The 138760-nt window shown below is 36.6% G+C and overlaps 1 protein-coding gene across 5 annotated transcripts; it reads left to right on the forward strand.

Moving 5' to 3' along the window:
• Positions 26208 to 121512, forward strand: TFEC (transcription factor EC). Of its 5 annotated transcripts, none has more exons than XM_021384879.1 (8): positions 26208 to 26450; positions 82878 to 83129; positions 85221 to 85316; positions 103927 to 104041; positions 104905 to 104961; positions 108489 to 108564; positions 115495 to 115642; positions 116579 to 121512. In XM_021384879.1, the coding sequence occupies exons 1-8, from the start codon at positions 26250 to 26252 to the stop codon at positions 116957 to 116959; spliced, it is 1326 nt and encodes a 441-aa protein (XP_021240554.1). In that variant the 5' UTR covers positions 26208 to 26249; the 3' UTR covers positions 116960 to 121512. The 5 variants fall into 5 exon arrangements, with proteins under 5 accessions (XP_021240554.1, XP_021240555.1, XP_021240556.1 ...); XM_021384880.1 differs by having other exon boundaries at positions 104908 to 104961; XM_021384881.1 differs by having other exon boundaries at positions 104911 to 104961.

Genomic DNA, 138760 nt, shown 5'->3' on the forward strand with positions numbered 1-138760 from the left:
CTTGCAAGGATTTTCGTTTGTTTTAGGGCTTTAATTGCTTAAATATTTTCAGAGAAGAAAGCATACATGAGTCTTAATTGCTTCCTAAATTGGAAAGCTGCTGTATCTGAAGTAGAGAATTAAATTATTGTGCTCTTCTTGAGGACCTGTGTCTTGCTAATCTTCTAGATAAAATGAACTCTGGAGTGAAAGTCATTAATCATGATATCTTAATAACACACACTTCAAACGAAGGATACATCCTTTCAGATTAAAGATACTGTGAACGCAAAGCGTTGTGTGACATGCTGAGGACATCTAGTGGACAAAAGGTAAAATAATACAAATACGTAGCAGGAACGTTGCCTGCTCCTTCAAGGCAAAATCAAAATCAGGATTCAGAATTTAGCAGGGTTCACCTCATTTAAACCCCAAAGTACATGTTTCTGGACAAAATAAAACTACCTTATTTTGTGGATGTGGCAGTTTATTTTACATGTTTCCATATACGTCCCACATACAGGTTTATTTATTTGTCAAATACATTATTTACATTCACTTCAAAACCCATTTCTTCAGTAACACAAGGATAATACCTAACAAATCATACATGCCAGCCAGTTTAATAATTCTGATGACCTTTGGGTGGAAGATGTTAAAAATGGTATGTATAGGTAGTTCAAATTTAACTTTTATTAACCACAGATCTGGAATGACTTTTGTTTGATCTTATAAAATATATTGGTTTTGGAACCACATTGTCAAATTCGAGAGCAAAGCAGTTACTTTGACTGCTCTCACCACAACATCTATCACTGGCTTGAATTCTGAATCTTTGTAACAAATCATCTGAACCCTCCAGAAGCTTAAATAAGACTCGCATAACTTCAGGTTGTTCATGTGATGGAGTCTGCAGGATTTAGAAACTACATAGAAGCTGTTACCACAACCAAACTGCCCAGAGAGCTGCCATGTAGTGAAGGAGGAGACAGATCATTTTGTAATAACACAAAATGACCTCTGTCCACACTGAAGCTTGAGAGAACCAGGAAACAGCTCATCCACAGAGATATCGTTTTACCTGTTCTACTCAGGATCACTGTATTTTTCTCAGTGTGTCAAGGAATTTTTGGAGAAAGGAAACTGCGCTATGGACTTTTTTTTTTTTCCTAGCATAGACTTTACAAGGTAGCTCTTCTGAATGGCAAAATCTACAATTACTATTAAAGGGGAAAAGTCAGTGGTTAAACAGGGGTTAAATTTACTGCCTTAGTTCCCTAAAGCTCTGTCTTTCTCCTCTCCAGATGAACACCACAATAATCCTCTTTCCCACAGACTGGGTTACACTTGCCAGGTTCACACCAGTCCTGACTACTGTCTTCCAAAGATTCATGAGAAAAATATGTGTTCAGGTACTGAGTTCTGCTGCCAGATCAGTGAATAAAGAGACTCAGTATATGACTAAGATTTACAGATATTGGCTACGGGACTGTGATGAATTGTTTTCTTATGGAATTTTCCTCAGAACTCTTCTCTTACACATACTGAATTTTATAAGGCTGAGAGGAAAGTAAAAACTTCTTCTGAGGAAGGATCAGTAGCAAAAATCTTATAGTTATTTAGGTAAAACTTTAAGCCGAAAAAAACTGTAAGACTTGCTAAGATTACACGTGGATTTTCCAGCCCTGATATTCTGTTTGTCAAATCTATTCCTAAAACCCCCCAGTGAGGTTTTTGAAGCAATCCGTTGAAATATCTACCTTAAAAAGTTCTTACTGGTAGCAAACCTTAATCCTTCTTGTCAAATCTGAAAAGGGTATGAAGAACAGCGGGTGTTATACTACATATAAAACCCTTTCATGTATGGCAACCATATCACTAAATTTCCTCAAAATGATTTTTTTACTCTTTTTAATTTTTATTTTATTAAGACAGAATAATCTTTTAACACTTCCTTGAAGGCCATATTTTCTAAATCTCTTACATTCTTGTTATCCCCTGAGTTATCTCCCAAAGCAGAAGTTATCTTTGTAATACATTGTAGTACTCAATAGTGTACAAAGCAGTATAGGTTATATCTCCCCTATGCTGAACAGCTCTTATGTCTTGTAGATGACAGCCCTCCAAACACCTCCTGGAATGCCCTTTTGCAATCCTGTCACATTCTTGACTTAAATTAGATGTCTGTTTTGCTCAAAGTCCTGAGACTTTTCTTAGGTACTGTTTAATAGTTACTTATTATCCTGTTTATTTTCATGCATTTTAGATTTCCTTTTTGAGCGCATTACTTAACGTTTATTGAATTGCATCACACTGATTTCAAGCTACACCTTTCACTCATTATTTAAAATTTACCTGCTATTAAATTGAGCATTTGCAACTTGTTACAGTTTGAACTTCTCTGCAAATATTACAAGTATACTCTCTTGTCAGTCATCCAAGGCACTGAGGAACATACTGAATGTAGGCTTTAATGGATCTCTGCAGTTTGTTGCTTGATATCTTCTGACAACTGGACAAATAATTTTTGGTAACTGTCTTGTGAGAGGTTTCTTTTTCTTGGGAAGTTGCACACTTAACTCATGACATTTACCTACACCTACTCTGTATTTGTGATTTTGCTAGTGAAAATGACATTTCAAATAGTACTGGTAGCTAAGTATAGAGTACATCAAATATCTGACCAAATCTCACAATTTATGAGCGCTAAAACAAAAGTGATACTGACTTTATTGCCTGCTGTTCTCTTTTCTTCCCTGTTAAACATCAGATGTAATTTTTTCCTGGTCATGTTCCTATTTCTATAATGCTTCTCTTGTTGCATTTGATACTTCTTGTTACTTGAGACTCATTTTCACTTTAATCTATTCTACATTTTATTCCTTTGGAAATGCTTACATCTATGCCTCTGGATCCTTGTTCCAGGTTTTGTACTTAAATTTATATTTTTTTTCTGCTTTTTTAATCTTTACCTGGCCCTTAAAGAGCTTTTTGATGGAGCCATATTGGTCTCACTATGTTCCATAAATTTTCTTTGCATCATGACAGTCTGCCATTGTATCTTTAATACAGTCCCTTTCAGTAACTGCAAACTCTCTCTTGCAGTCCTTTTTTCCTTAGAATATCTTCCCAAGAGACCCTACCTTCCAGTTCCCCGAGTTTGATGAAGTCTGCTTTTTTGAACTCTATTGTCCTTATTCTGCTGCTCTCATTCCTCCCTTTCTTTAGATTTGTGAACTCGATGGTTTTGTAATCACTTTCACCGAAATTACCTTCTACCTTCAGCTTCTCAACCAGATCCTCCCTATTAGTCAGAACCAGTTCTAAAGCTATAAGCTTCTCAGTAGCTTCTTCCATTTTCTTAAAAGGAAGTTGTCCCCAACACATCCTGAAAGCCTACTGGACTTTCTACATCCTGACATTATTTTCTAGCACATATCTTATATAATGCATGTCTGCCACTGTTAAGAGGAAGAGGGTCACCTTTGGGACGCTTCTATTAATTGCAAAAAAGCTCAGCTAAAAAACTAACAAAAAAGTCTCACCTCTGCTACATTCTTATGATGCGGTAATTCTAGCAGGTCCCTATAATAACATTGTTTATACCCTTTTCTTTGCAATTATCCTCACTGCATCTTCAACTCTTCTGGAAGCTCTGAGGAAGCCCTATATTTCTGATGCACCGTGTGGCATCTTCATTTTCCTCAGGGCTTGACTTTCACAAACAAGGTAAATTCCTTTATCCCACTTGTTAGAGGAAGCAGCATGGAAATGTAACAGTTACACAGCAGTCATAGAGAGCTGGGACTGTTTCTGAGTCAAATTCAATAACTACTTTAGTTCTAGAGAATCAGAAGACTTTAGAAACTCCCTCAGTTTTTTCATACATCTGTCCATGATTTTTCAACTAAATAAATATTTTAAACTAGAAAGAGGCCTAATAAAGCAGGAAAATGAGTTTCCAGGAGTGGAGATTTCACAACCTCCCCAGGCAATTTGTTACAGTACTTGAACTGTAATTATTTTTTATGTTTAACTGGAATGTCCCCCCTTTCAGTTTGCTCTCATTGACTCTTGACCTGTCCCTGGACACCACGGAAAATGGTCTGGCTTTATCTTCTTTACTCTCCTAGCAGGTATCCATGGAGAAGATCCCCCTGAGATTTTACTTCTCCACGCTGAACCACCCAACTCTCCAGGCCTCTCTATGTAGATCACTTTCTCCAAGCTCTTCAACATCTTCATAGTCGTTAGCTGTACTCATTTCAGTACATTCATGTCCCTCTTGCACTGAAGAGCACAGAGCTGGATGTGGCACACAGTTGTGGCCTGCCCAGCACTGACCAGAGGAGAAGGGCCACATTGTCTACTTGCCAGTGACATGATGCTTTTCCTGGTGCAGCTCAGGAGAGGCTATTGGCCTTCTTTGATGTCAGGGCTCTTCACTCATTGTTGTCCATCAGGACCTCCAGGACATTCTCTGCAAAGCTCTCTCCCAGCCAGTTCTCCATTCTGTACTAGCACAGACAATTGTTTCTCTCTAGGCGCATTTCCCTTCATTCACCTTGAGATACTTGTCAGCCCATTTCTCCAGGATGCCATATTTCTTCTGAAAGGCAGCACAATCATCTGTTGTATCAATCACTTCTACCAGTTTTGCATCTTCTGCAAACATGTTGAGGGTACACTGTTCCCCGCATCTAGGTCATTAATGAAGATATTAAGTCAAATTGGACACAGTTTTGACCCCAGGGGACAGTGCTAACAGCTAGTCTCCAGTTGGAATTTGTGCCACTTATATTTCTGCTGAAATTATGCCAGCCTTTGAATCCAGCAGGTCAGCCAGCTTTTAGTCCACCTCACTGAGCACTTGCCTACCTTGAACATCATTTTGTCTTAGAGGATGTTTTGAGGGACTGTTTCGAAATCCTTAATAAAGTTGAGATAGGCATTCTCTATTCTCTGCTTGCTCACTGGGACAGTCATATCACTAGAGAAGTTTGTCAGGTTGGTCAAGCATTATTTCCTCTTTGCAAATTCATTCAAATTACTCCCAGCCACCTTCCCAAGCTTAACTTCTTTGTAAATGGCTTCCAGAAGGAATTGCTCCATAGCTTTCACAGGGATCAAGGTGAGGCTGGCTGGACTGTTTTACCCTGGACCATGGGTGTCCAAGATTTTGGCTTGCCAGGGCTGCACTGAGTGAAGAAGAATTGTCTTGGGTCACATATAAAGTGTGTAATATAGTTAATGTATATAAGCAATGAAACTTATTTTTAATGTATATTTATTTATTAAAACATTAAAAAGAAGGGTGTAACATAAGCATAAAAATAGTGGGATAGTTTACCTTGTTTTTGTGAAACTAATGCATCAGTTTGGTTTGATGGAAGTGTCTGTAATTTTTTATGAGCTCTCCACGTGTTCATCAGAGATTTTTGATGAAATTTTACTCTTCCTGTGCTTCATGCTTGAAAATGGTTGCTCACAAATGTGTGTACTGCCAAAAACCAATGACATGAGGTGTGACTGTGAAGCGAGGGATATTATTTCTCTCTGGTAAGACTGGTCTTACAAAAGCTTAGTAAAGAGACATGATCAAATTTTTGAGTTTAAGATCTGATTGCGACTTTATACATTCAATTTGAAAATTTGCAGGTAGTATAGTTATGTTGACTGAAAATGGAGTTGCAAATATACAAAAAAAACTGATGATACTTTCAGCACTCTTGAAACTTATTCTCAAATTCCATTATTAACACAGAAAACACAGCTGTATATTTTTTGCTGTTCAGGGGACTGTCTTTAGCCAGTGTAACAAAATGCATAAAATTATTTGCCATAATTTGAGTTAGCGCTGCACTGCACCCTCCTCATGCCCTGGTTTCAGCTGACACAGCGCTGGCTGCACACAGATGCTTGGTTGTGCACATGGGGCTCGGCTGGGCTGCTAAGTGGGAAGAGCCACTGCCGTGATGATGTGGGACAGGGGCTGGGCTGCATGACAAGCTCCATGCAGCCCGTGGACCATGGGTTGGACATGCCTGACCTGGATCCTCCTGTTTGCCCTTCTTGAAAGTGGTAATGACATTTGGTTTCTTACAGGAAAGACAGTTAAGTGTGGCCTAGCAATGGCATCTCATTAAGTCACATGTATGTATATTCATTTTTTCATGTTCCCTACTCTGATCCTCTTCCAGCAAGAGTAAGTCTTTTTGCTCCAGAAGAAATGCTGTAACGAGAGTTGTCAGTGTGATAGGGTGACTAGTCTAATGATATACAGATCATTTTCCTCTCAGTGGGGTATGTGTTCACAAAACCGCCTTTTTTTTCTGGCTGAAATTCACTTTAATTTTAGCTATATTATTTATTTCAGTCTTTATTTTAAGAGTTAAACAGCAGAAAGTGCCACAAGATCCAACCCAATGACCTTTCTTTTTCTCATAAAAATGTATGTCCACTCAAAATCAAACCCATAAATCGCATCTTTTAACAAAACTTATTCATTCATAGAAAGGTAGAAGTCAGATTAGAATATGAAATTGCCTTCTGAGGAATACAGCAGAAAAACATTAACTGGACTGCATAAATAAAGGACTGTTTTTTGTGAGACCTACAGAACAAGGCATATTATCAAGAGAGGAGTTGATGACCTTTCGCTATTCATACATATATACAAGATATTTTAAAATAGTTTACAGTATTAAGAACGTTATTCTACCTGCTTATTTGGAGTATGAAAAATAAAACTGGTATTTACATGTTTGTTCCTCTTAGAACATGATGTTGAAAGTTTTCTTATGAATTTAAAGTTATCTGTATGTGAAAGATATACAACAAGGATAATACAAAGTTGGCTGACAACTGGCCAGCAATTTGCATATCAAGAAATCAAACTAAAGATACAAAAATAATCTTATGGGCTGGAAAACCATATCCTAGGTCCAGGAATTTCCTCGTTTTGTAGAGTACGCAGCAGAAACTAGGAATGTTTGACTGGCCATGGCTATATTTCCTCCAGATAATAGTAGACTCGTTTAGATTGGAATAGATTCTGAAGATCATCAAATCGAACTGGCAACCTGATCTGCAGAATCTCATCACTAAATCATGTTCCCTAGTGTTACATCTGCACGTATCTTAAATATCACTAAGGAAGGGGACTCCACCACTTCCCTGGGTAGCTTGTTGCAATGTTTGCATGGAGTGACTCAGAAAAATACACAGTATAATACTAAAAAGATGAGTGAAATATTTCCTCAGCCTCAGTTCTTCCACCTGCTTCTGCATATTAATAGATATCTTTGGGGACTATAGATACAGAGCATGCTGTTTCTATGGCATCATAATCTTTCCCATCATTCCAAGAGCCTGAGCACTCAGAAGAGTTCGCACTCCAGAGTTCGGGAAGCAAAGTTAGCTGGGATGAGAGAACAAGAAATGGAATTTATAATGGAATTCTCTCAAAAAAGGTGGATGTCTTTTTAGGTGTCCGTATGTAGTGTTCCATTTGACATTTACATGTTGACATTCCCCACAGTGAAGGGGGCTTGCTCAAGTGTAGGACAGTCCCTGCCAGACATAGGCCACATGGAAGGCGCAGGAGCACAGGAGTGCATTTTTCTGGGTGAGGAATTTCCCATCTTGCAGCTATTCCTGTGCTCATGAATCAGAACAGTGAACTTTTCCCTCCTTAAAAGGAAAGATTTAGTACTTTCTCTCTAAGGGTTCCCTTTCTGCCCTCTTTCCTCACTAGACATGACTGAGAGAGGGTAATGTGCTGACTTCATTACTTGGACCAAAACCAATGGGAGTAGAACCGGGTTCTCTGGCTTTAGGTAGGTCTAGGTATAAAAATGTGTACTTTGTACACAAACAGCAGAACATATAAAAATGCACTGATTCAAAACAAAATACTGGTAGTAACTTTGTAATTTTTTATTAATTATCTGTCTGATAAAAGCACACTTGACTGTAATGCAAATATGCCAGTCCATACAGTGTTCCTTACCAGGTGTATGCCTTCTGCATTAAAAGATAATGCCCCTACCGTACCTCCTAACAATTTGCATACACTGAGTCCACTATGTAGAGCAAAAAAAAATGACTTGCATAATGAATTGCACACACACACACAAAAGAAGTTATGCAAAATAAACACACCAACTAGCTGAATACTAATTACCTACAAGGAAAATCTGGAGATACTCAGTATGCAGAACCAATCAGTTATTGCAGTGAACACCTATAACTAATTTCCTTCAGGAAGAAAATTTTCCATTAGCTTTAGTGAATTTATACCATTATAGGAAGGTTGTAGCTAAATAAATATTATTTTAGTTTAATTGGATTAAAAATTAGAAATGCAAATTCTGGTGCACCAGGTCTCTAAGTCCTTGTCTCCCTTTTTATGGTAATACCCTTCTAATGGTTTAAGCCTATGAAGAAAAAACACTGAAGATTTTAACTAGCAGCTTTGCAGGGGGGCAGAAAGGAGCAAAGAAGATTTAGTGGTGAAAAGAGCAAATAAATAGGTGCTCCAAGATTAAAAAGAGGGTAGAAGTGCATGCTGAGCTGTTGAAAGACCTCTCTGTGTTTAAAGAAAAATATTGTTTGGTTCTTTCACCAGTGCATGATCAAAATAAGAGGTACAAATTAGTTCATGGCTGCTGAAGCTACAAAACATCATGCAGAGAGCTGTCTTTGGGAACGTTTTAATGAGGAGAAGAGGTCATCAGACTGTGACATTGCTTTTCAGAATTCTTCAAGAACAACACAGACTTCCTGTTCCAAATGTGGTAAAGAATAAAACAACCTTAGTAGTAATCGTACAACTTTTGAACCGTGTTCCTTGGAAATACTGTACCGTGCTCATTTTGTAGCTTTAGTTAGCTATCTCAAAGGAACTCTTCCATATTTTCCATGTGCCCTTATTTCAAAAGTACAGTGAAATGGTAGAGCTTCAACAAGGATTATATTTATAAAATAAAGTCTTATTCAGTCTTCTAAAGAGATTTTAATGTTTTCATTGCTCTAGGTGAAATGGTACACTGTGGCTCTGTTCATTAACATTTAGCATCAGTGCAAAAATCAAGGATTACCACATACAGTTTGAAAGGACATTCAGAATGACTTTGAAATTAAATTCACGATAATCTTAGTTTTGCAGTATTTCAAATGTGATTTTAAAATGCATAAGTTAATTAATGGCATTCCAGGTCAAATATCTCTAGCCTAGTAGCATATAGAATGCCATCATTTAAATTTGTGATATACCGTATGAGCTGACAAGGACTGAAGAATTCCACTGTAAATATAATAAATAAGATGTATAGTACATATAATTATTTGAAAAAAGGTTACTTGAGGATATTTACAGATACCATTAGCAAAGAGAAGACACCAGTAACTCAAATAATTATTCTAAGTTAAGGACATCATTAACAGGAACCTCAAAACCAGCATAGTTTCAGGATTGTTAATTGTAAAAATGCCAGTAAATAACAGTTGACAGCAGCTGAAAAACAATGCCTTCTGTGAAAGCAATAGTTACCAAGATCATGATTTTTAGACTTATTTTTCAAAGGTTTCCAACATTAAGAAAGAACATGAACATGTCAGATAATGTTCATGAATCAAGTGCTACAGTTAACAATTTGGCTCAAATTTGACTTTGTTATATAATAATTAATATTGAAAAAGCTGTATGAAAAAAAGCCCTTTTTCTTTCTAGAAGAGTTGTAATAAAATACCATTTGGAAAAGAATCAGCAATGATACAAAAATGGTACAGACAGACTACTTCTGTCATAGAAATTCTATTATAATCATTTCATTTCATATTCTTTTAAATTGTAATCACTATGTTAAGAAAAGAAAGGATAATATAAGCCATTCTGTATGCTACCTGTCTCTATCTTTTCCTTAAACAAAGGGAGAAAATGAATTTGGTAACTCTCTTGTGTAATGAGAAAGGAAATCTCTGTCATTGTGGTTTCACTCAGCTTTTTTTTTTCAGGTGTAAATAACTGCTGGTATCTCTCCACCATCTGAAGTATGTAATTGTTATCTGAATATTGCAAGTCTACAAAAGAATCATACGTGTATTTACTAACAAATCCAAGATCTCATTGACAAACGTGTCTTAGTAATACATATTTTTATGCCATTAAATTAAATTAATAATAGTTTTAAATATTAATAATTGCCATGTCATTGCACCCGGGAGCACTCTACCACTTTACATAAGCATTTACACTGATTTTATATTCTTTTATATTCTTTTTTATATTTATTTATATTTATATAGTTTCCTTCTCTCAGACGAGGTACAAAACAGGCATTTGGAGATATTCCTGTTGCCTGTTTCACTTCTAAGAAATCCTAATGTAAATTTTTCCCACAAAGGCTAATAAGTTTGTTAGTTTTCAGTTTAAACCTTTAATCCTGTTTGAATGGATTGATGTCTTTTTCCTTGATTTACCAGATTTTTCTGTCAGTGATTAGGGCCTGGGAGTTTGGGCTAATCTGAGATTTCTCCTCTTCTTGTATTGTCATTCCAGTGCCCATTATTCTTCTCTTTTTTTTTTTTTCCTTTCCAAGAATACCACTGTATTCTATTCAGTGACCATTGCTCACTGAAAGAAGATGTCTTAGATAGCCAATTAGCTGTTATGCATAGAGTTTTTAGCCAGCATGGTAGCAGTATTTGTTACAGGACTGTAAGCAAAGCATTGAAAAGTAAATGTTTAAAAAGAGAGAGGAAGGAAAAGAAGATTCTGAAATTCTGAATTTTGCTTTCAATTATCCCCAACTGCATTTACAGACAGTAATAACAAGTGTAAGTTTTGCAAATCAACATGATAGGAGAAAGGAATCTGATTCAGTGGATAAGCTGTGATGTAGAAATCCTGGAGCAAATTTACTAGTAAGTATGCTTTTATAATTAGAGTATCAATGAATCTCCCTTTAATGCTAACGTGTTGTAGGGCCCTTTGATAGCAAGTGTGGGCAGCTCTTGGGAAACTTTTATATAACCATCATAAAACAAGACACTGGAAAGTATTTCTGAATTAAATGTCATTAAATCCAATGAATAACTTTACTGGCTACAGAAGATTTGTACTGATATTCAGAAAACAAGAAAATGTCCTTGGTACATAAAAATGTAGTTTTTGAAACAAACAAACAAATACCATTATAGACAAGCATAAAGTAAATGGATATAATTTAAGAAAAAAATGTGTATGTGCGTTTACTGTAATCCGAGTGTAATACCAGTCTTCCATTATAACCTCTTTTGGATAAGGAAAATCAAGAGAAGCATAACAACATCCAAAAGCATTATTGTCTTTCTTCTTTTTTTTTCTTTTTTTTTTTTTTGTAATCAACACAAAATGGTACTCTTCATTAAATGGAAAAAGATATCCTCAAAGTAGAATGATATGAAAATAAAATCACTATGAGATTATATACATGCCATTTAATGCAAATATAACTAACATCATGTTTTTCTATTAGTTGAGTATTTGCATTGCATTGTATTTTCTATCAATTTTTTTGCAAATATTTTATCTTAATTAAAACTTTGTCAGACTGCAGTATGTTTTCACTGCCTTCAAAATTTGATACTCTTTCATTTGGCAAGTGATGTGAGATGTGCTTACCTAAGGATTTTGTTTAAAATTAGTTCTATGAAGATTTCACTCTGCGTGTCTTCTGCTGCTAAATATCTGCTGGTAGCAAAATAGTGCTGGGAGATGTATACACCTCAAATTGTATTGCTCCATGAACTTTTAACTCAGTGAAACCAAACACTTCCAGTTTACTACTGAAGAGTGCTTAACAAGCAGATGTGTACATCTACGTACATTACCAAGCACTGTGTAAAATGCGTTGCTATGCGTGTGTGTGTTAGGATCTTGTCAGGACTTACAAAACCTATTTTATGAATGTAAGTGACAGATACAGGACAATCTAGGTGCTATGTAGCGAATGTTAAGTTCATCTTTATGTTAAGAAAGTATGAGTGGTCCCATAGGGAACTAGGAAACTTTCCCACTGCTGAGTTATTTTTTGGATGAAAGATAAGATTGTCTCATTGTAATCCCCGCAGATTGCATGGCAATTTTAGCAGGAGAAGGAACGTTAAGTGCTGTACTCCCCAAAAAAACCCAGATGAATTGGTTAGATTCTTCTATTGCAACAAATTATGTCAGTGGGGTTTCTCAGTTCCTAACCTAACCAGTGCTGCTTTGTGATGTGCTGTAGTGTGTCACAGCTTGTGTTGTATTAGGTTTGGTAAGAAAGACTGCAATATCCAGAAATCATATTATTTAAGTAATTTATCCATAAACCGTACTTTGGACAGTTGTATATGCAACAATCTTAGAAGGAAGTTCTTTGCATACAAATGGTAGAGACCATTTCTTAGATACATTTCCATAAAGAATCCATTACTGATAGATTTCTTGAGATGGGTGAATATAGTAGAACCTAAATTACAGCATTTTGTAAAAAATAGCTGTGATTAACACAGTAAATCTTAAGACCTCAGTCAGTGGAAATTCTTCCCTTGACTTCTCAATATATGTTTATGATACAACAGTCTGTATAATCAATCATTTAATTAGGTTCAAGGTTTGTAGAGCATCCAGGCAGGAGCACTGACCTTCTCTCCCCTCAGCAGAGAGCAGCCGGGTGGCATTCACTCCTCTCTGCAGAGTAATTCTGCTTGTCCTCGGGGCCCTCTGCACATCTCTTCCATGCAGCCCTGCTGGTTCATGCTCAAAGACTGAAAGGTGAAAGAGGAGAAAAATCTTTCAGAAATCTAATAGAAGCAACCTAATAGACAGCCAAAGTGCAATGAGGCAAGGGCAGCACAGAGCTTGAAAGGGCCATGGTTCATGAAGGTAAATGGCCTTCTACTCTGTCATAAGCTCCAGTAATTTAGAAGGCCAAGCTTCCATTTTGTGGCAGTTATGGGAAAATAAACTGTTTCCCAGAAGAACAAGAAGGAAACTATGCGAGTAGGAAGTATCAGCCTGTTACCCCGGCTAGTCCAGCACAGAAATAATATTACTCTGGGAGAATAATGAGAGGGAAGAGAGAGAACCAGAGGGAAAGGAAATAGCAAAACATGTAAAGAATGTACCAGATCCTCATAACTGACATTATTAGTCCAATGCTGACAATTTCCTACTCAAGTTGGTAGCTTAAATGTAGCAACTATGCATCAATGACAGTATTTATTGAAGTCTCATCATTAACATTTTCATTCCTGGTCTTTGTAATCATTGAACGGGTTATAACTGTCCATAAGCAGAAAGCTTGATCCTCTCCTCCAGACCCTTGTGTCTCAGTTCACAGCTGATTGTTGATCGGTTGCAAGGGAAGTGCTAATTGTGGCCGCACATTGACCACACCAACATCATCCAGTGTGAGATGGTGGCATTTGTTTATATTCCTTTCCAATATACTGCAGGAAACTTGTCCTACCTATATTAAATAAAAGCTTCAGACATTTTTCTACTTCCATTTTTCTCAAATTTGCAGACACATATCCTATTCTAAAACTGCCATGTGTGCCCTGCATGTAAACCCTTGTTCACTGTCTGAGCTTTGAATATGAGTAATGAGAAACTATGTATAGTAGCCACAATCCCCAAGTCTTTTCAGCTACCTAGAGAGACACTTATCTATTCATATGCCATGACTCTTCAGAGTTGAGAAGGCAAAAACGAAGCTTGTGTAACTAGAGGAAGGTAAAAACATCAAGTTTTTTTTCATCTAAAGTGATTTGCTGTATTCACAAAATGATATTTATTATTTTGTCCAGGTTAAAGTTTGACACTTTTTGCCAATGCCATTACTTTCTAGTAAGGAAGCTGCAAAACAGCATGTATCATTTTTACGATGTCATAGATCAGAGTAGAATTATGAGAGATCAAGTGTCCTGAGAAGTGAGCCCTGCAGAATTACGTAGCAGCATTCACTAGATAATGTAACTCAGCACTGAGATTATCCATGCATCTCCCTCATTATACCAGCACCTACCACGAGGGAAAAGAGATCTAAGGTGAGCAAGAAAAACATCACAAATAAACACATTTGTCAGGTGAGGACACACTCAAAGGGTGATTTTATGCCCGGTGCCTGATGTTGCAATATTAGTGTACAAATTATTCTGAAACACGTGGGTGGAAATTGGGCTACACTGAAGCTTTTAAAAAACATCTATGTACTCTAGTGAACCTAACAGCAGCAGCTATTGCATAGGTTGTCTAAAATTTTTAACTGGGCAATTGTTTCTGAACTAATAACTGTGTTGAAATGCTCTCATTTTTGGACATGGTCCCAGGCTAATTCCTGTGTGCAAGTGAAAATTGCCTTAGAAATAGCACTATAGTTCTGAGAGTGAGATTATGGAACAAATGCTTGGTACATTAAGTCAGTGCTAAAACCTCTTGTAGGTCTCTACCTGAAAAGCAATTGTGTTTCCATGATGTGGAGGTAGTATTTTACATTTGCCCAGCAGGCTATAGGGGATCAAAAAGCTCTCATGTGAATAATAATAATAATAATAATAATAAAAAACAGCCAGATTAATATTTTCAATAGTTGTAGATTGTACATTACCTCTTGAAGTTTAGAGGTTTGTTAAACTGTAACAACAAAACTCTGGTATCCCTTTGAGCATTGCTCCAGCATATAGTTGCAGAGACTAAGGAACAATTTTTGTGCAGCTGATCTTTTGCCTTCTGGAGGTCACAAAAACAAGATCAAAGAGATGCTCCAGCTTCATTTCCAGGGCTCCCCTTGGTACAGAGACAGGGAAATAGAGGAGAACTCAGAAGCAGGAAAGTCAGCTATTGAAAAGTTGCAAAATGTCAGGAACTTAAAACTGGCCAGCAGGTATTCATGCTGTGTAGTTCAGGCTGTCTGCTGGCAGAATTTTTATGCTCTTCATCTTGTTTAATATGTAGTAACTGTGCTTCTAGTAGCTGTTCTGCTGCACACATTGATATAGATTTCTCAGCAAAAATGTAAGAACAACAGGATTCTGCTTTGCTTCCAATAGTTGTGGTGGGCTGCCGCCAGGCTACCCCATGGTCTAGAGCATGATGACCTATTATTTTCTCATACACAAAGATCGCTCAGTATATCAGAATTAAGGCCTCTTTGGGACACCAGGGCATAACAATTCATGTAATTGGCAGCTTTTATCAACTGTATTTACTCATTTACCATTTTCCTGATATTGAAAAAATCTAGTAAGAAAATTAAACCCAAGTTATGCCATTTTGTTTGTTTGTTTTTATTTTGTTTTTCACTAAATAACATGTTTTGTTATACAATTACAGAACTCAATGGATTCATAAGAGTTTTAAGAATGCTTTGGTTAAGGAAAAACTGTCAAACTTACCTGATCTGGATCTGAATTCTGAATCAGATGCAATTTATTTTTATTAGAGGGCCCAGGAATTCTCAGTTTAAATCTCCATACATCCAAATATCATAATTTGAACACAGATCATGGAGAACGCTGTGTTGCATTGCAGAGGGTCCTAGGGCTCATGTTGAGGAGACAGCCAGGACTGCAGGAGGACCAGTGATTGTCAGGGAACAACCAGTCCCTGTGGTGCTGAGGCACCCACACCAACTTCTGGATGAAAGTAGGAACTCCGAAAGGTACCACATGTTTCATCAGATGCTTCTGTGCTAGTGCATCACTGTGCTTTCAGTGCTGTGGTGTCCATTGACTGTGAGGGCTGGGCAGGTGGTATACATTCCTCTTAGACAGGGAAACTGCCAGAGGGATCCAGAATCAGTTTTTCTGATAATGCAGCTAGTTCTGATCAGGAGGATGTAAGCAGACTAGCAGTAAAGATGGACTACCTTGTGAGGTAAGCTCCAAAGGTGGAGAGGGCTGTCTGGAGCCTTTCTCGCTAACTCTAGGCCACATATAGCCCTAGGTATGTAATGTAAATGAACTCTTCTTCTTCACTGAATCAGGAACTGAATGACATGGTGCCAAATCACAGGAAAGGAGGGTTACTACTTCCACCTCTTTGGGTTGAACAGGAAGCTCTAGCCTTAACGGTTCCAAACATATTGATCAAAGTAACTTGTTTATTTTATTGTTGGTGGAAGAGTACATAAATTTGTTTTTATGCAGTTATAGAATTCCTTAAGCCTCTATTCCTATATGCTCTGTTATTAATCAGCATGGTTTTATGCTTTCAAACATAACTAGATGTACTGACTAGTGAATTATACAACTTGAAGAAAATAATAAACTAAATTAAGGCGCTCTGTCATTCATTTCTGGAAGCTAGACTGCTGGTGAAATTTGCTTCCTTTAAATAGCCTAGAGGAATCATCTGCCGAAGGGTGAACTGTACAGTGGAGTGGGTTCATCTTGCCCTCTGGCAGCCCTAACACAGGAGAGTGGCCATTGAATCAGATCTTCTGATTTTGGCTACTTGGGTTAGAAACCTAAACCTCAGCATATAAACAGATCCCTGCCAAGCTAAAAAGGAATTTTTAAATCAAACCACTCATTCAACGTCAATATCCAGTGCAATAACTTATAACAGCAACAGCATGCTTAAAGAGATTCCAGTACATAGCATTCATATTCCCTAATGTTTTCATTAACAAAATTGACAGTATTAATGAGCATTCTAATATACTAATTGGCCATGCACTATCTTCATTTCCACACCAAATGCTCTAAGGTTGAACATTTCTCTGCTGTGTTGCTATTGTGTAAGATATCAACAAGTGATTCATGAAATGATTACAAAAACCTCAAGTAAAATTTGTACATATATTTCCATATATGCAGGTAAAAAAAATGAAGAAAATGTATGAAAAAAAAAGACACAAAAAAGAATGTTGCAGATTTAGCATGATCTTACAGCATCAGATTAGAGATTAGATAGTTTTTGATTTAAAAATGTAGAAAATACTTTTTTTTGATAGTACAGAGAATTAATTAATATGATGGACTGAGGGACAAACACTCTAAGGAAGTAAAATTCCTGAGAGGTTCTTAACACTGAAAAGAATTCCTGGAACCCAGAGCTGGTGCTCTGTTAATTATATCAGTTACAGCTAGAGTTCCTGATACCTCTGTCAGCTGCTATCCTGCTAAATATTCCTTAAGACAAGTTATTGGGATTCTTGGGATTTTCTGTCCTGTTTTCTATTTCTCTTTTTCTTTCCAGAAAAAACATTATCTTTGAGAGGAAAGACAGAACTGAGGCCTTTACTACTTTTATAATGAGAAAATTAAAGTTATAGTCCTTGTTTTATCTGAGAATATTCATGAAAGTTCAGCTAAGACATGCAGAACTTGACTTCTTGAGATTTCCATACTGAAACAGAGCTCCTGATGTTTCCATTGATTCTGTATGAGACTTTGGTCACTCTTCATCCCCAAAGCTTTGCTCACTCTTCCTATCAGTAGGTGAAGAAGGAATCATCACTATTCCTTCCTCCTAGGGGTAGAGTGAAGTTTAAATATAGAAAAGAATTGAAGAATATCTCAAGAAAGCAATCATATTTCTTCAGAAAGCAATCCCAGCTTCAAGCAACTGTGACAGCCAGTTCCTGAGGCAGACATACGGCAAGTTGTAATTACGGCCCTTGATGCTTTTCTGTTAGTTATCCCAGTGACTTTTCAAACCTATGTATTTTTTTCCTCACACCATAATCCTCTGACAAAAAGTACCAGAGTTTAGACATTATCGATTTTTTTCCCATTTGTTTGTTCTGATATTGTCCTGTGGTCATTTCCTCAAGGACATGATGGTTCTGCTTCTCTTAACTAATCAAAAGTAGGAAGGTGAAGACCTTCTTCACTCCATGCATGCTTTACACACCCTTTTATCATGCCTTTCCTGAGGTGTTTTTTCTTCAAGATAGAGAATGTTGTCCGTTTACTTGATCCTCATGATGTCACGGGTATTATCTTCAACCTTCTTAGTTCTTTTTAGCACCTTTTCTGTTTTTACTGTGTTATTTTTACATAAGGATATAGTATTTGAGGTATGGATACACTGTGAATTTAATCCATGACAATGCCTTGTATTCAGTGTTTGTTTCTAATATTCAGTCTGCTAGCTTTATTGCTAATGAACGTTGTACGTACAATTTTAGCAAACTGCTTTTTAGTTTCAAAACCCCTTTTTAAGTAGTAGCAGCTAGTTTCATAATATTCTCTGCCAAATAATGTATAAAGTCAGAAATGTGTTCCCTTAAGTACATCACATAATTTTTGCTGACATTGAATTTAATCTGCCATTTTTTAACTGTTCAGTCAGTGTCATGAGACTATTCAGTTATACTACTCTCAGTAACCAGCACATTTTGTTACTTTCTTCTTTAAAGTTTTTACAGACTATTTCAGAACCTCTGGACCCTACAGTGATACCTCTGGGATTTTGCTGTTTTTTCCCAACTTTTTGTTACCTGTTCTTCAGTCTGATATTAATAGTGGTGAGGAGCTCTCTTGTTCTTCATAGCAGTTCTCTTAAGCCACATTTGGTAAGGGAACTTCCTCTAACACATTTTTGTACTGAAGAAGCTGGCCACTTCTTCACAAGGTCAGCCTGACACATAGCCTTACAGGTACTGTAGGCCGTAACATTCAGCTTCACACTCTGTTAGGCTGACACTCAGTGTGTTTTAACACCCTGCTGATATAGAGAGGAGGTAAGGAAGTCCTCAGCAAAATCTAGGCCTGATGGTCAGACTCTACGATCGCAGCAGACCCTAGCATTATAGACCTTTATGACCAGTAGTTATTATCCTGTTTTACCACCTCCTGCATTGATAAAAAAACTACAACAACAACAAAAAAAAACCAAAACAGTTTCTTCGTTTTCTCCAGGGTACTGGATTTTCCTGAATACCTTCAAATGAAGTAGTTTTATTTGAGTCTAAGTTATTTCTCAACTATCTCAATATTCTAATGCTGACAATAATTAGAGAAAGATTGGAAATAGCCAGATAGATAGACAGCAGTGAGGCTTTTTGTAGGAGGTTTTTCTCCAAAAAGTTGTTTATATGTGGACAACAATCAACAAAAAAAAAAGTTTGTGCATGAATTCCTGCACTGCCATACCTCTGAGACCTGCATTTTCAAGAAGTCGATGGCAGGGGACTGTACATTTTTTTCTGCTGCTACTGTACTGATCCCTCTGCAGAAGTGACCTCTATGCTTACTTTGCCTTTCGATGTCTTAAAATTTAGTTTTCTGTGCAGACATTCACACTGAACACTGAAAAGAAGATACATATATATTTATAACGATAAAAGATAAAGAATTTCTTAACTGTTATGGGCTTCTGATATTTTATTAGCCAAGCCTACATTCACTCTCACCCTTACAGGTCTCCCTGTGGTAGCTCTGAGCTCTGCGGATCTTGTAGACAAATGATGGAAGCATCTGACTTTTAGAATCAAAGAAGTTTGAGAGGGAAAAGACCTGCTAGGTCATTTTGTCCATCCCCTGCCAATAGAGGTTCGTGACCTACTGTACAATAACTTCACTAATGTTTTGCCAACTCTCAATTTAAGCGAATGAAACGATGGGTATTATACCACATTCTCTGGGACATTATATCTCTTTTGCTTCATATTGTCCATGCAGAATTTATGTGGTTTTCTACTTAATATTCTTAATATCACCATACTAACAAGGATAACTTATTTTCTTGTAATAATTGTTTATTTCATTATGCTATTGTTTTTCACATACATTGTGTTAAAACCCCTATTTTTGTCTTGCAGTTCATTCCAGTTTTCTTCATAACTTAGCTCTTTAGCTCCTATTGATATTTGCTGTTTAACTTCAACTTTATTCCTCTTTCTGATATAGGCTGCTCAAAACTGTGTGTAATGCTCATTAGATTATTCTAGGCATGAAATTCAGGTGTTAATGTTCTACAGCAGGGCTTTTGCCTGAGTCATAATGTGATGCATCTGGATATGTAACTCTAAATCTCATGGGTGTCCCGTTTATAGTTTAGTGCTGTTCTCTGACCAGTTCTCATTTTTGTCTTTTATTGCACCAATATACCTTTTACACACTGCTGAAATTCTGTTTTAGTGAATCAACCTTCCAATTCTCAAGTAAGTCTACTTGTTCATTATCTTCATCATTTAGTATTCTAACTCATCCTACTTATTTCCTCATGCCCTTTTGTAAAATGTAAAACTTTTTTGCAGAATTTCCATACCTTACATTTTACTTAAACTAGAAATAAAAAAAAAATATGCCAGACTTTGAGTTATATAAATGGTATTGAATTTTTAAAAATCAATTTAATCTTTTCTGGAGCAGCAAAGATTGAACTGCCTCCAACATAGAAATACGTTTTTCTTCCTTTGCGATGCTACAGATCAGATTTAAGATTCTCTGTATATACTCACTGGATATTTCACAACCAATATATATTTAGCTTTCATTTAAATATTACCTTCATGCAAAATTCTTGTGAAATTTTATTTCTCATAAGTATACATACGTTTAATTTCAACCCAGCTTTCACTATTGTTTCCACTGCAATTCTTTCACTTGTTGGTCTGACTAGAAATTTCCGAAAGCCTGAAACTATGAACTGAAATGAAAACATAAAATAGATATTACATAACTTTTTCTTTATTTATTTTGTGATCAGTTCTGAAGAAAGAACAGGAAGATGCAAACTGTATTTTAAATGCCCACAGAGGTTAAGCAGGATTAACTTTATTGAGCTATTTGTGTAAACATACACAAGTCAAGCTGGATTTCAGTATTAAAATAGTCATTTCTGTTTAATTTGATTTTTACTTTTTTTTAACTGAAAGAAATGCTGAGATAAATGAAGATTTTATAAATGGAAATAAACTTGAAATTCTGCATGCCTTTTCCCTACTAGTATAATGAAGGGATCATAAGTATGTATTCCAATAACATCACAGATCCCTTAACTGTCAAAAGTTGCTTCAGGCAAACAGTTGGCAAACAAAGAGTTAAAAATAAGGTCAATGTTTTGTGAAGAAATACGGTCCTCAATGTAGACAAAAATAATTTCAGTGGGTTTAAGTCTCTTTTATGTTTCTATTGCTAAAAAATAGACAGGTTTTTTTTGATTGAACATTTTCAGCCTTCCATTGACTGAAATAGATAACTGCCTTAGGGCATTTCTGAAGAGGAAAACTAAAAGAAAAATAGCTGAATTCCTTTGTTCAGAACTGCTGCTCTGCATATCCAGTAATTTTTTTTTAAACAAAGACATACCAGTCAATGGGGACTTTTCCTTGCAAAAGGACTGCAAGGTTAGGTTCTCAGTATTCAAGTGTGACAACTAAACAGTCCTGATAAGACTACACTTACCAGAAAGAACTAATCATAGCCACCTTCTCAGTTTTCTTATTTCAGAACTTTCCACGTATCCACACCAGAGTAATTTGGACTAAACACATAGAGAGAGCCAGTGAGGGAAGAAGAAACTGTACACACCTGCAGAACAGGAAGCACCACTAGCTAATCACATGGTTGAGCAGTCTTGTGCTCAGACACAAGATCAAGATGACTTTCCTTGAAAATGGGAAGATTTGGGCTTTTGCTGAGCTTTAGTATGAAGCTGACTATGCACCTGCGTGCAAAGCAGGTCACTCATTCAGGCTTATTGGGCTCTGAGTCATCTTCACTTGGGCACTTCAAGGGAGGGGTCATTCATAAATTCCCTGGGAAACCTGATCCAGTGCGTCACTACCATAATAATAATAATAAAAAAAATCTTCCTAATTTTTAATCTAAATCTACCTATTTTTAGCTTAAAACCATTACCTTCTGTCCTGCCACTATACTCCCTGATAAAGAGTCCCCAGCTTTCCTGTAGGCACCATTTAAGCATTGGATATCTGCAGTGTGGTCTCCCTGAAGTCTTTTCTTTCCCAGACTGAACAAGCCCAGCTCCTTCAACCTTTCTTCGTAGGAGAGGTGCTTCAGCCCTCTGATCACCTTCATGGCTCTCCTATGGAGGCCACTCCAACAGCTCCATGTATTCCTTATGCTGGGGGCCACAGAGCTGGATGCAGTACTCCAGATGGGGCCTCACAAGGGCAGAGTAGAGGGGGGAAAATCACCTTGCTCTGTTTCATGGCCAAGCTTCTTTTGATGCTGCCCAGGATACTGTTGGCCTTCTGCAAGTGCACACTGCTGGCTCATGTTGCATTTGTCATCCACCAGTACTACCAAGTCCCTCTCTTCAGGGACTGAGCAGTGTGTATACGGCCTAACCATTTACTCTTCGAGGCTAAGAAGTGACAGTAGCAGTTAGAATATATCACAAGTTTATGTTCTTTATTCCTCAGTCAGCACAGATGACTTAGTTAAACTGTTCATCAGCTTTCTCTTTTGCTTTTATCTACTAGGAGAGGCTGCAGTGAGAAGCAGAGCTGTAGTTTCTGTGAGGTATTTACATCAATCTCAGCTGATCTGAAAGAATAAAGCCAGGTTCTTGTCCTGACATTTATTCTGGACGTTTAGACTTCACTCTGTGCACAATTGTGGGGATCAGCTTTGCTGGAATCAATTTCGAATTTGTATTTATTTGTGCATATTAGGCAGTAAGAAATGCATTATAAAAGCCTTGATCATGAGGAAAAATTTGTCAGGCTTTCTTTTTTACCACTACTGTTGCTGTTACTACCAAAAGTGTTCTATGTAATGCTTTAGAATTTTTGCTGAGTTCTTGGATATATATTGACATATTGGCTCATAACAGATACTTAGTGGCTATTGTAGGTTACCAGGTTCATAAAATGTGCTTAAAAAACAAACAAATTGTTTGTTCTCCCTAATGGGAAAAAGAATTCTAAGCATCAGAAAAACAATGCAAATTTTAAAAAGTGTAATCTGAAAATTGACTAGGATCATAAATTCCATTTGGCACTAAGTATGGAGAGGGACACGAACGACAGCATGAAGAGTTTCTACAGGTAGATGCACAGCAAAATGAAGACTAAAGAAAATGCAGAATTATGCCAGACCTACCAGACAGCCTTCTACAATGAAAGGACAAGCTTGGTGGAAGAAGAGAACAGTGGATGTTGCTTAGCTTTACTTTAATAAGGTCTTTGAAGCTTCCTCCTATAGCATCCTCATAGAAAAACTGATGAAGAATAAACTAGATGGTAGATAAAGAAGTGTATTCAAAACTGGCTGAAATACTGGGCTCAAAGTGTTGTGATCAGTGTCACAAAGTCCACTTGGAAGCCAATAACTACTGGTGTCCCTTAGGAATTCATACTGAGTCCAGCATTGTTTACAATCTTAATTAATCATAGAATCATAGAATCATAGAATTAGCTAGGTTGGAAAAGACCTTCAAGATCACCTAGTCCAACCATCCACCTACCACCAATAACCCCACTAAACCATGTCTCTCAACGCTATATCTAAACGTTTCTTGAACACCTCCAGGGATGGTGACTCAACCACCTCCCTGGGCAGCCCATCCCAGCGCCTGACCACTCTTTCAGAAAAGTAGTGTTTCCTAATGTCCAGCCTAAGTGTCCCCTGGCGCAACTTGAAGCCATTCCCCCTCGTCCTGTCACTAGTTACAAGAGAGAAGAGGCTGACCCCCAGCTCACTACAACCTCCCGTCAGGTAGTTATAGAGAGTGATAAGGTCACCCCTGAGCCTCCTCTTCTCCAGACTGAACAATCCCAGCTCCCTCAGCTGCTCCTCATAAGGCCTGTGCTCCAGACCCCTCACCAGCTTCGTCACCCTCCTCTGAACACGCTTCAGGGCCTCAATGTCTTTTTTGCAGTGAGGGGCCCAAAACTGGACATGGTACTCGAGGGGGGGCCTCACCAAGGCTGAGTACAGAGGGACAATGACTTCCCTGCTCCTGCTGACAACACTGTTTCTGATACAAGCCAGGATGCCATTGGCTTTCTTGGCCACCTGGGCACACTGCTGGCTCATGCTCAGCCGAGCATTGACTAATACCCCCAGGTCCGTTTCCTCTACACAACCTTCCAGCCACTCTGCCCCAAGCCTGTAGCGTTGCCTGGGGCTGTTGTGGCCGAAGTGCAGGACCTGGGTCTGAGTCTTCTGTTTTCTGAGAGATCTGAGATTTTCTGAGATTTTTCTGAGATTTTTCTGAGTTTTCTGAGATTCTGAGAGATCTTCTGAGTCATTAAGACTCAGAAGATGTCTGCATGTTTGCAGACAACAAAGAATTTGAATGAGTGGTCACTATAACAGATTAAGTACTTTGCAGGGAAAGCTCTGGGGGTCCTGAGGGACAATGAGCCAGCAATGCACCCTGGCATTGAGGAAGGTCAATAGCACCAGGAGCAGTGTGGCATTGCCTGCAGGTTGACGTCTTTCTGTAGGCACTGGGAAGCCCACAGATGGAGCACTGAGTCCAGTCCTGGACCCTGCAGTGCAGGAGGGACAGGTTTATACTGGAGCAAGTCCAGCTTAAGACTGTGAAGATGCTGAAGAGCTTGGAACAACGTAAGCTGCATGGTGAGGCTGAAAGAGCTGAGATTGTTCAGACTGAAGAATAAAAGGCTCAAGATGTTCTTCTCCAGTATATATGTTCTTCTCCATATGTATAAATACCTGATAGGGAGGTAAAGAAGATGGATCCAGGCACTTCTCAGTGATGCCCAAGGACAGGTCAAGAGTCAATGAGCACAAACTGAAGTGGGGGAAATTCTACTTAGAAATAAGAAAAAAAAACCTGTTTATTGTAGGGATAGTGAAGTACTGGAACAGGCTCTCTGGGAATGCTGTGGAGTCTCCATCCCTAGATGTTCCTTCCAACCTTACCCATTCTGTGATTCCGTTCTTCAGACAGTTCATTGTAATATACGCTGCTGTGGACATTAGAGACTTTGCAAAATCTCTTCACTCTTTTACATTTCATTATTTTATTTTATTTTATTTTATTTTATTTTATTTTATTTTATTTTATTTTATTTTATTTTATTATTTTTTTTCCAGAGAAAATTACATAGCAATTAATAAAGAAGTCAGCTCACATCATTATGTACCATTTCCCACTTTTTGTCTTCTGTTTAATCGGATAGTGCTTTCTCCCAGGGTGCGGGCCAAGGAACAGGAGATCTCATGTCTCATGTTGTTCATATTGCAAAATGCTCACACAGCAGTGAATTAGTGATAGAGCTCAAGTCTTATTGTGATTCCTGAAGGCAAAGACAGTACACACTAGTATAAATGTGCTATTATTTTAAAGGGTTGGAGGCTGATCCTACAAACCTTTCCTAGCATGAGTAATTCTGATATGAAGTTTTCTTTCCCAGAGCTACTCGTTTTTGAAAGGATTACTCTTTGCAGGAACCAATCCTTGTGTTATATGTGACTGTTTATATACTGGACTGTGAAAATATTTATCCTTCTAAACACTGAATGATAATGTGGATGGTTGTTAGCAATGCAATTCCTCCAGCAAACAGGAGTGGATACTGCATACAGAATCAGTTTTACCGTCATTACTTTTCAAGATATTACTTAAATATATATCGTATTTGCTATAGAACAAGCAGGAAAAAAATGTGGAAAAATGAAGGCTTCTCATATCAGTTGTGATCCTTTTTTTTTTTTTTTTTGACTGGCAGTTGTTCCCATTTTCAAGTGTTTGTTTCTACTTTAATGAGGATACCAACTTTCATCCAGTGAGATGTGTGGGTCACTTTGTTAGCGCACTTGAACACACCAAGGCAATACACCAGCTGGAAATTTTGACTTTTAGTTGAATTATTTTTCCCCAGCAAATGGCTTTCCTTTTGACATATTTTAATGTACTTGCACACTGAGAGGAAGAGTGGGTGAACAGAAAACAGACTGTTTTATTAACCCAGCAGTCACTTTTGAGATTCATACATGTCCACTTTTTTCTTGCCTTTGTACCTAATCCCAAGAGACTGGTATCTGGCTTCCCTTGGAATAACAAAGTCAGTCACAAACCTCCAAACATGATTGTTAACTGAATGCCAACGGTTTCTTCTCATCTTTTTTTTTTTTTTTTTTTTTTTTTAGTAGCATGTTAGGGATTGTGTCCGTACAGATGCCCTATAACCATAACATTAATTTGGTTTTATATTTAAGGATTTTTTCTCTTGCAATAGTAGAATTACATTGTGCAAGACATTAAATTGCTGCTTCTATTTTGTGTGTGTGTGTTTTATAGTGATTTTTTCAGCTCTGCTAATTGTGGAAAGGGAAGAAATAAAGCAATGCTGCAGGCACTGTCTGGACTACAGTTTCAGCTCAGAGGAAAGCTACGGGATCAAGAGTGGGCAGAGAAGTGCTCTCAAGAAGAAGCCCATGCACGTTATCCACAGTGCCACATGCCAGTTTCACGATACCCTGGGTTCAATGGATTTTTGCCGGTGGGAACACACTTTTCATCAGACAAAGCTTCAGCAATCTCAGAGGTACCTATATTACCAGAAGACATTTACAAAGACTATTTCTGAATGCTGTTTTATCTGCAGAAAGTTATTCTTAATTGTAACATAATTAACTCATTTTGAAGAACATCTACATGATCCAGGAGGGAGGTGAGGGATAAAGCTGTTGGGGTTAATATTTTCTAAAAAATATGTAGGACAAGCAGATGCTAGAATATTAACTAGGTCTTGTACATGTTCCTTGAATCGTTAATCTTAGGACTGACTCTAATGATCTAGGGTTGACAACACATTCCATCCTCCTTTTGGATAGTGGAATGGCCCTGGAGATTTCCTTCCATGTCACACAGCATTCACAGACAGCAATCAGGGAATGGGAATGGGGCTGAATTCTTGCTTCCTCACCCTGTGGCAGGGCAGGCAGCTTCACATGACACCAAGAGAGGGGATGCTACCTCCTGGTAGATCTGTGGCTGCTAGGTGTTTTTAGCATCAGCCATTCAGGAATACATGTTTTCAAGAGCTTCTCCTGGCACCTACAGTCATCCAGGTCTGAGGTTGGGAGTTTCAGGACCAACAAAGAGCTATGTGGAAGCAGCTTGGTGTGGTTGTTCTGGTTCTGTACAGGTGTCAGGGGCAACATGGCATGGGCTGCTCACTCCTCTGACTCAACAGAGCCTGTGCAGGGTTGCAGAAGGGCTGCTCATAGCCACACTATCTTGTGCAACCTCTGTTCTGTAGAACCGATGTTTAAAAGCCATTACTGAACAGATCACGTAATTCCACCATACTTCTTTCTGTTGAAATAGGAAGTAACTGTGGTATTTCAGATACCACATGGTGGCAGCTGTTGATAAAGGCTGATACTAGTTTGTTTTTCACTTTTTAAATTGAGGAATTCTAAACTGCAGCAAGCGGACCATCCAAGTAGTCGTTTCATAGCTGTTACACCAGGAATGTTCTGATAGCTTGATGTCTGTTGTGTTGACTCTTTCTTTCTCATTTAGCAGTGGGAAGGAAAAGTTAAGCAGAGATCCAGCTACTATTCAACTTCTGGATCCAACAATGAATATTTTAAGCATTTTTCTGACTGCTAATAAACTTTCCTTACAGTTCTTGCCACTGCCTTTCTCTTCTGGTCTGCTCCACTCTCCCATTTCTCCAGTGTTCCTCAATGTAGCCTGGAGAAAAGAAGTTTAAGAAAAATAATAAAGTTTTTATTTATTCCTTACAGAATTTCTGCCCCTGTGGGTATTTGTCTGCCAGTCTGGCTAATGTGCTGTAATGAATCTACTCTCTGCCATACATACATGTATCATCCTATCAATCAATGAGAGGAAATGCTGAGTATGGTGAGCGCTAACAAGAACTCAGAAGGGTCAGTACACTGGAGCACTATACTGGCATGCTACTTTCCCTACAGGCTGCTTTAACTGGAGGGTAATAAATCAGGCAGCATGTAGCTGGCATCATGTTTTCTTGCCAGTCTCTTTGTCTTGGCAAACGGAAATTCCTTTCTCAACTTTCAGGACAGTGCTATCCCTGCTCTGGATCTTGGTGAAAGGTAATGTCCTCCTAAGGCCTTCGGAGCCCCTGAGTTAGATATGGCAGGTCAGGCTGCTGGAGGAGCCTACTTGCAGAGATCTAGCACCCTGCTAGCACCCTGCTAGCAGTGATCAAAAGGTGCTGAAGAGCCCATGAGAACTGCATTTTGCTGGCTGGAAATCAAAAGGCAAAGAGATATGGGAAAAGGTGAAGAAAAAGTAAGGAGGGGAATGTGGGGAAAGGAAAGCAAGGGAGAATGGAAAATCGAAAATATGAAGAGGGAAACAGTGAAAGAATTGGGAGAGAGAGGAACTGGAAAAATTAAGGAGAAATGAGGAAAAAACAAGTAGGAGGAGAGGAAAAGTAGAAAGAAGTAATGATAAAAAAATGTGGACATTCATCTATTGCTGGAGAGAAATACCAGAAATATATAGAAATAGAGAAAGCCAAAAATATTCCTGTTCTCACCAGTATGTGCAGTATCTCCAAAACATCTTAAGGAAGACCAAGAAAAAAAAATTAAAGACAGGTTTCAGGATTTAGACAAGAAATTATGCCTCATCCTTAATTAAGTAGCAGTGTTTAAGTTATATTGCCACAGACAGGGTGACTTCTAGACATGCTTTCTTCTCATCCATTTGTGGGCAACTAACATGCCATTAAGGACTGATTGTCATTGTTCTGCAGAAAGAGTCATGATTGAGTAAATTTTCCACCAGAGTCTTTACAGCAAAGCCAATCTATCATTTTTTGGCTGTCTGGAAGGTAAAGAAGGATTTGCTGGGAAGAACAGAGGAATTACAGATCTCTGAGAGGTTAAAAAGTCCAAGGTGGGAACTCAGCATGTAAGGGAAGACCCTCATGCCTTTATGAAAGTCTCACATTTTCTTTGGATGCACAAAAGTTCTGATATTGATAAGTGTAGTGCGTTTGCATGGCAATAAACTGATAACAAATCTTAATGCTGTTTTACACAGCTCAGAGCCAACACTAATAAGGAATTCATATTGAGTGAAGAGGTACCATCAAATACCACTGAGAACACTGAGATCAAGGATTCACAAAGGTAGCAGAAGAGGGTTAGCGTGGTATTTTAGAACAACAGTACCTAAGAGAATTCGGAAGCTGATTCATTTTGTGGTCTTTTTATGTGACACAAAACCTGGATCCAGATTAATTTCTCTTGATCAAGGAGAAGAACCTATACTTTCCAGCAGGGTGGGTCAGCATGAAGGAGTACCAGGGGTGGTAACAGAGATCACAGAATCATGGAATTGATGTCATATTTTCTCCTGCAGTACTTGCACGCAATATAAATTAAGCAACCTTGGCTTAGCAAACATTTGTACTGGAGATTTTGGAAGAAAATCCAGAGGAATGCAGGATGCCTTTTGTAACCCAAAAATGATGATTTCTGGTCTTCAAGCTGTGGGCAAAGGCAGAGTTCTTGGTCTCCATGATTACACCCTGATGTCCTTTTCTGAAGAGTGTTCCAATATCATAGTAAAGCTCCCCTTAGATATTGACTAGCAACACCCTTCTAGGGAAAATCTATTTTCTTTAGGAATGGTTTTTTATCAAATATTAGTTTTGGTGGAAATTTTAATGCTCTATCTTCTTCATGCAATAAATCAAAGCAAACCAATTTTGTGGTATTTCAGATGATCACTTAACTTGATCTCTCCCACATTTTTGAATGGATACGTTTAAATGGAGATCAGAGATACATATATTTATATATATATAACTTTTCCAGCCTCTCCCTTCTCATTGGCGTGCCTCTTTGTTGTCAGAGATATACTGTGTGGGAGGAAGATTATGCATGTCCCTTGTAAGGACTACTGACCTCTTTTAAATAAAAAAAAAAAAAGCAGTATTATATTAGAATAATGTTCATGGCTAAAACCAGCAGTCATCATTAAGGTATTAACACCCAAAACATGATATTCTCTGGTGAAAGGTGTTATGACATGAAGAACTCCTCTGTTATGACAATATTTTAAAAGTATTAAAAGGTCATCATAAATAACACAAGAATGGATAATATGGGACTTACTTCGCAAAGAGTGAAAGAAAGGTAATGTGGTTTATGGAAAATTAACTTTGTCGATCTAACTTTTTGTCTGGTTTACTCAGATTTTAAGTTTGGTTGATAGAGGTAAGTTTGTTGGTATCATATAGTCAGGGTTCTTCAAAGTGTTTAATTAGTTTCTAAAATTAACTTGCCATGCAATAATTGGATTTATAAACTGAATAACCAATAGATGTGAAAAAGGATTTCGAAATTGAGGAACATTCCTGGTTTGGATGTAGCCCTTTGGAGTAGCAAAATAATGAATTTTTCACTCAGTGCTACCTAAATATTTTATCAGCTAATGAAAGCTGCTTACATTTGTAAGTGACTTCATTGCTGGAGGACTGGAAATGAGTATATACACCACTGGTGTAAAGAAATAGTATCTTTTCAGACTGTAAGCACAACTAAATAGTGTATATTGTAATGAGAGTTAAAAAAAACTGCACCACCAGAAAATGAATGAAAAGCCTTATTGTTCCATAACAAGGTGCAGGACTTTGTCCTGAGAACCTGTAACTTTGTCAAAGACCTGGGAATCAGAGAGCTTGATCAGCTGGAAATGAGTTGCCAGCACAGCACTGCAGCTAAAAGAATTCTTAAGTAAATAAATAAATATGTATATATTTATATTAACAAATCAAATAGGACCAGGGTTACTGTTTTCCCTGTGTGTTAGTGTTGATCAGACCATTACAAGATGCTATGCCAAACAAGTTTAAAATATCCACCCTCCTACTTCTGTATAAATTACTAGAAAGTATAATACCCTTTCAGTGATCTACGACACTGAGGAGGCTGGGCGGTAAGGTTCTCTCAAGCTGACCCATAAATGATTACATTTCTGTCTGAAATAGTTCTTTTAAAGCTGCTGGGGCTTAATTTTAACACTCTCAGAATGTTTCTGTGGGCAACATTTTGTATTTAGAAACACAACAAGTCTGGTTCACATATTTCTAGGAGGGAAAGGCTTTTAGGAGGTTGGTTGAATCACTGTTCCAGGAGGTGTTCAAGAAACATTTAGATATAGCGTTGAGAGATATGGTTTAGTGAGGTTATTGGTGGTAGGTGGATGGCTGGACTGGATGATCTTGTAGGTCTTTTCCAGCCTCGCTAATCCTATGATTCTATGATTCTATAATTCAGGCTTTTTTACAAAATTCTAAAATTCACAGATATTTGTTATCCTTAAAAGTGCTGTGCTGCTTACATTATAAATACTCTGTAGAGAGTCTCATTTACCCAGTACCTGCTTCACTGACATCTTTCATGCTCCTCTTCTGAAGTTCTATATTGGTTGCAGTGATTGCCCACATTTCCCACAATTCAAACACTACTGAAAAATGATTTTTTATGTTGTTATTTGTTTTTAGTGATAGCTACATAATTTGATACATTTTTAGTAGATTGTCTGAAAGAGAGAATAGAATGGCAGTAGCTTAATACTCTTGCACAAGTAGAACATTTGAAAGCATGAAGACGAGCTGGATATCCAAGAACATCCATTTCAGATGAAGGTATATACCTCATCTGTCTCTCTAAGCTTTATAATATCATGGTAGATCTTTGCTGTAGGCCACAACTCATGTTTAAATGAAATATTGGCTACATGTAGGAACAAAATGATGCTTAAGTTAGAAGTGACCACTTGTACATCTGAACTAGATGCCTTGGTAACTTTTTCTTGGAATCAGTGTAAGCAGGTCTTTTAAAACCCAATTTATCTAGCTTATCTTAGGCTTTCAAGTAAGATGGATTGCACCATCAAAGTGCCTATTTTTTTGCCCCTTGTTGACAGAAAAAAATACATAGATAATTAGCTTGGATATATGCATCTTAATTTTCTCATACACAAAATGTCAAATGAATTCCACCTCTAATTTCCACCTCTTTTTTTGCGTCAGAGAAAGGATAGAAGTTTTGAACTTTCCGGATTCCACTTTAAAATTAGCTTAGGAGCTGATGCACGAGGGTTAAAATATAATTTTATGTCAAATTACTGCAAGTAAAGTAATCGAGGTTTTTATGATTAGCTGCCTGTATTTTCAATGAATCCACATAGATTTTTTCATGGTAGTCATTTGAAATATATTACTTATTATTTTTGTGAACTATAGTGATATTATTTTTTTAATGTAATACATTTAGTATTAATATTCAATTTTTATTTATTGTTTATTTGATATTTATTTTGGTGTTTATATTATGAGAAAGAGTATACAGAGAAGAAGAAAGGTGGAAATGAGGTGGAGAATCAGAAATAAGAGGGAAAATGGAAATGGGAAGGAGAGCAGAACACATTTTGGGAGATCTGGAAAGAGGAGGAGTAGAACAGAGAGCAAAAGGTAGGGGTAAGTGGGAAATAAATAGATCTGTGTAGGATTTTCAGGCTCACTCATTATTTTGTAGACTTTTATAATATCTCTTCTTTTCTTCTCCTTTTCAAACTTCACAGACTTCATCTTTTTAACCTTACAGTGTGTAAAGTCCACAGTCACCATTCTTCCTCCCATATACCTCATCATTTTTGTCGTTTTTTTAGACCTTTTTATTTTCGCTATGTCTATTCTTGCACACACCTCTTCACATCTGAGCACAGCTGTTGACCTACTTCTGTGTGATAATTTCCGTAACATGGAAATCACTGATGTCTGCTACTGAGATAGTAAGTTCAGCGGGTCCATCACCTTCATCAGCTGAAGGAAGCGTTAACGCTGGATCGCTTTGGCTCAAAATTAGAATCTCAACAATTCTCTATGGACTAGAAACTGTATGCTGTTAGGGTGGTTCGGTCTACAGAGTATTGTGATTATTTGTATGAAAGAGGCCAAGGACTGTTAAAGACAGGTCTGAGAAGCAAAATAGTCATGCTTTAATCACAGGATCTCTTGATTCCTTCCCATGTATTTTCAGTGCAGAGCCTTGAGCAGCAGTGCTCATATGTCCAGGACGTTTCCAGGCACTGCAATCATCCTCTCAGCAGCTCTTAGAAGAATTCTTGACACAGAGTTGTCCTTTGCCAGCTAGTACTCTTACAAAGGTTTCAAATTTGTAAGGTTCTGGGATGACTCATAATTGGCACTTTGCAAATAGAGGTGCTCATGTAGAGGGTAAATTATTTGCTGACATAAATACAACATTTTCCATGACTTCTGGAGTTAGTGAACACAGCCATTCCCCCAGCACATAAATTTTAGGGATTAACAGTCTGCAACTGGAGTTACCAGAAGTTTTGGAATTCTAAAGTTGAGAATCATAGTGCAAATGCTGTTGGCCTTACAATGAGGGGGTGCATACTTTTCCAGTGTTAACAACAGGAGATGTTATTTCTTGTCACCTGCAAAACAGAAAATGAATCAGCTTCTATGGTTTGCAAAGTAGACCAGCATTTTATGAAATGCTGGCCTAAGATTAGCAGAAATCTCTGCTTGCAGTTGACTTCAGTGGAAAGGTGGAAACCACAATGGGAGTTAGGAGTCCAACATAAACCTTTACTTGACAGTTCTGCTCGTCTTGAACTGACAAATGGCAGCCAAGCAAGAAGTAGTCAAGCTCTTCTGCCTGGGTCACCAGGGAAAAAGGCGCTTTGAAACAGTAATGTTAGTCTCAATGACAAGGGCTATAGTAACTGAATTTTGAAGACTCTTAACTGTTGAGATATTAAGCGTTATTCACTGCATAAGTAATTATATAACAGATGACATTAATGATTCTTATGCAAGTGTTTGTTAAAGCTGTAATTCAGATTTAATGAATAACCAATGGTCTTTGTTATAAAGAGAAGGAAACCACACTTCATTTGTGAGATTAATCTTATTTAAAGCAAAAATTCTCTCCCTGAATAGCTGGTGGTATTCAGCCTAAATTAGCATCTGCTGAACTGAGCAGTTGAGCTTCCTCTGACATTTATTAGGACAAATGCATAAAGGCTGTGCTGTGGCAATACCATTTAATTGTCAGGGCAATTAGTTGCCACTTTGGATATCAGAATTGCCACTGAGTTAAAGAAAAAAAGAAAAGAGGTTGGTTGTTATGAAGCCCCAGCAGAAATAGTTTCATTTTTAACTGGAAATTGTGTCTGAATTTTATGTTGCTCATAAAAGTGAGAATCTGATGGCATAGACTGGACCCAGGCATAGCAGAGGAAAAAGTAATCACTTTAACAGTGGTTGGTCTTCTTTTTATGACTTCAAACCAGCCCTGACTTTTATAAAAAATATGTAAATCACTTGATGCTAGGGGCAAAGTCCCTGTAGTGTTTATGGTTCCCTTAGAAAAATCAGGAGTATTTATTTTATTTTCAACTGCATTAATATATTAAAAATAAAAAGCCTTGTGTTCTCATGCATTATTCTGTGAGCCTTAGCTCATTTGTTCTGCGGTTTGTGTAGATCTCCTTAAGGAAATCAGATGTGCAAGCTGTCCAACAGTTAAACTCTTATCTCTTACTGTGGGAGCTCTCTTATTTTGAAAAATACACATACAGTTATACTCTTCCAATATACAAGTAAACTCATCATTTTGTAAGAGAAGAGGGCTCTTCAGCTGCATTCATATATTGCTCTTTTTCCTGTCTAATGGTTTCTAAAGGTCTTTGTAATCAAACTTTACTTATATGCCATATAGAGTAACCATAGCAGAACCAGAAAAATTCCATCATGGAAAAGAGTGTCTGTTTAGGTCAAGACTCTGATCACAAGTGCAATGTCTGGAAGCCTGTACTCCGGCAGTTTGTACAATGGCTGGCCTTTGGATTAATATTGGAATGCAGGGCTACAAGTCCCTTAATCTTCATAAAGAATGACAACCATCTCTAAATGGCTGGAGTCTCTGTGTTGTGTGCTCCTGCCTCCTTCTTCTCTCCCCAGCAAAGCGGGATTTGTTCATTTCAAATTCACCCAGACTTTTTCATGTGTTTGTAAATTCTGCATCTAGAAAAATCTGAGATTGAAAATTGAGGTTTGATTAAGTGTTTCTCTGCTTTATAAAGGGGAATTTTAAATGAAGCTCTAGGAAGAAGATTGTGAGGTTTTCTTTTGGATGTGCTGAAGACCTCTGGGCTATGTTGTGATTCAGATGCGAAGAGGGAGAGCTTTGGTACCTCAGCCACCATTTACTATGTGCTTGCATTCAAAACTATTTCCAGCCCTCCCTAAGAGCTCAGAATGTTTTTATCATGAGAGATGATCCTGTCCATCTAAATGGCCTGTCTCCTTTCAGATTAGTGCCAGACAGGGGTAAGTTCATTTAGAGCAATATTAAAACCAAATTAACTCATGTACATAATTTTCTGAGCAAAGATCTAAGAACATTGGAGGCCAGCACTTTTTGGAAAAAGAATGCTGTTTCACAAGCAGGACATTAAAAATAGCCACTACAGACAAAATCCTTGCAATTTATATATAAATTAATTTAATATCACTTTCTTTTGTTGGAGTGAGGAACAAAGATTAAGATGAGTTGAAACTCCAGAAAATCTCTGCGGGTAGTTGAAATCAAACTGAAAGATGATTGAAACAGCGTCAAGATGTAAAGATTTGTCTATAAACTGCAGTCCATCAAAACAGCAGAGGCTAAGGATTATCATATTCCAGAGATTGCACACTTTCAGCTAATTTTGAAGGTTTGGAGCTGTACCATTTTCTTGGTACTCTGAAGTGCTGATATGCATAGCCTGTAATATGAGTTATGTCTCTTTATTTTCTCTCAGTTCTGCTTTTAGTTATTGCCAGTCCTGGTACTTCTAAACTCTTGATCTCTGGAATGTTGTGATCTTGACTGATTAAACAGTCCTTCCATATATACAGTGCTATTATTATTGTCCTGTATGATTTTTTTTCAATGGTAAACTTACATAAAAAACAATCTTTAATAATCCTCCTGGATAATAAATTTTACCATTGGAAGTACCATAACTTTTCTTGTCAGGAGTTCTTATCGGTCATAATATTAAGACTGCATTTTAGAAATATGCAGCCATGAATCATCATTTACAAATCTTCTAGTGTCTACACTATTTTGAAAAAGGACACTTAGTTGTACTCCAGTATTTCCTGAAGAGCATTTTTCCAGAAACGAAGAACATGGTCATTGTCTGTAAAAAAATTATGTCTGATATTTTGCTTTATATCTCCACTAGTTAGGAGGAAATTAAAAAAAAATATGTATGTATATACATTTCTGTCCTGATTCACAGTTCACAGCTGGTTCTGGATCTCTGAAAACATTTTCAGTTTGGGAGATGTATCACAAGCTGTACAGACAGATACCTAAATGCAGTGAAAATGATTAATTGCCTACAAAATGCAGATACAAGATAATCAACTAACGACTCATCATGGATAAATGAACACAAGAATTCTCTTCCACAAATTCAATCTCCTGCTGTTCAGAACTGTAGTCTAGAAACACAGCTTTGGTCTCCATGGCACTTTCCACCTGTAAATGGTCATATTTATCCCTTCTCAGGAGACAGCTACTTGAATGCAATAATTTGGATCTGTGGGTTTGCTTAAATTTCAGAGAGCTGAGAACCATGCCAAATTAGTAATGGAGAAAAGCGTAACAGACAGAAGTCGCTCTGGTGCTCTTCAAAGTAGAATATCTGTTGTGAATTACAGCAGCTTTTTATGGTATTCATAAAACCAAAAGGAAGAAAAAGATGCTGTTATTCTCCTGCCATGAATGTTTTCAAAGCAAAGCAACCAGCAGAGGTTGTCAAGAAGGCAAAAAAAAAAAGCCCTCCACAATAACCCCCCACACCTCTGGCATTCCACATCCACTTATTTCATCCTGGTCTGCATATTTATTTTGAGATTAATTTGGTACATGTAGTGTACATTTGCCAAGGGATTTTTTGTTGTTCCTTTTTTTTTTTCCTATTTAAATCTTCAGTTCCAAAGCTATGTTTTAATCCTATTACTGCTAATTGAGTGAAGTCTGCAGCCTTTTTGAGTTAGGTGAAGTTCAAGTTGTAATTGGTATCAAAGAAAGGCACAATGCAAGAACTGAATATTAATATTTAACTCTTGCCATTTTATTATTTCCACTTGAAAATCACAGCAGTGGTTAAAAGACCTTTTTATGAGTTCATGAGGGTAGTGAATTGGAGACTATGGGATGAGATTTTTCATTCATGCAGCAAGATTAACAAAAATTGCTTTGTAAGAAGTGTAAATGAAATATTATACCGGTGCCCAGTTGTACTGGTTATAGCTACAGGTCTCTCAGTATTCCCATTATGAAATTTTGCCTGTAGGTTAAGTAGCTGCACTGTAGAATTTTGCTCGAGGCTAATACAGCATACAAGATTCTAACCCAGGAGCTATTTTGTTTCATATCTCCTATTTAGACCTCTGCAGATAACTGGAAATTGTGCCAGTTTTGGATGATATTTTGGATTTGAGTACTTTCTAAACGACTATAATTCTAAAGCAGAACTTCTCATAAGATATGCATACAATGATGGATTAATTGCTTATGACTGAAAATAAGGACAAAGACCACCCAGGACAAAGACCACCTCTTTGATTTCAGATCCCTAAAAAAGTTCATTTGTTTGACTAAAAAGAGTTCAAAGACACAAATTATAATTTTTTCAGAGATTATAGAAATTAAAAGAAAAATGGCCATTGACTTGGAAGCTTTGGAAATAATTTTCTCCTTAATTAACAGAATATTTGGAAAATCAGTTAATTAAGATTTTCTGTAAGTCTTATTTTCTCCATTATTGTGTCTGTTTTTTTATATTGGCTCTTGCTTTTATCATATACACTGTGTATATTTGCTGTTATAATTTTTGGTTTGCTGTAATCAATGATTTGAAATCAAACTGGACAGAAAACACTGCAGAGGGATCATTCCAGCAGCATGGTAGCAGCGACTATAGTTCTCAGCACTGCATCTTGCTGAAATATCATTAACACCAGCAAGAGACGTGGTGCCTGAGAGAAAGAAAAATGATAAGAAGCAATGCTGGAATTCATAGTAAACAAGCATGAGATCAAAATATAGAAAGGGAGCAAAAAGAAGAGATGAAAAATTGGGCAGAGAAGAAAAAATTGAAAACACCTGAGCAAAAAAGACACAGCAGGAAATGCTGTATCTCCATCATCCCCTTCACATTAGATGAGATAAAATGTGATTATTATTGCTTATTTTTTCTGCTGAAATTGTTGTCCATCACGTGAAGTAAAACATCCAAGTAAATCATTTGTCCAAAATACATAACTATCAATGGCAGCAAAGCTGATTACAGACTGAGATATTTGACTAAACACTTGCTCTATGCCATGTAATTTTGGACCAATGTACAGATAATCTAATTCTTTTTTTTAATTATCATTTATATGCTAATTTTTCCATTAATATTACATTGGAAAACCTTGTGAGGAACAAAACTCTGATCCATTCAGATCTGATCTCCTGAACAGGTCTCAAAGGCTTTCTAAAGCAAATAAGTTATTTTCTTGTATTTTCGATGTTGTTGTTCATTAGTTTGTTTTTTGTTTTTTTTTTTGAGAAAATAATCTGAAACTAAAACTAAATTGGAGCCGCATTATATATATAATATTACATATTTCATTAGGGCTTTTACATATTAGGACAATGTTTCTAAAGAAGAACAGACTCCCCATTTTGTTCATATCTTACAAAAAATTGAACAATGTCCTTTCTTTTCCTTGAAAAAAAAAAAAGCTGAAAGAGGGAGATTGCAGTTACAGGCCAAAAGATGTGAATAATTTAGAATAGGTTGTGTTATGTCTATAGGCAACATATTGTCTCATATATGTAGAGAATGAAAAAAACTGAACTTAACTACAACAATTTCCAATGGACTTAGAGAGAATTTAGTCTCAACCCTGCCCCCTGCACTGCATCGAAAAAAAAAAGTGGGACTGAATACAAATAAACAACGCCATTTACTTTGTGCTACTGAAATTGTGGGTTTTGTGGTTTAAATGATAAGATTAATAGTTTCAAGACATTTCACACAGGGCACTTGAAGTATGATGTAATTCATTTAAAATCAAACTTTGTTCTTTGAACCTTCTTCTTTTGTTAGCAAAAGCCAACAATATTAGAATAAAAATACTCACTTCATACCTTTTGGGGTTTTGACTCATTGCCTCCAGCATCCTTTCCTACCTAGTTATCTTAAATAATTGTCTGGCCCCCACTGGCATTCTGATAACATCGCATAAATTTTGAAGTTTCACCTCTCACCACCACACAGTGAAGAATGTATCACGTTTCACAGGTGAAAATTTGAGACAAAGAAACAGATTCAGATCCTCAGAGCCTCCACGAATACCTGAGTGTATCCTGTAAACATTTTATATCTAATTAAAGTTAGTTGCCCAGATCACCCTCTGTGGAATGGAGAAAGACAAGAGATAAGCGCTTCCAGTGGAAAGACAATACATTTCCTGCCTCTATAAGACATGTCTCATAAGTGTCAAAAAGTGAATCACTTTCTGGAGGTCTTTTCTCTTACCATTGTCCAGAAGAAAGGCTTTTTATTAACTTAGACTAGATAGGTTTCTCTGAAAGTTGAATGTCAGCTGTGATGAAAGCTCAACGTTACCCAGGGACCCATGCTCAGGTAGGAAATTGAACCAAGCTCTTTGAAGTCTTTGTGTAGCAGGTAAACACTGAGCCTTCTTGCAGCCTTGATGATCTTCCTCCAGAGAATCTGTCCACTTCTTTTACACTCGGTGAAGCACCAAGTCTCTTCTACTTTTCAAATCAGCTGAAATCAAAGTTCAAATCAATTCATTCTTTCACAGAAGGATCAGCACATACTACAACAAATACTGCTCCGTAAATTATTGTGGGATGCTAAAACTCATGCTTTAGGATAGTAATATGGGCAAGTTAGTGGTCTGTGTGACGGTAAACTCATCTTACAGCTTTCTGCTTCTCTGATGTTGACCTCTGGTAGAATTAGGGCACAATGAACAGGTAAATGTGATTTCTTTTCATATCTGAAGCAAAGTATTTCATGTTAGATGCTGTATGTTAATTATCTGGAGTACTCACAATGTAAAAATGTTTTCTGTGGTAGTTTAGCAATAAAACAAATGTAGTTTTCCTGCAGGCTGCATGAGACTGACATGCACAAACTGAAAGACGTGTGACCAGTTCCAAAGACCACTGAAAACACTTTGACTTTGCTCAAATTTACTTTGGGTCAACAAAAGCAGCATTTTTAGAGTTACAAGACGAATCATTGTATGTTCAAAAAGAAAAATAACTCTGAAAACATTTTGAAAACATCTAATCCAGTGATACTTCCAAGAGATTCTGTATGATGAACATTCTAGGCTAATTTGTATTTAAATCACTATTTAAAAAAAACCTCACATGCTATGTGGGTTATTATTTTGGATGATAGATAATTAAACTTAAAGGGAAACTAGTTCTTTATAGTTCTGTGCCTGTGTGAATAATGTGATGATCCTCTGCAGATAGAAAACTCTTTCTCTGCATCGTACATATTGATTGGAAAAAAAAAATGCAAACAAAAAAAACCCAACCCAACCAACACTAAAGCACTTCTCCATGGAACACAGACTTGGAAGAAATGAGGCTTAACTGGAATTTATTCTCAAAAATGAAAAAAATAATTGAAAGAGAATCTCTGTTAGAAAGGATAGGCTCTTGCCAGTTATTTTGTCTACAGTGTATGTTTCTGCAGTAAAATAACATATGTGTAACATACATGTAACATACATGTGTATAAATTTGTAGAATCAAAAGCTGTGAGGAGTCATTGTATAAGACACCATAAATATGCATATGAACAGTCAGTTAGGGCTACCAAATGTCTGTGACCAAAGAGTCTAATCTCTGTCTGTTCCTAACGTACCATCAACAATTGCATTACAGATTCCCCCACATGTAGTGCCTGGCAGGCAGACAAACAAGTAACACACGGTTGCTATTACGATCATTGCAGTATAGTATTTACTACAGTATTTTACTACATTTGCACTTTCATTTATGAAAGGGAAAGCAAGTGGCTAGACTTGACCCATAATCTATGGTTGCAGAAGATAGAATTTCAGAACTGAAGTCTTAGATCAGGCTCTCAGGCACTAAAACTGAGATTCTCAAAAGTGTTTAGATGACTTAAAAATACAATCTCCATTACCTCAGTTAATTAACGAGTCCCAAATTATGTGGCAAACAGATTAATCTATATTTATTTTTCACTCAGTGGTAATACCTAAATCTTTCCGATGTGTCAACAACATTAATGTAGTTAACTTGAAATACCAGTTATTGCTTTCTGCAGTTCTTTCTTTCACAGCTGGAACATGAAAGTGGATCTTTTTTACAGTTTTAAGTTCCTCTGAATGTAAGTATCTTCTTAGCCAGTTATGCAGTTTCCCTGCTATCACTGTTGGCTGTACGCAGCCATTCGGTTCATTGGCTTTCTTTATAACTCTTAACTTCATCATGCATGTTAGTTCCTTCAGAAATATCTGCTTGCAGAAAAGAGAATGTTCCCAGGTGAATTCTTAATGGTACTCCTCAAGACTTAAATAAATATAAGATACGTCTTTCATGCAATGTGTTTCATTAAGTAAGACACTAAAACTTCTATTATTACATGCTAGGCAGAAATTACATCACACAAGACACTGACTATACATTTGAACAGTTCCTAATATTTCAGAAACGTAATGGTTAAAAGATGATCTTGAAAATCCAGTTTAGTCTTGATTAATACATACTTGATTTTCAATTTTTTTCTTCATTATTCATAATATCAGTGCTTTACTGCATCTCCAATTCACACACTCCTAAAACCTTCTCTAACTTTCCTGACTGCTGTTTTCTACATATTTAGATGACTGAATTTATTTTCTTACTTTTCAGTTAATTTTAACATTAGAGAGTTGTTCCAACATTTCTTCAAAATGATAAGTTTTGCTTAAAGAGCATTATTCTGTAGTTTCTCGCCTTCATATCATTGAAGATATGTGGTCTTGTAGTTCGTTAACTCCTCTGAAATCAGTTAGAGAGTAATACATTTTGCTTCAACCCTCAGATTTCTCTAAAATTTTCATTTTTTCAAGGGAAAATACTATGGAACTCAAGTTTTCCTGCCATTCACAGGGAAAATGTCAGTGGTACTTCTTCAGGTTGTGTTTCATTAAATAAATGAGAAAATACTGAATAAGCTTCATAGTGAAGCAGTGTTCTAGGAGGTTCCATTTCAAAGTGGCATCTACCATTTTTCCAAGGCAGCAATATTTGATCACTTTTAGCAGAGCTTCATAGAGAAATGTAGTATTTTATGATAACAGTTGCCATCTGTTTGCTCAATATCAAGCTTTATTTCCTACCATCTCAATATCTCTTGAACTGCAGGCCAATTTCAAAAGAAGCACCTTGAGGTGTTATGAAAATCTCCAAGAGGGCAGGGGAAAAAAGAACAAGTTGTAGCTCAGAGAGAGAACGCCCTTAATGGCTCCACCAAGTGTGTAGAGGCTAGAGTGAAAGCAGCAGGCTTGTGCTGGCTTGTAGGACTGGGGCTTGGAAGGCCAGGTACTGCCAGCTCCCTTGCCAGGCAGCAGATGGGAACACCCCTTGGAAGGTGCTGGGTAGTGGCTGTGAGAAACAATCCAAAATGGGGGATCCTTGAAAGAAAGCTTCAAGAGAAATATAACAGGAATCCACAGGAAGCAGTACTGTGTTGCTTTCACTACATATTAAACATCTTGTTAATATGCAATATTCAGATTAGACTGAGTTTACGTAACAATGTCATGAGATAAGGGATGACTGCTATATTTTGTATTTATTCAGATCATGCTTGTTTTGAGGTTGATTTTCTGTTGGTGTTATTTTTCTGTAGGTTCTTAAAACAGTGTAACAAATCAATGCTTTTGACTTGTGTGTTGAATTATGAGCAGGCTTTGTATTTAGTTGCTATGCTCACAAAGTTCCATACGTGAAGACAGACATACTTTTCCCCTGAAAATGTGAAATGCCTCATTTACTTCATCAGAGTGCAGCACAGTGCAGAAAGTTCTTTGAAAATATCATTATTTCCTCTAATATAGAGTAGTAATTAAAATAATAATAGTACTAATTCCTGTAATTATGATTCAGGCAAAATTCCTAATCAATAGGAAAATTTTAAAAGTAGAATGGTAGGATTTTGCCACTATTAAAATAAGATATAATGCTAATTAGATTAGAGAGAGGATCTGAAAATAAGACACAATTGCCAGGGAAAAAGCTCAATTTCTGAATTACTTTGCTGAAAGAAAAAAATATTTGTTAATACGGCTAGTTTCAGAATATCCTTTCTGTACAACTTTAAGAAGGTCACTGTAATATTTACTGTATCTCCTTTATTGTGTTACTGGGTAGATATTTAATTTGTTACCACTTTGGAAAAAGAAGCATTATTATACTAATACTACACAGCTCATAAAGGGGTCAGATAGGCTTAAGTCTACCTGGGCAACATAATCTGTATCTGCATACAGTTAAGAATCAAGCTGAGCGTAACTTGGATCTTCTTTTCCAAGCAGTTTCATTGGTGCTTGTGCTTTTCTTCAAGTTCAAGGCAATTGCTCATGTAGGTTATCAACCCTCGTTTCTGTTCTTCACTGTACTGAATATGTAGTGCAAATTCAACTATTATCATTGCTCTTGGAGACCCCTTATTAAAGCGTTCTGAATTAGGAGTTAAATATTAATCTGTAAGCTACAATAAACCTATTCACATATGAATTTCTGTTCTTCCCGATTACTCTATAAATAACTCTGACTCTGTTATTTATAGAGAAAGGAACCTTGAAGACCTCTGAATGACCTCTGCATTGGGTTACTCCTATTGAAGTTATCAGGAATTTCTACTGACCTCAGCAGCAGAGCATTCTTAGAAGCCTCAGCCATGGCTGAAAGAGGTCGTTGTCAGAAGTTATTGGCTAATTCTAGTTTCTTGAACCAGATCAGGGCCCCCGCATGCAAAACATTATATGGTCATACAGTGAACCACTTCCTTAAGGGCTGTGAACAGCTGAAAAAGACTTTATTGACAGAAAGCGCTTCTGAAGTCTCAATGTCAAATTCAGCAATATGGAAAAAAATATAGCAGAGAAGATAGCAGTAATTAGTTAATGCAGATACCCAAACTGTATGTTTAGTTGCTGCTGACAACATGTTGCTTCCTAAATTAGCAATGCAGTTACAGCTTACCTAAAAAAAGTGTCAATGAATGTCAATGTGTGCAATTATTTCCACATTGAGGAATTCAGTGACACACTTTTGCTTCATACGCACTTCTATCTCAGAGGTCATTTTGTCAGACTGGTCCTCTGCTGCCAGCTGTCATACAGCAACAAAATGGAATGGAATATTGGTGGGAAGGTTCAGCCTCTACTGCCATACCACCAAACTCCGCCTCTGATGTTGGGAGCCAGCAGAATAAAAAAGCAGGCATTACTTTCTGACCAGCTCTTGTAACTTTACATTTAGGATTTCAGCATTGAGAAAAAAGCTTATAAAAGCTAAAAAAGCTTAAGCTTTTTTAGATTCTTGTGGCAGAAAAAATGAAATCTATAAACAAACTTTCTTTCATCTTCCTCAACTACCCTGTGCCCCTGGGTGTTTTACAGATGCTTATATAAGACTCCTGTAATTATTGAAGTGTTCTTTTGACCTGGTTTCTTCAAGGATATTGGATTTCTGTTATCTGCAAATGGAGATGAGCAGTTAGATCACCTGAAGTGCTAAAACACTGCTATTTTTTAAAAAAACAGATTTATTACAAAATCTCTCTCTCTTTTTTTTTTCGCTGTAACATGGACTTCAGCATTTCACATTTAACTCATTGTAATATCTGTTCAGTGTATTTCAAGGCTGACATTGACGTTCCCTAGGTAAAATTCTATTAAGCACTTGTACGACTACAGTACAATATTACAAATGAACTAGTTTCTCTGAAAAACAATAATTACATGGTTGGAATATTACTTGGGTACCTAATATTATTATTTAAAATAATTAAAGCATGCTCTCTATGACCACTGTTTTCTGTTTGTCTCAGTGATCACTTTCTTAAAGGACCTCTTGTTTGTGCACACTGAATCTCAAAGTACCCTCTGAGGACCTAGTTTTACACATCTCTTTAGGTTCCCAATTTTCAGAAGAGCCATTAATTTTGCAGTTGGCAGCTACACTGCAGTCACTATGAGGAGCTGGAATTATTGCATAGGAACGACTTAACTGATGGGGTGTACCTAAGCGTGAATTGGCTCCGTGCCTTCTGTTTTGTGTCTCCACATTATTTTCCCAATTTCCCAGTTTTCTAGGGCCATAGGAGTTGGAGTGTGGGTATCTGTAGCAACACAGAATAACAAGCATAGGATTAGTGTCTGAACTTAACAGACAGACATCTTCTTTCCTGTTTTGGATGAAGATGAAGAGAGTAAGTATGTGTTTTTTAGAACTGGAAGTCCATGAATGGTGACTGAGATTGCAAACAGGAGCCTGTAACCTTGCAGGGCATAAATTTTTATTAACTTTTCATTTTTTTCTTTTTTTTTTTTTTCCTTGTATTCTCATGATTCCTTTCTTTTCTTATGATTTTTTGGACATGGAAATATTCCAAGCACTAAGATCAGTGTAGGAATATGATATTTTCTATTTGTTAACTACAAGATTATTTTTAGAAATTCTCTCATAGATATGAAGAGATATACACATCTCAGTTCAACAATTATCCTTTCTGAGAAAAATGAAGAGTAGGGATGAATAGGGAGAAGAATGAATTTTCTAATGTAACTCTAGTTTCTTTATATGCAATAAAAGTACTAGGCACTGTGCTTGTAAACAAAGAGACAAGCATGTAGGGAAGAAAAACAGAGTCACTAAGACCAGTGGCATACACAAAGAAGGAAGAGAACAATTATAAAACATTATCTATCCCAGTCTTAAATCTTCTTCAGTCTTTGTTGTATGAGCCTGACTGAAAACATTTTAGGCAAAGCTTTAAAAGAACCTGGAGGACTGTACAAAAATGCCAAGAATTGGATTAATTGGCATAATACAAGGTGGCTGGGCACAGTTGGGGAAAGTGTCAGTGTAGGGAGAATCCCCACCAAGTAAGACTGTCTGTGCAATTAGCTATCTGAACTCTAACCCTTCCAGAATAATTAATGAATAACAGAGGGGATCAAGACAAAGACACAAAGTGATTTGGTGGGTGCTAGCAAGTAATACATCAAAGAATGCTGGTAATTGGCCCTGTGGCTTTCATTCTTTGCCCTATTTCTTTCAATTCATTGACTCAAAATAATGGGTTCAGGTTCATTATCAACAGGTTTTAGCTGCAAGAGCACAACACTTCAACAAAGCTATGATTGTAGCAGCACTGGTGGTTAAGTAAAAAGTTGTAGGCTGCAGCACACTCCCTTGAAAGGGAAAGTGGCAACATAGTGATAAGCTTTGTCTTACATGAAACATTTGGCATTCACAAATTTGCTCTGAGTTTTCTAAGACTTGATTTTCACTGAGGTTACAATGCTGGAATACAGTTGGTATGGGCAGGTATGTATAACCACTTTGAACTATATTATAGCAGTGGCATCTATATTTTGTTCCTTCAGCTGAAAGAAATGAAATAGATTTCTTGACACCACGTGTCACCTGTACATGACATTATTTGCATATTAATTAAGACAGTTTAGAGGCTTTTTTCACTATTTTTGGAGGTATTACAGTAAAGAAAAGTTAATTATTTCTATTTCTAATCTCTAAAATATGTTCTGATCTGCAAAATGTTACTAGTGAGTTTGAGGGTGTTTTTTTAAATAAAAATCAGAAATAGAATCTCCATTGTTCTGTTTTGTTTCTAATGTAAATGCTGTTCTAAGATGTTGATTTAGCTGATGAGGATGTATTTAATTAAATAGAATAACTTTTCTTCAAGTATAGCAGAAACAGAATGCTAGAGTAGCTTCTTCATCTGTCATCATCAGTGGAAGAACACTGTGTATTTTTGCTCTACAATTTCATATTGCCAGCCTATATTGTTTTTTTGTTGTTGTTTTTATTTTTGTTTTCACATCACATTAAATACAATTGAATTCATACTAAATACATACACTAGTGGTTAAAAAGTGCTGGTTTCGTTCAGTATTTGAGGAATATTACAAGTGATTTAAATCTTAGAAGCATGCTGATGAGAGAGATGGATGAATTTTCCTTTAAGTTAAGAGACACTGTTTTGAATGTGTGTCCATAGCTAACATGTAAAATATCATAAATGTTTAAATCACTGAACTGTGCCTTGTAATCTTATGGGTACCCACCTAAAACCTTCCCACTACCTCTGAGAAGTCTGTTAGTAGGCATCTGCTGGTACAACAATGGTTTGCCTGGGTGTTACATGGTATATTCTGATCTCCATTATTTCAGTCTTTTTGAAATAGCTCGAACAAAATGTATCCAGAATTTCATTTCAAGAGCACTGTATTTTTTGAAATAAGAAAGTAGAATCTTCAATAATAGAGCAAAAGCTGATACAACTTGTAGTGTTTTGTCATGATTTTGGTCCTGTTTTTTGCAATTAATGATGTATGAAATATTCAAATGAAGGTATGATTTATAAGTGCAGCTATAAATACACTGCATGACCAGAAGTGTCACCTCCTCTAAATACTGTTTGAAATAATGACATCATAGATCCTATGTAGTTCTCTTGTGCTGTTATCTTCAGTCATACAGATTCATTCACTAGAATACATGCCTTATCCATATAATTTGTCCATGCCATGAACAGAAGTGTTTTGGTTCTGGAAGAGCAAAACTTCATTAACGCAACATCTAAAATGAGTAGTTGCTTCTGATAAATTCTAACAAACATTTCTTCACATTCTTTTAAGCTTTAAATACTTGTAGTAAGATAATTCTCTGCACTGACATCATTACAAGCCTAACGTGAAAAAGCTGTTAGAATATTTCCTTTCCCCCTTCCCTGATTCCAGCTAGTTTTGCTGGAGGTTTCTTGTGTAAATCTCATGACTTTGACAATATGTGATACACTATGAGACAATTTCAGAATTGTTGTTCTCTTAGGCTCAAATTCTAACTCTTATGGAGGCTTTTTGTTCATCTTTTTGCATGGAGACAAGGATGCAGTAAACATATCTTCACAAGTTAAAATGGCAACAAACACTTTACAAATGGGTGTTTATTTTAGTCTTGTCACTATTGTATGTTATTAAAATACATATTTTGAAAAACATATTTCTATTATGAAAAGCAATACTCACAGTGCCTTCTGTCACACATATAATTCAAGGTCCTGTGTTGGCAAAATTCTGGTTGATCTTATCCCAGAGGTTCTTACATTTTTTCATAAAGTTTCTTCTCTTTTGTATAATTTTACCTTCAAGTGAGTAACAAGACTTTGGGAGAGGAGGAAAATCGTTATTAAAAATACACACAGACTTGATCAAAATAACTTTGATGGCTGGAACGATGAGAACAGTCATTCTCTTCTTTTGACAGGTATTTTTTGGTCTGAGATTTGAGGGCACTGATATTGATTTAGAAAGCTATGTGGCTCAATTTTAAATGAAATGTAAAACTTTTCCATTTTGTCACCTATCAACCTCCATAAAAGAGCAGCTGCTCTCACAGGTAAAAGTGTTATTCTCGCTTTGGGTATCACAGTGCATTTATTATGTGAAGCTTAACTAAACAACTCCCTCTTACGTGAATAGGAAAGAAAATCTGTCTTTATTTAAGGTAGGAGGTCTGATTTTAACATCTGCATGCAAGTTTGGATCCCAGTCTGGAATCTGGGATCCAGACCTTCCTGAGGTCATCCTTTCCATTGGGCCCTTCCTTTTCTTCTCTCTCCTGGAAGTGACAAAAGCAATAGGCTTCTCCTCACTCCCCACATCTCCTGTCCTGCAAGCAACTGTGACCCTGGCCCTTACGTCCACTGCTCCCTCCTCAGAGAAACAGCAGCAAGCTGAACATGGCAGGGCAACGGCTTGGATCCTGGTTATCCCACAGAAAGCATTCCAGGAACACAGAGAGGTCTCCTACTTTCTACCACTGTTGAACAGAATTGCTCTTACACCCTGAAAATGGATTAGATCTGGCAGCAGAACTACCCATATAAGGGAAAGGCAGAGGAAGAGAGCTGAGATAGCCCTGTCTCTCAAACATGTCAGTTCCTGTCTCTCAGTGGGAAGAGGAACAACCCTAGAGTTTTAAGGAGGTTTAGCAGATTAGAATTAGAACATCACCCATTGTCTTGCTTTTTAGTAGAAGCTCATGGAGGCTGGAGAAGGCAGCAGAGTCCTGGCTGGTGAAAATCTGTTCGCGTTTCAAAGGCTGACCTCCCTGGAAAAGAGTTTCTCTGCGAAGTGCTTATGTAGGAAGGCACCAGGGCCTGGATCCATGCTAGCCCACAGTCGTGGATGTTCTGAAATTCTGCACAAGTCACTTTTCCCCGAAGAAAAAGAAAAAAAAGCATTTCAGCACATACATACTTAGGTGTCTTTAACTGGAAAAAAAAAAAAAGATATTTTCTAAAGTAGGATCTGAATTTGGCTGGTATGCTTGAATATCTCAAAAGCTATAAAATTAGCAAAATCCAGACTCTATTAGGAAGTGATTTTATTATTTTTGATTGATTTGATTTCATTTGGTTCGTTATACATTGCACAGTGTCTTATCAGAAATATGAATAAAGCATGGTCTAAATAGGAAGAAAAAAAAACATTTTTTTCAAATTCTTAGGTACAAGTTCTAGAGTGGATCAGGGAGAAAAAGGCCTAAAATATCAATAATTAGACTCAAGAGGTGCAGTTTACGTTTCTGGGTTTTATTCCTAAACTATGTCATATACCAACATATCTCCAAATCTCTTAGAGATGATAATATTTACCAGGACAAAGCCTTTTGAGATTCTTCGATGAAAGGTTTATGTAACAGGAAAACATCACAATAATGTCATTTTAATTTAACTGTAAGACTGAAAAAAATTTTTCATAGCCTAGGGAGGAGAAGGAGATGACCTCTTTTCATAAGCGTTTTTACTTTTTCACAAAGTGCATTCTTTAATCAAAAGAATAAGGAGTTACCACTGTAATTCAGGGAAGGTGGTGGCAGGGTGCTGACTGGCGCAGGAATGGAGTCCTGATAAGGCATTTCTCATGGAAATCTGTGAGGTGAAAACAAAAAACAACACAGGAATAGAGAGATTGTATCAGATATTTTATCTGATAACAAAGTTTCATTGGCCAACCAAGAACAGACTCCTCCATTTGTCTTCTCTGTCCTTAAGGCCAGGCCCTCCATCTCTGTCCCCTTTGCCACTATGATCTTCTCCATGATGGTTTTGAGATCCAAAACCCATATTCTTACGAAAAAAAAAAATAGGTGAAGGTTGTCTGTTTTTCAGAATTTGAATTCATCTCAGCTTTTCAAGTGTCCACTGGGGAGCTGGGCTGTCCCAGATTAGAGCAGAACTCGAGGGAAGGCAGGTAGAGGTCTCATGAATTTTATTCAGTCTTGCAAGGTTGTGAGAATAACAACAGCATCTTCAGCAGCTATGACTCTTTGATAGAAAGCACCTCAGGTTCAATGCCTCATGTGGACACTGTCCAATTGTTTTATCTCATTCTGATGTTTTCGTCTCTGTATAACTTTTTGCAACGTTGGACCTCCTTCTTGATGAGATCACATGCACTATTAACTTCTTTCATTATTACTATTAAAATTTCAGAGCTGCTATTAGAAATTCATCCTCCTTGCTTTTGTTATTGTTCAGTATTGTTTGATACACCATAAACTTGACATTCAAAGCATTTTATCATATCTTTTGAAGTATTTTATAATTTTTCAAATAAAGCAGGAAAATATAGTGTTAGTTGTAGCTCTTTTATCATTTCTTGTGTATCCCAGTTCTCATTTCTCACGAAGACTTAATTGATTCGTTTACTCATGTTACATGGGGAATAATGCACTGTGAGAGAAAATGGATCCTTCCCAAATGCGACTGAGATGTAAAGCCATGCTTGCTCCCATAGCATTTATAGAAGTTATTAAAAAAATGGGTTTAAAAAGAGACAAAACTGACTCCCTCAAGGCTTTAGCATATAGGCAGTACTTAAAAAAAAAAAAATTATTTCAGGATACTCATACTTTGGAGGAAATCATTGCATTAAAAGAGCCTATTCCGATTATACAACTTTTTAATCTCAATTCAGAATAATTTGGGTGTTGTCTTCAACACCACATACACCTGACTTGCCCTTTTAAACACCAAAAACCTTGATCCATATTCAGGAATTTTTCCTTGAGCCTGCCTGCTGTGATGAAAGAGTCATCTCATCTTGTATTAATTTTGTCTCGGTACATAGAATATTATTATGCTATAGCTTTTGGGGCTGCTTTTCAAATCTATTTCTGAGAATTTTATATCTGTTAAAGTAATAACTAAAATTTCCAGCTTGCTTCTGAACTAAGTGCTTTGTAAGATGAAGCTTCTGTTACACAACTTCACTATCTGTAATTGTCTTCAGTAGTTACAGAAAGTCAAATATAGAACTGAATTTGTTGTAGTTCCTTAAGAAACAAACCTTGTCCCCACCCTTCATAAGGAGGAAAGCAGGATCTGTAAAACACTGGGTAGCTTCTCCTCTCTACCTCACTGACATTCTCCCACCCAGCCACCTCTATCACCCACGGTACGAGTAAGGAGCTGGGGTGAGTATAAGGGGCTCTGGGAATCACTTTGCTTCTCAGAAGGAAGGTCTAACTGGCAGGTTATAGGCTGCACTCCGAAACCACAGGAGCAAGTAGTGTCTCTGCAGTTGTGGCAGCAGCCCTGGGAAGGGATCCTGAGCACCTAGCCCAACATTTGGGCTCAGAGAGCAGCAAAAGCACAGCAGGGCTTAACTGTGCAGTCATTAATAATAAATTTTAATGCAAAAATTTTAACTGCTATTGAACTTCTCGTGGTATTTTTTTTGTTTTGCTTTTTTTTTTTTTTTGAAGGAACTAGTTGGTTAATGTGATATTTTTCAATGCCATTTGGATTTAGACCACATTACAATTAAACAGTTGTACTCTGTAGCAGTAGTGTTGCACCATAGCTAACTGGGTTTAAATTAGACCATTAACTTAATATACTGCTTTCTGAGGAGACATGAAGATTAGATTTCCCCATTTTCTAAAATTAAATTTGTTGTAATGCATAAAACAGTACATGGTCTTTACTGTTTCCTCATACAAAGCTTCTATTGAGTTCATTAGAAGTTTTGCTGACAACCTTCAGGGAGATCATATTCAAATGAAACTTACAGCACACCACAGTTTTCCATCAGAGTTTGCTTCTCACACCCCACATCTCTTTTATGTTAAATTATGAAATAATTATAGTACTATAAGGACTTTAACATTTGTGTGTATACAAATGTTAAGTTCATGTGTATGGATGTATAGACAGCTATATTCATTTTCAGTTAAACTGTCTATTAAATACAGACGATTTTTCCCTAAGGCAAAGGAATATAAAACTCACAGTCTGCAGAAAAAAATAGTAACACCCCTTCCTCTCCCCTAAACCTATAATTACCACTTGGTATCTGAAGAATTTAATCATACTTGGTCTTTTTGACTCCATGGCCTTGGCAAATCTCTTAAATTCAGATGCCTAAGGTAGAGAAGAATTTTCAAAGCCTGAAAGTGATTTAAGAGCATGGGGCATTCTTGAGTTGTTCTTGTGGTTCTTACAAGAATATCTCAAATGAATAATTTGGCATCAAAGTCAATATCTGTTCTTTTGGAGCTATACACTGAGGTATTCAGGTACTTCTGTGGCAACTGACAGAATTGAATGCTAACCTTGACAACCAAATTTAAATCAAGGAAAATTAAAAAAAAAAAAAAAAAGACTGATTTATCACAAGTCATGTTTTAAATTTGCTCCCAGTTATCTCATCTTATTTGAGCTGCTCTAAAAAGTTTGGCATTAGGGCTAAACCTGTTGTTAGCAGGGAAGAAAGGATCTAAACAAAGAACAGTCAACCCATCTGCATTAGAAATAAACTGGGAAATAACTCTTTCATTGAGTCCAAAACTAATATTCAGGAACATACGTGCATTGCTGTGGAAAATCATAGCAAAAATGATGACAACAAGATTAATCTAAGCCATTGTTTTCTCTTCAAACTGACTTACTTGTATGTCCCCAAACCAAAAAAATGCTCAGCAGGTTTGCTGAGTGGAAGAAGACATACATGGTCACCCATCTTAGGGAATAACACTTGCACAATGCATAAGCACTTACAGGCTCTGCTCTTGGGTCACTGCCCATGCTGGGGGATGGCAGGCATGATGGCATACACAACTGTAGGTGGAAACGTATTTAAGAAAATGAGGGTGGAAATTGAAAGTGTCTAAAACAGATTAGTAAAAAGCAAGGTTGCCCTTGAACTGTGTTTTGCCCTGGTACGTTATGTTGCATTTCACCACTTTAAGTCACTACACATTTCCAGAGTTGCACTGTCAGGGCACAAGACTGTAAATTTTCCCTAGCAGTTGTTATCCCTGAGCTGAAGGAGAAAGAGAATGCCTCTGCGAGGGTCCTTTTGCACAAAGGCATAAGAGTGTTGTGTCACTGGCGTGTTGCAGAGCTGCGTTGAAGCAGTTTAAAGAAACAGTCAGCATGTAGGCAGAGGTCCAGGATTATGTTCCATGATCATTCTGTTACTTTTAGCAGCTTCTTGGGACTTTATGAATATATTACCCATCTAGATGGTAAGTAATCTGGGCTCAGTAGTGTTGTGGTTGCACCTGCCTGTGACTGGCCTTGTTCCAAAAGGACAGATGTTGCTGAGTCTTGAAGGCAGGGAAGCAGCACATGGCTGTAGGCTGTTATCAGTGCTAGGCTGAGAACCAAACAAACTCTGTCTTGCAAGCAATAGTTACACCATGTTTCAGTAAAAAAACACTTGTGAAATCAGGCACAGCCACGCACAAAACACCCCTGTTGATCCACTGGAATCTATTAATATTTTATCTTGGCATAGACTACACAGGACTGTACAAAACCTGCTGGTTTGATATTCCTTCAGGAAGCAAATAAGGTGCAGGCTAAATGGAAGTCACCTCTTGAGGCTAAGGCTATATATGCTGTAGAAAATACTTTCTGTCATTTCCCTCATTTTCACAAGATGCTTTGAAGTCTGCCTTCTTCAGAGGCTCATCAATCTATCTGTCCCTCGCACACAGGTGGAATCTCCCTGTTCACCTCCTGCATGGCTGGATGTGCTGCAAGGGCTGCAGGGAATGAAGCAAGAGATTGCAGCACAAAATCATTTCCCCCTCTTTGGGTGTTTAATGAATTGTGACTCTGAACTGAGGAGTATATTCATTCAACTAAGGCAAATTGAAACAAAACATTTTATGCTATTACTTGTTGAAATGGCCATACTGGCTATATTAGAGAGGCTGTGCCAGATGTCTTAGTCTGAGTTTCTCATTTCAGGTTTCTTTTATAACAAATGGAGCAGAGGAGAGGACTCAGGAGACCTCTGTGCCAGCCATAGATAGATGCTTATGGCAGTCCAGACAAATCAGCTCCTGCGGAATTCTCTCGAGTGAGAGGATCACTTAAGGTGGAGATGATCAGAGAGCTGGAGCACCTCTCCTACGGGGACAGGCTGAGAGAGTTGGGGCTCTTCAGCCTGGAGAAGAGAAGGCTCCAGGGGGACCTTATAGTGGCCTTCTAGCCTGAAGGAGGCCTACAGGAAAGATGGGGAGCTTTTTTTTTTTTTTTTTTTTTTACAAAGGCATGTAGTGACAGGGAAATGGCTTTAAACTGGAAGAAGATAAATTTAGACTAGATATTAGAAAGAAATTCTTTACTGTGAGTGGTAGGACACTGGAGCAGATTGCCTACTGAGGTTGTGGATACTCCCTCCCTGGAAGCATTCAAGGCCAGGCTGGATGGGGCTTTGAGCAACCTGGTCTAGTGGGAGGTGTCCCTGCCTGTAGCAGGGGGTTTGGAACTAGATGATCTTAAAGGTCAACTTAAACCATTCCATGATTCTTTTTCTAACTTAGAAAGTGTCAGCTTTGACACGATGCTTTTAATCAGGTTCAAACACATGGCAAGAAATAAGCATTGCCCTGAAGATTCTGCGATTTATCCAGGAGCCTCAGGCAAAATGGCTGCAGAAGTTTGCCCCAGAGAGGCAGCAGGAATCACCCAAAGTGATCCAGCACCTCACTCACTGCATGGGCATACACCCTCATTGTCCTTAGACACAGTTCTTCATCATATATGTTGGATCTATTTCAATATTATATTATCCATTTTGGCATACTCCTCCAAACTTCCTGGTTCAGCCAGGGTTTTAAGCAATAGCTGAAAGCTTGTGGGTGGGGATGAGGAGAAAGGAGGGGAGAGGTGTCTCACACTTCACAGTGTAATCTGAAAGAGGAAGTGCTGAAAACTTTGCAAGGTCATCAGACTCAGAAAAAGTTCAGTCTGTTCTGCAGCCACTTCCAGCCTTGTAAAAACAAGGTGCCTGATGACTGACTGTATTGACAGTTTCCAAACTTAGATGTTGAAGGCTGTAAAAAAAAAAAAAAAGAGAGAGAGAAAAAGGAAACAAATGAAAATAGTTCCAAATTTTAGTAATTCACGCCCCCCCCCCCCCCAAAAAAAAAATGAATGAGATGGCAGGCTCTAAAAATGATAGTTAGGAACTGTATATGGAATGAAATGAAAATAAAAATGTTGATAAAGCATAGTAAAAATCAGCATTCTAGGTGCTCACTTTAAAATTTAACCTGTGAATCAGATACATTTTCCCTTATTATTCTGAAGTATCTTTTTTAATGAAAAAAATGGTTTTTTGTGTGTGTGTTACCTTTCATCATTCTTCAATATCTGGGCTTAACATTATTAAAAAAAACCATGTAAATGTGACTCAATTTTCCCTTAGAGTCTAGCATCAACTCAAACTAATAGCAGCTTCTGTTTGGTTTTAATGGCTAATGTTAGGTTTTCTTTCTTGCAGTACTTGTGAAAACAGCTGAAATTTTTGTTACATAAGTTATGCTACTGTATAAACTTTAATTAAAGAGATAGGGATACTCAGCTACAGTGCCTTAGGATTTAATGAAACAGTGAATTACAGCAAGGCACAATCACAGCCAATGGCACCAGCATACAAAGACAAGGATAGTCATTTACCTTACTCTCTTTGGAGTAACTTGGTAACTCCAAAATCATATAATTGATAACATCTTTAGCTCTTTAGCTGTGCTACATTTACTGATGGTGAAACAAAACCTTCCAACTGCAGCACAGAAAATTTTCAAGTTGTCTTTGTAAACGTTACAGAACTTCTAGAGACAACAAAATCCCCACTACCAGTATCTAAGTACTTAACCACCACTGGTATTTGAGTAGGAGTAAGCAATTACGAAGCTGGTACCATATAAAGATGAGCTGTTTCCTGGTCTATCTGGGAAACAATTAGCTGGGAATGACTTTGCTACAAGTGTGCTAAATCAAGTGGGACTGTTTTCTGATACCTGTTTGAATGGACGTAGGAGTTGCTTAGTGTGCTGATGAGCTGTTTGGTATCTTAGAAGGCTTAAGATTTAAAATTGCTCTTTCTTAAGTGAATCTATGAGAAAAGCTAGAAGATAAATACTAATTGTCTCCTCTGATCACTGAATCATCCTGGTAGTGCCTGTGTCTCCCAGAGGTAAAGGGACTCTGTCTGTTACTTCAGATGTTTCCTGTAAATCTTCTTGTGCTTCATAAAAAAGTTCTTGCAAAAAGATGTCCAACCAGTTAGAGACACCAACAGGAATTTTAGTTTATAGGAAGCTGGTATAGTAATGTGATACCAACTTTACATACTCCTACTTTTTAACCAAGCTGAACTTATCAAATTTTCTTTTTCTTTGATGCACACAACTAATATTCACTCTGCAAAATGCTCACAGGGTTAAGTTAAAGATCAAAAAGTACAAAGTAGCGTGCAGGAGAGCCTCTGCCTCCACCAAATCATATTTAAATGATAAAAAGCATTTCAACGGGGTTAGAACCAAACTAGCAGTGGAGCTACTGCTACATTTAATAATGTAACCTCCATACATAGTGATAAAACTTAATTATTGTAAATTCAGTTGTCGGAATTACAAGAATTATTTATGTCTGAAAGTAATTGAAAGAATTCATTTTCTGTTTATTTGAATATTGTTTGAAGATTAGTATTTTTATGCACAAACATTTTTTATTATTTTCTAAAGACTTTAATGATTTTCTTTTATATTAATTCTGTTGGCTTCATCATTTTTCTCCACATTGGTATTACTGAATTCATAACATCTCAATTAAATTTTATTTTAAATTTTAACTGAGGAGAAATTGTTACATTTGTATGTTAGAGAGCAGTGCCAAGAGTGTGTGACAGTGAGTAAAATCACAGTTTCATTTTTGGAAAGTGTCAACAACTTTATTAAATGAAATTAAATAAGGTAGCTTCAAAGGCATACATATTCAGCAGCTACTGGAAGTCTGGAGGTACCACTTCTTTTTTGCTTCTTTTAATCAAGCAGGTGCAAGGAGAACTTACGAGGAAATTAAAAGTATCATGTAAACTTTGTTATTTAACATAAATTTGTGTGAACATAACATTATACATCTGTGGAATTCATCACTGCAGATGGGCAGACTTTGTATGAGAGAGGAATATTTATAAGTGAATATTATGAAATATTGAAGTAAAACATTTTCAGAGATTTTGTGTTCAGAACTTCCTGTTTCACAGTCACCAACATTCAGCTTGCAAGTTGACAGTCACTAATTTTCAGTTCAGTCAATTCCAGTTGTTATTTGGATTATCTATACAGTTGTTCAAGTGAGCATATAACTTCTCTTCCTGAGAACTTCTTTTCCTGAATATCTCAGAATGGTTACTCTTTGGAACAAGTAGAAAAGCTGGAATACATTGCTCATTGCTGTGTTGGTGTAGGTTGCCTAAATTTAGTGAGATTTCTCAAAACAAAACAACTCTTAAGGAACTTAAGGTTATTTCACCAAATCAAACTCTGACTAGAGATATATGTATTTAATTCATTAGACAGGATTAAGACAGATCCACAAAGATGCGTAGGGTCTATTTAAGAATCTATTTTTACTGGCTTCTGCAAAATTTGGGTATCTAAAATTGAGTGGTCCAGCCTGGGCATGGAATGGAATTCTCTTCTTTTTTCTGATGATGGCATATGACAAACACACTGAATTTACAAAATAACATTACAATTGATGAAAGTGATACTTCAGCTACACCCATAAACACCAAGATACCATTTTGTAGTAAGAACTTCTAACAAACTGCCAACCTGTTGCAGTTCTCAAACCAAGTAATGGTGTGATTGGAAACATATATGAAACTGACAGAGGGTAATGACTGTAGGTTACTCTGCAAAGGAACTCTAGTCCATCTGCATCAGTCACACCTGTTTTGGTGTAGCAAAGATCATTGCCTGGCTCCTTTTTCTGCTGACTCTCACATTTTCTTAAACTATTTATATCTGTACAAAACATGAAACTGCAACTGGCAGCAAGGGCACAAGAGATTAGGAGAGTGATCTTAACTTGCTTTTCCTTTAATGACTTGAGCGTTAATGTTGAATATTTTTTAAAAGCTGTGCAAAATTTCAGATTTAACAGTATTGTACCAAAACAATATCTGATGAATATTACCACACAATTCATGTTACATGTTACTTGAATCTATGAGAGTTAGCATATTAATTTAGTTTTGGCTAAGACATTCCAGGCACAGACTCCTCAGCTGCATGAACAGATTTCTAGGGCAGCAGAAGGGTGTATTAAATGCTGGCTTCCTGTGCCACGTCTGCCATGCCCTTTAAATCCTGAGATAAGTTTTTTTTTATTTCCAGGCTTCCCCCTCTAGACTCATATTTAGAAACTTAGTTAGAAGTTCTTGGCAGCAGCCACTGTCCATTGTATTTGGTAACCTCTATGCCTTTCCATGGTGCTGACTTTTCATACTTACAAGAATCAGTTCACTTACACTGAAAGTCCTAAAGAAAAAAGTGAAATGTACCTCTGTATGGGCATGAGTTTGAATATTTTGCTCCACTGCATCTGTGTGATCCACTACTTCAAAAGTGAGGTCAGGATTGCTATTTCCATCTGTCAGCCGGTGTCCTGCCCTATGAACAACTAAAACTGAGACTAACTGAATGCTTGCATCCTGTGAAGCTACACAACAGAAAAGAAAATCTCCTTCCCATTATGGTCCATTCAGTCTACTCATTAGGAGTGTAAAAAAAGCCCATGAAGATTTTCTGTCTTGTTTTCACTGAGTAAGAACAATGAATTTAAAATGTCCTTCACAGTGCCTGACCCACCCCAAAATGTTTGGTGCATGTAAAGTTACAGTGGTTCTGCATACTTCAGGTATTTGGGTGTGTTTTATTTAGGTATGTCTTATGCTCCTTTAAGCTGTCTCTTTGGCCATTTTCCTAGCTACATTCATGTACTGATCAGTAAGGCTGACTTCTCCAGCCTCATTTTTGTTGGTTACAGAGTGCTTCTAATGGAAAGGTGTTGAGATCAAATCTTGCAATTTAGAGCACACAAAAAAGCAGAGTTTTTCCTCATCTTGAGCTGAAAGATAATTTAGAAATATCAGTAATTATAGCAGTCCTTGCTTTTTCATTTGTGGATATAAAAAGTACGCGTTGAAGCCAATAAGGTTAATTTTAAAAAATCAAGAAACTCAAGTATATGGAGCCTTTTTTTCTGCTCTTCTGTTTCTGTTTGCTCACCTATAGAAGAGATATATGAGAAAGAGGGCCAAATAATTATATACGCATTTGTATATTATATGTAAGTTATAAGTTACCACTTAAGGTTACTCATTTCTCATTACTCATACACTTTTCAGTTACTCATTCTTTAAAGGACTGGCAGATGGGAGGGATGTTTTCTCCTTCACAGCTGACCAAAGGCCAGGTGTGTTGACCTACCCTACAGCCCAATCATCTCCTCAAAGTGGATTTGTTATCAATGTCATGTTAGAGCTTGATCTGAAAAGAAGTCCTGTACAGGCTCTTGCCCAAAAGACTGGAATAAGAGACAAAGATATCAATGAAGACACTTTGATTTATGGAGAATTGTTTAATAGATATTTTATATGAATAATCTATTGCATTATTATATTGAAATTCAGTTTGCTCAGTCACGGGGAATAATTCTCATATGTGTGCAAGGTGCTTTTAGAAAAATAAATGGAATTCATCTCCTGAATGCTCTAAATGCCTACTTGTCTGCCTCTGCTTTATTCTCAGAGATAGACCTCTCATTTGGAGGAAGGAAAGGTGTAGCAAACATCTTCAAGTTAGGAACAGACTGTTCAGCTGTATGATATATAAATTCCTTTATGGATGTGAATTCGGACTTCTGTCAACTAAAAATGAAAGCCACCCCTTGCAGGGCAATTCAGTTTGTTGGAGACAGCCATTTCTATAGACAACAGCTTACCTGCTATGCTTTCTCCATAAGAATAGGACCCACACTTAAGTACAAATCACTGTTCCTTTCTGTTTACTGTACTTTTTAAAAAACACATCCCTTGTGATGTATTTGTTGGGGTAACATAAAACTTTACAAAATATTTTGGATTAAAACTAACCTATAAATGGACAACAATATTTTTTTGTCTGAATCTAAGTGATATTTTTTCAGGATTCCCATACTGAATGATGCAGGTATACAAATCTGATATGATTTGGAAAAAAATGTCTATGTATATTGATTTGTTCTTAAGCTCTCACTCCTGGTATGCAAATACTGCATTATGTGGTGTGGATTATAGAGGTAAGCCGCAGTAATTGGATAACTGTGGTGTTCCAGGTGGAGCTGGAGACAAGATGCAAATGTTTGTAGTGTCTACCTACCTCCTTCCTATCTCTGTCTCGCTATCATGAGTAGTACAATTCACACACAATTATTTTTTCTGTTAGAAAAGTTGAACAGCTGGTGCCAGCCTACATAATAGCTAGCTATTTGAATGCCTTTTTATTAACAAAAGCACTCTGAATATTCATAAAAAGTTGACATTATTTCATTAGTATTTGCTAAGTGTATCTGTAAGCCTACTGAAAAGAGTATCATGCTCTCTGCCAGATATCTGCATGAATGTTTCTAAAACATGACGTCCCACAAGCACAGAGGACTGTACCGCAAGGCAATCAATCAGCACTGAATGTAGATTGCCAGTCTTTCATTCCTGCTCTCTTTCTTGTTAGTTCAGAGCTGTATTTATTGTTACCTCTTTCATAAATCTGTGAGATCCTCATCTAGCTCTCCAATAGATAGACAAGAATGGGTGTTTGTCAAATTTCTCAGCCCTTTTGACCTCCTTGGTTTTTACAAAGAGGTTTTTATATATTGGATTTTTACCTGTACTGCAGAAACAAGACTTTCAAAGTTTAATTCAAAATCACAGTTGCACTCCAGGAGCTCAAAAATTTCCAGTCATGTTCAAAGAGCAGGAATTCTGACACATGGTGAAGCTGGTAATTATAACTATTGGGACGGTGCCTCCTGAGTAACTAGTGACATGGGGCAGAGACTGAAATTTTGTTCTGAATTTTCAAAATACTTAGCATGAGGGATTTCTAGTACATTACAAGATCCTAGGAGCAACATGGCTACTGAATGAACATGCAGTGCAGCTGCATTTGTCAAGAGGGTTGCAGGTGCTGAGTTGCCAGGATAGTAAAGAGAAGTGATACTGATGGACTGGAACCTTATTTTGTTCTTTGCTTACATTCTGCCACTGCTCCTCTGTGCTGATTTAATGCAATTAATGAATAATAATCAAGTTAATGGACAGCTTTGGTCAGCTAGAATTTTGAAGTAGTGTAAATGAGTGGAGAGCTTGAAGAGATTTTCACAAGAGTTTTCATTTTCAAGAGATGGGCAAAAATCATTCTGTGTTGGTCTCGCTGAAGAGCTATTGGAAAGAAATATTGGAAAGAAAGACATAAATATTTGGTACAGTGAGTATTAATCAGACTGGGGACTTTATCCGTGTATAAACAAATGTCCTGGGTTTCCGATGAGCTTTAGAGCTCTGCTTTCAAGAATAATAATTACTTTATGAATTTAGGCCTCCTGCCCCAAGATATTTTTCTGCTCTCTGGACACATGGACCAGTCTCTTCCAGCCTCAGACTCACCCTAACTCTGCCACATCCCATTCTGAAAAGGAAAATGCCCATATTCAAAAAGAAATACAAATGACAAAGTAAAGAATAAGCATCATCTATTTCTTCTGTGTCGAGCACTTTGCAATAAAACAGCAGCTGAGATTTGTGATTCTATTCATTATCTCCAAGCCTCTATGTTAATTTTTATCCATTGCTTTTAACCTCCACGTGGATTAGCAGCTGCCTGTGAATTTACAGCCTGCAGATCCACAAAACATGTTGTAAGAGCTGCAAATCAATATGCATCAGCTGCTTAGCATCCCTATATCACCCTATATCACAGAGCCACACATCACTGCAGGTGAAGCAGACCTGCAGAAGGAGCAGAGTGATTCTAACACTAGCTTTCTCTTCCTTGTTCTGCTTGACCAGGGTTCAGTAGCTCCAGAAAATGCAACATAATAATGATCAAGCAGTAACAATGGACAAGAACTAGACTCAGAACTTTTTTTGCAAATGTACTTGTCTCAGGAGCTAAATAACCAGATATCTTACTATGGAAATAAATTGTTTTCATGTCTTTACATGTTGTCTAGCTGCTACCAGAGATTGGTGTCCTTTTAAATCTCAATGTGACAGTGTAACAGACACCAGGCTTTTAAAATATGTATGTGTGACAGAACTGGGCTTTAATCCCAGCTCTGCCTGAACTGGCTTTATATGGTCTCCCAGTTACTTTAGCTGTAACGCTGGTGAATGGTTATTATTCCCCAGTGCATGGAGATTTTTTGCATATTAACAGCAGTGAGCAGTAGGAACAGATTCTGCCATTTCTGTGACCAGAAGTTGTGGTGTCTGTTTGTATTTATCTAGAACTCATAGCTGATTACAACTACAGTGTGGGAGAGGAAGTGTTTCCTCTGAGGGTAGATTAGTAAACCATGTTCTTTCTTATGGCAGGCTGCAAAAGACATAAATTTAAACAGAACGGGCAGATGCAGCCCACACAGGGGTTGGGGCTAGAGTTGGGGTGAAACTAGTATATTTCGTTCAGTTCTGAAGTTTATCACATGGTGCAAGTTCTGTGACTTCTACAAATAAAATTTTCAAATGCAAAATTTAGGGATAAATAGTAAACAACAGACAATATTTTCTCAGTAAATGAAGCCAAATGAGAGATTCTTGAAATACGTCAGGGAAGTAAGGTTGACAAAAGGATATTTTGTGGATACACTCCACCTTGTCATAACAGACTTGTTCTGAACAATGAGAGCTGTCTACGCTTTATTAGGCCAGATTCTGGTACTCAGTTTCCCAAATCTCATATAGTTATAACAGTAGAAAGAAATAGAAAGCCCTAGATATCTTTATTTATATTGAAGTCACTGACTTTAAAATATAGAAAATTCTAACATGTCATCAAGTGTAAATGGGTTTGGCTGCCTTCGACTCCACTGTAGGTGCATTGATTGACACAACCTGAAGACCTATTTTTTGTTCCTTTTCTCACAGTTTTGAAAGAAAAAACACTGTTTGAATCTTTATTTTAAAACAAAGAATGCATGTAAATTGTGTCCTCTATGTTCATCAGACATGCTGTTGAGTTTGATAGTCCTACCATTTGTGAGCTATATATATTGTTGCTTTAATGCATTCCCTCACTACTTTGATAAAAGCCTTAAGATGTTGCCACTAGTGCTTTGATGTTTCCCTCTGATGTTACAGTACCTCTTCTTCTCTTCCAAAAATTCTGTATTGCATAAACATGAGCAAGCAAGACATTTCAAGTTAAGGACAGAAACATCAAGTTCTATCAATAAAAGGACACACACACACACACACACACACACAAGAAATTAATCCAGACTTTTGTATAGTTTAGTCAAGTCTTTATAGATTAAAAAATATCCTGCAAAGGTGTTTACATTACACTTAGAGGAAGCATATTTCACTAGTTCTAAATGAAACAACTAGGCTGCAATGATTTTTCTTGTGATGCAACCATTTATTTCTTAATAAGCTGCTACAGAAAATATTTGTTCATCTAGTTTTGTCCATAAACTATCAGGCTACTAACAGGGATTAACTGATTTTTGCATAAAAGAAAAGACTGATATTTTATATATACTTTCAAAGCCATATGTCTTCTTTTGTAGGAAAAAGTGCTTTTTTTTTAACTGGGAATAACTAAGGGATTATTAATATTGATGGAGTTTTTTTTTTATTGTTATTGTTATTGTTACATGTGTTTCAAGTAGAAGTTTCAGTGAAGAGGAAGTTCCATTTTCCCAAAGAAATTAAAATAATCTTTGTCTCAAAATTTTCCAAAGTAAGAAGAAATAGTCAAATTGTGAAAAATAAATATTATTGTTCATAAAGATTAAACGTGCTCAAGGCTGCGTAGGGAAACTATAGCAAGTGCAGGGACTGAATATACGCAGCTCCTGAGTGCCAGTCCACTGTAATTTAAATTACTGGCAAATGTTGAAAGAGGGATTTTCTTATGAATGGCATGACTGTTTTTCTGCATTCAGAAAGAACCCAGTGTAGTGGAGCCACACCATGGTCTGGTGATTAAAGGATGTTAACTTAAGCCAAGACGTGACAGCTTGTAATCTTGCTTCTTCCAAGATGCACATGTCCTTTGGCTAGCCAGTATTTTTATCACTTTCTACAGTAGAAGGGGAAATTTTCAGCTTATAGCTATAACCTGAAAATTGTCCTTTAAAAAGCTTTTTATGATCAATTCTCAGTAATGTACATAGGGCATAAAATATGGCTGCTTTGTCACACAACTGAAGAGTGATACAAGTTTTAAAGGCTGGTTTCACAGCTCAGTAATACAGGATGCCCTTGACAATTACAACTCAGAGCTTAAATCCAACAAATAGTTGTTCATGTGAATATTTCCCTAAAATCAGTGAAACGTCTTGGTAGGATAAAATGGGAACAATTGAGGTCATTGCTGGATCGTTGCCTAAAAAGGTATTAGCAAAGATAAAACATTCTTGTAGCAGTGATTAGACAAAAACAATCATTCCACTCTCCTCCCTCTCTCCCCCACAAGGCCCTCCCCTCCAAATTAAGATGAAAGTGACAAAGGATGCTCTTAACTAGAGGTAAATTTTGGAACTGGAACTAAGGGTTAAATATAACTACTTGACTGTGAAATAAAAAACTTTGCAAACACAAAAGGTTCTAGAGGACCAGAAAAATGGAAGGAACCAAGTGATTCTTGTGAATTAATATCTACTAAGCACATTTATTTCTCCATCTCACCTCTAGTCAACTACTACTTTTGTACCCACCTTTCATCTTGTCTGCATTGTTGAAGTTACTGAGTTCAGACTCATGAGGATGGAGAGATGGCCTTCAACTTTCATTTCTTATAAAAAAGAAATGAAACCTTTTCTTATAGAAAAGGTTACAACTCCAGAAGGTGACTTTGTTCCTAATTTGCAATCCTCTATAATTTTATTCTAATGTTTGTTTATTTTATTGTACAGCTGTAAAATAGAATCTGAAATTTATGCCATTGATTATGTGAATGATCTCTATGAAGATACATATAAATTTATACTTCCTGTTGCTGTGCAGGCTACTTCTTGCTGTAATCATTATGGAATGGTTTGGGTTGGAAGGAACCTTTAAAGATCATCTAGACTGTCGGCGCTTAGTCCCGTTAGTGAATTCTCTCAGTCATGGTAGCATCAGAATAGTAAGTCCCATTTATTGTGTTCAACATACATCTTATATATCCTCCACTCGCAAGCAGTAAATCCACTCACGGTTAATTGACCTTAAGTTCTTCCAAACAACACTGATAACAAACAAAGGGTTCCTTAACTGTCCCAGATGTGACAAGATTAGCTGCGCATACTAAAGGAGCATCCTGTTTACACTTTAGCCCTGTCTCCTCTCTGTCTTACTTTACAGACTCCCAAGGCCTCGTAGCGATAAGATCTATCAGAGTCTGTTGAGCTCCTTGGTGTTACATCTCCCCCCACACTAGACCAATCTCTCTACCATGGGCAGGTATACCTTATCCTGGGTAGGTTACCTAAAGCCCCAGCTAACATAGCTTTGAACACCTATAAAACTATTAGTTATGTTCATTTCTCTTATAAAATTAACTTATTATTGAAGCATACATCCTACTATAAATGAACACCTGGGACACTGAAATTGAGATCTATATTCTGGGACTGAGAGAGTAAAATGTTTTCAACTGAGTTTTATGTGGGTTTTATTGAATTATCCTCAACCTTAACTTTTCCTGGGGTCCCTCACTTCTCTGTATTTGAAGCACAGGGAGCAACCAAATCAGGTGTCACTCAGGGCTGGTCTTCCCTGAAGCACCTTTCCCCTCCAATCCGTGGTGGTTTTTGCACACTGACATACAATCTAGATCAAGTTAGTCTCTGTGTATGTATTCTAAACAGTGACACTGTTCTTATCTGTGAGGAAATATATATAGGAATTTTCTTTAATGAAACAGTTGGGGATTGAAAGTATTTACCAATCTATTCACTATCTGGTCTCAGATTTGCCATTTTGGAAGGAACACTAGCAACAAATCAACTGGGCTTAATTTTGATCCATAAGAGATTCAAAAGCTCTGCTAGAGCATTTTCTTGTTTTGCTGGCAAACTTTCATGTGATCTGCAGCGCACTCCAGCAAAGGAATTTCTGGATGATGTACTCCTGTGGCCCATTCAGCTTCAGGTGTGACATCAAGTCCCTTTGTTCAGTGCAAATGTAGACAGTGATCTAACCAGGATTTTCTGAATCCAGGAATGTTTTTATGTTGAACACATTCTATTTATTTGTTTTGCTTGATAGTTAAGCATTTCTTATATATCAACACCCAGAATAATTGTTTTTTTTTGTGTGTGAGTCAAACTGGGGAAACAATGTTTTACATTTATTACGCACTTCTTCATGCTTCTTACTGCTAGGACCGGTTTTAGACTTGGCATCTTAGTAAGCTGTTCACTAGAAAGCTTTCATATGGTTTAAACTTCCACTTATGTTCCAGCATTGTCTGTTCATTGTTTTGTCTACTTCCCAATTATGTAATGGTCATATCTTGATTTTCCTTTTCTTCTTTTAAGGTTACTTGGTTTTCATGGTGATGGCAGACTCATCTTTCTTTTCCTTCCAACTTTTGTTCTTCCTGTATTCTTGGTGATGGTCTTTATTTTTCAAGAATTCTGGGTAGGGACACAGGGATACTCAAAATATCTTCTAAGCAGAAACTGAACTTAATGTTCCTTCTATTGTTCAGTTTTCTGACAGCTCTTTATTAAACTCTATTTTTTCCTACTTACATTGTCAGCCTAATCTACCTTGCTGGTCTAACTTTTCTAATTTTTCTTATTTGTAGTGTTTTCTCTTTCTTAACTGTATTAAAACTGTTTTTCTGCACCTATTCATTCAAGGTCAACATTTTATGCTCTTGTTCAATACTGAACATTTCCTCAGAGCTTTCCAGAGAATATGATAATGCCACCTACAAATCTAAGGTGACTTGAATATTTTTTAATTAATATAGATATGCTCTTCTCATTCAAGGTTTATAAAGACCTTCATCATGCAGCATAAAAGGGGGCAAAGGAGATAGTTCAATAGGACCTTTTCAGTTGCCTTGTCAAATATAAATTTCTACTCAATTGCACTACAAATGTTTTTTGAAGAGATAAGATATAAAATAATGTAAAGTATACATTTGGAAGGGAAAACTAAACACTATTTGTTGACATGAAAGTCTTGCTTTTGGAGATGAAAATGAGGGTTAAATTTAACTGGGTGGGTGATTCATGGATTAATGTGACAACCTAACTACTGCTAGAGATCAGCCCTGGAAAGTGACAGCAAGAAATCTGCACTCCAAGTAGTGGGATTTCCTAGTCTTTAGGGAAGGATGATCTTGTCCATTATAGAGACCACCCTGAATGTAACAGTGAGCTGTGTACCATAGCACCTGTTGTCAAAGGAGACGTAAGGTATATGAACACCTCAGAGACCAGTGCATCTAAAATCAGAGGCCAAATTTATGTACGATGTTCATTCCATCAGTGTTCAATCTGAAAGCCTTCCTTACTTTGACAAGCTTTTATGTATCTGATTCAGTGGGATGTTCCTGAGGAACGAAAATGTAGGGATAAAATCTGGACTTGATTGAGAAAAATAACAGTTTCACCAAAATACGAATCTCATACATATACTCAGCATCCAGCTGTGGAAAAGATAATGAGCCCAGATAAATCTCAGTAAATCATGTTGTTAAGCTACTGTGAAACTGTGCAGAATATATTGAGAGTATGAACTAGGTTCAGAATAATCCCAGAGTTTGAAGTTAAAGCAAAGAAAATTAGCTTATTCTAGATGACAGTATGATATTATTTTAGGAAGCGTTCTTCCTCTGTATTTAGATTTTGTGGCCTTTTGAATGGAAAAATTGAAGACACAATGGCAAAATGATTGAAGAAAACTGCTAACACAGCCATACTACAATGCTATTGATTTATTTCACCATCTATTTTACAGTAAATAGCGCATTTAAGACCCAGATAGGAAGTTACTTTCCTTGAAAGTGCTGTATCATTTCTTCTTCCTTAACTGAAATTCCAGACAGAGTTAAGGAAATACCCTTATGAGCTACTTCTCCTTTCTCTCCCTTAAACCAACGGGGTATACACAAGCAGTGACATACATTATTCATGGTCAGATTTGTACTGGTCTTTTCTTGTTTGTCCTGCTGTGTTCATGTCCCTGGGCTCTGGGGCTGACAGTGTTTTGTAGAGGTGATAGTGCTGAGAGAAATCCAGCCTTTGCCGGTAGGTGAAGACATTGGCACACCACTGCTTCTGCACTTTAACCGAATGATGAAAATCAGCCTAATCAATTCTTGTTTTATTTTGCATGTGTGACACAATTATTGTTTTAGCTGTCATCTTCCTAAAGCAAATGCCTTCTTTCCTTAATGTGACCTATTGATTATACTGATAACTGCATGAACGCACTTGATAATTGAATAAACTTGCTAGCATTAATAAACACACTTCTTAAATTTTACTGTTTAACATTTACAGAGCATCATTTTATTGCAGTATAAATAATGTGGTATATTTTCTTGCTGAAAGTTCTGTGTCAACTTGCTAAACACTCTTTAAAATACTGTTATCATTATTAAAGTGAGAAGAAAGTAAGAAAATCCAGTGACAAAACCATATGTAGACTTATTTAATATTCTCTATTGCTTCTTTATGTAACTCAACAATATATATCTGCTAATGATAAATCTTTTCATCAGTTTCTCTTTCATTATGAAAAAAGAATGATTCTTACTTTACAATCAGGAAAATATTAATTTTGGTGGCAGAAAGATTTTACCCAGATACATAACTATAACAATGATTTTCTAGACAATTCTAACCTCACTTATTATTAACTTGTACATTCCTTTCTACATTAGGACTATTGCATTTGAAAGACTTAGTTTTTCTTGTTCTGTACTGCTTATAATTAATACTGCTTATAATTAATACTCTTAATAATGACTTACCAGTAATAATCTTTCAGTCTATAATTCACACAGAACTCTCTTTTAAACGAAGTGGGAGTTTCTTTTGATTAATCTTAGTAAAATCAATTATTTTCTGTTATGTAGCATGTTTTTATTTAGTGGATATTGGCTGAGATTTGTTGACTAGTTTGAGTTTATGCTAATATCGCTATTCTGGCTCCTACTCTGTAGTGTCTATTAGGTGTTTGTTGTACCTGAATTGAAATGGAGATGCTATAAATTACAACTCTAACACTGACAGATGGGTGCTTGGTTCTGCCAGGCTATCTCCTGGTTCTATTTATGATCTTTTTACAACAGTTTTAATTCTAAGGGTTTTAAAATACTGATTTCAGAATTCAAGTAATGGGAAAAGGAGTTAAATTTTGATCTGTTGTATGTTAGAGAAAGTTTAATGTCTTTTTTTTTTTGACTGAGTTACTGCTGAATGGAACATGGTGAACTAAGATTAGGTAAAATGCACGTCAAAAGGCAACACTGCTTGCTCAGTTAAGTATTGAAAGTACCAATTATGGTATTTTTGTGAGATTTCCAGTCAACTGTTCAGTACAGCAAAAGAATAAGTATTTGGGACTTTGCACTAAGTGTTCTCTGAATGAACTCTTGGCATCCCCTTAGATATTCATCAGTGTAGGGATGAAAAGCATATTTTCAGGTTCAAAATGAAAAACTGCAACTCAAGAAAGACTCTCTCAAATGAATTATACATTTTTAAAAAGTCAAATTACATTCAATATAACTTCTGCTCATACTAGGTTTTTTTTTCCCAGTAATTTCTAGGATCTTTATATAATTCTCATTTAATAAAAATGACAAATATAAATCTTGTGAAATTACTAAAATATTTCAAGGCAACATAATTACTGTACTGTAAATCTACTGTTACTACTCTAAGTGGAAATGTATTGCCAAAGGTATACAATGACTTTTAGTTGGTGTTCAAGTGTTGACAACAATATGTACTGGAGGTGTTCAAGAAACATTTAGATATAGCGTTGAGAGACATGGTCTAGTGGGGTTATTGGTGGTAGGTGGATGGTTGGACTGGATGATCTTGTAGGTCTTTTCCAACCTAGCTAATTTTATGATTCCTTTCCCATGAATGACATGCCAACAGGATGCGGAAGCATGAGTGTGGTCAGACACATTGCCACTTGCAGCCATAAAACATGTTTTAACACAAAATGGACCAAGTGGCTTTAAAAGATCTGCTTAAGAAATAATGTGAAATATTTGTTTTTACTTTTTTCTTGTATGGCTATCCTTGATGTCCTGTTCTTGTCTTTCATGGATGTGTCACCTACTAGTGCTAACTACCCTAATCCAGTCCTCTTCTATGAGAGCAAACTTTGTGATCAGATCTTAAGCTGGCTTAAATTTATGTTCTGCTCTGATTTCACACACACACACAAAACCACATTATGAAGCTGATCCTAAGATTCATAATGTTTCCCTAACTCATCCAACAGATTGTGCTCCATAACGTGAGTTGATGATCTTGAAGATCTTTCCCAACCTAAATGATTATGTGATTCTCAGAATCTACCTCATTAAACTGTCTTATGTTGCATAAGACACCAATCTTGCAATGTATGAGCTGGGGGGTACATACCTCAGAAGTTTCTTTTTGCAGTGAGGTAGGGCTGAAAGAAAAAATGGGGTTAGTAATAAGCAGTGCTATCATCTGGTGGTGAAATTATTACCAGTTTTTAACAAAGTGAATGTGCTTTTCAACCAATGGGTTTCACTTTTGGGGAATAAATATATGTAGTCCCCCTGGTATGCATCTATGAATCTTTCAAACTGGGAATAGGCAAAACTGAAGTTTTTATCCAAAGTGATTGCTTTTTGAACTTTATTTTTGAAGAATAACTGGACAGAATTAGGCTTACTGTTTTCAGTTTGTTATTTTCTTCTTTAGCTTGTGCAGTCAAAGAATGAATGGGTTCTTTGAAAGAGCGTTACAAACATTGTGTGCAAATCTGCCTTATCCAAAGAAATGAAGAAGGACCAAAACCATACTCCTTCCTCAGAAATATAAGTATAATCAAATACCAAAATACTGTTTTCCCCTCTTTTTTGTTTTCACATTAACACCTTTTCTCATATTATAATTGATGTCCTTACCCGTGCATGTCAGAAACGTACTGTTTTCAGGTCTAGCCTCTAGAACTATTTTGCTATCTCTGTATCTGAACGGGAGGGATATTACTAACATCGCTTCAGCTCAAATATCACAATATCTGCTCTCCTGGGGAGTCAGAAAAAAAATGCAACAAACATTGAGTAATCTACTACTTTGTGATTCATCTTCCTGCTTCTCATGGCTGACTTACCTCTGAGTTCTCCTAACCTTCTAAGTGAGATATGAATAAGAAGAGGATGGCTATGGTCACATGAAAACAATTATAAATCAAAGAAAGAACCATTGTCTTTTATAACTAATCAGGAATTAATTAAATTAGCTGCCACACCAATGGTCTTTTTTTTTTTTCCTTCATCCTATTTGAATTTCAGGCACCTGACTTTCTTATCTGCTGATAAATGTAATATACATACGTGTTGGTTCTCTGCAATGTTAGACCTATTTTGCAGACCTCATCTATGGGTATCAAAGCATAATAAATATATATATTAACAATATAGATGTTTTTGTATTTTCTGATTGCTTTTATCTCCAGTTAAAAGAGCTGACATAAAAATATAAACTGTTATGATTGCAAGCATTATCATTATTCCCGATCCCTGTATCATTCAGCATTATAATGAATCCTACTTTTTGGAGTATATTTGGTTTTGAAATGATATTTGTCAGAAAATACTGAATATCTGAATTAAATGCATCATTTTAGTTATGCATTTACCATACTGCACAGACTGTAATTTCTATGGATCTGTGGTAGTTGTTGCAGTTGACATATACAGAAGAACTTCTAATGTTTCTGTTTTGTTTCTTTGGAAGGACTGAACAAACTGCACTCATTAGCAGAGGTTTTTAAACTGAAAAACAGATTATAATTTTCGTATTCAAAACTGATTTTCCTAGAATACTTGTCTAACAGCCTCTTTTTCATTTAATAGCATCTTATTAGCTGACCTAATTAGAATGACTTCTGGAAACAGACGCAAGTAGTTAAGAGCATCAGGACCCAGCTCTTTAAACAGCTAGCTGTGCAAAAAGTTTCTTCCATCCTTGAAGAGCAAGAGTCACATTCACTGTTCTTTAATAAAATCAACAATAAAGAGGAACTGGAACAGTAAAGATTTATTATATTCACAGATGTCATGAATCAGTGAGAACATGGACAGGGTCACTGCAGAGTCAAAGTAAGGATATTAGCCAGAGTTTCATAATTTGATTGTGATCCATTGTTATTCTTGTGTGGCCTATTAACTGCAGCGCTTGGTTTTATTCACAGTTTAGATTTCCAGCTTAAATTCTAACTTAAATCAAAGGGATAGTTTCATAAAAATACTTCCTGTAGTTTGCTTTTCTTAACTTTATAGGCTGTTTTTATACCACAGTGTTAAAATCTTGAGTCTTTTCTGCCAGTGAAGACCACAAAGTCATCGAGGTTCATTGTTATTTTAAGACATGACAAGCTGGCCTTAAGACCTTAGGGATCCTTTCTTCAGAAGTCAAGCTGGTGATGGGTAAGGAGCCATGAGAGGTATGTGTATCTTAACTGCAGGAGTTCAATTAAGAAGCCAAGAGTGTCTCAGGTATACCAGCGCAAATGGAAGTGCTTGCTTTGATAATGTCTCTGTAGATGCCCAGTGCAGGTAGTTGGCTTCCCCCAACTCATTTCTGATTGCAGAAGGAGGTTAGCACAGAATGGACCTGAAAGGACTGAGCTCCATCAATGCTCCGTGAGTGCTAGAGAATACCACAATGGGGAAATACTATCAAAATCATTGCATCTGCAAAGGCATTTGTCAGGAAATGGGAAGCTGTATGATCTAGCCTCCAACAGCTATAACCGTGAGAGCTCTGCTGCCTCTCCCTCCATGACGGACATTCTCTTCTACTGTTTATACTGTTCAGAGAATTTTATCAGCCAGCCCTGGTTTCCCTGAAGCCATTTTTGCAGCTCTTTTGCCTCCCACATTGCTTTTGTTTATTTCTTACAACTGTCAATTTGTTGAACCACACAACTATTTTTGGTGCATGTTTGACCAAGTCTCCTCATGTATTTGCCCTGGTGTGCAGGTGGATTTGCTTGAAAATATAAGGCTGAAGTGGATTCAGGAAGGTTCACCACTTTTGCACACTCCTGTAATCCCTAGTATGGTTGTCTGAATTTAAAGGCTTTTGATTTTTGGACTCTCTCATCTCCCTTCTTCTGCCAATGTTTCACTGTTCTTACTCTGAGAACTCTGTTCCTGGTATCCAGCCAGACTCACTTTTATTGCCATTTAATGCCATATTATTTATTGGCCTATTCACTTCTTACAGAAATCTGTTGCCTGGCCACAGTCCTTTGAAGATAGGAGGACTCTTATTAAGTTCCCTCACAGCCTTCTCTTCTAAAAGTAAATACTCCCCCTCCTTTCAATCACTGATCATTTTTGTTGCTTGCCTTTGGACCTACTCATGCACTTCTCATCTTCAAAGTCAGTATTTCCACTGTAAACACTTTGTTAAGAACACATCCTATTTTCAGCTTCTGATGTTGCAAGATGCTTGATGTCAGCAGAGCCCTGTAGAAACCTGCTTCATAAAACTTTCTAACAGCCAACAGAGCAGTGCTTGGAAAGATAGGTCAATCACACAGCACATTGCAGGAACGACATCCTGTTTTTTATCTTTTGCAAATGCGTTGTGTAGTTTAAGTATTATTCCCCCATCCCTGCTTCTGTTTATCTACCTGTAGCAAAACAATGGACTTTAACATCATGTAAGAAGATGAGTTTGTTGCAGTAACTTTTCCAAGATAGAGAATCTCGCTCAATTGTTTATTAGAATTGTGACTAGAATTAGACTGTATTTGCTGAAAATACCCTATTTAAAGGGCTTCCTCCCTTTTTTGATTTCAATTATGAAAAAGACTAATTCCAAAAGGAAGGGGACTGGTCCCAAATGCAAGTAACTATTAAATCCTTTCGAGCTCGAACATGAAATTCATGTCTCTAATACAAGTACTTTACTGTGTACATATGTCTGACCTTATTCAGGGAAACACTAGGCTTTGCTTTTCAGAGTACACTTTAAGTTACTGTGACTTCAACGAGAGTTAACCACACATTTTTTTTTTTCCTAAATTTACCTTTAAATTACAAGGTTTCTTTCCTATGCTCATATGTTACAACTGGATACTCTACCATTGTACTATGCTCTGTGCTGATGATTCCTTTGATTTGAAGTGCATATTATAGAGATAGCTATGTTTAAATAATAAAAAAAAGTATTTATAGTATTTTTCTGTAGTACTGTAATAATGGAAAATCTACATATATGTAACCATCTAAGAATAGAACTGTGAAATTAATATGTTTTGGCATTTTTTTAAATAGATACAACAGAAAATATCTTGGTTTTCATACTGATTGGCAGAGAGAAAGATAATACTCCCATGCTACCCTACATTTATAGTTATCTGCTATTTTTGGACACTGATACGCTAAAATACAGAAACAGTAGTCATTGTTGAAGACAAGGCCTTTGTCAAAGAACTTTTAAATGTTTCTTCTTGAGTCTCTTCACCCTTGAAAGAACATTCATAAGTTCCTGATGAATATGATGTCAAAGGTTAAATAAGATGAAAAATAGTGCATTAGAGTCACATGAGAATTTTTTTTAACTTGAAAGCTACTGTAAAGCATCAACTAAACACACAGCTCTGAATTGCCAGACTGGATGTCTTTTGCTTTGTATTCTCTCTTCATGCATATTAATGGAGGTCTTCTCTAGTCAGATCAAAGTTCCAATAAGAAAAATATTCACATTAAAAATTTAATTACAGTGTTTAGCTTAAGTAATTAATTGACATAATCACACATGCTTTTATAAAGGAAACATTAAAGTGAACGGCTACAATATTGGGTGATAGTTTTCAAGATAGAACAGAAGCTTATAATTGCTAAGTTGAAATTTCATTTTGTTATGAAATAATTTCACAAACATGCTTTTCTTGAAAAGTTTAATAGAGAGAGCAGGACAAACAAACAGTTGACATTAGTTTGTAACAGAAGACAAAAAGGATAAAGGATTATTCCATCACTAAAATTGTGGATATTTTTCTAACTCTGAAAATTCAGTTGAAAGTCATCAGAAACGTCTGTGTTATGGCTGTTTTTCTTATCTTAAAATGGAATTAGACTTTTTGGGTACTTTCAGAGCATTTTAATAATGAAAGAGTTCATAATTAGATGCTTATGCTCTGGTACAGTGACTGAAAAGAACATGAAGTGCCATAACTCAAACAATTTCAGAGAGATATTGTATTCAGGACATGATAAATGATGTGATCAGTGTGAGAAATTTTACTTCAAGAGCAGTTAAAAACACTGGAACAAATTAACATCCAGCATAAATGAAGTCTACTGTTCTGTCCAGCATATTTTGACTTCATTTAAACATATTGTTTTGTAACAGAGATTTAAATATTTGTTAAATTCAGAGTGAATTTTCATCAAGTTGCTACTATAATAACCAGTTCTCAAATGCAAGGTTCCATAAAATTTAAACAAAGAGAGAGCTATTAGACTGCTCATTTTAATTCCTATAAAATCACAGGCTATTGTATTCCATTCAGTTATTAACCTAGTACTCAAATTTGAGTCCAATAATGTTTTTGATAAAAGTATGTCTTGGATTTGGCTAATGCATCTCTTCCATGAAATCAATGAGACTTAGTTTGAAGAAAACAAAATTTAGAGTATTTCCTCTTGAATATTTCACTACCTATTCACTTAATTTCCAGTATGACCTTGCCTAACATCAGCCTGTGGCCAGTGGCTTTTTCCATGCATTCTGAGTTAGCTTAAGACCCCTCTCACGTTTAGCATCCCACACTAATTTCTCAAATTTTAGTCTGACAGCAATAAAGTAGAGGAGTTTCTTTAAGCATTCATTGAGACACACTCTTCTTACTCCTCAACTGCTTCCATAGCTCTGTTCTGTATCCTTTCAAAGATTTAACTATATTTGAAACATTATTAGGGTAGATGTATTTGCAGGTTCCATACCTGATCAATTCTGAACTGTAAAAAAAAAAGCAGAGTACAGCCAGGTTCCTATTCATTGCTTCCTTTACATCAATTTCTCCATCTTGCTATAGCATCATCTGGACACCCCTGCTGAGCTGCTGGTTTGTTGCTACCCAAATTCAGAATACTTCTTTCAGAATATTCTCCATCCAGTTTTCTCCAGTGTTGCATCCTATATTTTTTTTTTCCAGAATATGCGTATTTTGCTGACTTGGAACTCATTCTGTTTCAAGGGGGGTCACTAGCTGTAGAAATACTGACAGAAATGTTGAATAGGACAATACTGTGAAGGGATCCTTTTTTCTGATGCCAATCCTTTGCTGATTGAATTATTATGCATATTTGTTAGCCAACTCTTAATCCAGTTAAAATATACTTTGTTGATATTGTGTAGTGCTATATTTTTAATTAGAATATTGAATGATGCTACGTCAAAAGGCACACAAAAATTGAAGTGTACCTATGTCGTTACCTTTGGCAACCTAACTTGAAATCTCATCAAAGAACAGAAGAGGATTTGTTTGACAAGGCTTATTTTCCACAGAGCTATGTTGACTAGTATTAATTATATTCCTATCCTTTAATAATTTATTAATTGAATCTCTTTTCAGATTTCCCTTTATTTTTCCCAGGACTGATTATGGGCTAGCACACTGCGAGTTAATGTATCACCTGCTAGCCTATGGTGGAAATCCAGTACAGCACGTGGCGCTGCTACATACAGGAATATCGTTGGCATGATTCATGCTTTATTTAGGTCCCCTAAATGTGTCCTTTTCTTACTTTTGTCATGCTATTTTTTACTGATGGAAAAATCTCATCAGCAAATGTGGAAGTAAAATAATTGGTGTAAATATACCGAAGACCTAGTTATGCCACTGTGGAATTTTTAGAAACAAAAGAAAGAGCAAAGTGAGTGTGGGAAAAGATATTACACAACGCTACCGCAGTTTTACAACATGAGGACGTGTGCTCAGATTAGAAAGTGCAAATGAAGAAGTTTGACTCTGTGTCTGTAATTCTGAAAGGCAGTTATGTTCCTGTTCTCAGAACTGGCTTGTCAGAAACAGGGACGTTTGGTTACATGTGCACTGGGATTTGTTCTGGATCACAAAAACTATCTCTAAGTGTTCATTTCTGTTCTAGCTTTGTTCTCGTCAAACTATAACATCTGAGTTTGGACTGGATGCTTTGGGTCCTTGAATGCTTGGTGTTTCTGATTCTGAGGAGGTTTTAATTTCACAGTAATTAGGAAAGCCAGATAAGAGACAAAAGCAGTGCCTAGGAAAGAGTGGATAATCACTTTACTGTTGAATTTTATGCTGTCCTTTGCTCCTCAAATAATCTGAAATAATTACCATTTAAAGTGCACAGCCACAACCACTGCAAGTAAATGCCTGAGAGGACATTCATCTCTTATCTGCATTGATTTGTCGCCTTGTTACTCTATGCGCACACAATAGTCAATATAACATCAGGAGCACTTGGCAGGAAGGTCCAGGACACTGACTTTGCTGAGAACTAAGCAGATGTGCCAGCAGGACAGCTCTGTCCTGGGCTGTGTCCGAGGCTCTTCTCTCCCTGTAGACAGAATCTGCCTGGTTCATCAGCTGGCTGCTGAATGCCTATTTCTTCTTGGGTTTCCCCAAAATCAGGCATATCAAGGAACAAGGTAATCTATTTCACACAAATTAGAAAGACGTAGAGATGATTAGTAGCAAATGGTCTACTGAGAGCTGAAAGATAGGTTTTACCAAATCCCACTGCTTAATTTGTGCCAGGAACGAGAACCCAGGCTCCACAGAGCTGCTGGTCTTATTGATTCTCTACTCTGAAAAACATCTTGAGGTCTTCCTGTAAGGTGTATTGCATTAAATAAATGATCCATTATATTAGGGAAAAAAAATAACAAGCACCCTCTATATTGAGACTATATTGTTGTTGCAGTAAAGAGTGTGTCAAGATCAATGTTGCATATCCCTTGTCCAAAAAAAAAATTAACAATTTTAAATATGGGAGGACTCCTAAACTGGAGATATTCAGTCTCTTACCTTAAAAATTCATATATTCTCTGACAAAATGTTATTACAGGTTGTAGGAACTCCTCAATTGGTAAGGAATTAGAAAGTTAGTCTCCCAGCACTGCTGGAAGATACCGTGCTGGGATTATTGGGCAAAAAAGGGGGATGCTTTTACCCTGATATCTAATTTTTTTCCCACTTGTCAGATAAACAGAGACCTTATTTGGTGGATTTAAGATATGTTCAATGTCTCAAAGCAGCTTAGAGCATGTATACCTAGACTCTTTGTCCCGTGGGACTATTTACACATGGGAGTGATATTTCAGTTATCTTCCTTTCTGCATTTATTTCACTGATCCCCTAACTTGAATATTTAAATACCATTTTTCCCCAGACTTAAAAATGATTGCCCATAGTTTCATTATTTAAACTACTGATTCAAATTTCCCTATTTCTATATTGTTTCTATATTTTTCTATATATATCTAATATATAATATTTATATTATATATATAATTATTAATATTAATTATATATAATTATATATAATTATTATTATTAATATATATATATATATAGATAATATATTTCTATATTATTTTGCTTCCTCAGAAGCTCAGGGCCTTGTCCAGCCAAGTTTTGAAAATCTCCAAGGATGGAGATCTCACAGCCACTCTAGGCAACCTATGCCACTGCTTAACCACTCTTAAAAAGATTAAAAGAAAGCTCAAAATCAATACAAAGTTTATTGCTTGTAATTATGGTAAAAGTTATTTTTAAATGTTTATTTCATTTAAAACATTCAGAAAACCTAAACTGAGCTTAATATTACTGAATAAGATAATAAAAATTCTCCAGCACACAATGGCCTGATCATACTTGATAATTGACAGGTTTCATAGAATTATTAAGTTTTGAGTTTCCTTTTCCATTTCACACATGTTATATGGACAAGAACTGTCATTTCTAATTTCCAGAGAGCTTGACTTTGCATTCTTAATATTCCTTTAGCATAACATGACTTTTTCTCCCCATTTATTATACATTAGAAATATGATTGTAAAAATAGGAGTTCAGTTCTGCTTTGCCTTTATACAGTGATTTGACTTTCAAAAGGACTTGACTTATTATTATTGACATTGACTTCTCAGAGTTATTTAGATATAAAAGGATGATTAGGGATTGCAACTTTAAGTACTTTTTGAAAATCTAGTCATAGATCCCTTTTTAACCCCAGTGGTGCTGTGTTAAAATGACTGCAATTTGCATAGTAAAGGCTATACAGAGGTTTGCAAAACTATAGCAAGAGATCCTATCAGAGGAGTTTTAATTTTTTTCCTGTTTATAAAAGTTGAAGACACTACTGACAAGATCTAAGCACTGAAAGAATGTTAGATAAGAGAAACGCTTTTAATAATCTTGATTTTTTACTTCTTTCTCAGAGAACATGGAAGTGGCGGAACAACTCTATGGTGGTTCACCAGGCAGTCCGACTGCACAGATTTTCAGTCTGCCACCAGCAATCTGAAGGCCAGAGAAAGCAAAAAGCAAGCCATTTTTAGCCATATTCTTGTGGCTTAACTCAATGTCTGTCTAAATTTCTGTCCGTATGCAAAACTAAAACAAAATAAAACCCCAAAGTTTTAAACAAAGTAATATAAACTTAAGATATTGCAAATTTCTTATGTTTCCCATAGAATTCGAAAATATCCAATATTCTGGATTTCACGCTTCAGATAGGCTTGTAGAATTTTTAAGAAAACAATTCATTGCTCATTCAAGGGAAAAATGCAGATAGGGTAAAATTCAGTCATTGTATTTGTAGTCTGTGCTTTGATCCTCTCTCATTTGTACCATCCAAAGAAGCTGTGCTTTCAAAGCTGTGATTGGAGTGTTCTTCATTGCTGGAAAGAGATAATCTTCAATTTGGGCAGGGAAAGGTCTAGATAATAGGCGTGTTCTGTGACTTCAGAATTCAGTGCAAAGAACAAGTATATGTGGGTTCCGAAACAGCAAGAGAAAACAAAGGTGCACAGCAAGTTCCTGCTGTACAGTGGGACATATTTTCTTTCCTTCAGCACCTCGAACTAATACTCTTGTTAAACTGTCATGCAGTAGATTTCCTTTTTATATTCTAATATATGAAACTGCCTGATAATCTTTCAGTGTGAGCACAAGCCTTATTGAAGCTGAAGAAGCTATCATCCTTGCTAAATAATGATAAATCAGAGCTCAAATTAACACTGCAATATCCACTTACTAGAAGTAGTGTTGTAGACACTAAGTGAGACAAAGATCTTGCTTTAGACAAATAATATTGGAATCTGAGTAAATCCCAAATGCATATTCAGTTCTTTCTTACCAGGGCTGCATACCTTCCTAACATGAAACGGGACAATCTAAACAATGTATTTAAGATTTTATATTACTATTTTAGTGGAATATTATTTAATAACTTTAATACTTACATAAAATAATTAATATTGTATTCATTACTGTGTGCCTTAGTCTTTTTATATGACTAGAAAATTAGTTTAAAGAAACATAATTAAAACAATTTTAGACACGCCACTGTAAAACAATTAAAAAATAAAGTATCTACTGTGATGTTGTAAAAAAAAATATAGTTAATTTAAATGCAAACCTCTTTGTGGGCTATTTATCTCTGCCTATGTATGTTAGGGGGATTAAAAATAAGTTTGTTTAAATGACAGAATTTTTAAAAAACAAAATAAAGGCTGCAGAGCAAGTCGTGCTATTATTTAACAAATATTAACCATGCTTACACAGAGGTCACTTAAGAAGAATGTATTACTATAAATTTGTGACCAGTCATGCCATAGCTAAAGAAGAAAGCCACAGGGCTGAAATGACTGGGGTTTGTGAATGCAGTGCTCCTCCAGTAGTTAAATTGCAGGAATGTGACACTGATCTGAGATGAGAACTGTTTGAAGTAATAATTGTCAATCTATATAATCAAAGGACAGCCCACAGTTTGACTCAATTAGCCATTTTGGCATGACCGCTCAGTTTATAAAGTCATACCAACTCAAAACGTGATCTGTCCTCAAGAGGCACTTCATGAAAACTGCATAGTTTGAAGATAGTGAATGGTCATCTAGGACTATAGCTTGTACTGTGCATTTACTTATTTTTATTTTATTTTATTTTTGTGAAAGGGCAACAATGCCTCATTTAACTGACTGTACTTACAACAAGGTGAGCCTAACGTGGGTTTAGATATAAATGAATGCTGTTGATCTTGAAGTTGGAAGCATTATGTTGTTCTTTATATATTTATCTGCTGTTTAAGTACAAAAGTGTAGTTACATTGTGATAGTAATTTTAGAGTATTTATGTATGCTTGTAGATTTAATTGTAATGATCAAGGATTCCAACAAACAGCATTTTTGAATGGGAAAAGAAAAATGTGTAGCATACTTGTCTTTTCTCAGGGTCATTAATGATCAGGCAGCTGGACTTGATGTTCTTTGCAGGTCCCTTCCAACTGAACTATTATTTTCTATTCTATTATTTGATAATTATTCATAGGGTTTATTCCCATATGTATGGGCAAGATAGCACATAAGAAAGAAATGTGTAAGTGTGTAAAATTTAAAAAAAGATTTGAGGTTAATAATGATTCTATCTAGTGATATAAAAACTGATTCTATTGTCTTGAAGTTTTCTAGGTCATCACACAGGCAAATGTTTGAAACATGAGCAGTTATTTCTATTTCTTCCCAGGTACAAACACACTTGGAAAATCAGTCTAGATACCATATCCAGCAAAGCCAGCGGCACCAGGTGAAGCAGTACTTGACCCTTGACACCAAGCTGTCCAGCCAGACCCTCTCCCTGTCCCACTCCCACACAGTCCAGCCCACAGGAGTGACCTCTATTTTAAGGAACGGACACATGCCTCCAGTCAGTGATATTGGCACACCAGAGAGTCCTGTGACCAAGCTGCTGGCCCTTGGAGGAGAACATGAAAATGCGGTAGGGCAAAGCTAGCAAAAAGAACTGGGCATTGCTTATTTCTATGAAAATGTTGCAAGATTCACCTTGTATTCACTGTGGGCAAGAGATGATTATCTTTATGTTGCAGAGCATGTGCCCTGAGTCCTTTCTGATTACATGAACAATTCCCTTGAATGTCATGCAAACAGCTTATTGCAAGATCAAGCTTCTAAACTGTGGCCAATTTAAATGCACGATTGTATCTTTTTATCTATGAGGCATATATTGCTATAGGTTTTTAAATGCATACCTAGCAATGCAAACTTTTTTTTCCAGATAAGAGTTATTTCTATCTAAAAGTATTATCCTAGCTGCATAACAAAGTTAAATACTGATTAAAGATGTAACTGAAAGAATCACTCATTCATTTTTCAGTTAGCTGATATACTTATATATGGGTTATCTTAGGTAAATTGGCATAGATCTGCTAACGTTAGTGCCACCATCGATTTTAACAGAGGTACAGCTATTACACAATGTCAGATTCTCAGACAGTGGGAGATGTAGATCATTATGGCCTTTAATACTTCAACAGATTTCAAGAGATAGTGCTTATTAGGTAAAAGGAGAATTCCTGCAGAAATAAGAAGTGGAAGTGCCACACCATATCTTGGGCATTAATAGGAGAGTCTTACAAATACCCTGTGACCAGTCTGAGCAAACTTGGATGCCATGCAGCTAAGTATGAGGGAACTGAAAGGATAAAACCAGTACTTGTTGGAGGGCTCATTTGTGACCCCTCTATTCCTTCTACATTGACAACTGACATTTAATGTCAGAAATATGGATTATTGGAACCACTGCTCTGCAAAGATTGTTGTAGATGGCCTTTGTGGTACTCTGTGGCCACCTTTGCACTGGCAATTACAGCATCCTGGAACTGTTCTTAAGTACCTTGTATATCTGACCAGGAACAACTGTTTCCTGCACTAATACAACTCTTAATCCTCCAGAGGAAAAACAATCGCTTACAAAGAACCTCTTATTCCCTCCTGAGCTGTGCCTGTTGGTATTTGAGAGGGTGATAGTTGGAATAAACCAAAATCCTTGTAGGGATCATTCCAGTCACACAGCAAGAAAATGTAATGGAATAGTGATGGAAGTTTTTACCTCTACTGCCATGCCAAAAACATCTGCCTCTGCTGTTGTGGGTCAACACTGAAAATAGGAGGCATTACTTTCAGAGTAACCCTCGAAGCTGTGCTGTGTCATTTGACCTAAAAAGACTACTGAATGGTCCCTGGCCTGTGAGTGATCCTGGTCTGTGCCGTGTAGTGATATTTCTGGCCTCCTCCACTTCCTTCAACTATAGCTCTTAGGCAGCTCCTGAGAGCTGCTTGAAAGATTGCTCTGGAAGAAAGCAGAGTTAAGAGTGGCAGATTCATTACAGGAATTTTTTCCAAGTTGTTTTTTGAAAGAAATCAGACCAAAATTATCACTGAAAACTCATACTGTGCCTCATCCAAATCTATGTCTATAGATTTGCAAAATATTTACTGTTTCACCTTGAAAAATTAATTATGTATTCCATCTGCTTCAGCAGTTTTTGATTCAGGCTAGAACAAATGTGGATCTAGAAGGCTGGCTAGAGAAATATCCAAGCACAACACAAACCTCTGCTCACTGAATCTTGAGAGCAGTTATAGTACCAAATCTTGAGTGACTCATACTCTTGCAGAACCACAGGTTCCTTTCAGTCTTCCTGCACCAGTGGAACAGTACACTGTGAATATGACACATTTGATGAAGGTGACAGATCATAGTTACAGCTTGGCAACATGCTTTTGTTGTCTGATCTTGTTGTTGCAATAAGGGGTTAGGAAAGAGTGAAAGAATTAGGATTAGGAAGGAATGGGTTGGTGGGAAAGAAGTAATGCTAAACCACAAAACTCTTTACAAGAATTTTAATAAGTGAACATTTTGTAAAATTACTTGAATTATTTGAATTTTAGGATATACACTTATGAAATTCTTTTTTGAAGTAATAAATACAATTATATCTGATATATTTTCAGAATAATATTTTCTGCAATAATAATAATTATTGGACTTAAAATATTATTTTACTAGATGGAAGAGGTTATTGAAGACATAATCAATATGGAATCGAGCTTTAATGATGAAGGGATAGGTTGCCCTGAAACACCTCTTCTGATGCAAAGAACTGTAAGTATTTTGTGGAATTTGGTCTTCATATTTATAATAGAAAATTCACTGAGTTATTCAGTTGCACATTAAATGTCAGAGGCCAAAGCAGTGCTATCAGTGGATTATTCTCCTTTCTCTTTAGATACCTGTCTTTTTATCAAGAAACATTATAGGAAAAGGCTTCAGTGTGGTGGGGACACATGTTCTAAGAGTTCTGATTAGCTACTGGAAAAACTTGAGAACTTGAGGTTCTAGCCCAGAATCAGCTCTGGCATACAGCTGTAGTTCACATGCTGGACTATGAATATGCAGATTCTCTATACTCTAGAAGGTCTTAGAAAGCCCTGCTTAAAGGCTCTTCCACCTTGTCTTAAAAAAAAAAAAAAAAAAAAATCAAAGCGTGGCCACATAGTATCTAGAGTGATGTATTTACTTCAGTGTCAAATACTGAAGCAAGGGTGGCCCCTATTTTTTGGTTTTCATAATGATAAGTTGCGCTTTTGTTGAGTAATATTAAGAACAATGATGAAATCCTTCACGGTAACAATCATAACAAATTATTATTTTTTTGTAACCTCTTTTTTTGATAAAAGAATGACAGAGGATTGAAAAAGTCTACTTAAATTTTCATACATGGTACAGATTTAAAGAGGAAAGATGGACCTTTTCTGGACACAGATACTCATTATTATTTGGGAAAACAATGTTTATCATCTTCTTTTTTTCTGGTTACAAAACAACACTGTCTAACAAAAAATATATATTAGAAGATAAGATCTCTGCATCTCTGTGTTGCCCACTACAAGGTCCAGTATTAATGGCAATTAATAATTCCACGAATACCTTGCATTTGCATAGTAGTTGAAAAAGTAATACAGTCTAATTTATACATATCTCAGTACAGAACATAGCAAAGAAATGCTCCTTGGGGACTGAATTAATATTTTGGTTGAAATTAATGTGAAGCATGGGAGGATCCTTTCAGGTGTTGTATCATGGATTGGTGATGGGAAGCATGAATTCTGGGTTTTGAATTGGACTTGCACTCCCTCAACACCTTTTAAAACTGGATGATGTAAATCTATGCAAATTCCAGACTCATTAGTCTTTATCTTCAGCCGTGAAGGACATATACCCGTTAAATATACTCTATTCTTGAAAAGCAAGGTGAGATGTAATGGCTTTTAGGCCTAATCCACATTTTACTTTCAAAGACTTTAGTTTCCTACAATACCTGTGTGTCAAGTAATGATGTACAGACTTCTGTTTGTACTGAGTAAATCAACAGGTAGGTAGGTAAACTGGAGAACAATGTATGTTTCCAAATCTCTGTGAAATGGTGTGTCAAAATGAAGCCTGCCTTCAGCAGTGCATGCAAACTGTGCCAGGGTGGGAATAGTCAAGCAATATCTCTGTCTTTCCTCTTCCATCTTCTCTTTTGGCAACATGCACTTCTCTAGCACAATGGTTAAGTGTCACACCTAAACTTTTACCTTCCCTGGATTAGTACAATTGGTACAAAAGTGTCTCTTTAAAACTGATAAAATCAGAGTGTCCTGGTGTTCTGAATATGGTAGGAGATCTTTTTTTCTTTCTTTCTTTTTTTTTAATTTCTTTTTTTTTTTTTAATTTCCCCCACAAATCTTTAGGCTTGAAACAGCCAAATTTCTGATTTTTCTCAGTAGACAGTGGTTGTGATTAAGGACTTCACAGTGCTACCCATTGTGTGTTGTTATAAACTGATGTTTGCATTAGTTAGATGCACCCATGTACCATTTTAATGGCACATAAAATGAGGACATCGAATTCTATGAGACCACTCATGTGAATAATTGCTCAGACCATTGTCTGACCCCGAATTAATGAATTATAGTCATGTATTAGTAGAATCAGAGAAGTGAAAACAAGAACATCCCTCCATCTCTTATTAAAATTATAGCTTCTAAAGAGCAGTTTCTCTGTCTTTTATTGTGCTTGGCCCAAAATTCACGAAAATTTTTGGTTTTGATCAAGAACTTAAGAATTGTTCAAAATAGAGAATAGGCTGTACGTCTCTCTCTCTTAACACTACCCAAATGCTATAAACTTACCTTCCAAAATGACTTTTAGAAGTTGAGGTACAAGGAAGGATTTGAACCACCCCATGTGCAAGAGGTCATCTTTTTTCTGAAAGCATTTGTAAACCCAGTTACGCAGTTGTCCAGAAAATATAGCTGAAATCAGACGATCTATTACTTGACAAAAATAGTTTCTTAATGAAAGAAAATGTCCTTAGAGTAATAAAGCTATAAAACAATTAGAATCTCTACTTTTAATCAGGTTTAAGTGGTAAGAAAATATTAGATTTCTCTGTTGATAATGTCTAAAAATTAATAAAGAAAACTTGCAATTGAAAGAGAACACAATCAAATTACAGTCCTTTTTCTGGATTCAATAATTCAGTCTTATAATTCAGACTGTTTACTAACAGCCAGTAACATATGTAACCATATTGTAAGAAATCTGTTTCTGTTCTAAATCATATATTCAGAATGACAGATATCTTCCTGACCCCATAGGCAACATTGCAAAGTTTCCATTTGAAATGAATATATGAGTGAGTTTCAAAGGTGAATAATGTTGTGTATGTCTGATATGTTAACAGATATTTGAAAAGTAAGCATTTCTAATTTCTGTCAAAATTTCATTCTTATTCAAAATCTCAAGTATCTTCAACATTCCATGGTGAATTTAAAGCTTATTAAATTTCATATGCTCAGAACATATGAAATGTTGATGTACAGGTCTGTTAATATAAAACAAGTATGACATCATCATTGAAAGTTTAAAGTAAGTTTAAAAAGCTATGGCTTACATCCCTTTCAGTACCTGAAGAAGAGAAGTGTAAGAAGCGTGTTGTATCAAGGGAGATATGGAGACCATTAGTCACAGTGAAGAGAGCCAGAAAAGAGTAGAGTTAAAAAATAGGAGCTCTGTGCTTTTCAGTATTGGATTTGGCAGTGTGTGACCCAGTGAAACCTTTTCTTTTTACTAAATGCTGTTTTGTTTTGCTAATATGCGTATACAGCCCTAGGACTCACCAGAAAACCAGTAATTTAGCAAGCATAACAGTCATCTCTAAGAAAAAAAATGGCATTTTCACAGTGGTTTCTTTCAGAAATAATTGCTGTATCCCAGATAACCACTGTGTAGATACTGGGATAATGATTGCTACTTGACATGGAGTCCACTAAAATGTACATCAAAGGCATTAGGATATTTACTGGTTTATAGCGAGAATAAGATGAGAAGATACTACAGTTCTGAAAGACATAGACTTCTCCTACAGTGCTGTGTGGGGCAGCGCATAAAATGATTTAATTTACTGAGCATATCCAATGATTATAAATTGTCTTTTGTTCTGATAGTCCAGAATACAAGACCTTTTAGAAGTATACTTGAAGAGAAACAAAGAGGCTCTGTGTACATTAGGTGGCTGGTGGTGAGGAGGGAATTCTGCTTGAGGGAGAGCACTACCAGCAATGGCCCACTAATGATTTGTTGAATCAGGTGAGTTAACTGTTGCAGGAGTAGTAGGTATTGAATGGTTAAACAAAATGGAAAAGCTCCTTTCAGATTACTTCGGAGAAAAAGAAAAGCTTCTCCAGGAAAAAAACAAAAACCTCTTTGTTGATTTGTTTACCATGTCCAGTACTGAATAGAGAGAAACAAAGAACCCAACACACAAAACCAAGTGTCTGCTTCTCTGTACACTGACGTTATCTGTTTTGCCTAGCAGTAACAGGGATAGTTATAGTTTGTCCATAACCTGATGCTTCTCAGCTTCCACATTTACTTTGCCCCCTTTCCAAGAACTCAAGTGGCTGCCTGTAAGATAAAGGGGGCCTCTAGTTAAATCATTAAAAGATACGTATGACGTTCAGAGCAAAGCAGTGATAAAGTTAAGCTCAGCCTTATCAGCCAACCTCAAAGGGTTCTGCTTCCATTCCTAGGCCTGTGATTGTAAGCATGTGGCTTCATCACTGCTTCACTAACTCACTTTCTGCTTTCATATTTGCTCATCCATAACTACGGAGTCACTGACTGAGAGGGGAAGAAAAAGACTTGGGCATCCTGAAAGGCATGCTTTTGCTATCCGTTAAATAGTACGGCTGAGCTGGCATGCTTCAGGAAGCAACAGCACATGGGGACCACAGTGCCGTGGGGATATGTTGGCTTGCAAGAGAGCACCTCTTGAAGGGTCTTGAAAGATTTCATGACTCCATTAGCATTACTGCATTTTGTATGTTCATAGTGCACTCTCACTAAGATTGGTATGCTTACTCTCTGCTTTGGAGTCAGGTCAGTTGGGATTGCTCCACTTCTCTCAGTGTTGCAGGAAAACAGCTTACAGAGAAAATCCTCACTTGTCCTGGGGCCCACTTGTGGCCTGACTTTGGTCAGCTCCCTTGGCATTTGAAAAAATCGGGATGTGCAAGAATGGGCTAGAGGTTAGATCAGGACAGAAGAGGATTGATGTTTTCCTTCTCTAATGTGTATGATTCTGTCAACTACAGACAATTCTCATTAAATCTGTGAACTCTCCATTTGATTTTATGGAGGCATATTTATTGATAAAAATACAATAGAGTCAGTCTGCAAGATTTCAATTCTACTACAAGCTCATTGAGGTCACAGTTTCCCATCATGGCATTAATAATTTGCATTTGTATTAATTGTTTTTCAAATACTTATGACTATTATTTGGATGGATTACAAAAACTGTTGTCTGTCCTATTCCCAGAAATTATACTGAAAAAAGAAATTGAGGTAGGTATCCTCAAAACTATTTTATTGGATATTTGCTGGGAATACTAAATCATGACTAAAATCAGTTTTCCATTAAAAGTCTATTTTGCATTGTTGATCTAGGTAGCCCTATGCTGCGTAATTATATGATTATCTTTTAATTTAGGGAATACTGATGCCACTTGACAATCTTGTTCAGTTTATAAAATCTGCTAAAACATTGTAGAGTAAGGGCTAGAGTAAACATTAACAAACTCATTTGCTTAGGTTGGGTAATTTGAAAAGGCTGCATAACATCAATGAAAATGCTTTGTCAATCACATTCTACACTAGATTAGTCTTAAAGTCCAAGGAAGAATCAAAGTTCACCCTTGCATATAAACTTCTGTCTAGCAGTTCTGGTATCATTTACAAGTTTAAAGAAGAAAAATGAAGGAGAAAGAACAATCTGTAGCAATTGTGGAAATAATAGACTCCTCAAAAATAAAACTGGTGAGCAAATTCTTTCTTTGCCTTTCTTCAATATTATAAAAGTTACTAGATGAGAAATTGTGTCTTTCAGCTGTGGAGAACTAGCAATGAAATGCACACACTGAGAACTCCTCAGAACTGTTTTCTGGAGCTGAAAAAACTTTCTTTTTTCCTCTTTGATTTTTTCTCTCTAAAAGGTAGGCAGACAGAAGGGGAAATATTCTTAAAAATACAGAAGTTTGTACTTCCTACAGAGGGAAACTGAAATATGGTCTTCATCTTGGAGCTCAAAACATTCTGAGCAGATGTAAAAGAACAGGACAGATAAAAGAGGTTTATTTTTCTCCTCGTATGTTCATAACATTTATTTTTAGTAACAATGTGCTTTGATATCATATCTTAATTTTTTAGATAAACTACATATCTCTGAAAGTCTTTGGAAATAACCTATAGACAACCCGTAATGCATGCAATCAGTATCAGCTTATTAGTTCCCTCTTTGAGGGAGTTAGCTTAGCCCTAGGAAATACGCAAGTGAGATTTTATCATAGGAATACAAAAACAGAAACAATTAAAACAAACAAACAAAAGCTCAACAATTTGTAATTCATATTTAATCAGTGTCAATTCATTATCAACACGTTGCCCAACAAATAAAGCTGAATTAATCACACCTAATCATAGACTACTCACATTTAGTCTCCTCATCTGAACTTGTCCCTTTTTTGTCTTCCAGAGGCAACAGCAGCCTACGATTTGTCCCACTGATTTTACGTCAAACATTTAATATGAAATAAATTGTGCTGAAGAAGTATCTATGTTCCTCCTTAAATGTGAGAGGAGTCTAAAGAGTTCACTGAAATACTCATGTTTGCTCTATAGATATCTGTATTCAGTTGTACTCCCAGTCACTGGGAACAGGCAAAAGACACATATGAAAACTGTAAAAACAGAGTTTTATCTCTTCTTATAAGTAACTCCAATTCCCTCAAGAAATTGTAGTGTTTAAAATTTTAAGAATTAGAGTTTTGACTTAGATCCTGAACTGGTGGACAAAGGATAGAACTTCAAATATGTGTTATCATATTGTAGTTTGCTTTTGTTGATAAGTAATCATAGAAACATAGAATGGTTTGGGTTGGAAGGGACCTTTAAAATCATCTAGTTCCAACCCCCCTGCTATAGGCAGGGACACCTCACTCTAGACCAGGTTGCTCAAAGCCCAGTCCAGCCTTGCCCTGAATGCCTCTAGGGAGGGGGCATCCAGAACCTCACTGGGCAACCTGTTCCAGTGTCTCACCACCCTCACAGTCAGTAATTTTTCTAGATATTTAAATATTTTTAAATATTTAAATATTAGATATTTGATATTTCTTTAGATATTAGGATCCAGTCTAAATCTACCTCTTCCAGTTTTAAGCCATTTCCCCTCATCCTGTCACTACATAGAAGTCCCTCCTCAGCTTTCCTGTAGGCCCCCTTCACGTACTGGAAGGCTGCTACAAGGTCCCACCAGAGCCTTCTCTTCAAATAAATATATTTGTTGTGTGGGCACTCCTCACTCATTCTAAGCTCCTGTGCAGCAGGATCTGCAAGCAAATTCCTGCTCTTCAGGACCATCAGTCAGTTTCCATCTTATCCTAAAGCCCTGATGTGCAGCCTCTGCTATGCATCTTATGTATTCTTGTCTTAATATAGCAATGCAAGAACTTCTTACTACATGTCAGATAGTGTCTATTTCTCTAAGGCTACATTAAGCAAATTGGGGTCTGTAATGCATAAGCTGTGGTTGTTTCTTGAGCTAAACTGTATGAATTTCTGTGAATGGCACTAACACAGATTGCATAAGAGGCTTGTGGGCTCAGAGGCAACAATAGTGGCCATGTTGTTCTCTACATACAGGCAAGTTTCTTACTGCATGATAAAACTGACAGAAAACACAGATTTTTTGAAGTCTGTTTTTGAGAAATATACTCATGAAAGATACAGTTACTGTTCTTAGCACCACCGTCTCCATCCACCAAGGTCTTCTGTGACCTTTACTATATACAGTAGTTTATAGCAGAAGTATAAATTATTTGATTATAGCAGTTTATAACGTAGTTTTATATGCATTTATATTTACACTATAATTAAACACTTGTGAATATATTTGAAAACAGTCACTACAAAGAGGAATTCCAATCAAAACAAAGCCCTGTGTTGTACATGATAGATATTCCACTGAACACAGTAGATCACAGAAATACTTTACGACAACAGTATTCATATGCTTAGATGATATGTGAAATGTAGGAGGATATATAGAGTATGTAATATAAATATATGATAAAAATAGTGGTAATAGTGATGCTAGCACCTGTATTCAAGAAAAATGGCTGGCATTCACATCCTGCAAAAAAAAAAATCTAGTTTTCACTTGTCCCTCAGCTTCATTTTTCTTCAGATTTTTTTAATGCCAGTCATTGTTTTTAGAGGAACGCTTTGAATTATTTGGTATACGCATTTATAGGGGATAATGAGATTGAAAGGAACCAGGAATTAGTGAATTATCTGGAGTTACTAATAAAATAATCTTAGTAAGACAGCTGGCAGTCTTATCATTTAAATTGTCATTTTTGAGTTTCAGACTGTAGAGATTAGAGGGGGAGTACCCTGGTGGCTTTTTATTTCCAGCTCTCAGCTGGCTGATTACATGTCAGGACATCACTTCACTTTTGGTCCATGTCTCTTCAGTTAGCTTTGTAACCAGAAAAGCAAAGAACAAATAAAAAATGAAATAAAATGAAATAAAATGAAAAAAAAATAAATGAAATAGAGGTGAAAACTGAAAGAACAGAACTCTACAGCAAAGCTTGATTCTCCAGCATATTCTTTTGCTTGGTCATATTTGACCAGACATTTATCTAGACAATGTAATTCTATGTATATGATCAGGGCAGAATGTACTATAACTGGGAAAATGAACAGAGTTCATTTTTCTCTGATGAATAATGAACCAGCTTGATGATCATTATTTGAAGATAAGAAATGAACTAGTTTTCATACATAATGTATAATATGTAATATAATATATCTGAACATTAAGTTCCTGGTTGAGGAGCGTGCAATTATGAACCTTGTTAAAGATCAATATAGAAGGAGATACAGTTTGTTCTAAGGAAAACAAGTCTGAAAAGGAATGCATTTGCTTTTCTGCTGTTCTTTTCAGATAATAAAAAGCAGAACTGGAAAACTTGGATATTACTTATTACTAAAGACATCTATTTTCAAATACATCAAGTGTTTTGTATTTTAATTAAAAATGGACCTAAAATCTGTAGCTGTTCTTGTTCTAGTTTCTAAACAGTATACTACAACTTTTCTGATACCTTAAAGCATAAACACATCTTTGCAAGAAAAAGAATATCACAGTTTCTGTCTTTCACCTTTCTTCAAGCAGCCTAGCAATTGTAAAACAAAGCCAGAGGTTGAACTCCAGTCTTCTGAATATAGGACTTTTATTGACCCACAAAATCATTCATCCTGTCTGCAATGCTTTTAAATTAGAAGAAAAGTCACAATTCAGTAAAACATTTGTAACCCAGTTTTCCCCTTGTTGGAAATTGGAAACGCTTGGTACACCAGATACTACTATTCAGAAAATAGTTGCAATGAACATGTGATTACACTTATTGATCAATTCTCTGTCTGCCCAAATTCGGTGCACATGTTGAAGTTTATGTATGGACTCCAAAGACTGAAAAATAGTTGAGTTTGTGTATCATGCAGGAAAGAATCCCAGTAACATGAATAGCGAACACTTCATATGTAAAATGAACAGTGAACATGGTTCCAAATTTAGATTTCTACATTTGGAATGCATATGACATTAGTTTAAAATCTTTGTAAAATCCCTGCTTTGATTTTTTAATTAAAATGAATAAGCAAGGATCACACTGAGATAGATGGGTACTAACATGTTTTATGGCTAAGAAGGAGAAGTAGCCTCATTTTACAGAACTGTTCTTTGAAGTGATGCTATCAATTAGGTTCCAACGATAACATGATTTAAAGGGGATATATTTAGGGGTGGGCATGATTAAAGTATTGTACTAATATTTCACATATGAACACTTTAATCTGGATGCAGTCTGAGTAAGTACTATTTTTTATCAAGCACCAAAAGAAATCTTCTCTTGTAGATATAGTACCCAATCTTTCAGGTTAGGCAGCTACAGTTTCTTGTTAGAATGAGTAAGGTAGAATGTGCTTTGCTTCCCTGTTCTTTGAGTTTACCAAGTCAGTTTGTACAGTACAAGCAATCTAACCCTATGTGTAGGAGCCAACAGTCGTCAGAACTGTCAGTACTACACATTAGGTACTCTGGATGTATTACATATTTCTGTTACTGCAGAAAGTCTATGAATTATAGACACCCTCAAAGTGCCTGTTGTTGCTAAGCATGAAAAAAGGGTAACTTAAGGAAGTTTCTACTAGCAGGACAATTCCTGCAGCTTGCTTCCCACTTGCTATTTTCCATGGGCTCTTCTGACGTAGATAGAATGAAGACTTCTGGTAGAGGAAGTCAGGTTCTGATCTCTCTCTTTCTGGGAGTGTTTTAACACCTCTGATCATATACATGTGCTTTATGACCTTTACATGATCACAGAGGACTGAGAGAAATGGTAGCTGGACATGAGCTTTTGCCAACTGGAAGTCCATCCTTCTTGCTCTTAGGTCCCTCAGGGGAAATAGGATGGATGATGAATTGCTCTAACTTGCCAGGATGTTCTAGATGACACTGAGGAAAAGCCCTTGCTACCCTAGGCCTTAGATATTTTAGAGAACTAGGACATGAAAGGTATCTGCTCTTCAAAAATGTTTGTACCTTCATCACTTCCATGACTTTGGGATGCATGGAGAACTGCTTGTTACTGGAACTATTCTTTCTATCTAGTCTTACATATCCAGGATTTATTGATTGTGGCTTCCTTTCTATGAATGAATATTAGTGAAATCAATACAGACTGTAGAGAAAGGAATTGATCAGGATTATTTTCTGATTTAGGGACAGGCTAAAAAGATGACAAAGATTTTGTTAAAACATATTAATGAAGTGCTCCAAGAATCACTCCCAAGTCTCAGCTTATTTTATGTTTTTATTAGTGAGTCAGGAACAGAAAGATATGGTTTTTCTGATGCAGTTTACTGAGGTAGCAAAAGTAGAAAGCATTTCCAATACAAAAGAGGGTCAGGATATTGTAGTGGAAGAATTATATGACTGTGATGACAGAATAGTATAAATGGAAGGAATGTAATAGTGCAAGGTCATTCATTTAAATACTAATAACAGAAATGTCTGCAGTAAGCTGAGAGCTCATTAGCTGGAGGTGACAGAGAAAGATCTGGTTACATTAGTTGCTTAGAAGATGACCCTGAGCCATGAAAATGATGAGACTGGAAAAAAAAAAAAAGATAAATATGTTCTTAGGATCCATCATGAGAGAGATTTCCAGGAGACAGAAGGGAATATCTACTATGGAATTCAGTGTGCAGAAAACTTTTAGAACACTAAACAAATAAAGGTGTCCACTGTTCAGAAAAACTAATTCAAAGCAGAAAAGGTAGACAGAGGAATGTTAGGACAGATCATAACACAGCAAGTCTTGCTAAAGAAGCATGACCAGTCCTGTTTAGCAAAACAAAAGCAATTCAAATGTGGAGTCTAAAAAAATGAATTACATAAGTTAAAGGAACACAGAAATGAAATAATATTTATCCAGAAACGGAAATAAAAATTAAGATTTTTAAGAATACTTCACAATCATTCAAATTCTGGAACACACTCCAAGTCAAAATATTGGAGATCGGAAATCTAATTGATTTTTAGAGAATGGTTTGTTTATGAAATGGGATGCTATGGTAATTGAACCCAGTATCCAATAAACACATTCTAGCCTAGGGTCTCTGTCTAGACTGAACATTACCACATTTAGTAGAATTTTTAAATTAATAGAAGTATAGTTGCCCTTCAAACAGGGTTCAGCTGTTATTTTCTACCTGTGCAAAATCGATAAAGTCATAATTCTTACAGATTTGCATTACTGTAATGCAAATACATCATGCAAAGATTAGCTAAAATGAACAAACAGTTAAAGAGTATATAACCATGTAAGTGAACACTATTGTGGCATAGTGTTCCTATAGGGACTATAGGTGAGCAGGCATAAGTAACTCCTATCTGCATGTTTTATTGTATTATTATATATAGGATAACAAGAGAATCCTTCTATTTCATTTCTAGAAAATATGGAAATTCTATTTGATTTAATTCTTCCATGAAATTAAACAATATTTAGTAATAGCTGCCATGCTATAGGATCTGGAATACTGTAAGTATTCCTCTTAATGAGGAAACATTATTCCTTAAAAAAAAAACAACAAAACAACCATGACCAGATAAGAGAGATTGCAAACTGTGATCACTGCTGTCCATTGCCAGCCAGCCATCTGGTAGTGAACTCTTTATCACACAATTCTGCCTGCAGAGCAGTTCTGGCACAACTATCAAATGTGACAAACTCATCTGGAGGGGCCTTTACAGTGCTTGTCTTAGACACTGCCAGCATTCACAAGGACTCAGGTTCTTGTAAGAATCTGCTGAGCTCAAGCCAGGCAGTTGCTCAGGTATTTCAACTCCAGTTTGCTTTTATAGTTGGTTTGAACTTCAAAGTTGAGCATCTTTCAGGATTGAGCCCAATGAATGGAAATTCTCATGTTCTGGTCTGTGCACACAGGCACTGAAGATCCCATGACACTTTATACAAAAGGAAGAACGTTAACCCTAGTGTCCCTGCCAAATACTAACTTTGTTAATTACAGTCTGCTTTCTTTAATTCTCCTTGCAGTTTTAATTAGATATAGTATTATTCTCTTCCTGTACCACATTGTCACTGGTTATTCCCACCAAATCACTTACTGTGTTAAAGGTTTTTAATCTTTTGTCCAAAGCTGGCTGCATTTTAGAAGCAGGCAAAATGAGTAATTATATACTGCTATATTTAATATGTGTGTGCTCACCCCTCACAAGCCACTTGCATATAAATTCTCAGACATACATACACAAATACATGTTTTGTTAATGCAAAGGTTGAAAATGATGTGACTTACCATGACTTCTCAGAACATCACAGATATGAACCAATGTAGCTCATGACACCTGCAGGATAAATAGATTATTTCCTGGAATTTCTGCATTTTCATACCCAAATATCTGTGCTTCTGCATCTCTAAACTGAAACAAGAACATACTTTTGGTGCAGTGCACTTAAGCGCAGATTTAAAGTGCTTAGGGATTCATCAGATTTGACAGTGCTATATAATTGTAAGATCACTGTTGTACACACATCTTATAATTATATCATTGCAAATGATTTATACTTTTAGTAATAATTAATTGTGTTGTTTTTTCTTTTTTTGTCATTGTAAGACTATGTCAATGTGTATATTTATCTCGTACGTTAGAACTTTAAGTTATTTAAAGCTTCATAGTTACAAAAATGTTTTCTATTTATATGACATCATGAGAGATAAACTACATTACTGTGCATGGAGCACTAATGCATAACCAACCAGGCAAATCTATTCTAAAATACTATTTCTATATTATAAACCAATATATATGTTTACAATTATTAAAAAAAACCACAAAGTTTATTTATATCTTCATTTCTAAAACAGCTTCCTACTTTCACAGACAAATATGTAACTTCACATTGTGTCAGAATTGACTAGTTTCCATTTTAAGCTTCTTCTCAATGTTCTGTAATATTAACAAGGATTTTCCAGAGTGGATATCAGTGTTAGGCAAATTCAGGCAGAGAGCTACAACTCTGGTGTGTTTTTGACTTTGTATTTTTAAACTTCTCCCATAATCAGCAATGTAAATATTTTTCAGGAAAGATACACTCTTCTTTGCTTGGTTGTTCTTATGTGTTGTGGTTTAACCCAGTAGGTAGCTAAGCACCACAGTCATTCACTCACACCCTCCACTTCCCAGTGGGATGGGGGAGTCAGAAAAAGAAACTGAAGTAGAACTCATGGTTTGAGATAAAATCTGTTTAATAAGAGGGAAAAATAAGAGGAAAAAAGATAATAGTAATGACAATTACTGTTTTTGTATATATATACATATATGTGCATCATATACATACATACATATATATACATATATATACATATATATATATACACAAAACAAATGATGCACAACACAATTGCTTGCCACCAGCTGAATGATACCCAGCCTGTACCCAAGCAGTGGTCACCCACCCTGGCCAACGTCTCAATATTTTTCAAGGGCTTTTTGCATGATGTCATATAGCATGGAATATCCCCTTGGCCAGTTTAGGTAGGTCCTGGTTCTGTCCCCTCCCAAATCCTTGTGCCCCCTCAGCCTCTGTCACTGTCAAGGCAGTCTGAGAAGCTTAGATACCCTTGGCTTTGTGTAGCACTGTAACAACTAAAACACTGGTGTGTTATCAACACATTTTTTCTCCTGAAGACAAAACATAGCATCATATCAGACACTATGAAGGAAAAATCAGCGTTGTCCTAGCTGAAACCAGGACATTATGTGATTTTGAAAATAATAGTTTGCTTGGAAATGTTCTCTTTAAAAATACAGTGAGGTTTAGGAAGAAAGATAGATGTGCAAACCCTGGAGCACTCATCCTAGGCTTCTTTTAGCATCAGTAAGAAGAAATAGGGCCTGTTCCACTAACTCTAAGTGACCAAGACAAATCAGTTGAATCACTGCTTTTTCTTACCCGATTCTGAATCTTGACATTGAGAGTTATTCCCAGCATGATAATTTACAGCAGATTTTAAACTATGTCACCATTACATATAAAAGTTGGGGCTGGAAGAGACCTTACAGATAATCTGCTTGCACTTGCCATGTGCAGGAACACATTCCACTAGACCAGGTTGCTCAAATCTCCATCCAACCTGGCCTTGAACACTTCCAGGGAGGGGGCATCCACAGCTTCTCTGGCAAACCTCATCCAATGCCTTACCACCCTCACAGTAAAGAATTTCTTCCTAATATCTAATCTAAAGCCATTAATCCTTGTTCTATCACTGTATTCCCTGATAGAGCCCCTCTCAGCTTTCCTGTAGGCTCCCTTTAGGTACTGGAAGACAAATATAATGGCTCCTGCAAGACTTCTCTACTCAAGGATAAATATCCTCAGCTCCTTCATCCTTTCTTTGCAGCAGTGGTGCTCCATCCCTCTGACCATCTTCATGGCTCTCCTCATCATAGTGGTCCCACTACAGCATTATAGTTGTCTTACTGTGACAGGTCTGTGCCTTTCTTATTCTGGAGCCTTCAGAGGGATTTCTGTAGAAACAATGTTACTGTAATCAGTTTGTCTAATTTATTGGGTGCTTTAAATGCACTTTACCCTACTATCAGTGTGAAAATGTTGTGCTCGTTAACTGAGGATGAAGACAGTGTTCTAAAAGATGGCTCTACCCACCAATGGTCATTCCATTATATCTGAGATTTCTACTAAATACATGGGAAGAAAGAGGCATTTAATAATTTTGGCAAAATTGCTTTTGCACTGAACCAAATCACCTAGATTGAAGGGAGACAGGAAACCTGTGTCTGGATGGACTGTAGATATGAAGGAAATAAACTTTTTGCATGTGTCCCTTTTATGGCCAGATCAGTAAGCTGTTTATTCTGTTATCCGTTTCTTCTGTGCACTGTTTGAGACAATGGCAGACTTACAGAGAGTCAAACATACAATTCTCTTTTGCCCAAGAGTTACATAACTAAGAATTATTAAAAATTGCCAAATTTTTCACACCTGTGAATATTTCAATCTCAAAGATGGATTCAGCAACAGAACTTAGTGCTCCTAAATATATGAATGAATGAGAATTTTGTAAGATCTCTCTGATGGTGCTCTTTTATATGATTTTTTTCTGATGTCTAAGTTCCAGAGAACAGTTTATTAACATTAAATAACATTAGATCAAAGTTTCTCTTTAATGACATAGTAGAAAGCTGATTTTATCACTCTAAGTGATTAAAATACAATTAACATGCGTGAATCATTCCAGTTACAGAGGTTATAGGGTTGTTGGCATCAACAGATCATAGAATCACAGGATGGTTTGGGTTGGAGGGGACCTTTAAGATCACCTAGTTCCACCCCCCTGCTATAGGCAGGGACACCTCACTCTAGACCAGGTTGCTCAAAGCCTCATCCATCCTGGCCTTGAATGCTTCCAGGGAGGGGGCATTCACAACCTCACTGGGCAACCTGTTCCTGCGTCTCACCACCCTCACGGTAAAGAACTTCTTTCTAATATCTAGTCTAAATCTACCCTCTTCCAGTTTACAAATGACTTGGGTTTCAGTTTCATTTTCATCATATCTACATGGAGTAATGAATCTGCTTTCATAATGACTGACAAAAAATGCCAAATAATGAGGGGAAAGATGCTGGAGACTGTGTGAAACAAAGATAATATGGGACATTTTGGGAAATACTGCATTCCTTTGGTTACTCGATGGAAGTGATAATACAGCCAGGCATTGATGATGGGCAGATATTTGCTCAAAGCCCTGGCTGTATGGGATGATACTTTAGAAATTCTGCTGATGGAAAGAATCATTTGAATTGTGTCACTACAGACAATGTCAGCTGAGTTAGATGACATTATGGTCATTAACCGTGTAATCTAATTGAGCTGAAATGTCTACCTCTGGCTTTGAGTTTACTTTCCCTAGTTATCATCGGCTTCTTTGGAATCCTCACACACTTTTGTACTTTCAGGTGTCTTGGTAGTGTTTTATTCATTATCAGCCAGTTAAGTGTTCATTACCTTTCCTCTTGGATTTGGGCTTTGTTACTTGAATTCATGTTTTGTGAATAGACTACAGACATTTAACTGTACTGAGATCATAAAGATGACTTAGTGTTTGAAAATTAGAAACACTCATTGGTCTTTCTCATGAGTTTGTGTCAAACTGTTTAGTTTGGGTTTTTCAATATTGATTTTGATAATCTTAGAAAATTTATCAGCAGTTTCACTCAAATTATTGAACTCACATACACAAACATACAAACCATGTAAAATATGACATATACAATACACGATGTTGTATTCATTTCTCATTTGTTAGATTACCTATGAGATTATTTTATTTTCGGCAGTTACTATTTCCCAATTTACAGAAGTAACCTAACCCTTATAATGGCCTTATGCAATGTCCACTGTAATTAGAGTAGGAGTCACACTGACTCTCATTTTTTTTCTATCAATACTATGTATGAAATTCCCATTTAAATATTATTTCAGTAAGCAAATTTAATTTACATTGCTGAAGGAAGTCCTTAAACGTGTCTGGAGTAAATACGAGTTTATTTTTGTAATATCATTATGCTACCACTGAAACAAAGAAAATCTAACATTGAAGCCGCAGTGCATGCTGTAATACTTGTCAGTTTTCCTCTCAGGAATGAAACAAAGGTGCTTAACATAGAAATGTACTTAGCTTTCAAATCCTGTATATTAAATATAGCTTGTTCTTGAGTAATGCTCATCTGAATTCCAAACATTCTTTTAAAAAGTATTTTCATTGAGAGATCAAATATTTAATCAGATTTTCAAAACTGACTTGATGTTTCAGTTTCTAATGGTACTTAAGAATTCTCAGTTCTCTTATGTAAAAGACATCTACAATTCACTTTAAAATGAGCATGTTATTTAAGTGTTTTCAAAAAAAAATTCTGAATGCTTCATTCCATTCTGGGTGAATAGGAGAGTTTAACACAAACTAGGCTCTCAGAAAATTTAGTAGAATTATTATTAAAACAATAAAGCTTATTTTCAGTGTAAGAGTTGTTAATAAAAATATAGTAAGCAGTGCCATGGGATAACTTCACACTAAGCAAATCACTGGGAAAATGTCTCCATTCAGAACAACTTATGGTGAGGCTCACAGTCTCTACAAGAAGAGAAATGAAAAGAATATTATAAAAGACGGTTCCTAGTAGAACTGTAGTTGGTGTCTCAGTGACCTACCTGTAAAATCCTAGGGTGCTTCAGGAAGCATGTGTAAATTTTTTAAAATATGTTTTCTTCTTAGCCTGTTGGATGCAAACTCACTTTCTGAGTCCTTTTATGTTGGCCTCTAAAGAAAAAGTAAAAAGGTCTACACAAACTTTATATGCATCATAAAGTAAAATAAAAAGGCTGATTTGCATTCCTATTCCCTTGTACATTTTTTTCTGAATATGGATTTGGAAATACATTCATATATCATACAATGTTCAGCCATGAAATATTGGTTATACGATCACAGAAACTTAGCAGAACCTGAACTTTACACTACTAAATTTCTCTGAGGACTGCTCCAGAAATAATGCCTTCTATTTTATTATGTTGATCCACGACATTAGAGGCGGATGTTGGTGGTATGGCAGTAGAGGTTAAACCTTCCCACCAATATTCCATTACAGTTTCTTGCCATGTGACAGATGGCAGCAGAGGGGAAGTCTGACAAAATGGTCTTCATAAATGAAGCCCAAACAGTGGATGTGAGCACAGTGAGGCAGTGGCTGATGTGTTTCAGCAGTGGTGACAGCAACAGTGGATCACATCTGCTGGTACAGATTTTTATGAGCGCAGCACGCAGGCTGTTGTTCATCTCCGGTAAAAATGCATAGCTAATGGTGGTTACTATGTTGAAAAATAGTATTTTGTAGCTGTGAATTTGCTCTATAAAATAGTGTGATTGTGCTCTTTGTATCTGGTGTAGTTTCCATGGAAATAAATAGGAGGCATTACTTTCGGAGTGACCTACATACATATTTAAAAATTATCTCATAAGTGTAAAATAATTCAATTTAAAGTAATATTTGGGTAATCAAATAGGGTCCATAGACTCTCTGGAAGTAGCTGAAAATCAGCAAAGTTATTTTTACCTTCCACCTAATTCATGTTTAAAATGCCATTTTGCTAACCCTATAACTGGAAACTGTGACATAAAAGAATTAAAAAACAGACACTGTGGGCCATATCCTGCTGTCTCTCTGCAGCTGAAACCTCTAAGAGTTTAACTTGGAAACCTGCTTGTGGAACAATGGCACACTTTGACCCTTTTGTTGTTTCTTCACACTACATAAGTTTCCCTACAGAAACATATACATGGTTCCTTCTACAGAACATCAGTCTCATATTCAAAGTTACTTTATTTTTTTTATGCTTTTAAGTCTTTAATTTATTCTAATAGTGTTTTTTTGTTTGTTTGTTTGTTTGTTTCTTTTCCCTCTCTTCTTTCTCTTCCCTCCCACTCCTCTTTAAGCTATCTAGCAGCATTTTGGATATATATAATAGCGACCAGGGAATGGCACCAGCTAATATGAGTCTCACAAATGCTTCTTGTCCAGCTAATCTACCAGTAAAAAGGGAACTCACAGGTAAAATAACTCTGATATTTTAACATTTTATAGTTTCAATAGTGATGATGTTTCTCTTAAAAGTTGAACAAAAGTTACTCATGAAATAAATCTCCATAATAATTCATTTCCTGAGACTTTTTCAGTGTGCAGTTTTATTTATGGAAAAGGACAAAGACCATGAAGAAATATTTTCTTTCTGTTCTTCTCTCTAGCAATTCTAAAACAACATTGCTCTGTAGTTTTTATGAATATCATGCTTCTAATAAACCAAATTATTTTAGGAAACATAGTGAATTCTTCCACATGTTGGCTCCTGATCAATGGTATAAATAAATTATCATCCATTAAATTTGTTCCAGAGTAGAACAAATGGTTCTTTTAAAAGCTCACAATAAGGCTATTCAAGGTAAATTTATGTCAGTGGATTAACAACTTTAAGTGTTACATTCAATTAATCCAAAGAAAGCAAACAACTGTGTACAGTTTTTTAGTGTCACTCAGTTTGTTCAGTATGAGTTATCTTAGAAATCTGATTAACTCTTGCATTATGGGATATGCAAATCCATATTCACATTAGCGTATTGTTTTATCCTGTTGTGAAGTACAGAAAATTGGATAAAAATAGTCCTCCATATCATTTCTATATTCTTAAATAAAAAAATATTCCTTAATAAATATCATAAGTAACCTGCCAGACTTTGCTGAAAAATTGAATACTGGTAGTATATAGATTTGCTTATGATTTTGTTTAATAATAAAAATATTAGTGAAGTAAAATGACTAGAAGACTGCTTTTTGTGAAAAGAGGCCATTTTGAAAAGATGATAGGACATCTGGACTTGCAACTTAAGGGCTGTTTAATAAATGTTACTTTCTGTCAGAAGCAGATACGCGAGCAATGGCCAAGGAGAGACAAAAAAAGGATAACCACAATCTCAGTAAGTATACGTTCATCTTCCATCTCATTAATTGTAATGTATGGGGACTGCAGAACTAATATACATTAAGTACAACATCTCTGCTCATTTTCTTGATCAGCATCTTACTGGGGTTATCAGACTGAACTCAGACTATGAACAGCCAACCACACAGCTTTCCCCCAAACTGAACTTGTCTTTTACATTTTTCTTTCAATACACTTTACATGTTTTTAATGAATTTCCTTAGATAATATCCCCTGCTACTACATTTTTATACTACTGTCGTATATATATCCTGTGCACATTCATTTTACTTGATGTCTTTAAGAATTGTAGTGCAAAATTGACAAGAAAAGAGGCAGACTGAAAAAAAACAAAGCAGAGATGATCCATGCTCCTCACTTGTTATTTACTGAAACATCCAAGTGAGAAGATGCATCTCTGTACTGGCAATTGGAAGGGAAAAATAATCATTCAATCAGTCAATCAAAGAAAAACTTATAAACTGGCTGGTATAGTGAAGCAGATAAAGCTATGGAAATTCTGCATGGCAGAAGGAGATCAGGACAGAATTGGATGACAGAGTGCTCTGAATGCTCTGATATACTTCCAGCTTAAAACAGTGAAAGTCATAGCTCAGTGTTTAAATATTAAACTTGAAAACTAAACAACATTTTAAAAAATCCAGAATAGAAAAGATACCCTTAATGCTGAAAGAGGAGTCCCTGTAACATTATGTGATTTTTTCCTCTAAAGAGTATCTAAAGCAAAAAATCTGAAACAGTCTCTTTGAAAAGTGTTGAAGAAAAGAGTAACATTCTCTACTTCTCCTTTATATTTCTGGCAGAAATAATTCATGAATTACCTAAATTGGTAATTAGTTAATCACCACTAATTATATCTTTGTTCTCTGGCTATTCCAGTGACCTTAGAGTTATAACTTTAGTTGCGTGTACCTGGAAGTGTACATCCACTGGTACAACATGCTGGCAAACACTGCAACAACTTCCTACTACTTTGATTCTCCAGAAGGCATCCTTGTTTCTCTCTATACACTTTTAGTGGATCACAAACAGGCCATGAAGATTTTTGTGTTTGTTGCAAGCACATCTTCTCTGAATTACCACAGTAGCTGCTGCCGGTCTTTTTTGGGTAGGAACAGGGAGTTTTGGCTGGCCTAGGAAATATGGTGGGTGGGAGTTGTCTAAGCACACCTTAGGGATAACAGGTCTTACCATTGCCTCCACAGTTTGGTGTTTTTTTTGGCTCTGAGGTCATCCTTCCTGCAATAAATATTTGTGAAGTGTCCTTCAGCACTGGAAAGTGAGACAAAGACTGTATGCCAGGATCATGGCAAGCAGACATATGACATCTCCTCTAGTTAGATTCCAGGTGTATTTTTCAGAGCTGAAAGTCTTTCTGGAGGTAGCTCTGCTATCTGAACACTTGGACATATTAGTACATTGCCTGTAGTACATTTAGTAGTGCTATTTGCTATTTTAGTTTTTTTTTAGATGTGAAAAATCAGTTTTTGGAACTTGATCAGATTAATATCAATGTTCTTAATTAAGATCCACATTTTAAAGAAATGTTCTTAACTTGTCCTTTTGAAAGATAAGATTGTCAATGAAACTGTGGAAGGGGATTTAGATCTAGGAAATCAAACCCTTTCTTCATGCAGTAACAAGAATTTAAGACATTACTTTTTTATTTAACAATTAAAGGTATTAAAGGTATTATGTTTATTTGCTATCTGGTCATCCTTGCATGCATAGTTTAAATTTTGTTATTGTTGTTTTGGCTTTGGTATAATTTACTACTTGATATATTTTTTATTACCCAGGATATCACTGAAATTGTGACAGTTATTAATCAGGCAAAATCAACTGAAAAATATTTCAAAATTTCAAATTTTCCCCTCTAATTCACTAGCATAACCATTTGAAATTTCTTTGCAGGGAAAAATAAGACAAAATAGAAAGAAAAAGAAAGTGCCTACTTGTGAAGGAATTTTTTTTCTTTGCTTTTTTTTTTAAATAGCCACTGTTTGGTTTACTATTTTTTGATGTGTCTCTTGCAGGACGTTCCCGCACTATGAATGTGAATTAAACTGCAACTGTTAAGCTGTATGACTGCATGTTTAATGTACATTCTTTTAGCCTCACCATAACTAAGGACATTACATTGTTCAATTGCTGTGTGCTTGCATACACTGTGCTCTCCTAAGAGATCCAGCATATTCATGCCAGTGGGTTGAAAGGGATAACAACAATACACTCAGATGGACTATAATCCTGTCTCCTGAATATGTAAATTGCAACTACAAAGATTGAAATGCTTTAATCTATAGAGCAAAATTCCTGTTTCTAGAGAGAGAAAACTGGAGTCAGCAAGGGAGGAAGTAGCTGACTGGCACACCAGACTAAGAGCGTTGCCCAGGCGAGCAAGAAAGATCTCTATGTTTTGGGGGGAGGAAAGGACTAACAGTGAACTACATGGTGGAGCTGAAACTGCAAGTGATATATAAATATGACTGTGAGAGGCTGAAGTCAGCCTAGGAAGACCCAACAGGCCTCCCTTGACTGCAGTCTCCTAATTCAGCTGTCCTGGGTTCTAAGGACAGGATTTTTGTATCTGCTTCCAAAATTAAGACTTTAAACTTAAAGTGCACATCTCCATGTATGAACGTAAAGGAACATTTAGCATTCTGCATGTGCTCTATGTGGGTCATTTCTGGTCTGATGGAGAGTAGAGCTATTAATAGAGCCCAATTTTGAGCTCAAGGTAAGATTATCTAAGAGGCAGGGAACAGCAGAAACTGCTCTGAAATGCAATACCTGTTCAGTGAGGTTTGTATTGGGTCAACGTACCATGTCAAGAGAGCAGACAGAAGAGCAAGATCACACCAGTAGTACATCTGCAAGTACCACAGCCATACTCCTGTAGTATCTGTCATTCTTCCTCCTCAAGCTTTTTTTTTTTCTCATTAATATACTTTTTCTCATGAATATACTTTCTGTGTCACAACTATGTATCAAAAGCTCCCCAAAGTTATGAGATGTCCTTTGGGCCACTGAAAAATATGAGATTTCTGCATGTGTATGTAGGTGGAAAAAATATGAGAAAGCAGGAGAGAACTCTCTCTACATTAGTTAAATAGAGGAAGAAAGGCGACAGAACTTTTGTGCACACATACTCCAGTCTGGATACCAGTATGCCAAGAAACTGGACTGAGAGCACAAAGAGGGAGAACTAATTTTAAGAACTGAAGAATTACAGAATCACAGAATGACTGAAGTTGGAAGGGACCGAAGAAACTTATCTTCTCTTTATCTTTCTAGGTAAACTGCAAGTAAATAAAGATACCATACATAGTCTTTTGAAAAGCAATGGCTGCTATTTGAGTCCTCTTCATGGCTTACAATGCTGCGAATAGTAGATAAGAGATAACAAGCCTGTTAACCATAATCTGTAGCAAGACCAAACATTTTCTAACCAAATGTGAACATTTCACCATTAAAATAGTAATTGTTTCTTTTTAACAGTTGAGAGAAGAAGAAGGTATAATATTAATTACCGAATCAAGGAGCTTGGCACACTCATCCCCAAGTCTAATGATCCGTGAGTTCAACAATCTTTCCTATAATAATGTTTATCATTTAAATACAGGAAAAAAACATGGTTGCATACTGGCCGTGGGACTGACTGACGTAATATGGACTGGTTCGTGCCAGGCCACTAGCTTGGATCAGACTGTTAATAACAAACTTCTGACAGATTCTGGTGCCTGTTGGGAAAACTTATGTGAAAGGATAATAAAGTAAAAACAGTTCAGGCGTATCACACACCAGGGAGATGGAAGGGGGAAAAGATAAGCCAAAACCACCATAAGTATGTGTGGTGCCTTTGGAGAAGGAAGGAATGACGCTTTCAGCCCTCGCCATGGGCCCTCTAGTGGGGTGAGACAGAATGTGTGCTGTCCCTCTCTGCCTTTTGGCTAAGCAAAATAAATAAGTTAATAAAATATTAAAATTCAGGTTAAGAGACTGCAGATTAAACATTTTTCAGAAGTATTCCACTCAGTGCAGGGAAAAAAAAGAAGTTCTGAAATGCAAGGCTAAAAATAATAATTGCTATAATAATAGCAATTTATAGTAATGCGTATACTTACAGTAACACAAAATGCACATTGCTTAAACTGTACCTGCATTTCCTTAAAGCTTATATTTGTCATCAATATGAAAAAAAAATCTGCCTCAGTAGTAAATGCTATTGTAGGATTAGCAGTAACAATTCAGTGGGATATTTAATGCTAGACTTTAGCCTCAGATATTTCATGTCACTCAGGGAAGACTTAAGACCATGTTTGTATTTTGCATAACATTGATTATACAGACTTTTTCTTTATCATTTACATGTCAGTACAGACCTCCATGATACTTGGAAGGAAAACATCTATTGATATTTCAGGTTTTTGTTTTCCTCAGTACTAAGAAATTTTTGATTATATTAAGGATTTCTATAAGACTATAAAGCTCTGTAAGTCTTAGATATATAGAAGGTTGGCATAAATAGATGTTTTGATTGAAATCACCAGAGAGAAAGTTAACATGCCACTACTATTTTAGAGGCTTCACAAATTCTTTTCATTCTACAGCATCCATTCAAGATTAAATAAATGGGCACATCCTTATTAATATAGATCTGAGTGTTACAACTGAGCTAAAATAAGAAGTACTTTAAGTGTCTGAATAAATTTTTGGATACTTGTGATCACCTGCAAACACACACTGGAAAAAGAATTTTAATTTTGCTGGCATAACTTTCAGTATTCAAGACCATTTGAGCAAATAATTGAAAGATTTCTCAGAAAAACAGTGGATGGCACTGTTGGTTTGCAGCTATAAAGCAATAATGGAAGGAAGTTATATTGCAATTAGAAATGAGCATGAGGTACAATTTCCAGTTCTAGTTTTGATTACCTACAGAGGTGTTTCAGTTACATGTTTTTGGTCTGGATTCCAGTTTTATTTATGAATTTGTTCAAATTGTTCATCAGTCATTTACGGTGTACTTAAAATGAATGCTCAAGATCTGTAATTTTGTTCCAGTAAGTGAATGATGGATTTTACTTACTGATTTTGGTGATGTTGCCTTGGATTAAAGTTTCAGAAAAAGATGCTGAAGGCATCACCTTTTCTTGTTTTAGTATCCATTGCCATGATTACATCCAACAGAGTGTTGGCCCTATAACAGCTTATGTTTGCAAAAGCAAAGAGTTTGTCCTAGGTTCTGAGGATTGTTGTCTTCAAAAGGCTGGTAATCGGTACTACTTTTTAAAATGGGCCTATTTTAAAGCATTCATGTTGACATTAAGAAGAAAGCAGCATCAAATATGCTGAACACTTTGAAAGATTAAGTTATAACATAATTTTGCTGCAGTTTGGTGTCAAGTTATATTCATCTGAAGAAGTGTAAATACATTTTTTAATATATATATTTAAGAGGAAATGCCTCGGTTTGACTATGTTGTTTTGTTGGCTGAACAGATCAAAATTATTTATTTCTAGTATCATTCTGTGTTGACAAGTCATAACTTACCCTCTCTTTCAGTTTTTCCTTTTTCCTTCAGAACACCTTACTGTGCCCCCAATCTGCCCTCTTCTTCTTTGAAAGAAAGAGTTGTATCAGCTCTTACAATATTTTATCTGTAACATTTTATCACACATAGCATTTTCACCTCATATATTGATTTTAAAAGATTCTTCTTATAGTGGGAATTCAGCTGTAAAAGGAGAAACGTTACTGATGCTTGGACTAATGGCAATGAAACAAATAAGCCTTTGCATTGAAGAGCAAATACTGCTATAACTAAGTCATTGTGGTTAGCATGCCTGTCCCAGATGACTTGCTTCAATAAGATTATGTTCAGACCTAGGAATAGAAAAGGGCATTTTTGATGCTATTTGGAAATCTTTTATGATTCATATTTCTCAGAAGTTTTTTGTTTATTTTTATTTTATTTTACTTTTGTTAGTTATATGGTGAACTTGTTTGGCTCCTACAGAGCCTCTACAGGGACTTGCTTTTGAAGAGCTTAAATCCCTATTCTCTTCCACTCAGTTTTTTTTAATTTAATGATGATAACTGTGGATTATGTTTCTTGAATGAATAGATGTTTTAAGTTCACTTCATCAGCATTAGAAAATAGAAATAAGTTGCAAAGAACTTTGCCTCTTGTTTAATTTTCAGTGCTTAGATAACTAAGTGATAGATGTTTCAGAAATGCAAAACTCTTAGAAAAAAATGAAGACAGAATAAAAAAGGCCCAAAATTTTAGTCATATTTTGCTGAAAAAAAAAACCAAAAATTATACCTACTTTTCCATTCTTGGTTTCTTCACATTCAGCCTTTCAAAATCCAGTGGTTAACATGACTTTACATTGGGATAGAGGGAGAACCAACTCAAGGACTGTTTTAGGTAGCTAGACTGGAATTGTCGGAAATACCAAGAAAAAATATCTTTCATTTATAAATTCTTGTCATTCTACCAAACTAAGATGCTAAAAGAACCACTAAGTGTTTGGACAGAATTAGTGGACTGCTCTCATTCTGTTTGCTCTCTGCATCTGTGCCCTATGTTCTGTCTGCTGTCTGTGGACAGACCCTCTAATGGCCAGCATGGCCTCATTTCTTGTAAAGAAAATTCTTGTGTACACTCAAGCTATTATAAAACAGAAACTTGCTGCCTCTTTCAGGAGAATACACTTGGTAATTGTACAGGTCATCAAAACAGGTACAAAGTCCTTCAAAGTGTTTCTTTGAACAAGCTCCGTTTAAAGCTAATTTCTCAGAAGTAGAGAAATAAATGGTCTGCAAACATAGTTTCAACTTCACCGGTGTATTTGTTATTATTAACTTCTCTGCAACTAGCAAACTCTGTGACTACTACTCGCTCCCAAACTTTGCTTTCATTACTTAGTTTTAATCTTAGATGATCAGGTGCTCATGTCCCTCCTCCAGATGTGCTTCAACTTGTGAAAGCTAGTGAAGCTCCTCTGACTTCAACAAAGATACTTTAATGGAAGCAATGTGAAAATTAGTCTAATGGTTATGTTTTGTTTTGTTTTTTTTTTTTCCTCCTAAATGAGCAACTCTCCACTCTCCCAGATGAGAATTTCACTACATTTCTGGGCAAAACTGTTTCATAGAGAGATTTAGCTGATAAACTTAAGAGGAGCTAGGGTTCAGAGGCGAATAAAACACAGTGTATTTTACTTATTTGCTACTTTTCCATGAAAATTATATTAAGTGTGGTAGACTTCTGTTAATTAAGCTAGATAATGTGTGTAACTTGCTTAAAGTTTCAAATTATTGTAACATATAGAAAGACACAAAGACACAATCCCCCTTTGCAGAGATCTTTGTTGATGCTCAGAACTGTTCAACTTCTTACTGCTCTCAACTGACTTGTTTCATGTGTAGACTTTCCCATGTGTCTCAGTATTTACAGAACAGAGTGTGAAACAAAAAATGAAGATTAAAAAAGTAAGGATTTTTAAAAGCAGTGAAATAGTAAATATACACACACACACATGCATCCACATACATATAATATCAGATGTACAAATGGCAATTGGGAATACCTCTCTTCTTGCATCAGATGTGTTATTGTATACTGACCAGTAAATATATTGTACATCACAGTTCTTTCAGCACACACCTTCAACAGTTCAGTAGAAGAGGTTCAAAGTCTTTTAAGTGATAACAACCACAGCATTTTAATCCTAGATTGTCGTAATACTTTTGCCTCTCAAATTTGTAAATATTACTACCAAAAGTATCTATACATATGTATCTCATCCTATACGAACAAACCCACCTCTCTGGCAATTTGAATCCCAGAATTAGCCCTTCAGTGATGATTTAGATGATGAGAAAATTTATCATTACAATGTACACATAAAAATTCAAAGTATCAAGGCAATATGAAATAAATCTAAGTGATATCACAAAGGTTGTCAATTATGTGTGACATTAATGAATTACATGATAAAAAGATTTCCAATACAGTCATGAATATCTGGCTTATTCATATGTCAGTCAGAAAAACTGACTTAAAAACATTTTTGTCTATATTTGGTTTTGAATTCATGATATTTTATAACTGATATGAAATTATGAAGTCATTATTAAATATTTGCTCAATGTGATATACATTTTTTCTCCCGCTGTTAGATGTTGTAAAATTTTCCATTTTGTTAGCAATAGATTAATAAGTAATTTTATACTACTATATTTTAATGTTTAGATGAACAATTCAAATTGGCTTAGTTTGGTCTTAACTGCATGCTAGGAGGAGCTGATTCCTAGTACCTAGTCAAATTTTCTTCTCTGAGTTTATGTTATATGTCTTTTTGTTAATGTTGCACTTTTCTAAGTTGCTCTGAAAATGTCCTAAATCAGTCATTTTCACTTGAAATTAAGTAAAAACCTATGGTAGTTCTAAGCTCTAAATAGCATGCTTATACCTGAGATGACAGTGGACATTCCCATCTTGAAAAGTTATTGTCTTCCTATCTTTAGCTCTTTGCTGTGGTTTAACCCGGAAGGCAGGTCAGCACCACACAGCTATTTGCTCACTGCTGTCAGTGGGATGAGGGACACAACTGGAAACAAAATAGAACACATGGGTTGAGATAAAAACTTTTTGCTAAGACAGACAAAGAAAAGAAATTAAAAAAATGCAATGATAAATATATATATATCCACCATGCAATTAATCACCACCCACCGACCAACACTCAGCTAACTGCCTGCTGACCAATAGCCTGCTAGCAACACGCCTCACCACCCACTGACTGATGCCCAGCCAATTCCCAAGCAGCAGCTGCCCCCTTAGACAACTGCTCACAGCTTTAGAGCCTTCTGTGCAATGTGGTATGGAATAGCCCCTGGCCTATTTTCGTCCAGCTGTCCTGGTTTTGCCCTGTGCCATGCTCCCACACCTTGTTGGTTATGGCTCTTTGTCCAACGAGTGGCTCAGTCCTGGGTATGTGCACATTTTTGAAGCTCCATAAGGATTTTTCATTTATGTAGTGCATTAGAGAAAGCCAGATGGTCTGGATCCCTGGGTCCCATACCTGTCTACCATTTGCCCTATATGTTTGGCAGAATGACAGCTGCTTTGGCAGAGGTCTTCAAGAGCTCTTACCATTGGGATAACAGTGCAAGTTTTCTTAGGCGTTTATTTTGAGAGCCTGAATTTAAAACATAGATACTTCTACAAGAACTAAATCCATTCAAGATCACAATTTTACTCACTCAGATTGTGAACAGGGTCAGGTCTCATTAACTGAAACAACAATGGAATAATGGAAAGTGGTAACTTACAAGAGTATAATTTATATTTCTTCTTGACTCTGTAAATACCAGGGTGTAAGTGCAAGTATTTGGGAAAGATACTTAAAAAGAACGCACTAAGCTGGTTACTTCTCTAATCCAACCTCAGATTCTCACTAATTTTAATATCTTTTTCCCTCTTGAGCTTGCCTTATAGGACCAGAATGTCCGTAAGTCAAGATGGTTCAATTTAACCCATCTTGCCGTGAAACAGATAGTTTAGATTAACTCTTCTAAATTTAATGCAATGCTAACCATCCTTGTATTGTAAAATACTGAACTTTGTCAGAAATTCAAGATTTTCAACAAAATTCATTCCTATTCCAAGGCCTCTAATACATTTCATGAAAGAATACATAGAAAGTTAATAAATGGGTATGTGAAGCTCCTTGAACACATGCTACATTTGAACAAGCACGCTGTTAGTAAGACTTGTAAGCCGGTAGTTAAACTATAATTTTCTGAACAAGGGATGGGTTAAATTTTTTTTTTTTGAAAGATTTTTACTTTGAATTGGAATCTGGTATGTAGCTGTGAACTTTAACCTGATTTATATTGTTCCAAACTTGTTGAATGGGCGTAAGCAATAATTTTTGTCATACTATAGCCATTGTGGTTACCAAACCGTGATTTGTCTAGTCTATCATCAATGAGGAGTGGCATTCAGCACAGACCATTTTTTTTTTCTCAACAAGCTTAAAAGCAACCTCATTAGTAAGTCAGGTAAAAAGAGTAGTATATTTGAAATGATCTTTAAAAATTTAGGCTTAAGTCCTCAGTAATGTATATTTCCTAGTTCATTAATGCAGAAATACTGCACATAGATTTTAATCTTAGAGTTAATAATAAAAGCAATTTTCACTAAAAATATAAAAACTGTAATGGTAGAATCATGATATTGCATTTAGCTCTCCCACAAAAAGTCACTTTATTACTTTCTTTTGACACTTATTTTCATTCTGGGATTAATTTTACTATATAAGGGCTTCTTAACTATTCTATTAAAATTTCCATTCAGAAGCAATAATATCTAAGAGTGAATAATAGTCATGTAAATCATTATTTCATATTAATGTAAAAGATTTTGTAAGTTCTTATGAATTCTGCTGACATGCACAATTGTGAAAAGGTTATCTCTACATTCTGCAGTGATATGCGCTGGAACAAAGGAACTATTTTAAAAGCATCAGTGGAGTACATCAAGTGGCTACAAAAAGAACAACAGAGAGCCAGAGAATTAGAACACAGACAGAAGAAATTAGAGCATGCTAACAGAAGACTTCTACTTCGAATTCAGGTCTGTATGAGAGAGTCGCCATGAACTTCAAAGCCTTCTCAGTACTCCTACCTCATCAAATTTTATTAATCTGTATAATTTTTTTCCCCCAAATGTTACTTACTGCAAAGGAATTGGTTTTCCCTGTTTATTGCTGTGTAGATTGAGGAAGGGGTATATTTTCAGATTTGTAGGAAATTCTTGTGATCATTATACCTTACATAAAGGAATATGTGGAAAGTTAATTAAGTATTTGTACAAACAGTAAAAATTATAGACTGAGAAGGACAAAAAGGAAAGGGAAAGGTACATCTCTCATGCAAAAAAATCAATACTGGACGTAAAATTCCTTTCTGTACTTTCATTTTCTTTTGTATTCCACATTACAGTTCTTTGGGTATAGTGTGTCATGTTATATCTGCTTATGACACAAATGAACATGATGTGGTGGTTGAAATGCATATATGGCTGTACATACAAGCAACGATGACTTAGCTAGATAAACATAATCAATCATCTTATGTATCTTATGTATGGTAATTTTCAGCTATATCTGTAAGTCATAAGAAATATGAAGTAAAATATCCTCTGCATCTCTGGATAGAAGTGCACTAAAAGTTTGCAACAGTTTTCTGTCACTTTCATAACGTAAAGATGGCAATGGTTTCAGAAAACCTCTCCTGCCTCTCATATTCCCCCAGGAGAGCTATTTAATGGTGAAAGTGGAATTAAAAGGAAAACTAGCTGGTGGCATTCCATAGATTAACAAAAAAAAACATATTTTAACACATTTAAATTAAACAGAATTTAAAACATAGTCTCACAGTTGGACAGGAGGAATCTTTAATTTGCATGTATGATCTGTATACTTATAGTTCTGAAGACATTATTTATCTTCCAAAGTCATTATCTAATTATGGTGGGTTTTTTTTGTTTGTTTTTCTTTTTTGAAACTAGGAATTAGAGATCCAGGCACGTGCTCATGGCCTTCCAGTCATGTCTTCACTCAGTGCAGTAGACTTAGCTGCTCAGGTCATCAAGCAACAGACATATCCAGAGGAGAACTCTGTAGACTACTCTCAACAAATGCCTCTGGCTCATGGACCACATTCTGATGTTTGTGATGGATCTACAGCCTTTTCTGATCCGCTTTCCCACTTCACCGATTTGTCCTTCAGTGCTGCTTTAAAAGAAGAGCAACGACTAGAGGAAATTTTACTGGATGACACAGTATCACCATTTGGAGCAGACCCACTCTTGTCCTCCACATCCCCAGCAGCATCAAAAGAGAGCAGCAGGAGAAGCAGCTTTAGCACAGATGATGGGGATGATTTATAAAAGTAGAAAGGACCTCACACTTCCTTAAACCACTTGCTAACAGACTGAGTTGAACATAAGCATGGTGTGTGTGCTTGTTCCAAATATGAATACGGAGAACTACTGTGAAGATAACAGGCAAGGTTTAAATCAGCATTTACTTCACAGGAAAATGAGATAAACGTGGACTCAGATCACGTTGCTCCAGATTCACATCATCTGTTCACAGCCGACATTTGCACAAATCTTTCTTCCCTGGAAACATTTTTTACTATTGTCCATGACTTTTTACAGCAGTACGAAAATGCTTTCCACAAAAGGAATATCCGTGTTACACAAGTGTGTTCAGACTCTCTCTTCAATCTGCATTTACATTTATAAGTATGATGTTTAGTAATTTGTAATTTTTTTATAGCAATGAGAATGTTGTATTAAAAATTCTACAAAACATGAGAAACAGTAGGAAAATATTTAAACTGGGAACTATAGAGTGATACATGTTTTAATATCTGAAAAAAAAGGTAATTCATTTGCACAAGTGAAGTGAACATGAATTTTAAATGACATAACTTCCCTTTAAAATGAGAACATTCATTAATTATTTTCACAGAATCCTGTTTTTTTTTGTTTTTGTTTTTAATTTCATTTGTCGAAGAAGATCAGACTTTTAATATATATTGTAATGATACAGAAGAAAAAATGGAAACTAACATAATGACAGAAACACAAAGGAATTCAAACAGAAAAAGATGACATTTCAGTACAAAGTGTTTAGAAGGACTATGTGGATGTACAAGACTGAACAAAGATATTCCACATTACCGTTAGCACAGTTCAAAACACGTACTACTGGTAAAAGTGCTGTGTCAGCTGCTAACTCCAAGAATACTCAAGCTGCATCCTTCTTTATGTGGAAGAGATCAGAATATTGAGATGTGACAGTGTACTTCTGGACTGTGCTTCCAGTGCTCTTTGGAAGCGCGCTAAGGTTTTTCTAAAGGGAGTCTGTCTTATCCATAGCTATGCCTTTGAATCATTTGCAAATGGAAGGAAATGATTAGATTCCCATTACACACATTGAAACAAAGAGAATTTAATTTCAAATCTGACTTTGGAATCACTGTAGAAAAGCAAATAAGACTTAAAATCAAAGGAGATATTCAGAAGTTCTGACGTGATGCAATGCTTTCCATAGCTTGCCTTCTAGAAGTAGACACAAAATGCATTTTGATGACTCAGCAAAAGCATTTCATTTCTAAACATAGTGAAATTCTGAAGAATGTTGTATTTTCCTGGAGTACACTAAGTGCAGTCATTTTAATTGTAATATTAATGCATAGAAAATAAGCTAGCACAAGTTCTTTGTTGCTCTTCCTCAAGCAGAGCCAAAAGAGCATATTTGGGAGTTCTCTAACAATTCAAAATATATTTCAAAAGTATACATTGAGTTTTGAAGTCACTGAGCCCTGCTTGATTTCCCAGAAAATTCACATGATCAGGAACAAAGAAGAAAATGGTTTGCTGTTTGTGTTTAAATGTATTTGAACATACTGTTCAAGAATTAAGCATTTGCTTCCTCCTATTGCCTCTTCTGTTTTTCGTACCCAAGTCTGATTTATCTGGAGCCATAGCCTATTCCTGACCAACCCATGGTTATGAAAAATTATGGAACATCCAATTTCATGAGAATAATTGTGTTTGTAGGAAACTTGATATCTGTTAGCCTATGTAAACTATTTTGAAATAAGATGAACTGAGCGGAACTATCTTCTTGTCAAGTATATGTGGGTTCCCAGAAAACCCAGAACAAAACTGACCCTCTTAAGAGGCTCTGATACACTTCCACTGTATGGTTAAGATTTTTTTTTTCATTTTTATTTTTTTTTTCATTTGTATTTATTTTTATTTTCAACATATAGGAAAGGAATGGAAAAGCAAATAATATTAACCAAACTTAACTGAATATAGAACTGACCCAATGGAGTGCTTCCTTAAATTAGACTCAGTAGAACTTGCTTTGTCATAGCTATGCTAAAGACAAGCTGAATATTCATTGAAATTGGCATTCATATTAAAAATATGATGAATTGAAGGTAACATATATACCTACGTTATGTCTAGTGTAGGATGTGTGTTGTCCATGTCAGCTGATGAAAGGAAGGGATACTTGATTGACATCAAATGCCATTTGTCCTTGTACTGCAGTTTCTTCTGCATTGGTTTTAAATACACCAGTGTGGATTGCTCATAATGGAGAAAAAGAAATTAAATATGAATGTATTACATGATTTTCCCATTGAACTTTTACATGGGAGTTAGACCAAAGTTCTGAACTATATTGACTTTAAATAACATCTTGAGTTTCATGACTGTTATAAGGACTGTTCTAAAAAATCATTATAGTGCATCCATTAAATGTTTTAAAGTTGATTTTCATTCTTCTGACAATTGCTTTAGTCTGAAGCACTAGATTTTTTTTTTTTCTCTTCCAGCTTGAGAAACCTAACAGGAGGTAGGAAATGCTCCTTTTGCAATACAGCGTATTGCATCTGTCATTAAACACACTCAAGCTGTCTTCATTCACGCACAGTTTCCAGCACCCCCCTCCCCCCAAACACTAAATGTATTTGTGCCTGTAGGTATGTATTATGGTGATGTTGTTTCACTACCATTACATTTTTTTCTAGTAAGAAGAGATCATTAGTGTTTTCACTAATAACAGTGACCTGTATTACACCATCATCCTAGAAATTAAATAGTGATACAGGCTGCCAGAATGATAAACTAGGGCACCACACAGGTGATGCTGAAGGTATTTATGAGATCTCTGTGAGGGTAACCATATCTCAGGCTGCTTTGAATAAGCATCCCCTCTCCCACCTCGATGTGGTGAGACTGCTGTGCAGCTGGGAGGGCTGCCGGAGCCAAGCAGAGAGCAGTGCCTTCCAGCTTGCACAGAGGAAAAGGACCCCATGAGTGCAGCAACAAACCCTGATGTCCCTCCTCAGGAAGAATTTCTTTCCCATCCATGAGAGTTTTACTGGACTAAAATGTGGTGCACACGAAACATGTTTTTAGCTCTTCCCTATACAGATCCGTTTAATGAAATCCCATGAAAGAGATGCATAATTTGTCTGTGGCTCTGGGTCTAGAAAAGAATTTAAAGATGTACAGAGTTTGACCTCAAGTAGGGCAGGGGGTGAGGAGAACTGGCTATTTTTGTCAAAATGTATTAAATGATGAATTCTTGCTTGTTTTCAGTAGCAGCTGTTCAGAGCTGGTGGACATGTTCTTACAGAATACACAAACTAGCAGACTGATAATTACACAAAAGGAAAAGGGAGCTGAAATATTAACATCCTGTTTAATTCATGAAATGGATACAGATACTATCCTAAGAACAGAAACTTCGATTATTTCACTGTGCAAAGCATAGATGGTGTGAAAAGCTACAGCAAGTGCAAACAGTTTTAACAAACAGAATACAGTTGTTTTATGTAGTAAAGTAACTAAATATAATTCACTCATTTAATCTTAATAAGAACACTGTTACTGTAATACCTTTTGACTTTAATAGGGCTGTATATATGAATGGAGGATGTAAAATTATTGTAATTTAAAATTATGTTAAGTCTCTTAGATAAGTAAAGGCATTTACATTACTATTATGAGACTGTAGAATATTTTTATAATAATTGCTATTTTTCATTGTTAACCATATAGTATCTTGTTTTCTAAGTCAATGTATGCAGACAGAATGTACTTTATTACATACCGTATATGCAATCTTTTTAAAATTGCATTTTATACAGGCCGGTATTTTATGTTTATTATATGAATACAATTAAAGGACTGAAATTAAAACATCTCTTTATATTTCCCTTGTGAAACTTCGTTACCCAGTCCCACGAAGAATGCCATCACAAGACAATATAATAACATCCTCTAAGAGTACCTGAAATACCGAACAGACAAAACACTTCACAACTGCTAAACATTTAGTCCATTATGATACATCATGATCCAATAGCCTCCCATTAATAAAAATAATTGATACATTCTTTAATATGGTCTCCTGCCATCTGCTTATTCCTGCTGCTAAGGCTTTGATTTATGGAAAGTGTTTTCAGAATGTTGCAAAATTGCTAGCAGGCATGATGATATCAGTTAAATCACTAAGAAGCTCTACAAAAACCTTTTAATGTACTAGATGTTCCCCAGACAATCTAGGATAAACAGAATATTGTATTTTAAGATGTAAAACATTTTTTTAAAGCTGATAATTAGGTAGCATTTTGGAACTAAAAGATATTCTTACTTCATAAATTGAGTAAGGATTTGGGTTGCTTTTTGAATTCCTAATATCAAAAGTGCTGCTTTCTTTACAGTATATTTGGTGCTTTCAGTGCATGACAAGATGCAAATACTGTTAAGTAGTAATATATATTTCAGCTAGAGTTTTGTAATAGCTCATTTGTCTCTTGTAAAATGGTGCTCGTTGTTTGCGTACATCAGATAAACATTTTGTTTGTAATAAAGATGCTCTCCAGAATCTTTATTTCATCGAATCATCGACATCCATATCAGCATTAAAAGAGAATAATATTATAAATATTATTTAAAGTTCAGTGATTAGCCATTGAAGGAAGCTTTTCTTTTTTTCTACATATTTATTATGCACTTAGGATTTGATCATAAAAGATACTCAGCTCCTTTGTGAGGGACGGAGAGCCCTCAGTTCACTTTGAAGAAAGGCAACACTCAGCCTGTTCCAGGATCAGATTCTTAATGGCTGAATAAACAGCATCAGAAAATAAAATCAAAAGTTATTTCAAAGATCAGAAAAGCACATTGCTTGATTAAAAGTAGTGAGATTTGCAATTGAGAGACAAACAGATTTGATGTCAGCATCATTTGTGCTGACAGCCAATGAGAGATTAGAGGAAAATGTATGAAGTTGTGATAATTATCAGACCAGAAGTCTAATTATAAAGGACGCCATGGTAGTGAAGTATGCTAAAGCTTATTGGTTAAATCACTAGTACCCATCAACTTAAATATATATCAGTTTCATTAATTGGCAACCACAAGACAAGTGTTCTATATTCAGAGTGGTGATGATTTTGATATAATCCACCACATTGTGGTTAAGTATATGATTCATGTAATAAGAAAAAGGTGCCTCCAGGCTATTGTTCCTAGCATGGATTAAAATTTACATATTGCTTCTCCTTATGTCAAAACATCTGGTGCCTGCAAATGCTAACATTTCGTTTAAAAGTTTCACAAGATATGAAAAGTGGATTGGAAACATTGCCTGTGAATCATTCAAGCATTATAATGGAATAAGAGGCTGAGTTATGAACAGGCAGATTGAACAATAGTATAGTCAAAGAGATTCGTATGCTTATGAGTTTGATAGACAACACTTTACACAAGGAGGGGAAATGCCCCAAATCATAACAAATAAATGTTTTGGGGTTTTTTGCTGATTTTTTTTTAATGTCATTGAAATATATCATCTCAGTTCCTTTCCAAACTGCATTTTTTTTTCCAAATAAAATCCATGTACATAAGCGGATGTGGTTAGTGCTAAGATGATGGCTAATACACTCATTCATGCACTTTAGTATGTTGGCATTCATTTTCCTTTCTGACATGTAGTTTCATCAGAAAATGAATCTTTACTTTTTCAATCTATAAATATATGCTACATCACTAAATCAGGGTGTACATCGAGGTATATCTCAAAAGATTTGGATGACCATCTATCCTTATACTCTTAACTACTTGAAAAAACCACCAGTCCTTGCATCAGCACCTAGACTTAAGATCTGTTTCCTGTTGATTTCTAGGTGGGATGTTGGGGATTAATTTTCAGGTATAAATAAATAAATTTTCTGGTGCTAGGTTACCTGAAAAGTCCCATCACAGGCTGCTGAAATTAGTGGAGGCATTAATGCTGGAAACTGCCCTCTGTGTGAAAGGAGGCATTGAAAATAGTATTTTCCATGAGTATTTCCCAGAGCACTTTTCTCTACTGACATCTGAGGAATAGCCTAGGAGTGCATGTCCATGCAATGCAGATGGTGGTGATGGCAACCACTCTTCCACACCAATCTCAGTTTGAGCACAGCCGAAGGAACAAAGCCCTGTTCTCCTACTTGTGGAGAGAACATCTCAGCTCCTCTTTCCATCTGAATTTCTTTCTCCAAAAGGGCATAAGCCTCCTAATCATGCTGCCATCTCCCCAGACCTTGGGAGACCATCAATTTTGTGATGGTGGTGAACAGGAGACTTTTTAGTTTTCTTTTTTTAAAAATCATTTTATGTAACTGTCTTTGAGCGTTCTATTTATTTGTGATGTTCTTGCCTTCAGTGTCCACGTGATTCCAAATTATTTTAGTATTCAAAATTTGAAAAATTCATTAGCTAAATATTTCACATTGCCTTCCAAGAACAGACTGAGTTAGAAGAGATGAGTTAAGACAATAACATTCAAAATTCTGAATTTGTCTTTTTATCAATTAGTTCATCTGTGGCACAGCCATATTTTCTCGTCATTAAGGTGACGAACCTCACCAAGAAAAGCTTCTACATCACTCCAGAGCCACTAGGAAAATAAAACAAATACCTGGAGTCACTGCAGAAATACCCTTTCCACTGGAAAACAATTTCTACAGCTAATACACACAACCAACTTGCTACAAAAACAAACACAAAGCAATTTAGTCTTACAGGGAGATGAAGTAAGCATTGTCAACTTTAAGCATAGAACATAGAATCAAATTTTGCAATAAACATTTAAGTAGTGTTGTCTCCATTTGGGAATTTACACTTTAAATTACACCCAGTTTGACTTATTTATTTATTTATTTATTTATTTTTCCCCAGTGGGTAAGAGCAAGAGAAAACAGTCTGAGAGAGCTAAAGATAAGCTAAGCTAAAGATAGGGATTGTGCAAAGCTAAAGAAGGTACATTCCTGATCCCAAAATATCACAAATGGATGCTAGTGCACTGAGGGAAGATCTCTCAAAGGCAAATTTCAACCCGAGAGACAGGCAGGGGAGCCCCTTCCTGCAGGGAAAGAAAGAAAATTACTTCTGTCTCTCCTCAGGGTATTCACAGCTTCCATGGTAAGTTAGGAGTGCCACTTCTCACCCACCTCACTCTCATCACTCTCTCTTTCCTCGTCTTTTCAAACTGTGCTAGATTCTGGAGGACAGTGCACAGATATTCGTCCCTCCCTGCCTTGACCTTTAGTATGTCCAAGTGTGGGAATAAAATAAACTTATTTTTCCTTTATGTCTTGCCAGTTCAGAGGAACTAAATTAGTTCTGAAGCTCAGTGTAGTGGAATCCAGTAGGAAATGCATGTCTGGTTCCCTTACACACCTGCAACTCCAGACGAGGTGGTTGTGAGCTCCAGGCACTTCTGGTGTTACCCATTGGTGGGTGCACACTGCTTGATTTTGACTGCCTTGATGGCGTGGGCAGACTGTTTCCATCAACGGTCTCCTGGCTTTACTGGGCACTTTATGCTAAATAAGAGTTTTTATAACTTTTCTCTTGCACCCAAAGCAAAAAATTATCTTTTCCATACTCCTATAAAAATATGCGTATTACAGCCTTGTATAACAGCCTCATGTTCTATTTTGCTGATATAGCAGGATAGAGGAGTAAGCACCTTTTGCAGGAATACTTTCAAATATATGCCTATACCTCTTTCTCCTTCAAAGCCCATTTTCTGAAACAATGGTTTCTACAGAAGCAGTTCCTTGTGCCACTCTCTGTGTAGCATCTTTATTCCTCTACTGGTCCACTGAATTTGAGGAGGACATGGAGGAGTGCCATATGGCACTTTTCCAGGCTTAGAGACCTGGGTTGCTTTTCTCCAATATGGATCAACTTCATAAACGTTTCTTTTCTATTATATCAGTGGGGGACATCTGCCAGCAGATGGAAATCCTATTCTCATTTAGCACAAAGTCCTATGGCATCTTCCTCATCTGTAAAATACAGAGATACCTAGGTCTGCATAATAAATAATAATACATGTATGTGGTATATGATTCTAATGATGTAATTCAGCTTCAGGTTTTTACTGCCATTCATAAACTGCTTCAGCAGACTTCTTGTAATTTATGATATCAACAGAGCCCCTTAAATTACATCCTAGATTCTACCATGTCTTGCCCTATGAAAGGAAAGTGGCTTTGTATCCAATATCACTGCAAGAGGGAGAATGCACAAGAGTCAAGTGCCCTTTACTGAAGGCGAATATTGCCTTCATAGTGTGCAATATGTGAGTATTGAACGCTTGACAACAACTGCAGTAATCCTCAACTTAATTGTTTGCTTTGAAACTGTGAGGAGTTTCCTAGCACTGGTTTAAGATGAGCTTGCCAGTGTCACAGGAAAGGTGAGGCTATCTTTCACTGTGCTCTGCATTTTGAATCCAAAGCTTCTAACTCTGAGATGGTCAGAGACAGAACAGCAGCCGCAAAATGTTGGAATCCTCAGTCTGGCTAAGGAGCCTCTTCCTCTTGCCGAGGCCTGGCTGCCATGCCAGGGTCTGCTGGGGGAGAGCTGAGATCCCTGACTGAAAGGATTGCTCCTGAAGCCCACGGAGCCCAGGCTCTTGGCTGGAGTCTGAATCTACAGTGGCAGTTCTAAATATTTCCAGTCACAACCCAGGTAGAAATTGTCTCTTCTGCTCTTGTTAGGCAATGGGAAAAATCCCTGTGCACCATAAAGGAGTGGATCATAGCACAATAGACTACTGCCTCCAGTTTTTTTTTTTCCCTTTATTTGTCCTCCTCCTATAAAACAGGGTGGAATGGGAACTCCTCAAAAATAAGTGGAGACAAGTGGCCAATTTAGCACTGAGTTATTCTAATTCAGGTGCTTTCTTCCTCTGCAACGCATAAGCCTTCCTTAAGTGGAGGAGTCCCAGGGGTAGAGGCTGGAGGGGATCCATCACCGTCTTGGCTCCATCAAAGCCCTTCAGGGGACAGGAGGTGGCGTGGAGGCTCTGAACCTCACTGGGAGACAGCTGCTGTAGTTTCCCATCACATGAATGCTTTTATTCCTGCCTAAGGAATGATCTACTACTGCTAAAAATCAACAGAAAAGAAAGTTATATAGAAGCAACTTTTGCAGAACCAGTCACTTCTTCTGATTGCACAACAGTAAACACATTATTTGTTACGTTTCAGCAATAAAAGCCATTCGTGTTAGATGGTAAAGCTGGATTCAGTAGAAACACTACCATCAGTATACAGGCCAAAATATTTGAAATGTTAATAGGGTTTGTAGTAGTTTATTTTTAAGATTTGCAGATATCTATGATTTTTCAATATATTTAGATGGAGTTTGACCTTGATAACTACCTGTGAGGGAAGATGACTTTAGAGCTGTTTTCTTTGCAGAAGGTGCGGGAAACAGTTTTAACTGCTTTTATATAGGTGGGGAAACTTGTATAGTTTGTGTTCCAGAGCAGTTGAGCTGATATTAGGGGAGCACTATCAGATTTATTCTGTCTAAACAACAGAGAAAATGTGAAGACCTGTTCTGAATATCCCACAAGTTTAAAAATACTTGGACTTGGGCTTTGCATATTAAATATACTGATATCTGTAGAGCAGGAAATGCAGTGAAGACAAATGAGGCAGCATATGAAATTTTCTCTGCTTTTTAGATAGTTCCCTAATCTTATTGTAGCTGTACCTAACTATATAGGATAACATGCAAACTCACTGGAATGTTATCTATACTGCTTTTTACTGCATTTGCTATACATTGCAGTAGGATTTTCTTTTTTTTTTTTCTTTTTTTCTTTTTGGCATAATTTAATTCTAGTGGCACTGTGTAATTTCCATCAACAAAAGAAATGAAATGTATACAGTAGAAAATGGATCCTGTTTTAAAATACTCAGACCTGTCAGGTGTCCATTAATCTATATATATTCAGTGTAGGATGTGGAAAGCAATATGAGTATTCACATCCTTTGTATTTAATATTTACCTGTGGGCATGTATAAAATAATTCTAATAAATCCACAGCTACTTACAATTTACAGAATGGGACTAATGCTGGTAGTTGATCCTAAACTGACACAAACCAGATATTCTCTTAATGTTACTCCAAGGAATTTTAAACTGACTCTGTTAAAGCCAAGGTTATTTGCCTTGGGGATGCCTAATGGAAGGGTTATTATAACACTGTCCACAAATAGGTGTCTTGAGAGAGCCAGGGCCATAATACTTCATTGACAGCTAATAGATTGTGCTATTGCTGTATCATAGTGATCTTTGAGGCCAAAGGTCATACCTCTTCCTTAATATTTAAATAAAGATACTTGACTAGAGCAGAAAACAGCTTATTGCCAGTGATGGCTGCTGCTCAATTTACAAGAACCTTTACAAAGTCATGCTAATTCCTGGCCTCCTTGGAATGCACGATAACCTTTCATAAATCCATCTTTTCCAGATGTCCTTGGAAATGACAGTTATAAAACTACAAATGATTTGTAATGCAAAATGGGACTGACAGACTTGGAGATTAGTTCTCAATGTACTAAAATGACTAAAGACTATAGCTAACAGAAGACTTAAAATGCATCAATAAGTATCTGCCAAAACAGCTCAAGAGTATCTTAAACATGCTCAGTAATGCCTGGGAAATAAGAAATTTTCATGACTGTAATATGACAGGTGACCATTTTCCCTGTAAAGGTCTCAGAGTAAAACTTTTTTTTATGTTGGTTGATCTGGAAGACATATTTAGAATTTCTTATGCTTTGAATACAGCATTTTATTTGTATTTATCCTTCTTTTCATAAACAGAACTGTTCAGGAACCAAACAACTGTTCATGAGATTCTACTGAGATGCGTTCTCTTCACAATTAAAATGGATTAAGTATATTTAAATATAGAAAGTGCTACAGATAATGAATTTGGCAAAAATTAACAATACTCCTTTAACATTAAGGGGAAAAAATCTCCTCTAAAATTTTTTGAAAGTATATATGATCAACGTTCCTAAGTTTCATTGAAGACATACACAATATTTTGTATTTACAGATAATTGCTTCCTGCTGTTCCAAGGGATGCTTCATAATTCAGAGAGTTTGTTTGCTTGTTTGTTTGTTTGTTTTAATAAACCTGTACAACCAATATATAATTTTCTCACCAGTTCCAAGTGTTTATAGAAATTGAGAGAGAACAGATGTTGACAAGGATTCTTAGAATTACAGTCTTCTAGATCAGGCATAAAACACTTTCAAAAAAGAAAGAAAGGAAAAGAAAAAATAAAAGAAAAAAGAAAAGAAAAGAAAAGAAAAGAAAAGAAAAGAAAAGAAAAGAAAAGAAAAGAAAAGAAAAGAAAAGAAAANAAAGAAAAGAAAAGAAAAAAAGAAAAAAAAGAAAAAAAAGAAAAAAAAGAAAAAAAAGAAAAAAAAAGAAAAAAAAAAGAAAAAAAAGAAAAAAAAGAAAAAAAAGAAAGAAAAAAAAGAAAAAAAAAGAAAAAAAAGAAAAAAGAAAAGGAGGAGTCACCAGCAGGCATATCTGTGTGCCCTGACAGAAATCTCTGTCTGACTGGCAAAGCATTAGGGTGATGGCAACTGCTCAAAGAACCAGCAGGACCTGCTGTGGGAGAACATCCTGCCTTACAGCTTATATACACCACTCCTCTCTTTTGTGATTTTCTCTTCTACTTCAGTGTACTTGCTCTCACTTTTGTTCTTATATCTTTTGTCTAAAATACTTTAACCCTGGGAAATGTTATTTTTGGAACCTGGAAGCATTCATTGTGTTAATGAAGCATTTGAGGAAATAAATAATAAATGTTATCCATCATGCTAAGGAAATACATTATTAAGAAATGGTCATTTTGTTCATCTTTTCATACTCTAAAGCTACCTGGGAAAATGATAATATACATTAGAACCAATCATATAACTTAATTGGTCACAAATGTGTTCCTAGCCTTTGTTCATATATGAATTATTTCACAGTTCTGGTTTCTGCAGAGGTTATTTGCATTTCCCAAGTTTTATATGGATTATCAAAACATATTTCAGCCAATTGTTTGTTCACACATATTTTACCTCACTTGTGCAGCACTTCTTCCATGGCAATGATTGTTTGCCAGCATATAATGATGTTGTTCCTGCTCCCAAACTTAATTAGTTATTAGTCAGTCACTCCCTGGCTTAGGAACAAAAAGGCAGATACAGTAGATATTAAGGAATGACATTAATGAAGAAACCCATTTGAAAAAGATCTCTTCAGATTTTGATCTGTTTGTGAGCTAAGATACTATTTTCCTTCTTGCTCTGTTTATTTTTTCCTCTTATTTTGTGCTTGTGGATGCTTAATGACATTTATCAAATCTAAGTGTTTCCAAAACCTGTCTCAATTTGCATTTGTAACTACAAGTCAATTAGATTTAAACTGTACCTGAAAACACATAAAGAAATCTCTTTTTCAGTTCTGGAGCTCAGACACCAGCTCTGTCATGCTATTTGTCATGATGGTCAACCAAGTAAGGGCATAAAACCATGAGGGAATTACACATCTCAGGGAACCAGGAACCAAGAGAGCAACAACAGAGGAACCTGACATAAAAGAGGTGAAACTTCCACATTTTTTTTATGTGCCTGAGCCATGCACCTTATTTTATTACCCTTGCAACCATGAATATTTCCTTGGCATGAGTCATTAATGTTGTTTAGGTGAAAATTAAATAAGATTTAACCACCAAGGCCTCTTCAGCAGAGGAGTGGCTCAGGCATTCACCTGAGGGTACAAGATCAGGCTTTGAAATACTTGACTTGCCTTTTTTACCTGAAGGCTTATCACATTTTCCACCCATGTAATTAATGAGTACTTTAAATAAGGCATCGATCTCTTTCCCATTGACTTTGTTGCAGTTTTTTGTTTGGTCATTTTTTTGGTGTTTGTTTTTAATAAGAAGTTAAACTGTTTCAATCAGAAGAGATTACAAAAAAGCTCAGGAGTGGATAACAGTCTAGCTGTAGGAGCAGCCTAGCTTCTTTGACAACGAAAGACCTAGGTTCAAACATCCCTTAAGAACGCTCAGAGCACTGCTGTTTGAATTACTCTGTATAGTTGTGTTGTCTGAGCCCACCTAGAGCTGCTTGGCTGTGCACTAAAGACATACGCCAAGTTGGCACTGGTGCTTTATGATCAATGCTCCATGGGTTTTGACAGGATCTGAAGCTCTGCATGTGGACAACTTGGGCTTTGGTGGTTTTGTGTATGTTAATGAAAAGGAATTGTGTGTACAGTCACAACCTTGTTTGCAAAGTTGCTGTGGGAAAGTGGGATGAATTCACAATTCATCTGATAGTTATTGGCCTTGAGAATTCACAGCAGGGCTCTCAGATTGTGGGCTACAGAGCAAGGACAAACAGGTTCACTTGAGTCAAGAACGGAAGGCCGTAGCGGAGGCTAACAGCAGTGACTTCAGATCACCTACAGGTATACTACAAGCAAATATCTCACTGCTGTGCTACAAGCAAGTGAGGCACCTGCAGCACTAGGAGGCAGATGAGCAGAGGTTTGCGAATACCATAAAATATTGTCTGGAGGTTTAAAGAGAAATTCAGGTGCCTGTTAACAGTAAAATTAATCCTACAGTTCCTTCACATTTACGCTGCAGTATTTGTGCTTGGTAGTTTGTGATTGTGATAAAAAGAATAAAAATACTTCCTTGATGTTTTCTTTGATAATTTATGTAATGGTTAACTTCATTTCCAGACAGAAAGTACGCCTCCAAATATGTGATACAGAGACAGATAGTTAAGAAAAGTGTACTCAGAAAGTAGAGAAAAACCTTCTCTGACAATTTAAGTTTACAAAGACATAAATGTTTGTATTATTAGAAAATGGAAAATAAAAGGTGCAAAAAAAAAAAAAATCACAGTGAGAGAGTCTTGTGGTTTGGATGCCTTGACTCTGGAAAACAAACTCCAAATTTGCCAGATACATTCAGGAGATCAGATGGCTATGCATTAAATGATTTTACTCTGCCAACCTGTCCTAAACCAATAATTCAATTTCAATAAGAAAATTGAAACCATGTGTTTCTCTTTATAAGAAAGACTGGTAAATTGTATTTGGTTAACCCTTTTCTTCCCACCTGTTCCTAAAATGGTGCACTTCTTCATTTTTTTTTCTTCCTTTTTCTCATGACTAGCAATGGATCTTTTCATGTTTAAAAGATCAGCACATATTTTATGCACACAGATCACAATGCCATCCGTGTTTCAGCAGCAGATCACCTCCACCAATAAACAGTGTTTTGAGAGGAGTCCACCTACAGGGGGGTGGCATCCCAGACACCTTCTGATCACAGATGAAGAGACAAAGATGATTAAGTTATTCACTAAAGGAGACCCCATAGTTCCTCTGCCATCAGCAATGTATTCAAGGAACTGATGGATAAGGCATGTTTTCATGCAGTGTGTCCTAAGAGTGAGGAAGGAAAAATGAGGATGCACCATGTAGGAGTAAATGTGACCAGAGCAAAAAAGCAGGTGTCTGGCAAGAGATAATACAGCACAGAACATCTACCTTTAACTTTTCTTTTGTCTTCTGAAGGAAAAAAAAAGAGAGAGATAAATAATTAAATGTAATTGAAAACAAAAAAAGAAGGAATTGAGTTTTTTCTCCCTTTTTTAATAGTGCCATTACTTACATATCTTGGTACTTATGGTAATTATTCCTTTCCCCAGTGATGTCCTATTGTCATCCAGAAAAAAAAAAAAAAGCGATACGGACAAATTTTACGCTATCATAGTCTACTGGAAAAGATAAATGCTCTTGCTGCAAATTCCAAAATAGTGGTTATCTGATTCATAGGCCTGATGAAATACTTGCACACAAGTAACCAGCAAATTTTCCGGGCAAACTGCTGAAACTGTTGGTAAAACTCCTACAAGAGCTGTGAATAACCTGTGTGGTGAATGGCATCGACAAATCTCATCATCTTCATACATCTGAGGAGAGCTTAATTAATTGAAATGAAGAAATTAAAGGTGCATGAAAAGGATCAAGACAAAAGCTGAAAATAAAAATAGATCTGCAAAATATAAGATCTCTTCTACCCTCAAAAGAGATCAATTAAATCTTTACAAGAAAAAAAAAAGGCACTGAAAAGGTATCCTGTGGGGCCAGCAAAAGTCTGCAGTGTAATATTTTGGAAATGCCATAATTGAAGGAGAATACAATGTGTTATTTTTACGTGCTGCAGAACCCCACAACTCCACCTCCACCTCCTGTTAAAAATGCTACCCAGCTAGCTTAATTCTCACAACTCTTTGACATAGTGTCCTGGATTTTAACACTTTCTGCCTGTTTTATTTTTCACATCTGCAGCAGTTCCAGGAGTCAGTCACCTCAGAGCTATTATTCTTCATAAATTAGAGAGGAGTGACTGAGTCCTTTATAAATTATGCGCACCACACAAGAGACCACCCGGTAAACACTGTGACAGTAAACAGGCCTTATCTTTACACATATATTTTTGAGAAGACTTTAAATTTCTGATGAACTGCTTGCTCCATCTCTAATTAGCATTAACACTAAAAACACTATCCGCTATTCATATTTGCTCATCTCTTTATCTTAGATTAACCGCTGTTTAATATGTGGTTAAAATTATTCTGCACATCATCAACTGATCTATGTGAAACAGCACAGAGAACAAAAGGAACTTAATCTTCCATGAAGCTTCAGTCAAGTGAAACTGTACATAATCCAGAGACAGTTTCTTTTTGATAACCTGCACTTAATACACTGCTTGCCTCCCCTCACTCTGCCTCTGCATATTTTGAAACCGCTGGTTAAAATACAAAATAGCCCTGATTATTATTATTATTCTTTTGCTAGATTTCACACGCTTTGGGCCTAATCGTGCAAACTCTTTGCAGCTAGCACGATGGCTGAGCTGTCCCGTGGACACCACAGTGTGCTCACAGCTGTGATACCAATGGGACCACTTGCAGCAACGTTACAAGAAGACTTGGTGAGATGAGGCTTTGAACAGCAATTATGGCTGCAAATGACTTGAGACAAATAGTTGCTCTTCGGGCTGCTGAGCCGCTGTGGGAGGAAACAGAGAAAAATAAATAAGTAAAAAGTAAAATTTAAAAGAAAAAATCCTTATCGTAAACAAGGTTAATAATAGTAAAGATGACAATGGTACACCCAATTATGAAGGCATGGCAGCAGAAGATAGGCTGCTGTCAGCGGGTAGCAACACAAATTGCCTCACCGAGCCCTGTGTTTTTCCAAACGGGATTACTCACCTAAGCAACCCTGACAGGGCCCAACAAGCACCGCAGTAAAACAAAACCAGTTTGCTGCACCTTTAAACCCTGTATATTAAAATATATACGTATTAAAAAAAGGCACCCGGGAGTTACAGCAACATTGGAGCTGTTAGCACTGCCTTCACCACACGGTGAGATAAGGGCTGAGCGCTGGTTTTGCCACAGGGTCCAGGAGGGCACGGGGCGGGAGGGACACCCCGCCGGGCAGCGCCTGCACATCCCCGCACAGCTCCTCACAGATCCACACAGCTCCGCACAGCCCTACACAGTTCCACACAGCCCTTCACATCCCCGCACAGCCCTGTACAGCTCCGCACAGCCCCGCACAGCCCTTCAAAGCCCCGCACAGCCCCCCGGCGCGGCGGCAGAGCCCGACGGCGGCTGAGGACGGCGGCCCCACTAGAGGTCGCTCTCGTTACAGCGTTCCCGCTCCCGCGCCCGCTAATTATTTGACTCAAAGGAACAATTCTGACTTTTAGATTGGAATGCCTCACTTTAAGTGGTGTGCTAGAGAAAGATATAATGCCTCCTTAGCTTGTTCTCCTGCTGATGAGTAGATGTTGGCTTGGCTGAATGAATCATCCTGGATATTTTAATACACAATGGCTATACTTCAGCAAAGAAGTTTGAGCTTTCACCTTGGCTCCCAAAAGGTTGAAAATTTGACCAGATAAAGCAATGTTACTGTAAAAAGTGCCTTACTGTTGAAAGCCTGTCAGCGTGATCCTTCAGGCTCTCCTGATGGCACCACGGATCTGCTGTGTACTTAGATCCTGTAACTGCAGACGTGAACTCCCTTACATTTGTTTCTATTTCTTTTTGAGAGAAAAGAAGGCACACTTTCCCATATGAGTTGGCAGTAAAGTTCTAGTGTTTGTCTTGTGCTTTTCTTTTCTTTTTTTTTTTTTTTAAAAAAAAAAGGAATACTGTAATAGCTACTTTTTATTGTGGCCTTATTACAAAAGCAAAACAAATCAAATCCCCCACAACAATGGCAAAAAAAGAAAGAAAAATAAACCCACATCACCAAACTTATCTGTTCAATATATTCTTATATTTTCAAATTCCTGTAGGTTGTCACCTCTACTGCACTGCCTGCATGGATGAAATGCTTGATCCAACTTACAGAAAGTTACATACTTTAGATTAATAAAAGCGAAGAACTTGGAGAAAATTGAATGAAATGCAAACATAACCCCATCTCCATAAACAATGCAAAACACGTTTGAAGAAAGGTACAGCAAAGCTCATTGATATCAGCTAAAAGACTATATAAATATTCATGGCATAGAAGGAATTTTCTGATTTCCGAGAACAGTGGAGGAAGAAAGGTGGAGAGACGGTGCATCTTCTCAGCATAGGGAGTTGCATGTAGGAAGCAAAGAAGAGGATGCTGCAGCAAATCAATGCCGGTATCATACTGAAGGGAGTCAGAATAAGGGAGGAGATTCCCCTGTTAAACACAGAGGTGGACGCTGTGCAACAGTGGGGGAAACAAAAGGATTTGAATTAGTAGCAGTGGGGTGATGCAACCAAAAATGAGAAGATGAGGAAAAGAAAAAGGCAGAAAGTTTTGGAAAAAGATACAGTAGTAAAAATTACCATGAACTGAGCAAGAAGATAGTATAAGGATGCATTATTGGGCCATAATCACACAGGCTGTGCGGAAAGAATTCAAGCTGAAGCCCATTTCCTAGTAACAAACTGTAAAGTAGAGTTACAATGCAAATTCATATTCTCCACAATATCTTACTGGGATTGTTAAAGTTATTGTGTAGGTTAGGATTCTGATCCTGCTTTCGCTAATTTCACTGCAGTGCAACTGGAAATCTCTGTGGAGTTATTGCTTATTTACAGTCCTGTGAGATCATGCTCGGTATCTTAAAAAGCAAAGACATTCTCAGTATTCCTTTTATGTTTCCAGAATACTTGTTCAGTAACAAAAAAAATGTTTTCCTTAAAGATTTTAAAGGGCCCAGATTTTCATTTTCATCAGCCTCACTGTTTCCATCTCTCCAGAATGGTTGCAAAATGCTACCTCCCCAAATTTGCATCTTGGTACTCAGCTTACACAAGCACATGAACCTGTTCAAATGCTAGGTGACAGAAAATCACATGGTAATAGATCTTAGTACAATTACATTCTTTAGATGCTTGGTAGACCAAAATTTGGACCATGATATGAGAGGGAATGGCTTCAAGTTGTGCCAGGCGAGGTTCAGGTTGAATATTAGGAAAAATTTCTTCTCAGAAAGAGCAATCAGGCACTGGAACAGGCTGCCCAGGGAGATGGTGGAGTCACCACCCCTGGTGTTTAAGAAATGCGTAGATGTGGCACTGGGGGATGTGGTTTGGTGGGCAATACTGATATGAGGTGGATGGTTAGACAAGATGATCTTGGAGATCTTTTCCAACTGTACTGATTCTGTGATTCTATGATACTCCTACTACATGACTTACACAAAGCTGGACACTGACTGCACTAAGTTGGCCTTACATATTGTGAGACCGTTGTCCCACTTTAATAAAGCTGATGAGTTACTTTTGTTTTACCTCTGCAGAGGGGAATTGGCAACTTTGCAGCTGCCAATATGTGTGATTAAATTTTCTTGTCCAAGTAAAAAAGTAGATTTCTAAAGTTAGAGGGAATAATGTTGAAGGTAAAAACAGCAGCTTGCAGGATAGGAAGATGGATAAAACCAGAGCTTTCCTGCAAATAGTAAGCATTTCCCTGACGTGGTGTGGAGAAGCCCCTTCTTTCCTGGCAAATGTGAATCCTGGAGGCTGAGAGGACTGCATGGTTCTCAGAGCCCACCAGCCACAAAAACCTTCCCATTCCATAGAAGGAAGGTGAGCGTAAGAAAACTTCCTCATTTTCTCCTGCGCAAGGAGAGGCCATTTTTGTTTTGAAATCCTGGCAGGCACTCAATGCAGTTAATTTCTCCATCCTTTACAGTAGTTCCACGTGGATTGTTGTAGCCTGAGGGCTGTCATTACTGTTCGGGCTTACAGAAGGGGAAAGAAAGACCAGATTCATTATTCATTTGTACTGAAGGAAGAGGAAACAAATCCAGAGAGACAGAGTGGTCATATGCAGAACCCAGTTTTCTCAGTTCTCTACTGAGACCCACTGGGCTATGCTGTCTTTGGCATGTACCAGGGGTAAGAAATACATTAAGTACACGTGTCTGTCCAATAAGCTGTGTAGCTTCTACCCATCTCTTGGGCAGAGCAGCCCTAGTACTGCTTTGGAATTGGTACTGCAATGTAAGAGCTAAAGCTGGGGCCCATGCCTGCCTGTGGGGGGTATATTCCAGCCCGATAAGTGAAGGAAAAGAGCTGCCATATCCTTAGCCATAGCTGGATGCAGCTGTACTGGCAGTACACAGAGAGCAGCATTTTCTTCAGCTCATGACCCAGAGTATGTGCCCCTTAGTTTCTTCCATAAATCCATTGCTGCTAACTGCTGCATTAAATAGACACATGACCTCAATATTTTTAGTTCATCTCTTCCTGGACTCTGGTTTGGCTATTACTATAAATTAGGAAAATGAGAAAGGATTGTATTATCTCTGGAAGTGTCCTTGTTCTGCAGATCCCTCACCTGGTATCAGTAGTAGATACAGCTTTCAATTAGCCTACTCCTGTGATTTGCAGGTGGTTTTTTGTTGTGCATTTTTTTTTTTAACATTCACTTAGGACAAAAAAATACATGGTCAGTGTGAGAGGCTTATGGGTGAAGTCCTTTAGTAGCACTGATAGCCAAATCTTTATCCTAACTGCTTTACCTCCTTAAAATGATGTATTGATCCCCAGAATGACATGGGTGGAGATTTCTGAGGAGTGTCACAGTTATCAGAAAATCCAGTGGCAAAGAATGGCATCTGTGGAGAAGGCCTCCATGCTCCACTGAAAGATTGTTTCACCCAGAGCCGGAGGAAGAACTCCTCCCAGGATGCTGAGGAGAATCTGTGTCTCTTGGAGGGTGGTTTTCATCCTGTAAAAGAAAGGAGAGAGAATTTTGCAAATCAAAGTGCTCAGAAGAGAATAATATTGGATGGGGAAAAGCATCCTGATATTTTAATGCAGAGAAATGAGTGCCAGCACTCCAGTTTGCACTTGCTGTCCCCCAGTAGAGTTTGACACTTTCTCATCCAAGCTGGCAGCCTATGAACTGTTGTAGGGACTGGTAGAGTCACTGGTCTTCCCATTGGTTAGGTAAGATCAGGTCAGGTACCCATCAGTGACTTTCCTCTTGAAAAATAGTTTAAGCTTTATAACTGCTGGCCTTGAAGAGGCAGAAGCTTTTCCTGGATAATACTGGATGTAACAACCCATCTGTAACTCTTAAAGGTCCAGGAACCAATACTCATTGAGAATGTATGATAGAGTGAGTCTATTTTCATCCCATTTACTAAAATTGTATCTCAGTTCTTACTAGGGTGGACTTTTTCAGTGCTATCTATTGTTAATGAGAAGATACTCTTGCTTATGCAAATCAGAACATTGCCTTTTACACCTAGTCACAGACTTACAGATTTTTCACTAGATTTTAAGGCTTTTATGCTTCCTTCGTAGCCATGCTTCACTAGAACATAGCACCTACTGGTCAGTTTATGTATAACAGTTTATGTTTAGCTCTGTGTAGGTTAGCAAGAGAACAGTATCATAGTTGAGATCCACTGTATATTTCAGAAAACAAAATTCATACTATAATATTGATTCTGACTTGAAGGAAATATTTGAAGATGGATTATTTCCCTGTACGAATTGTACTATGGAGCCATAATATTTGCATTTTTTTTCCTGTTTGGGATATTACTAATCTGTTGGGTTGGCATTAAATTTCTGTTTATAAGGAAAGAGAATGAGAGAAAAACAACCTCTGAATTGCCATAGAAATATCCTTCTTCATCTTGTTTTCAACCCGAAAAGTATAAAGAATATCAACATACTTATTTGAGTGCAGAGATATGTGTGTGCATTTGTTGGGACTGGGCTTTTAAAAAACTCTTTGTCAGTAGCCATCTGATATATAAATGTCTTTGTTTACAGCAAAATGCTGGCAAAAATAAATAGGAATATTGAACCAGAACAATTACCTTTAGCAGCCAGTGCTGTAAATCATACACAAGCTGTCATCATGAGTTGAAACACGTCTGCATATTTAGTACCATGTTTAGCTTTCCTAATCAGAACAATATGTAAACTGTTAAGAGCACACGAGAGCTTGCCAAGCCAGAAATTATTTACAAGTTGCATTCTGTGTTACTGGAAGTTTTCAATGGAAGAAGAGGAGAGTTGCAGAGTTGCGGAGAGCTGCGGAGAGGAGAGCTGCGGAGAGGAGAGCTGCGGAGAGGAGAGGAGAATTGCGGAGAGGAGAGGAGAGTTGCGGAGAGGAGAGTTGCGGAGAGTTGCGGAGAGTTGCGGAGAGTTGCGGAGAGTTGCGGAGAGTTGCGG

This window comes from Numida meleagris, chromosome 1 (assembly GCF_002078875.1).
Source record: "Numida meleagris isolate 19003 breed g44 Domestic line chromosome 1, NumMel1.0, whole genome shotgun sequence".
NCBI classification, from domain to species: domain Eukaryota; kingdom Metazoa; phylum Chordata; class Aves; order Galliformes; family Numididae; genus Numida; species Numida meleagris.

Bases quoted from the DNA above. Each gene is read 5' to 3' on its own strand.
- TFEC (XM_021384879.1), top strand. From the start codon at position 26,250: ATGCTGCAGGCACTGTCTGGACTACAGTTTCAGCTCAGAGGAAAGCTA. The intron at 85,317-103,926 runs GTAAGTATTTTG...CTCCTCTTTAAG, and splicing joins CTCTTCTGATGCAAAGAACT to CTATCTAGCAGCATTTTGGA. The intron at 104,962-108,488 runs GTAAGTATACGT...TCTTTTTAACAG, and splicing joins AAAGGATAACCACAATCTCA to TTGAGAGAAGAAGAAGGTAT.